The following is a 128,355-nucleotide window of genomic DNA, read 5'->3' on the forward strand; positions in this document are numbered from 1 at the left end:
CCCCACAAAAGTGCCTGCATTTGCACCAAAACAGAAAAATAGGTGAGTGTGAATGTATTAAAAATAAATATGAAACCAGAAGTTTTTCTTGGAAAGTATTTTCAGAGCATGAAGAGTATTGTTCATTTAACATTAGTGCTGACAGGACTGTTGGTTTCAGATTGCCAGACATGGCACCACAGTCAAATCTTCGACACACAGACACACACACACACACACATAGACAAACTTGGGCCTGTCGAACATTTTCTGTTGAACATATTGACCTTTAACAAGACAAATGCCTCCTCCTGCCTGCAAATCAGATGAGATGTGAGATGAATACAGTGAAGATCTGTAAACATGGTCTCCATTTTGTCTCTGCATCTTAAAGTCTTTAAGGCACTGATACTTGCAAAACATGGTTATGGAGCTGGAATGGTAACCCAAAGGCTGCAGGTTAAAACAAACTTTTGAAAGTTGCCCCATATAAGGACATTTGCTAAGCAAATAATTTACTTTTCCTCACTCTGATTGGGTGTTTGAATCACTTTTTTCGCTCAAACTTAGGGTTTTGTAAAGGGATGCTCTTCCGAACTTAACCAAACTTGACTGAATGTGTGGTGTTGGTGAAATGTGAGAGTGGGGGAGGGACCCAACTCAATCACCAAAATGTTGATAAGCATGGCCCCCCCATCCTCTCTGGACCAGCAGGCGTGCAGAGAGAGGATAGAGCCCCTCTTGCCCCTACCCCTCACAGAGTCTGCTCTACTCCAGAGTTTGATCCCTGTTTCAAAGAGTGAACATTCTATTTGATTACACTATTTTGATCACCAACAGTAATGAAAAAAAAAAACAGTATGAACACCATCTTCAGTTATTCATGTTCTCATGTTGACTCATGTTATGTTTGTTTTGTCTGTGTTGGCTGGGATTTAAACACTGCTCTGAGCATCTTGAGGAGAGGGAATATAGTGGGAATCAGCAGTTTATAAAAGCTGATGGTGGATGCAGGGAGAAACATTTGAGACAAAGAGGGAGAGACAGAGAACACAGATGCAGTGAGGACCACAGTTCCCCATCAAGGGATGGCAAACTGCACAACCAGATCCTCTTTTACATCCACCTTTATCTGGGAGATTGCACTGTACGCATAGGCTGCCATCCTTGAAACCTGCAAAAGAAAGTTAGTCAATTAAATAAATCAAATGATATTTGAAACAGTTTTACATAGCCAAATAAAGTCAACAGGACTAGTCTACTTCAGAAAACATCAATATACACTATATGGCCAAAAGTATGTGGACATCCCTCCTAATTATTGAGTTCAGGTGTTTCAGTCACACCGATTGTTAACAGGTGCATAAAATCAAGCACATAGCCAAGCAATCAGCATAGACAAACCTTGGAAGTAGAATTGGTCGTACTGGAGAGCTCAGTGACTTTAAACGTGGCACTGTCATAGGATGCCATCTTTGCCACAAATCAGTTCGCAAAATTTCTGCCCTGCTAGATCTGCCCTGGCCAACTGTAAGTGCTATTATTGTCAAGTGGAAGCGTCTAGGAGCAACAACAGCTCAGCCACAATGCGGTAGACCACTTGGAGCCCCCGAGTGCTGAAGCACGTAGCACGTAAAAACCGCCTATCCTCTGCTGAATCACTCACTACAGAGTTCCAAACTGTCTCTGGCTGCAACATCAGCACAAGAACTGTGCATTGGGCACTCCATGAAATGGGTTTCCATGGCTGAGCAGCTGCACACAAGCCCAACATCACTATGCGCAATGCCAAGCGACGGCTGGAGTGGTGCAAAGCACGCCACCACTGGACTCTGGAGCAGTGGAAACACATCCTCTGGAGTGATGAATCACGCTTCATTATCTGGCAGTCTGATGAACGAATCTGGGTTTGGTGGATGCCAGGAGAGTGCTACCTACCGGAATGCACAGTGCCTACTGTAAAGTTTGGTGGAGGAGGGATAATGGGCTTGGGCTATTTTTCAGGGGTTGGGCTAGGTCCCTTAGTTCCAGTGAAGGGTAACATTAATGCTACAGCATACAAAGACATTTTAGACAATTTTATGCTTCCAACTTTGTGGCAACAGTTTGGGGAAGACCCTTTCCTGCTCCAGCATGACTGTGCCCCAGTGCACAAAGCAACGTCCATAAAGACATAGCTTGATGAGTTGGATGTGGAGGAACTCCAGTGGCCTGCACAGAGTCCTGACCTCAACCCCACTGAACACCTCTGGGATGAATTAGAATGCCGATTGCAAGCCAGGCCTTCTTGTCCAACATCACAAATACTCTTTTGGCTGAATGGGCACAAATTCCCACAGACACACTCCAAAATCTTGTGGAAAGCCTTCCCAGAAGAGTGGAGGCTGTTATAGCTGCAAGGGGGGGGGGACAACTCCATATTAATGCCCATGGTTTTGGAATGGTATGTCCAATAAGCTCATATAGGTGTGATGGTCAGTTGTCCACATACTTTTGGCCATATAGTGTACATTGAGGAGAGTTTCAGGCCCTTGTGATGGAAGACTGAATTTTAGTCAAGGTCTTAAAAGGACTATTTACAGAACCCAATAAAAGTGCTCTTGATTTGGAATACAGTAGCTGAATCCAGCTCCAGAAGTAGTTTAGGCGGTGTATGCGATCAGTGAAACAGATGATGTAAATGTTGTACCTGTTGCAGGTCCGAATGTGACACAAGGTCACTTGCAAGCACTTGGTGTGGCTGACTGGTGAGGGAGGGAAGAGCCACAGACTTTGGGGACAGGCTGTTAGCCATCACTGCCAGTCTGTTACTGGAACACAAAGAAAATCCATCTCAATCATCTCTGTCGCCTTTGCCATTGCCAGAGACAGGTCACTGTAATATAATATTCTAATCTACAGATCTTTTGCTAGCTAGGTAGGTAAGTGGAAAAATGGCTGGAGTCACTTTCAAGCTGTTCTAAGACTGTTCCTGTGTTACAGAACAATGTGGTGCAGGACAATTATTTCCTTTTGTGTTCACTAGCTAGCTAGTTATTGTTTTCAGAGAAAACCTGAGATTTCACCACTGATCCACCAAGCTACAGAGCAACATATGTACCTAAAGCACAGAGAGGAACGTGCACCTGCACTACAGACAGGCATTCTAAACTGTAGTGCCGAGGAACACACTCACCTGTATTGGCGTGTTTTGTCCATGTACTCACGCTGCTCCATCCCCTGAGTGTCTGAGGCTGAGACGTCAATTATGTTCCTATGGAAAGGAGGGGGGTGTGAGTGACAGTAAGAGAGCAAAAGAGGAAGAGAGAGGGGGTTATGACCCTGGCTATGAAGATGGCGATACGCACTGTGCTGTATTGAAGAGGATTGATGACAGGCGGTCCTGCTCATCATTCCGGTATGACGAAGGGCTGGGAAAGCTGTGTTCCATGCCATTGACGGGTTTGCTGTCTGGGTTTGAGTGCTGGATCAGAGGCTTACTCTCTGGATCCTGGGAGTGGAAGGGTGGGAGGGTGTCACTCAATGCAGAAAGACCTATAAAGTTTAACCACCATTCTGTGCCACTTGTCTAATTGATACACAGGGTGGAATTCTCCCATTTAACAGTCTAGGTCTTGTACACGGAAAATAATTACTTTAAAGAGGCTTTACGTCTCCCCTTTATGTCTTACCCGAAAATAAGTTAATATCTAAAATGGGTATTCTGCATGAACTAGACAAGAAACAATTTACACAGTACTTTCAAAGATTAAACACAGTTGCAGAGTGCAACACACCCAAAGAATAATGTTGTAGTAATCCCTCAGGTCAGGTATTTTTTAGTTCATGTGAAAGAACCTGTTGTACAGCATATGAAGCTACGGACTCTATGACTACTAGTTGTCTAAAGGTGCAATACTTTGCGTCCCAGTTAGTTGTGCTACCCAGGTAGCAAGCACAAGTAGATTTCTTTAAATGCAGAGATGAATGTGACATTATAACGTACTATATAACGAACCTACGGAGTGTTCCGTCAGTCGCGAAAAATACCGTAACGTTGCAAGTGGCATGTCATATGACTCGCAACCCATTTGGAAATGTCATGGTCATGTGAGTGTCTGAGGTATTCGACATTGCAACAGTGCCTGTGCCTGTAACACTTGCATGGCACAGACTTCAAGTTAAAACTTAAACTTTCAGTCTGTTATTACAAATTAAGAACGCAGCTATTTAGTTCGATTTACACTGAACAACAAGCCAAGTCGCAACTCCGCCCATAAGTATAACTTACTAGCTATGACGTTAGCTACCTGCATTCAGAGTTCATCACAAACCTGTTAAATCACAGGGTCGTTACAGGTTATTTCACAAATCAGATACACAGCCGGAATAAGAGTTGTTCATTTTACTCTAACATTTCGCAATACAGTATTAGCTATCTAGTCAAGCCAGGGCAGTTTGCATTCTTCGCACTGTTGTCTCACAGCTAGCTATCTAATTCATACAAGGAATTAAGGCATACAGCGTTACTAGCTAGCTGACCAGTCAACAATCAGGCTAGCTTTCTCAATGCCTCCTTCTACTGTGAAGTACATGCCTGCTAACACTATTCGTACCTGCTGTGGGGCCTCTGTCTCGCCGCTAAAACAACAACCCATGTCCGCTGTGAGTTTGCGGCTCTCTGCCAAGTAAATCGATTGCAATCTCCAGCTTCCCTTCTGTCAAACTAATAAATACGACAGAAATCCGTTTTTGAAACTCGAGGATGATTGACACTTGAATCTCCTTTGTAACTTTTCAAGGCTTCTCAAAACAAGGATTTCACATCACATGACAATGGTGCATTCAATATTCGCAGCCTTCTGGAACGTTGCAAGTTTTTCCTCATGAAAAAGCAGTTTACTGAAAACTGATTGCACTTTCCGGCGTCAAGCAACACCCTTCTTCGGAGGTAGCCTACTTCTCTTTAGATTCGTGGGCGTATCAATATGGCGACGGTGTCGGGCTTGGTATCGGGGCCATCTTGGTAGTGGCTACCACTAACAGGAAGCCAAAAAGGCACAGCATGTTCAGAGAATCAAAACAACGCTAAAGAATTTAGAGTGGCGTAGCAGTGATTAAAAAACTGTTGCGGCTGCGCAACTTATTTCGATGCAGTAGAGGATGTTAAACATGATGTTTGTCATGCATAAGTTTATACGTGCATACAGTTATTTATTTAATTTGCCAACTTGTATGATTGAATTACATTTTAAAATGAGAGCTAGAGTATTAAGGTAAAAATTACTCAATTATTTCTTGAACAGGCACTTCTAAACAGTTGCACTTTCTGTCATACGTGAGAGCGTTTTTACAACAAGAACTGTACACTTTTTTGCAACAAATCGTTCCAATGAATCGCTAGTTGGTTAGTGTCAGACGTTGTTGTTCCGTGATGGAAATTACCATCACTTCAGCTCTGAATGGCAAAAAAATCTGCCATGGACCAGCACAAATTTCCCTAAATAACACCACCACAGTTAAACATCTTAAACTTAAAAATGATTCTGATGGGATGCAATCTTCGGGCTGATCGTTTAAATCACGTTTTCATGCCTGTGTGTGATTCCTCGCATTTCCTTGCGTTATACACTCAGGGATACCCGGGTTGAGGTCAGAGTCTTTAGAGGTCAGAGACAATTAACAAGTTCTCCTTTGTTCTTGCCACCTAGGTCCTGAAAATACATCTTCCCTCTTGCTGTGGTAAAACCATTCTCAGTTCTAACACGCTGAGAACCAGTCTCCACAAAGATGTATGATGTTAGAAGTAACCTTTAATAAACGAGCTTAAAAAAAACTATTGCATTGAAGCCACTGCTCTTGTCTGCTCACTCTCATCTTGGCCCCTGTGTGATGGAATGAGCTTCCTGTCGCGGTCAGAAGAGTTGGATTGTTAGCCACATTCCAAAACAGACTGACGACCCACCTCTTCAAAATGTACCTCATTTCCTGTACCCTAGTGTGACCTTGTTCCCCTTTAATGTATTTTTATATATTGTTGAAGCATGTACATGTCATTCTTATATACAACATTTCATGCTGTTTTGATCAATGCGCTTGCACTGTATAAAGTCACTCTGGAAACGAGTGTCAGCTAAATGGCAAAATGTAATGTAATATAATATGAGTTGCACATTTTTCAAAACAATAACAGAAACAAATTTGATTTCATTGTATTTGTCTAATATGCCAAAAGGTAAAATATGTCAAAGGTGAAGAAGGGTTTATAGCTATTTGTAAGGTAGTTATTTGTAAGGTAAGTATTCAGTTCAGTATTCAGTATTTAGTATTCAGTTCATGTGTGCAGTGTGGCAGAGTGGTAAGGAGGAGGATTTTTGTCTAAATCGTGGCTGGCTCACTTCCTTGCTAGGGCACTACTGTTGTGCCCTTGGGAAAGGTAATTAACCCACAAATGTCTCAGCAAATGTTCAGATGTATAAATGGATAAAATTGTAATACTGTATGTAAATTGCTCTGGATAAGAGTGTCTGCTAAATGACAATATTGCATGTATTGAGTTTGAAATGTGTCTTACCAGATTTGGGTAGTTTATCCCCAAAAGCTTTTCATTTTGTTTGAATTTTTGGAAAAACTGTGCAACAAACAGACAAATCAATCTGAACACTTCTGATTGTTCAACAGTGTCAAAAGACATGTTTTTCTCTCTCAGCTCTCTGTATGCCCACAAATTGAAAAAAATGCATAATAAGGGAAAAGTGAAAGTTTGTGAGGGTACAAACATAATTCCATTTAAGGAAACAAAGCCATTTGAGTTCAGTAAGTGATTCATTTACTTCCTACCCAGGATAATGTCTTTGACTTATTTTAGTCTTACTTTCTGTACTAAGATTTGTTTTACCATTAAGTAATCTCCATGTGACTTCATGAAGATCAATGGAGTAATAATATCTATGTCCAAAAAAAAGAAACTATTAATTGGAGTTACTATTGTTATAAATAAAGTATCAAAGATCATCTGTTTTGATATGCGGTTAGTGCACTGCAATGTTCATTTTGGGTCATGAAATGTAATCATAAATTAATTTAGTTTCTCTTTCTTCATCCACTGCAAGATGTCTTCAGAATAAATTCCAGTTGAAAAGGCTGTCTTGTACGATGTGCCTGTGAATCAAGAGTCCAACAAAGTTTAACACAATAACAACAATGTTAATGCCACTTTGGAAACACTGAGCTGAGGGCAAAGACCTATTCTGTGATCATTATCATATAGCATATTTCTTTTGTTTACACCTTAAGTACGAAAACTAGGGTTTTTTCTTCTGTAGTTACAATGTGTGATACAATTGTCATACAATTGTATGATATTGAAACTGGAGGAATGAAACTGAGCTGGGTTGCAGACAACAGTAATCTGTTTCCATTTACTTTACTTTCAGCTTTACAGAGGCATTTGGGGCTTTGGTTGTTGGTTAGACAGCATTTTTTGCTCTTAATGAAGTCACTGTTGTCACATGGATAAGGAGAGCAGGGGGTGTGGTGTACTGTGATATGGGAAGTGTCTTAATGAATGAAGCCCAGCCCAGAACAAACATCTCCCAGAACTTTCATTGTCTGCTTCCTCTTACTGCAGTTCCGACACCGGGATTTCTTCATTCACAAGAGGATGAATTACAGTAACACATACTGGCCATTTTTTCCTCTTTTCATTTGAACAAGGAGGGAGAGACTGGTGGATGAGCTTTGTGGGTCAGGGAGGCAGAGTCCAAAGCTGAGTGAGTAACAGGTCAGTTTGAGCAGTGGATGCTTCTGTAGCCTGTGAATGCAAATGGTTAACTAGCATCGTTGGTGCTGATACTGAATGAAACAATAGAAAGCCAGACTGAACATGACACACAAGAATCTCCATTTTCATCATTAGTGTCATTACTCCTGGGTTACATTGATCATGCCTTGGTGTTCTTGGGTTGACCTTTTTTCTTAGTGGGGTGGCCTGGATTCCAGAGCTTGTTTCATTCTTTGCTTGCTTTTTTTTCCAAGCTTTTTTTATAAAGTATGTTCAGGTTAGTTGTCTTTGTCTTTGCATCTTTTGTTTCTGTACCACTTTGTAACTGAGATAGAATTATTTTAGTTTTGTTTTCCAAAACTGTTTTGTACAAAAAAACATCAATGCCTTGTTAATGACATTTGGAAACACTGAGTTGAGGGTAAAGACATATTCAGTGAACATTATTATATAGCATGTTTCTTTACAATAGTTTACAAAAACTATTTGACTGCAGGTGATTCTCATTATATCCTTTGTCAGTTCCTTAATCCTGAAGCACAGGCATATCTAGATTTCTGAGGTTACCAGTTGTAGGTCACATTGTTCCAAAATACTTTTTTGACATTCCTTTGTCTGTGTGGATACATTTCATACAACAGCCTGTTACGGGCTGTTAAAACAAGCTCTTGAAGGCAGCAGCAGAACACTAATTTTATTGGCCTACTTCTTCATCTCTCACAGAGGTAATGACCTGAATGCACTGAGAGCAGTGACAGCTGGATGAAACAGGATAATTTCAGGGACTGAAATTTACAGCAGAGCAGCAGATAAAATAAAAATGAGGAATCTGGCAGTTCTTGATCAGTACAATCTTTAAACAAGGATCTGTGGCATTGTGGGGCTATTTCCCTCTCTACTACTGTAGCCACTTCCTAGTTGAATGGGATGAGAACAGAGATGTCTTGCTGTGGTGGCACAGTATTTGGGATGATTGGGGCTAACTAGGACAGTATGGGGCGGCAGTGTTATATACTGGTAATGAGCAAGACTCGTAAGGTTCCCCGCTGGGGCACTGCTGTTGTACCCTTAGGCAACGTACTTAACCCAGAGCTGCCTCTGTAAATATCCAGCTGTATAAATGGGTAACCTGAAAGATTGTAATCTATGTAAGTCGCTCTGGATAAGAGCGTCTGCTAATTGCCAATAATGTACTGTAATGACAGTAAGGAGAGGTCTCTTACAACTGATCACAGAGCATGTCTCTGAGACAGTTATTGCATAGCGTAAACACCTTGAGTGTTTTCAGGGTCCAAACCGCCTGCCTCTTCATCTTGTGTTCTCTTATAAGTGACACCTGATCACACCTAGCTCTGTGCTAAAGGTTGGACCTGTAATGTGTGGTCCAGTGAATGTCCTCTGTCCAGTTTTTTTTCCATTCATTCTTTCATGTCAGAGAGAGTAGCATCTAATATGTGAGATGGTACAGATATGGCAATGTTTTCTTATTCTGCCTGAATGCACTTTTTAAAAAGAATATGTCATGCCAACATCATGTCTCAGAAAAAAATATTTCTTAGACTGGGGAAATCTGAAAAATAGCAAATCTGATGTTAACTTCCTGCAAACTGAAAGCCGTGATGTCCTATCTGTGCTGGTGGACATTAGCTAGGATAAACTGAAAGTTCTTGTGTCTTCACTCTCTCTCGGGAATGTAAACTGCTCAGGTTGTCTGTGAGACAAGAAGTGACACAATGGAAGAGCAAGCCACTCTCCAACAAAAACTTGAATGGACACTTTTAGCAGAAAGTTGGACAGGGGCTTTCCACAGACCTATTACTTTTCCCTGAAAATATGATGTTCTTGTAGGTAGTTTGAAAATGAAAAACAATATGCAGGCTTTGTGGTTTCTTCAGGTATACCACACAGAATGTACTTTGTCTTGCTATGTTCTGCTTAGGGCTATTGGGTCTGCGGTCAGAAAGCACACTGTGAATCCGGTACCTCTTGTTTTTCTTGGTGGAATGTCTGGATTGTTTGATTGGGTAAGCATCTGAGGCAGCATTATATGGGTATATGCACTTTTTGGTAGCATTTGGTAGAATCTGCTGCTCTCTGAAATTTCTCAAACCATTAATTGGGTTGAAGTAAAATTATTCTGTCCCCTTTTCCAAAAACAGATTTGATAGATGAATGTATTAATATCAAAGTTCTTGAAACCATAAAAATTCGCATTGATTAATGCGTGATGTTTGATCACGTTGATGATAATACAAAATGCAAGGTGCTGTCAATGACAGTGAACATTAAATTATTCTAAATATAACTGAGTGACATTTTCAGAACATTTGTGTTAGTGTTGGCAACCATCTCTAGGAGACAAAATGTGGAAAAATGAATGTGGTCAAACTGGTGGTAATTTCATTGTGTCTCATAGAATTTTGCTTTGCTTTGAAGTTTTTTTTAACCGTTTGTCACCACTATTGGCAAGGAGTATTCAGAATGACACATGAAGACTTTGGCTTTGTGACAAAAATTCCTTACATGCCTACCTCAGTACTACCACCAACATAGTAAGGAAATTAATTTAAAAAAGCTAAGGCAAATGTTGCCAATGGCCATTTCAAGGCTTACAAAAAAGGCCAGCCATGGAAATTAACTGGACTAACCATCTGTAGATGACATACCAACAAAATGGGTTATGGCAAAATCCAGCATCTTTCACTGCATAATGGGCAAAATTGAAGAGTTCTGAAGTAATACTGAAAATAAGGATGCACACAGAATTGTGTACGCATGTGTGAGTGTCTGAGTGTAAGAAAGTGAGAAAGAGAGAGTCTTTTGATAGCCCTGTGATATAGCAGGCAGAAGTACTAACTATGTACAGTATATCACTTAAAAGAGAAAGAAGAAAATAATAAAATAAAATACAAACCTCAGCCTTACTGCTGACCAGAAACAAAAAGAAGAACCATAATGAACACACACATACAAAAAACTATGATTTCATCAACCTCATTTACTGATCATAAAGAGTAGGGGGATCCCTGGGGCCTGAACTGCCAGTCAGATTCTGTCAATCTGGTTGTCTAATGATTTCCCAGTGTATTTCACTAAATAATTCCCTCCCAAGGTCATCAGTAAAAAAGAAAATCAAATGTCAACTCATCCCACTTGGTAAAATAAAGGTATAATAATAATAATAATAATAATAATGAATGTAACTCTGTATGCCTTCAACTACTCAGTTGCATAACTCAGAAAGATTATCATTTAGATTATAAAGGACACACTCTAGGCTATTTTAGTAGAGGAATGACACCTACCTGCAGGTGTGTATTTCAGAGAAGTGGGTTTATTTTAAAGAGAAAAAGAAAGTAGACAGAGAAAGACAAGGAGAAGTCAAGGAATCTGTGTTTCTTTTGACACTGCATAATTACCTATTGTTGTTGTGTAATGGCCAGTTACTTTCCTTCCTTCAGTGATCTACCTTTACTGCGGCCCTGGAAGAGGATAAGAGTCTGAGTCCGCAACCATGTCTAGAAAGGTGTGTATTTGTTTGCCTGATGTTTGCCTCTTCACCACAGCAACAGAGTATAGTGTTACTGTAACATTAGGTTTCAGGCCAGTATGAGGATGAAAAAACAGGGAGAACTGAGGGTACGGAGCTGTCGCAGTGCTTTTGCTAATATACGGGATGATATGCTTATAGTGTAAGTCTTAGTTCACTGTTGGTTTCAATCCACCTCACATTACAAGCAGCAAGCAACACAGCCCAGCCAACGATCAGGGTTTTGGGACAAGGTTTGGACACAGCATACACTTCACTTCAAATGTCAGACCTGAAATCCAGCAGCACTTGCTTGATCTTTTAACCAACAGGAGCTGAGAACACGCTGCAGCATTGAAAGTGATGACAGCATTAACCAGGATCACCACAGAAGGATGTAAGTGTGTGTGTGTGTGCATCCATGCATGGAAATCTGACTGTGTATATGTGAATGAAAACAAGCATGCATGCATAAGTGTTTGTGTTTGTATTTGTGTGTCATAATGCCCTTTCTCCTTTGGCAGATCAACGTCCTCACAGAGTGACAGCATTTCCTTGTACTCAACGACGTCTGTGACATCAGAGGATGGTGTGATAGACTGGGCTCCCCAAGGTGCCCCTGTCATTAAGGAGGGCTGGCTGGACAAGACTCCTCCTAAAGGGTACATGGGTGAAGTCCCACATGCTCCACCTCTTAGCTCTTGCTCTGTCCTGTTGCTGTGCTGCCAGACAGGCTCTTGCGATTGACACGTGTTGTATCTGCAGGGCTCTGAGGTACCAAAAGCGCTGGGTGACACTGGATGTAGAATACCTGAAATATTTCCAAAATGAAAAGGTGAAGTTAACAGCCTGCTAGAAATTGTCTAAAGCCATTAACCCTAGGTTTGCACTTCCTGATACCTATTACTATTAATGTACTATTTTCAGTAATTATAATGAGGAGTATTATAAGTGTATGTTTTCATAATAGCATATTTATTAATGAAGAGATATATTTATGCACAGCATGTCTGTCTGTCTTATCAGGTGAGGTACTCAAAGAAGATTATACCTGTGACCTCCATCACTAATATTGTCAGCACTGGTGACCAGAAATTTGAGGTGGTGACTCGAAATCGGACGTTTGTGTTCCGTGCTGCAAGCCACTGTAAGCAACAAATGCTGCAAACACAAACATAAGCAGACTTTGGTACAATCGTCTTTGTACATCTGTTTCATTATCTTTGTATGCTTTAGTGGAGAGGAATGAATGGGTATCAGCACTGCAGGAGACACGTGGCCATCATAGTACTGGGGACACAACCTCCCATCCTTCTATCCACATGCAAGGCTACTTGGAACTTCGTGGGATTCCCAAGCTGTATGTGGTTGTTGATGGGAGCAAGGTCTTCCTCTACAGCAATGAAGAGGTCAGCCATGCATACATCACCATGGTAACACTATAGCTCAGGGCACACCAGCTCTGGTCTGGGTAAGGAGTAGGCCAGAAGGTTTCTAGCTTTCTTTAAATCACTTACATTTTCAGAACTACAGAAACAAGCTGAGTTGGTTCAGTAAAACAATGATTAGTTTGATCAGGAAGGTAAATACCTTATTAGAGTTAGATTCTGTAGATAGTCTTACCCTGGATTTAGCTCACCAAAGCCCCCCAGAAATGATATGGAGTACTTCCATATCATTCAAGTGTGCATACACATGTGCATATATGTGTTTGTGTATGTTTGATCAAATGAATAGTGACAATCTCTCCTCTGGATACAGGAATTCAAGACAGGTGTTGGCATCACTTCTATTGAGATGAACCTCGGAAATGTGAAGGACATGGATCGACGGGCATTTGACCTCATCACACCTTACAGAACATTCCAGTGTGTGTTTACCTCTGACCTCATCACACCTTATAGAATATACAAGCATGGGTCACCTCTTACTTCACCACTGTGCATCTATCTCTCTCCAACACGCCGTCTGTCTTTATGTCCACAGCTTTGTAGCAGAGACAGACCAGCTGAAGGAGAGGTGGATGGCAGCTATGAGAAGCTGCATCACGGACTCCCTGTCCAGTAATGATGTGGCCATGAGAATATGGTCTGAGGAATCCAACAAGTCCTGCGCTGATTGCGGTGCAGATGAACCTAAATGGGCTGCCATTAACCTGTGTGTAGTGCTCTGTCAGCTTTGTGCAGGTACAGTGTCTAAACACAGGCTTGACACACTAAAAGAAATGTGAAACAGATCTGACACCTCATAACCTTCACTAGAACTCATGTAGTAATGACATGGTGCTGGCATAGTTCAGGTATGTATATGATTACAGCTCCTGTCTAGAACACGCACAGATTGTCACCTACAGTTGTGACCTCCAATTTGTATTGGCTAATCTGACTCGTTTGAAACAGCTGACGGCACTGGAAGTCCCTTTGGCACAGCAGGCTTTATAAAACATATTTTCCTTTTCATTGCTCCTCCAGCGGCACACAGAGGACTTGGCTCCAGCATCTCAAAAATACGAAGTCTGAATATGGACAAAAGGGTGTGGACTGATGAGCTAATTCAGGTAGGTCTGGTCAATGCAGACATGTATCTAAGTCTACACCTAAGCCAAAAAGAAAATGCAAAACTAAATACATGAAAACCACTGTCCTTTTCCACAGCTGTTCCTGTCAGTTGGTAATAAAAGGGCAAACCTGTTCTGGGCATTAAACGTGCCCCCGGGTGCGTCTCTGTCTCCATCCAGCAGCAACGAGGAACGACAGCAGTTTGTCTCTGCCAAATACCTAGAAGGAAGGTACCGTTGCTACCACCATCTCTTTGGCCACCAGGAGGCACTCAATGATGTGAGCTTTCTTGTCCTTCTAACACAAATGTGGTCCAAGGTTTCCTCAACTCCACCTTCAACTTATGTTTCTCTCCCACCCTATCTCTCTCTCTCTCTCTCTCTCTCTCTTTCTCCCTCTCTCTCATTCTGTTCTCTTTGGTCCACTTTACACTCTCTCTCACTCCCAGGCTCTGTGTGCTAATCTCAAGACAGATGATGTTCTGGAAACTCTCTCATTGGTGTTCTGTGGAGCTGATGTGAACTGTGAGACAGGTTTCGCGGAATTCCCCAGACCCATTTCCCTGGCCTGCCATTACAACCAGCCACTGCAGGTGGTGTTCCTCTATCACAACCAGAACACAGGTGATTGAAAACCATAGAAAGTAACTTAATTTTTTCAAGTCATAAAATGTAGCTGAAAGTTACTGTTCAACTAATATAGTTGTGTAAGTTGAAAGACCAGATTAATCCACTGATCTGCTCCTTTTGCAGATGTTCCAAGTCCAGAGGGCATATGTAACAGAGCACCCCTCCTCACTCTACCCACTCTCAAGCACAGTGGTTATTTGGTCAAGACTGCCTCCATGGAACGACCAATCACAATGCAGAAGGCCAGAGAGGGTGAGGTGATCACTCATTTGCCAATGATATGTTTGTAAGATGCAAGGACATAGAATTGGGGTGGGGGGTGGGGGGTGATAGGATGAGCATATCAGTTGTCCATCAGTTGACCACCCCCAATAAGTCAAGAATTGATATTAAGAATTCAGTGTGATAGGTCAAGCTGTCACTGTGGTTGGTGAGAAATATAAGTTACATAGGGAGCCAATCTATACAATGTTTGCCAACTAACTGTAGTTTTAATCAGGTCACTTTGTTCTGACACCCACCTAATGTCCATACATGTAACAGCTAACCAATGATTTAGGTAATGTTGACTGATTATATTATTGCCATTGAACTAATAAACAGTGACATGAATAATCAAATTATCTTACATTAGCTAGCCATCCATAAATGAACAGTCTCGCTAACCAGCTGTATCCTGTGATTTCCACTGGTGATGATAGAAACCATAAGTTGGGTTCTGTGTGCTGTGCCTTGGCAACTAGGGTGTGAATTGTAGAGACTGGGTTTTCTAGCTAACATTAGCTAGCCATTTATGGATGAGGATTTGGGGTGCTTTTGAAATTCACTGTTGACAGTAGTCAGAGAACATTTGTCACAGCATCGGTGGATAGAACACGAATTTAACTTATCTGTATGGTTACACTAGCATTGGGATTGATTGGATGGTAGCAATGTCAGTGTCCCTCCCATAATCATCACAAAGAAAATGTTCTTTATGTGGTCCCCCTCAATGTTCAGATGAAAGATATTTCCTTGGTATGAAAGAAAGTAAGAAAAAGTACTGTCTGGTGAAACCTGAACTTTTGATTGACTCATATATTTCAGACTTCACTCAGCGCTGGTGCTCTCTGGATGAAGAGAAGTTCAGCTACTATGAGAATGACAGGAGCTCAAAACCAAAGGGAGAGCTTAAGGCAAAAGACATTACATGCTTGGCTGTTAATCCTCCAGGGAAACATGGGTAAACCACCACAAGAAATAGATCTAAAAGATGGCTTTCATGTGCATCTACTGCAAAAGGGTGACCATTTGGTCCCTACCCCAGAACACCAGAATGCTGGTAGAATCCAATTTCTGTAATAACAAACATACATATTTCTTTTTTTGGGTATAGATTAAGGATCATGAAGATTATGGTCCAATGATGTGTTGATAGCACATAATTTTCAAATGGAAAGTTTGAATATGTTGAATACAAAATTTTTATATGCAGAAGCTGGGGTAGGTTAGGTATTTAGTGCTAATTATAACAAACAGTCCATTCTCAAGAGTGGACAGAGCTCATGGTGAAATGATATATAGGCAGTCAAAGCTAATGCAGGCATAGGGATACAATAATGCAAACATCCTCAGATAATCCATCATTTCACCATGAGCTCTGTCCACTCTTGAGAATGGACAGAGCTCATGGTGAAATGATGGATAGGCAGTCAAAGCTAATGCAGGCATAGGGATACAATAATGCAAACATCCTCAGATAATCCATCAAACATTTACAAAATACCAAATGAGGAAGAGTGGAAGAGTGTTTTGTTAATTCTGTCAAAATGGAGGAAAAAGAGGAAAGAAAGCAAGCACAAAAAAGATCTAGTTCCTCTCTTTAAAATGTTTTCATATCACTTTGTCATGTAGCACTCTGACTGGTTCATGTCTCATTCAGACCCCTTGAAATCTGTGGCTGTGATACTGATTGTTTATTTTAATGATATCCAAATCTCTTCTATTCTTTTTTTCAGCTATCCGCACACATTTGAGATGTATGTCACCTCTGGGCGACTCTACCTGTTTGGAGCAGATGACCGCCAGAAAGTGAGGGAATGGAATGAATCCATAGTCAAGGTAACATGCATGTGAGGTTTTAAATAAGCACAGGTAAGTGCCAAAATAAAGGAAACATTTGAGTAAATGATGGACATAAAATATATTAAAGGCATTGAAAAAAATCCCTCCAACAGAGTTCCAGGCACTTACAGATTCTATACCAAGGTGTTCTGTAGCTGTTCTGGTGGCTGGTGGTGGCCAAACACCCTATAAAGACACTTTATGTTGGCGTTTCCTTTATTTTGGCACCTGTAGGTGGCGGTGTAATTAGGTAGGAATTTATGCCATATTAATATCATTTCTATTATGGTATAGCTGCCTTGAAAAATATATACTTTATATAGTGTAACACACAGGAAATTGTTTGCCACAAACACAAAAAAAGGAGTGTAAGAAGGACCACCATACTAGAATTAAACACATGTAAAAGAAAGTGTTTAATAGTGCAAAGAATAAACCATCATAGTGACAAAAAAATTACATTGTAAGTATAGTGACAGCATAACAGGCATGCAATGACATTTCTTCAGGATTTCATTGGTATTTCCAGTGTAGTTTAATTTACTAAACATAATGTGAATATTTTCTTTGGTCAGTGTGTTCAGACTTAGATTGAAGCAGTGCTCTCCTGACAATGCTATCATTACAAAAATCTTACGTTTCCTTGGACTGAGTTGTCATCTCACGGGTTTAGCTTGTCTGCTCTTACCATCTTTCCGAAAGTCTTTGTCTTTGATTCCCTTCATAACCTCCCTGGCTGCCGTATAGGCCTTCATCCCATCCAGTGCAGAGGACCTAATGGGCATGGACTTTGAGCGAATTGGAAGGCTGCGTTACAGGTTGAACCTGCAGAGCCCCAGGTTGGGTTGGTTTGCCTTGGTGGGCTCTATGCTACACGGCCGCTTCCAGGGTGGGAACAGAGTGGATATCGACCTGCACAGGCTGCAGGATCTCTGTGAGTGAGGGTGCCAGGGATTGTGGAATACTATAGAAGAGTCATATTATACAAGGGCATTGCCTTTTTGGGTTAATAGCACTGGATATTTTATAAATACATACTGTGTTGCTCTTTCCTCTCAGCAACCCATCAGGAGAATTTAGTGCTTGTATTGGTGGAGAGAGGCAGGTGAGATTTTGCTTTGACATCATTCTTTACACACAATAAAAAAAAAAAACGTGATCAGTGCCATGCAGTATGCATTCCTGCATCCACCTTCAAAATGTGTTTACCACATTTAAATCATTAGGACACTTTCACAGTGGCATAATAAATATATTTGATATTGGGGGGTACAGCAGACTGTCCCAGTACAAAGTACAGAGAAGCTGAAAACATCTGTCTTGCCCATCTGGGTGCAATGATCTCTAAGTTAAGATCTGGGGAAGGCGTAATTGAAAAGGGTAATGCAGGACATGCTCAGAATTTTGGGGAAGGCGGATAGTGTAAGTCAATGTATTTGTTGAGCTTGGGGTCATTTCCATATAATACCACTAGGACTCTGCACATTGAGAGTGAGCAGAAGATAGACTTCCTGGGTTGGTCTGCGGCTATTCGACAATCCGCACAGAACACGGGCAACACCCTGAGCCAGCAGCAGCTGACCTGTTTGGACGTCCCTGTCATCGTGGACCGCTGCATTAAATTCATCACACAGTACGGTGAGCAGCATGGCAATGCAACACAGGTGTGCGTCTTGGCACACTTGTGTTTTCTCTCAACACAGTCTAACAGCTGCCCATGACCCCCATCCCCCCCACATCACGGCACAGCACAGCACAGCCTCACCAAATTACAGAGTTTGATATGGACGCAATTCAGTAATGGATGATTTGATGGTGGGGTAGACATATGTATGCATGTGTGTGTGTGTGTGTTTCAGGGCTGATGTCTGAGGGGTTGTACCGTAAGAATGGTGTGAATTCAAAGATTTCTGCCCTGCTGGAAGAGTTCCGGCGGGATGCACGCGAGGTTAGGCTCCAGGAGGAGGAGCATGGGGTGGACAATGTTTCAGGTGTGCTGAAGAGGTTCTTTAGAGAAATGGAGGATTGTGTCTTCACTAGCGAGGCATTGCTGCACTGGCTAAGTACTACTGGTGAGTACAGGTCCTGATAAAACACAGTTTCTGAAAAACTATACAACTCTGGTGTTGAATAGCTGCAGAGACTGCTGGGCTTCATCCCTGTCAAGTCCACCAAGCATCCCCTTGATCAATATCACTAAAATCTTGAATAAATTAATTCAACTGCTCCCTATAATTCTGACTGTTAGTAGAGTACGGACTGGATACCCCCCCCTCCCCAAGCACAGGGTTTAGAGGGCCTAGGCCAGAAGGTATTCCAGGGTCTCCTTACTATGGAGTGAGATCTTTGTTTCATCTGTCACAGCTGTCAGAGATGAGAGCCAGAAGATTTCACAGTACCAGACTCTGTTCAGAAGCCTGCCACCAGTCAACAAGGCCACCCTAGAGGCCCTCATCAACCATCTCTATTGGTGAAGTCCACTCTCTGTCCCATGCCCTCCCTTTCTGATTCTTCTTTCCTCTCACTCAGTCTGGAGGTAGTTTTGAATCCTTTAATAATCTTCCCCCTGTTGTAGTGTTCCAGGCTTGACCTTTGTCTTGAGAAACTGAAGATGCAGTGAAAAGACCCAAAAAGCAAGCTCTAGCTTAGCAGTGTCTTAGTCCGTGACTTGAATTTTGAGTTTAATTATAAGTCTTGACTCTTAGTATGTTTTTGATTGAACCATCAGCGTCCAGCACTTTGAGGACATGAACCAAATGAACCAGCACAACCTGGCAGTTGTCTTCGGCCCCAGTCTCTTCCAGACAGATGGCAGGGACTGCAGGGCCAGTATAGTCATCGAAGAGCTCATTGGGCATTATGTAGCCATCTTTGATGTGAGTATCGAGGGATAAGGTTTCTTGTTATAGATACAGTATACCTACATAGTCCTACATTAGTGCTTACTATTATACTGTTAATTCATTAATTAATTCAACTGGGATACTTCTGGGATAGGAATATACTGAGGAAGCAATGGTTTGGAGATGTGAACATTTTGAGATAGCGATGACTGTGGGAAGGCAACATTTAGAGATGGGAATAGCTCTGCAATGGAAATGTTTTGAGATGAAAATAGCTTAGGGATGAATATTAAGACATTGAAGGTTGTGGAATCAGAATCAGTTAAATTGTCCTGGGATGGTTTGACATGGCGATTGCTCTGGCATGAGAATGTCTTGAGATGGGGGTGTTTCTGGGATGGCAATAAGTAAAGATGGTAATAATTATGTGATGGGAATATTTGAGATGGTACAAGCACAGAGAAGGGAATATTTGAAGGGCATTTAGCATTTGAATGCTAGCAAGAAGAGAATTTTTAAGACAACCCTGTCTTGCTGCTGCAGGTGAAAGAGGAGCAGCTGCACACACAGCTGGACCTGCTCAGGCGCTTCAGAGAGATGCAAGATTCCTGTGTTCTGGAGGTGAGCAGATGCTCTGACTGAGAGCTTTTTACAGACAGCACAACTGTACATTCTCTACTACTTCATTGTTTTGCCATTCACCTGAGGAGTACAAACTTGCTAAATGTTTCATTTAGATTCCGGGGGAGAAAGATGCAGTAAGTTAAAAGCTCTTCAATGTACATCCGCATACTCATGATGTGTTTACTGTGTACTGCTGGGACTACAGGGATTCATAGATTTTTTCATCTTTGTAATTTAACCCCGATTGAATATCCAGACTGCATTTTGGCATGCATACATTTGACTTAAATATAAAGTATCAGTCAAACGTTTGAAAACACTTTTCTTTCCTTATTTTTACTGTGTTCCACATTTTAAAATGATAGTAAAGACATTAAAACTATGAAATAACACAAATGGAATTATGCAGTGACCAAAAAAGTGTTAACAATTAATCAAAAAATCAAAACAAAATGTTATTTTTCAAAATAGCCCCAAAAATTTTACAATCAAAGTTTTTTTGAATGGATACATAGGCATCAACTTCACTATTTATTTATTTATGTTTGTCTGTGGAACACATTTTAAGCTTTTAAGAATAAGTCTTTAGGTCTAAATGTCTTTGAATGCATGTTTCCCATTATCCTAAGCAGGTGTGTTCAAAATTTTGACTGCTACTGTATGGACAAATGTACTTTTCTTAGAAGATCACTAAAAGACAAATAAATCAAGACCTAGTGAGGTTGTTGTTTTGTCAGTTTTTGGCATTGCACTGTTTGTCTTTTGCTGATTACTGATGGCACTTTCAGCCAAAACCCCTCCCCCCTTCGCACATCATCTGCACAGTTATTCTGGAGGAAAATCGAAAACAGGCAGAGTACCACATCCAGGTAAGTCTTAAATAACCTGTCGTCTTAGCTCATACTGAAAATGTCATGTTCACTGCCAAGCATCATTAACTCTTTTACCTTAATCCAATCTGCTGCGTCACAGATCTTTCTCTTTTGATTTTGCAAGTCTCTGCCTCAGTTCGTGGAAGTGTAGTCCATACTGCATGTGTCCTTATTCCTCAGATTTCAGATGCCATGACTGCTGCTGAGCTTGTGCGCGAGTTGTTGGATCTGTGCAAAATCTCTGTGCGGGAGAATGAGTACTGGAGCTGTTTTGAGGTGAATGAAAAGGAAGAGACAGGTGAGTCAAGCACAGAGGGGTACACTGTAAGTGTTCTGGTATTTATGCAGTTTGCCAGCATTCTCGGTCTGTATCTTAAATGTAGAACACTTTTTCATTCTGCAGCTACCTGAGGGTTTTTCTGGCATGGCACCATACTGAAGGCAAACACTTATAGAAGCCAACATGTTTGAACTAAAATTCCACTCTAAATGTAGTAGTATGTAGTATGTAAACAATGAAAAGAGCCCTGGGTAGCGATATGATGGTATGTTTTTCTACTCCCTCCAAGAGCGGTCACTGCACTACCAGGAGAGAGTGTTATCTGTCTTCCTGTGCCTGGGCATGGACAGCAATGTGCTGGTTAAGAAGCATCCATCTATGAAGGCAATGCTGGACTACTTGGGTATGTACCATCTACCGGGGTGTGCTCAGTCTACTCAGGTATCCTCTGCCTGTCTAGGTATTTTCAGCCTACCTGTGTGCATTCTGTTTGGGCGTATAGAGATACTGGGTTTAGGCTAATAAATGTGCTCATAATGATATGATGGTAAGCATGGCGACAATACAGAAAAATGCAAATGACATTTACTGTGTACCCACACTGTAGTCAATGAAGAGAACATATCCAAATGTGGGGTTATGAAGTTTCGGGATGACCGGAGTCTGCTAGGACGGGGAAATTTTCATGACCGCTTCATGGTCCTTAATGGCACCTCTCTCAGGCTCTTCAAGGAAGTGCAGGTATGAAGGGTTACACAACCATGTGGGTGATGCTGTGCCACCTTCTAACTTTCACCTGCCTAATGACTAGCTAACAGGGGGTGGCTTGGCCACCTGAGGACCTTCCTCACAAAACCAGGTTGCACCTGAAAGTGGCGTTGGAGGGCCAGTAGGAGGTAAAGCAGAAAACCAGTGCCCCACTGAAGTAATGCGGACACTGTACTGTAGGAGACACTGTGGATGAGACACCATGGATGCCTGTTGGATAAAATGTTAAACCAAGGTCCAGACTAATTGCTGTTATTCAAGATCTCATGGCACTTAATGCAAATTGTAAAAACTTCCCAATTGCAAAAACTTCTCTCCTCTGGCTGTCTTAATCTAACTACTAGCAGTGTTGTGCAAGTTCGCACTTTACAAGAGCTAGCTCAAAGTTCAGTTCACACAGATTTAAATGAACAAGTGCACATTCATAGTTCACAATTTTGAATTTTGAACAAGTTCACAGTCCCAGTTCATTTCTTCCATTTTTAAACGAACTGCTCCAGGGACTATTTTATGTGTACGTCTACACTAATAAAAATGTCTTAGGTATGGAATAATAACACCGTCCGTTTTTACTAATCAAACAGTAACTTTAACCAGAGGTGGACACCCCGGCTTCAGAAAGTAGAAGTCCTGCCATGTATTGGTTTTAGCCATTCACTAAACAAGGAGATTTCACTAATTAGCTCCTCTACCTGGCTGAAGACTTGTGCTAATTAAATTCAGCTGGTGTAATGAATGGCTAGAACAAATACATGGCAGGACCTTTACTTTCTGAAGCCGGGGTGTCCACGTCTGACTTTAACGCACCCAAGGATTCCGAATCTCGTGCAAAACCTGAATGAGCTCAAGTTCACGTTCTTTAGTTGCAAACGGATACGTTCAAGTTCACCGTTCACCAAAAAAATGAGCACATTCAATGAAACAAGCTCTTTTAACGCATTCATGCACAACACTGACTAGTAGCATACCCAATTTTAATCAGCAGAATACATTGTGTACTCCCCCCTGCAGCTGATATGCTCTGTTGCATTCTGGCATCGCCCTGATGGTTATGTTTTTCAAGGTTCTGCCTCCTAACTGCTCTTTTTTCTCTCCTCACAGAGCAATCGGGTAGAGAAGGAGTGGCCAGTCAAGTCCCTCCAGGTCTATCAAGGCATCAAGTCCAGGCTGCGACCGCCTACTAGGTGAGGGTTTCTCAGCAGCATCCTCTTCAGAGAGTCAACTCAGTGTGGAAGTTTTTATTATTTTTCGGATATCATTGATTGCATACCCTAAACAATAACACCTTATCTTCAGTGAACCATGTTTGTGATCTGTGTTAGATATGTCACTGTTTCTAAAGAAAATAATTAGGAGAGTTCTATGTATAACTACCTGCATCCTTCTTCTGGTATTGTGGAGCAGATTTTATAGCACATACAGTATGAATCTGCTGTGTGCTGTGTGTGTGTAATCGTAAAGCTGGACAGAAGATGGCAGCCTAATTCTGTGAGACTGATTGTTTTCTATACTGAGTAGTTTCTAATCTGTGCCCCATTGGTCATTAGGCCAAAGACGTCTGTCTGACATAAATGACCTGTTCTTTTTTAGTATAAGGAGTTGTGTGTATGTTTGGTGCATGTGACACACTCATGATTGCTCAAGAATGCTCTGATAACCATATTTGGAACTATTGTCATTACCTTGTCCTCAGAAGTACCTGTAATCTGACATCCTGTCTTAGTGATTTGAGGTGATTCCTTAATGATTTGCCTTTCTTATGTTCCTAATAACTCACTGCCCTCTCTCCTCACGAGTTATGTGTACATTAAAGTGTCATAAAATTACCCTACTGATCCAGTCATATGCACTTCACTTTAATGATAACAGCATTGTCTTTGTCTGGTGACAGTTGGAGGATGACTGTGGTATATGAAGATGATAAACACGAGAATCAGCAATGGTGAGTGCCTGATGATTCTACAGATGAAGACTACAGTGGATTTAAGTGGGTGGGGGTATTTTGTAATAGAGAGTATGATGCTGCTGCTCAGGGGAAGGTTGGTCTCTATGTTACACTACTGTTACTGGTGATATAGGAGGGGGAAGGGTGGCATATTAAGAAGGACTGGAATTTTTTAGATGGTAAAGATGTTATAGTTGGTTTTATTACCTAACCCCCTCTCTTTCTTTCTCTTTCTCTCACACTCACTCTTCATCTTTGTCCAGTTACATGTGCTGTGAGACGCAGATAGACATGATTCAGTGGCTAGCCACTTTCCTGTGCATTAAGGTAAGACTTTACGTCTGGAATCTGGATATTCTGAGGGATCTTCCCTGCTTGTAGCTCCTAAAGCATCATTACATTACATCACATTGCTTTACATTTCATCATTTATCAGACGCTCTTACCCAGAGTGATTCCAAATAAGTGCATCACTATGCTAAGAATCTATGCACTATGCATCAGAATCATAATCAGAATCAGACTTTATTGGCCAAGCGAGCTTTTACACATACAAGGAATTTGACTCCGGGTTCCAGTGTCTCTCGTAGTGCTGTCATACAATGTCAAGGTGACATCAACAAATACCAATGGACATTTCCAGTCCAAAGGGATTGTAGTGTCTGGTTTTCATTCCACTGAAGCTCTTAATTGTTTAAGCAAAGTCTTTAATTGGAGCAAAAGTCAACTCAGTCAACTTGGTGTTCCAGATGTAATTGAAAGGGAATTTTAAACCTCTCTAGTCCTACAGCACTGATGTTGCCCAATGCTGCTCAAAGGAATAGGCCCTCATGCCTGGCAGATTTGAAGATAAAAGTGTAAATGTGAGCTAGCCTGTACTAACACATCTCTCTATATTGTCCTTTCTACATTTTCCTCCTCCATCTCAGCATGAGGGCAACTTGTGGCCATTGGAGTTTGAGAAGGATGAGTGAAACAGAATCACATGGCATAACAGATGCGGTCAGTTCTGCAATAAAAAATATATATATTATGATGAAGGTCATTGCAATACATCACAGCATCATTTATCCAGGGTAGGAGACTGACACAGCATACTCATTCTCACCCATTTCATTTCTTTATAGATTAATAATGATTTTGTATAATGATATGATAACATCTTGCCTTTATATAGTGTCTTGCAAGGATCTCATAGGTCTTAACAATGTGTGGAATAATTTAATAAACTTAATACTACACAATTAACAATTGTGTAGTATTAAGTGACCAAATGTGAATGTAGTGACCACATCCCTTTTTATCTAGAGGAATACATTTTTTATCAGACCTGCTTTGACATGAACATGAAAAAATATTTTTAAAAAATGAATAGCTTTAAGAACTGATTGACACCTTTTTATGTCTTTTAGCTACCTCTATGCTAGGTGTTCGGTAAAAGTTGTCTTTGCTTGCCCAAATGTAGCTTTTCCTGTGTCTTTCTCAGTTTGAACCGTAACCATGGTAGTGTGCAGAGTCACTGTTGCCATGACACCTGGCTCAACTGCCAGCACATTTTATTTGTTCCTCATGCATTTGTCTCATGTTAGCACTTCTCTGTTACACTGTGAAGTTTGTAATTTTATACCTGTTTATCATAAATATGAGCATAATCCATCTTTTTATACTTTGTGGACAGGCCTTTTCCTATGTATTTTGCAGTGTGTTCTTTGTGCTGTAACAATGATGGTACTGTGGCATGCTGTAGATGACAAAGGTCACAGAGAGGGCACCCTGCTCCAACCCATCAATAAATTCTTTCTATCCACATCCTTTGTGCTTGGCCTGGTTTTGAAGAGTGTGTGTGTGTGTGTGTGTGTGTGTGTGTGTGTGTGTGTGTGTGTGTGTGTGTGTATGCGTGTGCATGCGTATATGCAAGTGTGTATGTGGAAGGGAGGGAATCTATGTGTTCAGTGAATTTCAAATCCCATGCTCTTGTTCAAATATCTATGAATGTCTCAAAACTGTTTCCAACTAAACTATAAAAAAATGTAATCTAATGGTTTAACGTACTTGTTATCTGTACCAGCTAGCTTGTACCTTGTCTGGCCAACCATTGAAACCTGGTCAGGCAGCGCTTCTAATATTCTTGACTCCTTGTATGGCTTGTTGCTTGTGTTGTACTCAAATGTAAGTCGCTTTGGATAAAAGTGTCTGCCATATGTGTAAATGTAAATGATGTAAGATTATGGGATTAAGAATGTACCCCCAACACAAAGACTTTTTTTCTGTCTCACACATCTTTGCTCACATGCAAACATGCACACGTTGAACACTTCTATTGGTGCTCAACATAATGTAGAGTTATGAACCTCATCATGTACAGTTAGATTTCAGTACTTGCATGCTGAAAAAACACATCACATTACATTATATTATTGTCATAATAGAGCAGACATTACTCATAATTATATATATAATTTTGTATAACAAACTGTTATTTCATGAACAGACTACTATTACATGAGGATTGCTAAGATGAAATGGGAAGAGATTTCAATTTACCAAGTAATGGCAGAAACATTGTTTATGTCATTGCAGTTTGCAGATATGCCCCTCTTACAGCCTCAGTATACCTTTAATAGAGTGTGTGTTGCAATACTGAGAGAGAAGTCCTAACAGTTAAGCATCTGTACTCTTCAAAGTTTGAGTGCCCAGGGTGCAGCAAGTGATGGTTGTGGTGGTGGAGGGCTGGTTTACTCTGGAGAGAGAACCTAAAGTGTGTGATTACAGTGTTCTGGGAGAACAGAAGAGGGCAGCTGTGGGGGAGGAAGTTCCGCAACTAAAATAGACCTGACCTAGGGGGTGTCCTGTTCTTGTAAAAAGACAAAAAGTCAACCTGTCATAGCGTGATAGACACAATTCATTGCATTCTTTGTATGATTAACACAAGATTTTCTTCTAAAAAGGAATGAAAACTTTCAGAGACAGAGAAGTGAGAGAAAGGTTCTGTTGCTTTGTTGAGAGACAGACAGGTAAACATCAAGTGTACCAGGGCTTCCCGGGGGTGTGGTAGTATTGAAATAAAAGTATTGTATTGAAAGTATTGAAAAAGTATATTATTGAAAAAAGATTTTCCTGTATTTCTCAATGTTATTGTAATTGATTCTAAAAGAAAGTATAGACAGTCTCTTTATAAGTTAAAAAACTATGTACAGAGGCCCTCCTGGTCAGTACAGCACTAGCCCTTAACGAACACTAGCCCTTGACAGTACAGCACAAGCCCTTGACAAACCCTCAAACTCCTATCTAACCCTAACTCTTATTCTTCCTACCTTTGCCTAACCCTAACTCTTGTCATCCAACACATACCCAAATTCATCAGAACTACTCACCAGTAAACCCACAGAAACCTGCCTTCACCACACAAGACCTAACTTGCCTGACTCAAATTATTGCCCTAATGGTTCAGAATATTGCCAGATTCCCATAGCAACCACTTCTCACTGCAAAAATCTATCCTTTCAAATAGCAAGGAATTTTAAGAAAATCAATTTCGATGTTGCATAAGCGTCACTGAAATAGCTCTCAGAGGCTTAAGAAACACAAAGGGAGTCGGCTTGAGATATGAGTCAGACCTCTGAGGAGAGCAGTCGAATCTTATCGAAGGCATCCGCCTCTTGTTCTCTCCTCGCCTCTATTTATTTCCGGGGCTCTGATTGTGTGATCCACTCTGCGAGGGGCATTCTTATGGGGGAGATGCACAGTGATGGAGAGAAACTGAAGGCGTGAAAGAATGTTGGATTGTCAGTCAGCACCTAGGGTAATTCCGCAACAGCTTCCAGTTCTAGTTCCTATCAGTTGCCCTGTTGATGACGTTAATGATAAATTGACCATATTAACACATCAATCACATCACTTTTGCACTTTTGCATTTCTCAGAATACTATGTTATGTTATGCTATGTTATACTATGCTACTAATGCTCAAATAGTCGATACCATTTTTCACCCAGGCTGTTTTTCAACACGATGATAAAAAAGTATTGTTACAAGATAATCATGCAGAAAACAAAAATAACCACAGTAAAAGCACTGCCCGCAGGTGTAAAATGTACAGCAAAATGGTAGGAGGAAATGAAACAAAAAGCAAAAAGAATTTAAAACCAGTGATTCAAAAGTAGAAAAAAAATAGAAAATGAAAATTCTCTGGGATTCCATATTTTAAGGGACCGTATGGAGAAGTGTAGGTTATGCCCAGTTGTAAACTTTATAAATTAAATAGATATTTATCAACTAAGTTATTTAAAATAAATTGTGTTATTATTATAGTAAAACATAATGACAGAGTACAAGGCACAAATCTGCTGTAATTGTGCATCAGCAGCAATAATGGTGCAGATGTATATGAGTGCATCAGGCAAATAATTAAGACTAGAGGATGGGGCAACCAACACACACGAGTTGACCCTGATGATTGATTCCTGACCCTGGGTCAGAAGGTGATACATAACTTTAGAACAGAACATTTGGAACAGTTGTCTGACTGCAAGCCCATTCTGTCTGCTCCTTGATTAATCACTGGAAGATTACTTACAGCACTACCAGACTAATTCCTAACTTTAAAACTGAAGTTTCAGACAACTGGTCCAGGGCCAGTGCTTAGGATCAGAATCTATCTTCACCTTCACACTTAAAAGACAACCCGCTGGATTGTAGCCCTCTGTCACTGGAGCTGCAAGGCCCTAGTTTGAGTTTCTCAGGTCCAGTTTCCCAGTTACTTCTTAAAAAGAAAAAAGATACAAGAAAATTTGCAATCAGAAAATATTTTGGGTTTTAACGTCTGACCAACAGTGGTCTTCACAAGTTTTCTCATTGTTCTGTAATTGTTTTCTAATTTGTACCAGTATTAAGCCATCTGCCACCTACCATCACAAAAATATATACGATTAACAACCATGGTACATACTGTGAATAAAGCATTCAAAAACATTTAGATGGTAAAAATACAGAGTAGCTTTAGGCCTATTGAAATGGACAGACTTTTTTGTGGAAACATCATTTCAAATTCTGAAAGGTTTTTAAATGATAAAGTTATTGGTCTCCTCCCTACCAACTTAGATTTGTGCATTTTTTTATATTGTGTGAACCTTGTAGAGGTTTACCATCATGGAGGTAAAGCACAAACCCATTTATATACAACTGGGCTAAACATAAATCTAACTAGATTACAAGCATCCTTTATATATTTCTCTCCTCTGTACTGAGAGTAATAAAATAGCTTAAAAAATCACAATTACACCTAAGATCATTGACAGAAATCTCAGGTCTTGTCATTATTGGAAAATTTCATGCAGCCAAATTGTTTTAGGGCCTCACACATGAAAACACACTTTCAGAAAAATGCATGTCTCCATTTACTGTTAGAACATCTTCATCAGCATTGTGATGAACCCTTGTTTGCATAATTTGGCCTTCTTTGATTAAGAAAGGTTCACTGCATGCCATTTTCCATAAAATGCATGGGTCTTTATGCTAATTTTTTGTCTTTCTTTGAAAAGTGTGTTGCAGCATGCTGATGTGTTGCAGTATGGAGATAAACATATTAACATGTTTCAGTATTTTCAGCCAGCAATATACTGATGAAATTCAACAAGGGGGAAAACAAAAGAAGGGAAACCAATGAAAGAGTTTCATTGTCTCCTGAGCCCACAGGAGATGTATATGTTTGATTTATCTCACTTGATTTACTTGCACTCAGTAAGATCCAACAAAATAATGGAGAAATTAAACGCATTAAATTTGTAAGAACCCTTGTCAATCCAAACTTTAACTGCCTTAATTTTCACAAGCATCACTGCAGAGCAGAATGGGCAAAGCTTATCATCGGTGTCCTGTATCAACTCATCCAAATGTATTAAAGTTCAGTAAACCTGTAGAGGACCAACTTTGAACCGATCCTGTGAACGAACAGGCAGCTATTTATGGCCTCATCGGAACTGAGCTGATTCAAGAATTTGTCAGACAGCAATAAGGCCTTGGCAAACCATTTCAGACAAAAGCATCAAGGTGTCAAAGCTGTCTTTCACAAAAGTGTGAATGCATTTTTCTTTTGTGTAGTTATATTGCTTTTCAATAGTGTAAGAAATTTATGCTGATTATAACCTCAATTTACTGATGTCATTCATTTACACCTAATGCTGTGAACTCCTTTCTGTTCATGGTGTAGTCTTATAAAAAACTGGAGAAATTTCACATATTCCTGCTCAGCGCAATCAGAGAACAGAGAGCAAAGAGACTTTTCCTGAATTTTATGGCAGAGTGCACTGGGGGACCAAAGGCATAGGAGGAACTTTGCAGCAGGACATTCCAATTGTGCTTTCAGTGAGGTGGTAATATCACTGTAGTGTAGGGTAGGAGACCAGGAATAGGATCCCAGCTCCAGCAAGTATTATCTTTGGGCTCACTAAACCCTGAACTGGATATAAAAATGATAACAAAAACAAACATTTAAAACTGGATTTGCTTGCCAAATAATATTACCTTGACAATTAGCTATTTAGCTGGATAATAGTGCAAGCTTCTTGACTTATAGTTAGTTGGCTAGTTTTCCTACTTTCCCTATATTCTTGTCTTATTTATTAATACATATAACATATGTACATATTAATGTTAATGTTGCCATTATGACAAGATACAGACACTACAAAGACCCTCTGTTGTCTAGAGTCTTTTCTACCCCTTACGGTTTGTTTTCCTTGATAGATGTAAACTAGTGTGAAGATGTAACTCCAGCACTTCCTTTTTTGTTTGTTTGCTTTTTAGATGGTTGGCATTAACTGTGAGTGATCTCTTGGATTTGCCTCCATTAGCAGGCATTGCTTATTTCTCTAGCCCCCAGCCAAACCTGAATTTCCATATTCTGTGCTGCAGAGGGTGTGATTAGTAGTTATGAATTTTAGATGAGATTACTACTTTGTAAATCTTTGACAGCACTTTAGTGGGGAAGAGCACACCCCCTAACTCTGGTGTGAAAAGGCTAGAAGAGCAGCCATTGAACACAAACCAGAAACTACCTAACATGTTTCTCTTTTCAGATCCTTGTGGTAAACTTGTGCTAAATAACGCAAATACTGTTGTGGCAGTGCTTGTGTTATTTAGCACATTTCCCCCATTCTTGTGAATCAGCTTGAACTGTATGATAACCTAACTACCTGTCAAATCATAGTCCAGGTTATGGTTAGGCATAATCAACACTATTCTAACATCTCCTTTTGTGAAGGAGAAACGCGTATTGAACCAACCAGCAAAACGCGAGTACAATAATATAAATTCTTCTCTAATCGCTGACCATAAAAATAACGTATATGAAACCCAATGTCGTTTGGCGGCACGTGTATTATTACTATATCGTTTCTCGTCTTAGTTGTGTGTAAATATTAACACGTTAAACGCCTCCTCTCCGGAACTGGACAAATCGGTGAAGCAGTTGAAAACCATATGCAGAGCACGAACTCTTGCTGCCGTGCTGCGAGAAAAAGCGGCTCCGGTAGTTGCATCCTCTACATCGATCCGGCGTCCAGCCGAGCCCCTTGAGGTTTTCATGGCTTTCACATACCCGTATCTGTCCGCGTGCTTAAGAGATGCTGCATTAGGCTCTGTTACAGCATCACGTCCAATCCACTCCAAACAACGCAGGGGAAGGAGAGAAGGGCAGAAACAAGCGCACACCCACCCACCTAACAATAAAAAAACGCCCGCTCTCTCTCTCTTGCCACATTCAAAGCTTGGCGAGCTACGGTGCCGGTTCGAAGTTGCAGCTCCGCAGTACAGGCAGAACTCTTTTGGAACCGTGCTTCTGTCAGGCATCATGTGAGATGGGCCAAGCGTGCGGACACTCACTGCTGTGCCGTAGCCAGCAGTACCGACCAGCAGCATCAGAGATGTAAGTGCGCTTTGGGTTGTTAGGGGTGGGATAGATTATCGTGATTAGGAGCCAGGAGGTGAGGGAGGATTCAGATAGCATAACGAGGAATATGTACACTGTTAAAGAGTAGGCTACATATTTACTTTTTCCATATATTTATTTATTTGAGTGCCATTGACCAATTGAGAGTGAACAGTTCATATTATGAGAGCGAAGCCCACGTTGAACGAATATTTCAGAATGAAAGTGAGACGGCATGAATAGTTTTAATTCATATTAAAGCAGGTATTTTGAAGGAGTTGCTGCACTCTTAATACGGTCCTCATTGGTTGGGAAGCAGGGCACTATCAAGCCACACCGTAACTTCCAACAAAAACGGCACTGCCCCGCGTGACGGGCTGTCTGTAGATAATGTAGCAGATTTAAAATGATTTACTTTTACCATAAGCAGTCTTAGCTGAGGAAATACATAGATAGACAGACAGACAGACAGATAGATAGATAGATAGATAGATAGATAGATACCTTAGCACCTTGAGGGAAAAACACACATACATTCTACCAAATGTTTCCATTTACAGAAGAGGGAATATGTTTTTTTTTTTTTTTTTCCCTGCAAGGTGTAGTACTTATGTACTGAATTGCCTCGCTTTAGGGGTTTGCAATGTGCGCAATAATAATATTGTAATATAAATCTTAAGACTGTGAGATATTTTGGTTGTATATATAAAAATAGAAACAAAGCACTTAGGTTTATCAGCTGTATATTTTGGCTTTTCAGTGCACTTGTATCACAGCTGTTTTTACACCACATCAGTACTCCTGAAACCAACACAATCAAGAACAGTTCCAGGTTTTAACAATTTTTTCTCCCTCTCAGACGCAGAATGTGACATGACAGTCCAGGCTCCTCACCCAGGGAAACTCATTACCGGGGTTGACACATTTTAAATGAGCTCAAACCGCCTGTCTAATGAGCACTAGCCTTTCTTCAGAGCTCAAACCACTGGCATGGGAGTCTCTGCTATGCGGGCAGGCAGAAAAAGGGAGGGCTCTCCTTGAGGTCTCTTTCTCTGGGAGATTCTCTCTTCCAAAGGAACCTCTTACACTGGAGAGCTCCACTGTCAGAAGCCTCCCGCTACCTGAAGGCACATTTGGGCCAAGCTGGGCTGCTCTCATGTGGACTGTATGCATTGATTGTGCTTGACTCATGGGCTGTGTCCATCTTTTTGTCTTGGTGTGAGATGTCATATTTACATGGCCGCCAACTTAAGGGCAGAGTATTCACTTCCTCCGTGGTGACCCACTGTGGTCCATGTTAATGCTGAGATGGAACGTCAAAGATCCAGCGCTCGTTAGACAGGCTCATTAGACTGTGATCCAGTGCAATGCTGAGATGGAACATCTACTCTGTACGACAGCACTGTTATAGAATGAGCCCATCTGGGGTAACAGCATGTAGCAGAATAGAGCTTCTCAACCCAATTTTTGTTTGAGATCACATGACTCATGTGAAGATGGTTCTGGGTGCAAATTTTAGACTCTGTTATTATTGTCATTTACCTGATGATGGTGTTTGACCTCAGCTACTCTTAAAAATACTCTAGCAGCATAGATCCATTTTATTTTTAAAGAGGCACAGTGGCTTAGGTAGACGCTGGATAAGAACCTTTTACAAAGCAAATAATGTGTTCTTTTAATGGGTTCTGACGGTCAGAGTTAATTAATGAACACAAACAGCTCAAGGTTCCTGAGCCAAAGAGTTGCTATGGCATGTTACTCTCAGAGTGGATTCAGGACCAAGCATGGGGGATGGGTGTTTGTCATGCATGATCTCAGTGCTCTTTGAACATAGCTGGCACCTGAGGCTCTCCCGAAGTTATGCTCCACTGTTGTTTTTGTTTAAAATTACAATTTGTCCTCAGAGTGATGACAAGCACAGCTGGGTTTCTGCTTTGCCGTTGCCAAGGAAACCGTAAATTGGCATGTTGGCGATGTCAGGGTAACAGGTGGTCCTCTGTGGCAGTTGTTAAAGTGAGGCAGTTCTCTTGGCTAATGAGCCCAAGGTGAAGGAGAGATTCATTGCAGTCTGTTGTTGTGCTGTGAGCGTGACATGGATCTCACTTCCATGGTGTGACCACACAACGTGGATCTGACCAAGTTGGGCATGGCAGCGTCAGTAAATTTCAGATTCTAGTGGGTGTGACAGAGCTGGGTTTGGCAGTGTCATTAAATTCCAGTGTCTAATGGTGGTGAGAAATCTGGATATGGCACAGTCCCTCATCCTCAGAGTCTAGCAGGTGTGAGAGAGTTAGGTGTGGCAGAGTCACTCTACCACAGAGTCTAGCAGATGATAGAGATATGGGTGTGGCAGGATGATTGTAGGTGTGAGAGAGGTGGGGGGTCTTTAAGCTCCAGTGTCTGGAAGGTATGAGAGCATGGGGCAGGGCAGGGTCACTATCCCATTTATCCACCAGTAATACCTGCCCCCCTGACTCTCAGTTCTGACAGGCTCCATTTGTGCCGACTGTCAAACATGCTCATTCCCTCCTGATTTTGAAGCTATAGCTTTATTCCAGCTGTTTCACGGTCCAGAGTAGTTTGCCAAAGCAGCTTACATTATGAAGAGCAACACTTCTTACTGATGACTGCACTGAAGTAAAAGTAATGATTTATGAGTTATGACATCATGATGTCATTTTTAAATCAAGGAACAGACAAATGAGTGGCTGTGTTTCTCAAAAGTATGCAAATGATGGAATCACAAAAACAAGATTCAGAGTAGCAACTAGTGCAGCTACCTGTGTTCAGGAAGGTTCCTAAAGAAATTGCTGAAGTGTGTTTCTATTTTATACTTGAATGATCTGGTGGAGGAAAATATTAACTCACAAATGCCCTGCATATCATATTTTGCTGTGGCTTGTTGATTTTGACAACAGAATCACTGAAGTGTGAATGGCAATCATAGATATAGCATGGCTGGTTATCATAGGTTGTTTTACACTTTTTCAGTGTGAGCAGTGACAAGGACCTCCATTGTGATCTGCTTTGGCCAGTTCAGCTTTGCTCAGAACACTGATCACCCACTCATTCCTTGCTTTGACAGTGCTGGCCCTTTGGCTTTCAGTCCTTATTCCTAACCCATGATTGGATATACCCATGATACCCATGAGCCTTGGATATGTCATATTCTGTGACAAGGGGAACTCTGTATACCTTTATTTCAGAATAAGCCCTTGGGAGCAATTTAACTGTGCTTCAAATGTGATAATCTCTGACTAATGTATGCATCTTGTTTTTTTTTTGGATTTTTGGAGCACAATGGATTTGACAAGAAGGTCTTTAAAGGTCTGGCTACCCCAAGGACAGACTGAGCTCACATTTCAGTCTATAAAAGGTTGAAACAGAGCTGTACCTCATCACAAAATGTGAGAAATACGGGGAAGTAAGGGATACGACCCCAAAATAACATAGATCAATCCCCAATTCCCTGTCCTACAGGACAAAGATAAATTGCCCATCTGTGGAGGGGAGCTCTGCAAGCCTAACAAGCCAGTTTAGTGTGCCTTGTCAGAACCTGTGGTAGAGTTGAATTCAGTGATTTTCTTCAGCTCATTTTATTGCATGACTTTTTATTTAGTTTCATTGCATGACTTCTTATCATTGAAAATTACTAGTAATCTGCATTTCCTTTTACTTTTCCCTCTGATATTGTGTTGTTTCTTCCTCTTTAAAAGTATAAAACTGACATTCAATAATTCAAATACCCTTCCCATTGTTCTAGAAATCCTCTTCCTGAGGAAATAAAGAGAGAGCCATCTGTGAGCCCCTTGCAACACAGTGAGGAAGTTTTGTTGTTAGTACAGTGTGTTTTGGGGCCTGAAAATGAGACCAGTTGAACCGCCTCCCTTAGAAGAAAATGTGCGTATGTGAACACTTCCTAAGGGTTGGCTGATACTGGTTCAGGCCATCACTGTGGCCAGTGTCAGATTGTTGTGCACTGTCTCTTTGAAGCTTGCCCAGTCTCTTTTGATAACTCCTTGAAGTCCACCCACACTCAAGAAGATAAACAGGCAGGGATTAGCTGAGATGAGCAAAAGGTGAAAAGTGGATTGCTGCAAGAAGTGTCCATCAGTTTAATATCAATGTAACAATGTTAGTGATGTAGTGTTTGAGAGAATGTAACAAGCAGCTAAATATGAGGCATTATTTTTTGCTTATTTGCTTTATTTTTAGGAACACTTCTAAATTGCCCTTTGGTTCTCAAATTCCCTCTTTTTACAATTGCATGTTGTTTTAGGTTATTCTGCCCAAATCTGTAATTAATTTCCCTTTGAAATGTCTGTGAAGGTTGCATTTTACCCTCATGCAACTATAGTTTTATTGCAGCTATAATGGGGCGAAGTGCTCCCAGGTCCATAAAACTCACGAATGTCCTTTCTTTTAGCCAACCAGCATCACCTTCCTGTCAGTGATGGAGACAAATTTTCATTATAGTGTAAAGCCTGGGCAGAGAGTTGGAAACTCTGCCCCTCGCCCCCTCCTCTGAGTCTGGTTAGATCTACAACCTGCAGTATTGTACATACAGAATTGTGCTTATGTAATTTAGATGAAGAGTTTGATAGATCCTTCGGCATAACTTATACAGAAGAAAGAATTCCACGGATAGATAATTCCATGCCTATTAAGCTCTAAGGCATTCCAGCATTTGTTTCTCTCTTGTGACTGTCATGTTTTTTCTAGTCTCTGATTGGTTGATGAAAGCACATGCTGTTCTGTGGCAGGGTCAATCAGGGGCCATGATGGCTGGGGACAAGCAGACCTTGTCTCATCTTGGCATACATCAACATGCCACTTTTCCAATGCAGAGATGGACAAAGCATGGGAACCCCCTGACATCTTAGTTTGCATACCTGAAGAAAACACTTCCCCCCTCTCCACCAACTGTAATGGTCTTAATCCATATTGCAGCATATTGTAGAGTCATTTTTGAGAAGACACTGACTTCACAGGTCACACGGGAAGTCTCAGGGGCTGCATGTATGCACAGCCATAGCTATAAGGTTAAAATCCTTAACATTCAGCAACTATATGGTAAAACCCTGCTGCTTTTCTGCACTGTGGTACAATAATTGATTCACAATTACTTGCCATCACTTCCTGTCATGCCCCGCAGGCAGGGAACTGCAGGGTACTGTTCCATATTGAAACGCTTCTCTTACAAAAATAAAGGCCCTTTCTCTAAACTAGATCAGCTGGAATTTGTTGAGGTTATAATAACCAAGCGATTCGTTCTGCCTCCCTCAAATACAATACAACACTAATGCAAAATAAACAGAGAGCATGCCAGTCTTTGACAGGATTATTAGGTTGCTTTCATGGCTGGTTCCATTCATTAGCATCATGGCATTTGGCAGCATAACATCTGAGTCTAAAATGTCAGGGACAATAATTTGAATGGTGTTTACATTCTTCCTTGTGTTTCCTTCAACAATGGATAAAAAACAATGTGCTTTGAGTAACCACAGCTCAAAGATACCTGAAGGGCAAGAGTACTGCTTCCAGGATTATTTTCAAACCGTAAGATTTTTTTTCCTGTTTAAAGATAGGAGCAAACTTTGCTCTGAGGGAAAGGTTATTACTGTAATTAAAGTGGTCCCGATGACATTCACATTCAAACTGAAAACCGTTTGAAATCTGTGCTCACAGACAAAATCATCTTTGAACCTGTCTGACATTATCTTCATTCCCAGGTTGTTACATAAACACCAGGGGAAGTTGTGCAGTTTCTCTTATTTATATAATATATGCATTTTGGTCAATGAAGAGAAGCTTAAGGGTTAAATCTTAAAGCAAAAGGTCAACAAAGCAAGTAACAGATCATAAATTTAGGTCATCTCTTGTTTTAAATGTGATTTTTGTTCTGTGCAACCCCCCCCCAAATATTGTGAAAAGTTTCTCAGTATTACAGTGCACTGGGCAAGGTAGATCCCAAGGGATGACAGTGTAAAAGAGAGAACTCTGCAGGAAATTGTGCCCAAAATCACTGGGGACAAGACGAAAGAAACAGTCAGCCAATGTCTACTGCATTTGGGTGCTGTGTGCAATGTCCTAGTTTACATCATCAAGACTCAACTTCTTTCCATTCCTCCAAGAAATTCTGGGGGGGAGTATATATAGTAGTATATAAAGCAGTGTAGCATAGTGGTAAGGAGCAGGGCTGCTGGGGGCACTGCTGCTGTACCCTTGTGCAAGGTACTTAACCCAGAATTGCCTCAGTAAATATCCAGCTGTATAAATGGATAACATGTAAAAATTGTAGCCTTTATAAGTTACTCTGGAAAAGACCATTAAAATTGCTAAAATACCAATAACGTAATGAAAATGTAATATAGAATATCATTATGATTCTGGCCATTGCATCATGGATCTGTTCCAGTGTTTCATTGAGAGCTGTGGTCTAGCACAGCGACAAAGAGCAAGAACTTCAGGGAGAGGATCAGAAGTAGAATGATAAGATTGAGTTTGGATGAGGGAAAGTTCTGACGAGGAAGAGAAAGTTAGGGTGAGTATGAGAAGGAATAGAATGTAAGAGGCTTACTAGTCAGTGATTTATCACTAAATCCTCATTGCAGTGGCCATTTTTAGGTCCTTCAGTAATTTGTCAGTCTCTGTTTTGCTGCCTCTCTCACTCTCTGTCCCTCTCTCCCTCTCTCTCTCTCTCTCTCTCTCTCTCTATCTATCTATCTATCTATCTGTCTCTCTTTCCTCACTGACACTGACATGTCTGGGTCCAGAAAGGGTCGAATGAATGCACAGCTCTTGACCAGGGCTGAATCTGATCCCTGACACCTGAGACTGCCCACAGCTGGGGAATTTCATGTTACTCCATCAACACCTTATCTGTGTCTATGTTTAGGTTGGGGATTCTGAATCATGACTCTGCTGAGGTTTGAGTGAGATACATCCAAACAGTAAGAATTGAGCAGTGATGTCTCACCCAGCGAGGGCAGATAGGAAAGTCTGGAGAGTTTGTTCAGACAACAACTCCCTGTATGTCTCAAGAATGGAAACACCGGTTTTTTCCTGTAGAGGTGTCATTTCAGGTCACAGAGTCAACAGTCTTCTTATTTTAACTTAACCTTTTTACTTACTTTCACACACATGTGGAACTATCCATGTACTAGAATGCCACTGTCATTTGCAGTTCAAGCTAGCAATGCCTCGTTGTTCATTCAGCTGAACTGTCTGCACCTTGTTAGCAACAAGGCCTTCAGGGTGGCTGTTATTAATGTAAGCCCTCTGTACAAAGAGATACTGCTATGCAAAAGTGGTATTATGCATAGGAAGCCTTCATGTGAGAAGAATAAGAATATAAGAAACTCCATGAATATTTCCAAATGAATCATGCAGAGGGCCTTCGCATTCCAGTGTCTGATTGATACTGTCTGACACTGTACATACTTCATAACACTGTATACAATGGGTTACAGTTTATCACAAGGAAAAAGCCCCCTCCTGTCACTCTGAAGCATTCTGATTTCCTGGTCGGGTTTCAAAAACTTCATGGTATTTTGCCTGTGATCACATTATAGCTTCATTATGCCCTATGTCAACACAGTGCCTTTAAGGGCTTGGAATCTGTGTCATCTGGAATGTATGTCATGGAATTCATGTCATCTGTCCAGAATGAGTATTTCTACACTGCATGTTTGTCATAGGACAATGTTAGGTATGGCTGCTGGCCCAGTCACTACTCCATTTGTTGTGTCTGTGCTCCTGAGGGTAGTGAAGGACTTGTTTTCCCGGTGATTTTACCTGAGTCACATTCACTACCATCACGTAAGCCTCTTTATATGGCCTGCACTGCCTTTCCTGCTGTAATTTAATATCTGGAGGGTGAGTGACTGGAGACGGAATAAACGGCTTTGATCCTGCGATGAGATAGCCCTGAAGCAAACCGGATTGCTGTCTGCAGGTTCCGAAATCTGTTTGGAGCTTAAGACAAAAAAAGACCACTGAAGAGTAAGTAGGGTAAGAATGGCAACAAAAGAATGGACATCACAGCACCTTGAAATGTCATGATTGGTTGATTAATATTGGGTGAAAAAGAACAGAACAGACAAAAATATCATTGAAACCAAGTGAAAAATAACAGACCTTCCTTCAAGACTTTGGGAATATGAAAAGTCAAAGGGACTGGAAGGTGATTGGAGTGACAGTGCTGGAATGCCTTAAAAGACTGACACCATTGCCTGAAACCGTACCTGAATCCTCCTATGTGTGCAGCACACATACCTTTAGTATGAAAGCCCTGCCTTTGCTAAATGCTTCACAGACCAGCTGATAATAGGCTCATAAAACACTACTTGTTATGCATGCTATTGGTGTTGAGCCCCATGGAAAAAAATTACCTCATAGAGTTGAGGGAATCTCTGGGTCTGTGCATAATCTTATAATGCTACAGTGAATTACCAACAAAAGGTAAAAAAAAAACCTGGCAAACTAGCAAAAGTGTCATAGAACTATCCAGCATTATTATCCTGGTGATTTACCTGATTTTTAATCAATTCACTGAGTTTAAAAGATGTTCTTTTAAGAGTGGGGATGATCTATTAAGTGAAGCTTTACATTTGTGATTAAAACAGGATTTAGATTGTTTAAGAGCTAAATATATTTTGGTGTGTTTAATTGCATGCAAAACATTTTGAAGTCATTCAAAATGGATGATGTTTTGTTTACATTAGTTTTGCATTATGGATTTATGACAGGTGCAGTCACAAATTTTTGTCTAGGTTCAAAAGCCTTCACAATTCATTATGTTCAAATCAGGTATTTACCTGATTGAGACACAGCAGTCTTGCAGAAACAGTTGCATTGTTTCAGTAATGAACACATTTTATTTTGAACCAATGTTATGAATATGCACCACCTGAAAACAAGATGAAACTTGTAGAAAGCCATATGGTCCATAATGCTTTGAAATATGAATTACATTGTAATCCTTGAGACAACCCGAACTAGGCAAAATGTACATCCTAATATGCTAACAAAATAGCAGAAATCTTTGCCTTCCGCTGCTTGTCATTTTATTTCCTGCTGAAATCAGAAAAAGTAAGTTTTTGAAAACACGGTATTGGTATGCATTCAAATAGTTTTTGCCATTGTGTTGTAGTGTAATGATGTAACAGTGACAATACACTGAGCTAAGCTGACCTGCAATGATGTAACAGTGATGAGGCGCAGAAGTGCAACACAATGATGTGACAGGGAAGTGGCTCTGAATGGTGAATGGTGATGGTTTAAGTGCGTTGAGATGCTCAGTTGCCCTGCAGCGATATGACAGTGAAGAGATGTTGACCTGAACCGGAACGAGGTGTTAAAATGATCTGCAAGGGTTTAGAAGTGGTGAGGAGGTGTGTTGCACCACCTCACCACTGAATTCTAATGATGTAGTGATTAGGTGTTGGGCTCCACTGGGTGGCTGGTGTTTTCCTGAATGTGCATGAGAGGATTTAGGCCTGTTTGAGAGCTGCCCTCTGTGGGAGTGGAGAGATCAATAATGTAAATGGTAAAGTGTGCGAGCTGACATTTACATGACTCTGAGGTGACCCATCCCAAATCGTAATGCTATTTATTTTACCCCCAAAGTACTCAGGGACCATGCCTGAGTTTGGAAGCAATCATCTGCCAAACAGATTTGGAAATTGTTTTCATTTCTGTGGGGCTCAGCAAATCATTTGTTTTGCAGTCATTTATGCTGTATCTTGAACACTGCCTCATATTACTACCTGAATACCTGAATCAGACACAAATCAGCCGGGTCTTATCTGTGGAAAGGGACACTAACATTAAATACCTCACACTGCAGGTCCACACTTGTGGTATGGAGGAAGGACAGTTTATTAAACAGTATGTTATTAAACCATATGTTATTGTCCTTATTGAATAGGATGACACCATGTGCTATTGCCCTTATTAACCGTGAGGGCACTGTGTGACGTAGTACTTATTAAAGGGGAGGACATTTTCTGTGCTAGCCCTTACTAAAAGTGAAGGCACTGTGTGATAAAACCCTTGTTAAAGGTCAGGGAATCTCTTTCCTATAACTAATTAAAAATTGAGGGCTCTAGCCCTTATTAAAGGGGAGGATACTTTTTACCATAGTCCTTATTAAGTGTGAGAGCATTGTGTGACAAAGCCCTTATTAAAGGGAAAGGAAGCCCTGTGCTGTAGCCCTTATTAAATGTGAAGATGCTGTGTGATGCAGTGCTTATTAAAAGGGAAGATTCCCTGTGTTACAGTCCTTATTAAAAATGGAAGGCACTGTTGGCTGAAGCCCTTTATGCAATCTCCCGAAGTTATTTAGAATTATACGTTGAACTTCAGAGTTGACCATTTAAAGATGGTCATACAGTCTGAGGAATGACATTCATTTTAATTGAATCCATAATCTATGATGCATGTGGTGGCTGGCTGGGCTTCTACTCCTGTCACTTGTCAAAGCAAACCATGGCACCCGACATGATTTTTAGTCATATATATTAGAAGTTGCAAGACTAAATTCACATGAAAGAACACTCCCAACACATGCAGTTATAACACAGCACTTTCACACATGTGGTTGTAGCATATCACTTTTACACGTACAGTTGGAGCACACTCACTATGCTTCTGCCGTAATAGAGCTGTCAAGCCCAGAGGGTTTATAGTGTTTAATGGGTGAAACTGGAGCAGGTCGATTCCCTGCTGTCGGTCCAGATCACTGAGTCAGCACAGATAGCTTATTTACAGCTGAGCAACAAAGTGCTTGAGTGTGAGTTCAGTCAATGCTCTTGAAAACAATACCATCCAAACTGTAACTCCGTGACCGAGATCAAGTAGTGTTTACATGAAGGCTATCTCTTTGGTTTCAGAGAGAGTTATGGCGTAGATAGCTATTGTTTGATCAATAAGCATTTCATTGAAGATAAAAAATAGAAAAAAAAGAAGAAACAGGATAATTACACGCTAAAACTGATTTCAGAAGCACTATGAACTCATCACCACATTTAGGAATGAAATGCTCTCTGTCACAGCCAATTCCTACATGTATTTGACTTTGTGAATTAGGTGACTATTATGGTGATACAGGCCTTTGAAAAATTCCAAGTTAAATTTCAGCTTTGTTGCTGTTCAGTCTGTGCTCATTGTGTTTCAGGGAAAAATATGTCTTTTCCAGCTCAACATTCATGAATGAGGAAAGATTATATGAATATGGGCAAACTTAGACCACAGATTTTTAAGAATTGCTTTGCAATACACTGGTTGTGGCACACCAGAACAGAGAGTTCAGACCAGCTCTGCATCACCACCAGGGGGCATACTCTCAGTGGACAATGACCTAGCTCTCTCCAGGGACGCAGCAGACAGATCTCTAGGATCACAATGCAATCAATGTCTCTCCAGGAACACACAAAAGGTGAACGAGAGCTGAAAACAGCAACTATTTACAAAAGACTCTCCAACAAATCACTGTTTTCAGAGTGACAGATAAGCATAATGGATCCAGTCATCCCACTGAAAGGTTCTGGCACTGATCAAACATTCCTTGGCATTTAGTAAGTCACCTCTCTACTGAGGAATTATGGGTGGTGTAGTTACCACTCTACATCTTTTAAGCAAACAGCTATCTTTTTATCTATCTGCTATTTCCTGACCATATAGGGTCAGTAACACACACACACACAAATAATCCAGAGACCTGGTATAATCCAGCAGTAAACATCATATTCACCTGGTGTTATCCAGCACAGTCAATATGCCCGTAGCATTCTAGTCACCCAGTATAACTCAACAAATCAACAATATCATCACCCTATGAAGAAAGTGTGTGTGTGTGTGTGTGTGTGTGTATGAGAGAGAGAGACAGAGAGAGAGAGAGAGAGAGTCAGACAGACAGAGAGACAGAACATGCACTATGAGCAGGACTCTGTCCTCCCACTCTTTCACCCTGCCTTGGTGTTTCTTTTCGTTGTTGGGATAGTGTGTCACTGGTTGGCAGTCTACTCTGCTCAGCTGTACCTGGTAGCTGTACCTTGGACTGTGATAGTGTAGCAGTTTCTGAGCATTGCTGCCAATTTGAAGAGAGGCACTATCTCAGACAGCAATGTCTCCACTGCTTACTGGATGTGAGGGATCCAGTATTCATCTGAGTGGCTGACTTTGAATTGATACTCTCAGACCAAAATCTGAAAGAGGATATGGAGTGAGGATATGATTGTGATCCTCTGTGTTTTTCCCAGAAGGTATTTCAGTGTTGGCATGCTCCTCAAAATGATTTTTTATGTGCCTTAGTTTGTTCCTCTTGCTAAAATTTTATATTTCTCATGTTTTATATAGGACAATAAACACTAGTCTGTTTCAATTTATAGGGACACTGTTCACAAAACATATCATTCAGACATCCAAATGGCTGGCTCTGTTTTCATGAGTTTATTTGAAAGAGTGAGGAGCACAGCTATACAGCCATTGTGAATCTGCAGAAAAACTGGTCCCGTGTGCTATGAGGTGCACTGAAATATCTGCAATTATTGGGAAGTGCAAGGTTTTCTGGGGGAAATGGGAGCTAGGGGACCCGCTTGTAGAAATAGAGGAGGGAGAATGCACCACTTTTACTTCTGTGAGCGGAGAAAGATTGATTTTGCTGGAAAGGCCTTGGCAGGCCAAGCTGGAAGCAGTTTCTATAATTACAAAAGGCAAACGGAGACTCCGCAGCATGACGTCAAGCCAGGAGGAGGACAAATGGCTTCATAAGAGACACCAAAGACTTCTATGGTCATTCGATTTTAGGATATCACTTCAGATATATCCCTGTCACATTCAGATTTCATAGCCACTGAAATAGGATTATTGTCTTTAAAATGATACTTGCATTTGTCTTAAATGCAATTTCTTTTTATATTGGCATGGCATTCTGTAGTGGTTGGAGTACTGAATTGTGGAAATAGCCCTTAGTATGCATTTAAAATTAGACAGTGTTGTTGTACCCATGGGTGAGGTGCTTAACCTCATTTGATGCAACACTGTAAAACTAAGGTTTAAGCATGATAAACAGTAATGGTGAAGATATGATTGATCTGGTTGTGTGATATCAGATTTTTATGTATTTTCAGATGTATTTCAGATAATCAAACACATCAATCAGCAGGGATAAGAAGACAACCCCCCTTCTTTTCCTGAAGAAGGCAACCCCCTTCTCTTATGGGGTTCCATAAGTCTTACTGGGTAGATTTATTTTTTATATAAATTTGTACCATGATGCATTTACTTTGTAGGCTGCAGTACAGCTCATCCAGAAACATTTTAGAGCTGAAACAGTTAAAAAAGGCAACCTATCTAATGTACTCTGAAATGATCATAATATGTTTTTTGAAATTTTTATAGCATTTTCATTGAATTGTAAGTTCTTTTCATCATGTAAAATGGATGGATGGCAATATATACAGGTCAAGGTTATCTTAAGATTTATGGTTTGATTACACATGAAATTGATGATGGGACCTCTAGTCAATTTCTTGGAAGAGTGGTGCTGTGATTGGTTTCGCCTTCTTTCATTGGTGTTCAATATCCCATTGCTACCAGAGTAAGAGTGTGTGCATGCATGCAGGCATGCGTGTGTGTGTGTTGCTGAATATTGAGACTCAGTCCAAGACATACCCTTTAAAAGGAACACTGTCATACCTATTCAGAGAGAACTGCCATTTCTCCACTCCAGATCCAGTTGATGGTTCCATTCAATTTGATTTGACTGCATTGGATTATACCAGTTTTCCATGTTTGTCATATTTCAAATCAAGGAATTCACTTTCACAATGCACATTACATCCCACAACACACACACACACACAGCATGTCTTCTAATCCAGTTAACCTACGCATTGATTTAGCCAAAATCTAAATAAGTTGACAATTCTGCAACAGATTTCTGGATATGGAAGGAGAAAGAAGAGGAAAAAGATGGGACAGATGTGGTAGAGTAGACCAGATAAAGAGAAAGAGAGAGAGAGATGAGTGGAAGTATGAGGAAAATGGAGAGAGTGGAGGGAGTGAGTGGAAAGAAGGGGAGAAAGGGAAGGAGGGATCGTCTGACCCTGCAGCATTGTGGTGGCTTAACTCATGCTTCTGACACACAGTTACACAGAACCTTCTATCTCCATAGGTAGGGGCACCGCCAAGTGCAGTGCAGACACCACAGAGTGAGGGGAAATACACACACACACACACACACACACACACACACACACACACACCTTCTCATTAATACCCATGCATACACAAACATTCTTAGACACACAAGCCCATTTTCACACAAACACACTCATGTATGTATGCATGTATATATATATATATATATATATATATATATATATATATATATATATATATATATATATATATACACAAACACACACAACCATCAAAAAGGCTAGAGAGAGCGCGATAGGCACACAGAGAGGGGAGGAGTGTTGCAGAGCAGGGAGTAGGAGAGGTAGGGAGGGGAAGAGAGAAAAGGTAGGACACAGAGCGCATGAAAGAGAGAAGCGAGCAGTGTAGGTGTGTGTACAGATTCTCCACAGGCACTGAGGAGTCAGTGGAGAGAGACTAAGAGAGAGGCAGACAGCTTGAAAGAGAAAACAAGAATGGTTTTGCTACTGCAGCAGATTCTGATTTCACTCGTTCACTTTTTCAGAAAAGGACAGCAGGTGTTCCTGAGAGCAGAGGAGCCACTGTTACACTCTGACACCCTGCAGGTAGGACTTCTGCTCTTTGTCCCTCTTTGCTTTCTGTTTATGCTCCCAGAGGGGTGGGGAGGCACACCTCCTCACCATTCACTGATTGATTGGCAAAAAAAAAAAACTGCCTGTGAAAGAGCTGGTGTCTGTGATTGGCAGGTGATCCTGTCCATAAAAGCACTGTTCTGCATGACTCAAATCAGTTCTTTCCCATCCAAAGAAGCAGGTGTTGTTACAGGCATCGGTCCTGTACAGTGGATATTGGACTTGGATTAGTGGTGTCATTAATATTTCAGAAGAACAGACACAAATCTGCCTATTTCTCAAATATTCTGTCCTCATCATATTTGACTCAAGGTGTAACTGAGCATTCTGAGCTGAACCAATATGTCACTTTTTAGCTGGCAAATGTAGGAGGCTGATTGGACTGTGGGTATGCAGGTGAGGTGTTCTACAATACGTCCAATTAGAGCTAGCACCTGGAGTGAACTGTCTTGTTTGACTGGATTTTTAAGTTTCTTTTCTTTCCTGTGAAAGGTGACACCATGTGGCAAAGTTTGTACCTTTGAGTGTTGCACTGTATTCTACCGACAGGTATTCAGTCTCTGTGTTTCATTCTCAAAGGAAAGGGACTCTGATTCCCTTCTAGCCAAATGGCTTCCTGTTATTGGTTTTGATCTGCATGCCAACACTGTTTGGCTGGATTTAATGTTATTCACCTTTACAAAGTTTAGTATCTGAATGAGTGGGGCGCTGTCATGTGTTTTGTATACCTGGCTTCTGCTTCCTGTTTTGGGTGTACACCTCTCCTTTGGTCTAACAAGGAGTATGTGTTTATATATGTGTTTATTTTTATCAGAAGATGATTTTTTTTACAGTATATATCCCACCTTATGTCAGATCATGAATGTGTTTATATACAGAATGTCTCTCATTTCAGACCATGGATGTTTTCTTGTATACACTGTATCACCTTATATCAAACAATCTGTATTTATGTAGCCAGGATTTCCTGTCATATCCTGAGCATGGTGGTCAATGTGTTTGTAAAGGCCTTTTTCCATGAAGTGTCTGCATGAAGCTGCAGTGCTCTACTGTAGCTGAAATGGTGCAATCTTACAACATGACCAGTAGGCATACTGGTGTTGCTGTGCTTGTAACCTTAAATAAATGAATGCTTGGTGCATGTAACTAAAGACCTAAAACCTAAAAACAGGTCTGGTTCGAGACAAGTGCAGCTTACATTCTCCTAGTATCTGGTGTCCCCTCCCTGCTCCTGTGTGCAACCTTTTTTATTTGTGGAGGGACAGCTTTATTTAATTCTGTTTTATTGTGAGGGGACAGCTCCACCTGCTCCAACATCAGGAGGGGTAAGGTGACTACGCTTCCACACTTTCGCATTATTTGGCAAGAGGGTAAGAGCAGAAGTTCAGACTCCCCAATATGGTGGGATTTTTGTATGCACATAATGGCTTGCCAGTATGCAAAAAAGCATCAAACACCAATATAAACTTTTAAAAAGTACTGAACTTCAGTTCTTTTCTGCTGGCTGGTTCTAATGATGTCACAAAGTGTAAGACAGTACCTCAAACTAAATATGAATTTCACAGCTGATGCGTGCAAATAATCCTGCAAGGTAATGAGAATTTAGTGTTGTTTGGCAGAGAGACTAAAGCCCAGTTTGTATCATTTGGTTTTGAAAGCGGGGTGGATATGCCTTTTTTTCTAATCCAGTTAACCTACACAAAATCAACTCCTGTGCTGTGATCTGAAGAAATGGGTTTAGTCAACAATTCATAAATTTTTTTGTAGGTAATGTTTGCATTTGTCTGTGTGTTTAGTCCTAAAAAGGGGCATATTAAAATGAAGAACCACCCTTAATTTTTGTGCATGCATGTGCATGTGAGCATTCCTGGATGAAAGCATTTGGAGGCCTTTGTGGTTGGGTGGGGTTTTGGTATTTGGATTGCTCGTAGAAGTGGAGCAGATAGTGATGTTGACAGATTTGTACAGTGCAATAGACTGTGCACTAACTATGATTAGTGTTGAATATTTAATCCTTCAGACAATGATATCTCCCAGATTGGGACATAAAATTACACGGAAGCAACACAGTGATTAATTATTCATGAGCTTTTGGAATTTCTTTTGTGTTTGTAAAGCTGTGTGACTGCAGCACTACATTTCAATATGCTTCAAGCATTCTGTCATGTCCCACCTCTTTCCCATACTCTTGTATGGAGTTAATGGGAAAATTAAATTTAAGTGTATGTATTAACTACTTACGTGTGCAATTTAGAATTCCTGTCCTGTAAGTCTAGACCCCAAACCTCCTCCTCCTGCACCAACTTTTCATGAGGTCACTCAGACCTTGTGAACGTATCACTATGCACGTTGTGCATGTTGATAATTTCATTGTTTAGAAACTGAATGGAGGGACAATTGAAATGACACTTAAGAAAAAAGGAGACATAAAATGTACCCACCACAGAGCTACAGCCGCATATTGTCCTGATTGGTCCTGGTCGTTTTTTCCTCTTTTGGACAAACAAAAGCATAGCTTGTGCTGTTGAAATATTACTGCTGTTATTCCAAAGTGCCAATGTGTACATCGTGACCCATCTCAGAGTGTATGAACACTGTTTTCTGTTTCATTTTTAACAAAAGATGTTATAGACAAGAGGTGTTAGCTGAGGAAAAAAAAACATTTCAGAGATATATTTACTCATCAACTCCCTTTGCCCTCACCATGGTTCTGTCTGAAAGAACAATCTTCAAGAAGACCTGTTCTGAGGCAACAGAAACAGTGTGGTGAAGTGGACGCTGAAAGAAACTGCAGTGGTGGAGAGTGCATGTGTGTGTGGTGTGTAGTCGTGTTTGCGTGACAATGCTGTAGTGATACAGGAACAGAATCACCTCCATGCTCTAGCACTGGTCCCTCATTTGTCACTGTGACAAAAAAATCTGGTTGCAGTTCCGAACAGTTCATTTTTATCACATGATAGAGCACTTGGAGGATGATAATATACAGTATGTGGCATATGATGCAAGCAGTACAAACACAAACACTGGTGAAATCTTGAATCACGTTTCACAATTGAGCAAAATTGTATAATACAACAGCCTCCTCAGAATACATACAGTATTTTACTGAGGTACGGTGGGTGATGGCCCACCTTCTCCCTTGTATAAGGTTTATATGTAAGTAATCAAACTGTAATGATTGTGGTTGTGCCTGTCGATGTGCCATGTACGGATCCGTTGCTGTGCTAACAGTAAAATGATGAATTTAAAGGGTAAAATGATGATTAAAAAAAGAAAGCAAAATAAAATTGATAATAATAATAATAATAATAATAATAATAATAATAATAATTATAATAATAATCTTGTTGAATAAGACTGATTGTTTAGTCCATCCCTGCAGACCAGTTTCTTACCTTCCCCTGGAAGTCATCTAGAGGTTGTCCTTGTAAGGTGCTGTCTTTGGAAGTTGAAGTTTTGCATTAGTGTCAAATATATTAAAATAAGTGTCTGCGTTGATGCAGTGGCTAATGATGGCTTGTGACACAGTAGAGAAGTTGTATTGCCAATGATGTTTGCACAAAGACTGATTATCCAAGAAACGTGATATGCTTGGCTGTATGAATGAATAGGTCATACTGTGAATAGCTCTATGACCTGTGTTACATTGTTTAATTTTGTATAACATTTTTGTTAATTTTGTCCCACCTGGTACTTTGCTTCTGGCCTGCAAGAAGTTCTGATTCTGGCCCACAAGTGGCTCTGCTTCCGTACTATAAGTGGCTCTAATTGTGTCCTGCAAGTAGGTCTAATTCTTACCTGCAAGTGAGCCTGATTCTGGCCCAGAAATAAACCTAATTCTGGCTTATTACAGGGCCTGATTCCTGCCTACTGATAGCTGGTGGGCTAAGTGCACTGCTGGAAGTGAGATCTGGTAAATGAACAGGCAGTGTCTGTCACTTGCTGCCTGGGGGCAGGTGTCAGTCTCCAGCTGGCCCACTGTAAACGAGCAGCCCACTGCATGCTTGGTGCTGTTCACCAGGGGGACAGGGGGGCTGGGTTCAGGAGAGTGCATTGTCTCCCCAGGGAAATTCTAGAGCTGTGGCATTCGGAAGCACAGACTTATCTCGGAATGTGGTAATGAAGTAATAACAAAATGAAACTTCCTGCAGGAAAAATTAACAAATGAGGCATGTCAATGCACATGAACCCATGCATCCTAATGTAAAACTGAAAGAATTCCTGTGTGGATGGAAATATCTACGGGGCCTATTGCACATTCACCAGATATAGCATTTCAGCTTCCTGTGCAGTGGAATGTCCCCTCCACTGTTCTTCCAGTCCTCCACCTGTTCCTCTGTGAGGTAGATTTCCAGTGTCCAGTCAATTTGTCACAATCAATGTGACAACTTTGCATGTCACATTAGCCTTATACAAGATGCCAACATTGCACAACTGGTGATGAAAATGAAGCTGAAATGAGGTGCATTTATTTTTCTTACCAGAGATCAGTACTTTGAGCATCCTGGAGCTAAGCTTCTGACCCACAATTTAAAGTTGATTAACCTGCTCTATCCCAGTCCATCTGAGAGGTCCCAGAAGCACCGGTCTCCATTACTTTCATAAAGCAAGGCAAATCAGCATCCGACTGAACGTTTGGTGACCATCAGCCCCCGAGGCTTTGCTGAGCAAAGTGATTGAAGTGGACGGAGGGGAATGTATAAGATGACAATTTTCTACGAGTCTGTCAGATGTGGTGTCACTTTCTGTGAGACATTTTGTAAGAACGCCAAGGACGAAGGAGAGGATATTTCTTGAAGACTTTTTTTAATCTATAATTTCTTTTCTTCCCAATGGTGTTGATATCTTCTCATATATTGTTTCATAGTGGTTAGTTGATGACAATTAAGCCTCTGTGACTCATTATTACCTAATCTTTCACTGGATCAATATACTGCAAACTGTGTGTTACTCTTATGATGGATGACAGCATCTCCTTGCTCTACTCAAGTTTCCCAGAGGAAAGTTTATCCATCCTAAAATAGGTCACCAAGGCTCAAGGTTTTGCCCCTGGAATGAAAAAGAAAAAACGGGTAGCGTATCATTCTGCTCACATTGCAGAAGAGGTTAGACCGTTCCCAGGCTAATCACTCAGGCAGCGACGACATCAGACCGATGACCTTTGAACTCTAAACTCTGACTTCTTGCCTCTCTCTGGCCCTGGAGTACTGGCTCTTTGTACGTAATATCCCTTAGTAGCAAGCAAGGGTCAGCTAACGCAGCTGTAATTCTGACCCCAGTCATATTTTGCAGAAGAGCTGAAAGTGATCCAGTGGCAGCTGTTCGGAGTGCTGTCTATGTAAGACCTGTCTCTCCTGCTCTCACTCACAGAACTCAGCAGTGGAACCTGGGCACCAGACCTCTCCCCAGACACTTTCTGCAGGACTGCCAGTTTCTGGCTAAACCTTTACAGTCTTTGTGATGAAAACGCTGTCACTGTAAGACTTGGTAGCACGTGGTAGCTCATCAAGGTACAAGGACACGATTTAGTAATTTATTTTAAAAGGCATCCCATTTTAATAGAACAGATGTGGTCATACTATAATAAGACCTCTGTGCTCAAGCTAAACATACATGTAAAATCTTTCTTTCTTTTCGTTACTGTGCAAAGAAGCATATGCTTTACAAACATTGCAGTTTGGCAGTTGCCTTTTGAAACAGATGATTTACCTGACAGAGAATGTGCATTTGACCCAAGCATGTGCTTATTATGTTGTTGAGAACTGCAGTGTGCCCTTTAACTTTTGAATTCCTCAGAAATATGTTGTGAAAATAAAGGGAAAATCCAGGACGTGTTCCCATTGACTGCCTTTCAAAAAGGTGAATCTGTCTCAGTAGGGTGCTAATCAGGGAGCGTGAGTGAAATTGTGCCCTTTAGAACAATAGGTTTGACACAGGAATGATGTTTTACTGGACTTGCTCTGACGAGCTTTGGTGTTCAGTGTAATCTCAGAGCAACAATGTTGTGAAATTTTCCTTCCTAAAAAATGACTTTCAGGTTTGCAGAAACCTTACCAGAAATTAAGAATGAGAAATTAAGTGTAATTACACTTCTTTCTTGCATGCCTTGAATAATATCTAAAAAAAAACTGAAGTTCTCATCAAAGCATTAATTTCTAAGTGTTCCTTGAATCTGACAATGCTGATCATTAAAGTAAATTACTCACTGAATAGAAAATCATAAGGTCTCATATTTTCACCTCCACTAAGAGTTATTTCATGCTTTTGTCACCTTACCTTTTGTTATTGCCTTATGTGATGATGTCAGCTGATGCTCCTCACATTGCATATTGAGAAGGTTCACAAAGCTTCACAATACTGGAGTTTCAAATAAATGGTCTTCATTATGAAATGTCAAGGATAAAAAGCAGGTTCCACATGACTCACACAAAAGAAAGTAAAGGCAATCACAGGCCTATCCCTCAAACCACACTATAGCTTCCTCACATAACCCCAGATCATAGAGTCTCCTTCACGCTTGTGTCCACCTGCTTTTATGCCATAGCTAATTTGAGTGCTGTCAGGTGTGGATCAATTAATTACAACTGCCTGCTCTACATCACAAACAATGATTTACAAATAAACAGCATAAGGTGGACCTGATGGCTTGCTAGCAATTATTGACAGCTTTGGGGAAGATGATGGCAATGTGTTCTCAGAGAAGAAGAGTTCTTCAAATGGACACTCCTTTGGTTGAGAAAACCAATACATTGGGAATTGTAGTCTTTCTCTTCCAGAGAGAAAAGTTGAGTGCAAAGTTTCATTGACTAACACACTACAAAAGAAACATTCACCACATGAGAAAATTTGTGCTGAGAATAAAATGCTGAGTCTGCAGACTGTCCTTAGACGTCTTTCACGAGTCATCTTTCAAGCATTAGCTTGGAGTGAATGGATATGCGAGAAAGTCACTTAGGGAACTGCTTCTCTTGTCAATTCTGTGTTTTATCTATTGTAAAACTAGCACACATCGAATCAATGACTGAGAAAATGAAAAAGCCGAATGCATCCATTAAGTAACTACATTTATTTTCTACTTCAGTAAATTCTGGCGATACATGGCTGTTGATTTGCATGGAAGCACACAGACAACAGAGACTAATTTGTAATTTAAATGCATTATTTTTGGGTCTGTTAACTCCTTGCTGCCCCTCTCGTAGAGTTCAATTCTGGAAAGCCTGAGAGCACAACTTGACACTGCACTCAGCTGCACCTCGAAAAATGCTCAGGTGTGCCATCAGAGGTTGGAAAAACATCATTAAAACAGTTCCTCACTACTGTTAGATACTTCTAACAAATGTAAAAAGTTACAGCTATGTTATATACAGTAAGAGCCAAACTCATCTGGGCTCTAGAAAAGCACTGTGTGTCTTAAAGTGTCAACAAGTGTACTCTGGCATGTCCAGATGTGCTCTGGTGATCTGTGGTGTGCCTTGGTCTTCCAGAAAAGGGGTTGTAAACCAACTACAGTCCCTTAACTGACCCAAGACACAATGCAAAGTATGCAGTCTCCCTAGTAATATGCTGTTCAGTCTTGTTGATTACTGATTCTGCTGCCTCATTGTTGCTGTGGTAATGTTGAATATAATAGGATCTATAGACTTTGGATCTTACCAGGCTATGGAATTAGTATGGCTGATCCCTGCATTGAGACAAAAACACCACAGGATGTAGAAATTCATGGTCTATAACCAGTGTCTTTTTATTCTTTTTAAAGGAAGGAACACCAGATTAATTCTGGTGGATTTAAATGTCTACAGTGAATGTAAAAATGAGCCAGAAAATGCAATGTCCAATTGTGTCAGGTTTAAAAAATATCGCCACGAGAGAACACAGTGAATTCGAAACAAGGAGGAGAGGGTGTCCGCAGACCAGAATCTTAAGCGCATGGACAGAATGGGGTTTACTCAGACAATTGATGCACCATGATGTGGAGTTTCAGGAAAACATTAATATGAGCATATCTCTTGACACACTACCTGTTAGCACAGCTCTCTGTCTACACACCACTGTCTCCAGTCTGGAGAGACAGATACTTGAAAGGGCTCCTGGCTTTCAGAGCATTATCATATTCTACAATTCTAATAGGTTTGAGCCTTTCTTCTCTCTGCAGACAGTGTGTGTATAAGGATGCGCTGGCTCACTGCTCAGCTGTGCTGTCAGAGAGAGATAAAAAGACTCCACAGTGGATAAATAATCTGCAAAAAAGAATTTAAAAAGGGGAAACGCAATTTAGCAAAGCATACAAAAAGAAAAGTTCAGGAAATCACAAACTAGTCCAATGTGTCTATGTTAAATAAAAAATTCTAAATACATCTAAGGAGCCTTTTTATAAAGCAGTTTACCTAGTGGGCAAAGGACATTTTTTGTATAAATCAGAGCAGCTGGCAGATATTATAACCAGTGAGTAGGTTTAGCATTTTACCAACAATGACATTACAGATACTCTCAATAATTACTTCATTATTAGCAGCTAGCTTAGCTGGTATCTAGCTAGACAAGGATCACACTGATCCAGAGCATTACAGACTAGCTACTGAAATATGCATGTAAAATATTACAAATGACCTTTGTGGTAAATTAACCCTGGTGAAAAATGTCACTAGAGGAGGTTGTCAGACAGAATTCCACAAAACATTTTTAAGAGGGATTTAAAAAAGATATCACAAAAACTAATTATACTTACAACTTTAATTATACATACATCTAAATATCCAAAAAGACATGCCTAGCCAAATGTGCAATTTATTATCAAAAATATATATTGTCATGGAAATAAGGTGGTTATCACCTGATGGATTCAAAAATGGACTCAGCAGAATCAATTGATTTGGGGCACAAAGTGAAGAAAGATAAGACTAGAGGAGCGTAGAGGGATACACCTAAGGGGAAAAATGAATGTTCAAAAGAAGATTTTATTGAAATAAACCAAAACCAGTTTGCTTTGCTTGTAATCCATGTCAGCTCCCTTGTCTGTTAACCTGTACTTTATCATAATTGCCTTTAGTCACTGCAATGGTTTTCTGTTGATTTATTCAGTGAAGACTTGAGTGAAGTTGCTTGAGTTTTAAATGGGTGTCCTGTAGAGGTACTTTAAAGTAGAAGTAGTTTTCATCTCAGAAGAGTCCAAATCATCTCTCTCTTTCTGTGGAAAAGTGTTTCATTAACTCTGCTTAAGATCTGCTCTCTGTTTAATGTCCTTGTCAGATAGTGCCTCATCGTCTCAACCTTGAAGAGAAATGAAAAGGAACTAGATTCCAGTCAAACACAACATAACACCTTAATGTGAATATTCCATCTTTCTAGCTGCCAGCTGTTCCTTTTGCCCTATAGTGCTGGTAAATAATACTGGTTTATCAATTTGAATTAAAGGTGTGGATATAGTTTGAATTACAGTAAATTACTGTAAATTACAGTGTAATTTGGATTAGATTACCCAGATTATGTTAATAAATTTCAGTGATTGCTCAGGTTAGATTACCCTGAATATTGATTAAATTACTGGTGGGTTTGGATCACGCTGAGCATTGATCAATTACAGTGTGACTCAATGTAGATTACGCTGGAGTATGCTGGTAAATTATACTGCTGGTCAGTTTGGATTATCACAGAACAGCAGTGTTGCTGAATCCCTGTCACCATGACCAATTGCCACAGGCATCAATTTCAAAACAAAATCTTGACCTCGTGGAAACAAAACGGGATAAGTGATAAGTGTTTCCCAGTACTTATCCTGTGGCCTCTGCACATTCTGCTCTCTGTTCTCTTAATCAATTGTGTCTGATTGTGCTGCCAATCAAATAACTGTAGTTCTATCTTTCTGTCTGTCTGTCTTTTTGAGAGAAATGGGTTTTTGGAAGTATATTTGAGGAAACAAAGATATAAATTAACCCGTTTCTTCAAATGACTTCTCTACATTTCATGCACCCACAAAATACATGCACAGACACACTCATGTACACACACAGACACACACGCACACGCGCACACACACGCACACACACACACACACACACACACACACACACATACCTACTTAAGAACACAGATGCAGTCTTTAATAAAAAATCATAAAATATTGATATGGAGCTCCACTTCCATCACTATGGTTCACTGCAAAGTTACAGGGATGTTACACAGCTACAGAAGGGCAATTGGGACCTCAGTATCCACTATTCAGACGTATTCCCTCTGTTTTGGATTGCCCTGAATGTGAAGGCCTGTGAAGATCTCTGTATGACAGAAGGTCTCTGATTGTGACTGTTTGAAGATCCATTGATTGTTCACACAGGCTACGGTTACTGCTTTGACCTTGCAACGGGAATAGAATGGAGGGGGAGAGATGGTTCTGCTGTTAATTCCTGACGCAGTGTCAGTCAGCTTGAAACCAGTTTGATGTGAGGATATAATTGATCTATCCCCCTTCTTCCACATCCTGGTTCAGCGTGGTTAGGGATCAAGGTTTGAGCATAGGGCTTTCAGGTTAGTGTAAGTCAACATGGAAGAATACATGAATAATGTAGTTTTTGTGTATGTGTATGTGTGTGTGTGTGTGTGTGTGTGTGTGTGCAGACATGTACATGTGTAGCCAAGATATCAGGTGTATCTGTGGTTTGTGGCACTGTAATATTGTGAAATACTCTCCCATTTGCTGACTACATCAACTCAATGACCTTAACTGTGTATCATTAACCTTACATCATGCTGTCAGACCTTCTTTGAAAAATTCACAAGCTTGTATTTTCACTCCCTCAAAAGGAAATGAAGCCTGGAACTCATTTGTGATACCTTCATTTGAAAAGGGCAAGCAAACCTTTACTGTCCACATCATTATAGACATTGCTGTCTTGTTAAGAGAATCAATTTCCAAGGCTATACTTATTACAAATGCTGCCACACAACTGGTACTTTGCCCAGAGGTATGTTGTAGAAAGCTGTGGGAGGAATGTGGTTAAGTACTGAGAAATCATTAAAAATGATCACATTTAAAGTAATTAATTTTTCAGGGCTTTTTGCTCTTATTTATAGAGGTAGTTTTATCCATCTTTCTAGATAAATAATAACAGATGGCACAAGCATATGATGATAACCAACACGTAGGCAAGGAAATTTCTTTCATGTGACTCATTTTGAAATGCTTTCTCTGATAATCCCCTTAATACATTGATTTAAAATACATAATTCTGTCACCAGTACTTTAAACAGTCATGCACATGATCTCAGTTGTTTAGCTATAAATGCTGCCATATTTCTCCCTACCAGAAAAGCACTCAAACGTATAGATTTGAAACCCTCTGGAATAATCTATGGGTTTCTGGGAGAGGGGATAACAGGGGGCTCTGTGATGTCCTGCTGGTTGGGGTGACATTTCAGAATGTGAAACAGTCAATGCACACAGCAGGTGACATGAATTTCAGTCTAGACATTCAGGTTGTCATAGTTACATAACATAGCTGACACATTTCTGGTGTCTCCATCTAATATGTATTAATGTGCTTTCTTTGAAGAAGGAAATGAACATTAGTGTATTTACACCATAGCACTCACTGTGAGAGGGGCTTGTGAAGTGGATGCTTGGGTGAATGTTGACAGAAGTTGGTGAAAATATGTCAAATTCCCTGATGGTGTCTTTGTTATATCTTTGTAACAGCTTACATGGAGCTTAAATAGGTAAATGGATCATTTTTTTTTTTTTACAAATTCAATTCTGAGAACCAGGCCGAGTTTACTTACTCTTTTTAGGTTTTAATTTTAGGTCCACCTTTATAATTTGACAGTTAGTGCTGAGGAAATTACTTGAAACATTATCATTACTGGATCAATTTTTAAAAGCTGTTTTGATCACATGTACATCATGTTCACCTCCCTGAAGCATACATAAAGCCTACATAATGCATTGAGGCTGCATTAATCATTCATAACACAGTCTGTATTATACATGGCGCACTTTATCAGGTCATAACATGATATGTAAAAATGAATGTCATCCTACTGTTCTGACAGTGTCACATGGCGCATAGCTGGGAGAAAGTCAGAGGAATGCAAATTCTTTGACAAAGGGGACATGAGAACTGGGGATACCTGTGGACCATTAGCCTGCTCCCAACTCCCAGTTTCGGGGAAGGTTCCACCTCTGAAAAGCAGAGGTAATGGTGGTTCTTTTGACAGACAGCTGGTGGTTGTAGTACCCCAGACAGATAGCTGGTGTTGGTGGTAAATAAAAGGCGCATCTGGTGTAAGTAGCATTTCAAGCAAGTGACTGTCACTGTGACAGCTGTATGTGCCTGTGCGGTGCATGATGAAACATGCAATGAAATATAATAAGTAAACATCTTCACACGGACACAAAGCCAAAGATCATGATCGGTTCTGCAGAAAGGCAGACACAGAGGCACACAGTGGGGGAAATTCTATTTTCAATGTTCACAAAAATCAGCAAAAAAGTCTCGGGTGTTTCAGTGTTTTTGTCAGTATGCTGGCAATGCACTTCAATACAGAAGTTGTGACTTCACAGGGAAAATCATGTAAATAAAGCACTTCTAGGGGAGTGCCTTTGGGCTGGGCGCCGCAGGAGTAGGCGAGAGAGCAGTGGATGCCTTTTCTGCTGCGGGCCCTTCAAAGCTGGAGGTTCGGAAACATCCCTCACAGAGGAGAGAGAGGCAGAGCACAGTGACAGGGGGGAGTGTGGGCAGGGCCGTGGCATCACATGAAGGCATCTAAGACTTCTTTCTTTTCACATTCATACAGCAACAGATGTTTGAGATGCAGACAGAATGCAGTTGTTTTGGCCTTTCAGCACTGGACAGCAAACCTACAAGCTCCAGTCTTTTGCTTAGCTATGTCCAATGGTTTTTCCAAGCTGCCCATTGGTTTGCCACGCACACCTACCGAATTCACTGTTTAAACCCAAAGTGTATATTCCCTTTTCTTGTTATACATTATTTTATGTAGACATAAAGGGGCACTTGCAAGTCTAATTCCAAGTGTGAAACACTAAACAACAGTAAGTTAGAAGCAATGTGGTAGTAAGGCATATGTTTCCAATTTCCCTGACAAAACCAGAGGGCACTGCTGTACATTCGGACCAGGCTGGGCTTCCTGTGGCTCTGACAGCACACAGTACTTAGAACAAAAAGCCAAAGATATTGGCTTACCAGATTCTCATCCAAAGTGGCAGTAGTGACAGTAGTGCCCTCCCTCCATCATTATCTTCCATGTACCAGCTCAGTTCCATAACTACCAATGATCACTACTGTCCAAAAATTTCATTCAGCAAAACAAATGTGGAACATACTGTACCTAACCTCAGAGGAGGTTTACATGTATTGGAAGTAAGATTTCACAGTTGCCTGCACTCTACGTGGGAAACTTCAATTTATCATAATGTACCCCTTTAATTCTTAGAAACTCCCCGTGCTAACTTTTAATTTTTATCTCATTCTGAATCACTGCACAATTTCCTCTGTGTGCAGTTTTCAATCACCATGGAAACGTTTGGGCCTCTCAAGCTTGTAATTTTCTCCATTGTCAATGTAGCTCAATGGCCGTCACCACTGGTACACAGGCAGTAATCGCCTTACAGCTCGTAGGGGTTTATAATGTCGTGTTAGTCTTACCAAACAAGCTATTCTATAATTATAATTACCCCAGTAGCACAGAATTGGAGAAATAAAATAGGTGATGATTTGGCTTGAAATGAGCTTGTACTTTTTGCATATAAACAAATCTGTGGGAGCATACAAGTACACCACATAGATTGAGGGTTCGCTGAAGGGTTAGGTTAGATGCACTAAAAGACTGCATGTCAGCTGTGGTCATAAAAAGGGCAGAAAAGGCTGAAACATGCTAAGTGGGATTCACTTACCAGTCATACTATTAAATTCACAATTAAAGGACTTTAATGGAGCAAAGTGGCATGTATTTCTGGGTTACATTATATTATATACATTATATACATTTTATGTTCTACATATTGTGTATGCATGCATTATGTGCTTGATTCTCTGAAGAAGTCCCACTGACTGACAGCTCAGTTAATTAAATGAGAAATGTGCAAAGACCAGGAGTTCATTTTACTATTCAAGTATTCATTTTGATTAGAATATCTAGCATGCATCTGAGCAGAGTTTTGTTGGGTGTCTTTCTTTTCTTTAAATGTAGTTCTTCAAAGTGAAAGAATTCTTTGTCAGTCGTGAAAACCTGTGTTAATTACAAGCTGCATATTGTGTGAAAATGTGAAGAATTATTAAAGCTGTCATTAATTTGCTAATTTGCCTTTGTAGTGGAGGCATTTGAGAGCAACAAAGCAAAATGGCTCCTTCTGCAGGTCCAATAAAAAGACACATGCTCAATGAAAGGGAATTATCTAACCCATTTTCAGATATTATTGCCCTGTCAGAAGAGGATATTGCCATAAATAACAAGAGCACTCATCTTGATCTGAACCAGGGTTCATGATTATGTGCAATTGCTATGATTGCTTTGAGGTTTCCTGAATATGGTGGAAATGCTTGTGTAAAGGAACTGACAGGTTGTGTTGTTGGCAAGGTGTGCTTTGCTGAAGAGCATTCTCCAACCAGCCAGTGAAGGGAAGAAAGTGTCCAAATTTCTTGATCAGGTATACCACCCAATTCCTTATCGTGACCACTCCTGTCTTAACTCCACCACCCAGCCAAGTGCACCTGCCTCCACTTTATCAGTGCTATAATATGTGTATGACATCACATAAATCAGTGTTTCTGTAATCAATATATTTTTCATGCTTGACTCATATTTTGACATTTATTCGCTTTTTTCAGGGTATAATAGAGATTCCCCTCCAGGGAAACCATTAAAATATGCACATCCTGGCAGTTTCTGTCTGCAGACAGAATGGCCTCTCTAATGGTCTAATCAGACTGCTCTGTGCTGTTAATAGATTCTCTGACTCTGTTTGGCTTTTTGAAGTCAGACACATCCATCTCTCTCATTTCCATAATAAGGTCTGTTAACCCTCATCCTGATTCTAACCAGAGTTCCACACCTGCTTTTGAAAAAGCTTCACATCAACCAGAAGTTTAAGATTAAATATGTGTCCATTAAGCCTCTTTTCTCGTATAATCGATGTGTGCTGTTAGGGTTTAAGGAAATGGGAAGAGTCCAATGAAGGACTAGAACTCTTTGAACTAACAAAACCTATGATCATGTAAATTTCCCTGGCTTGTAGTACTGCACCATCTATTCTTCTAGCATCCCTATATCACCCTCCTAAATCCTCCAAGCACCCCTTTATCCTGCCCCCTGTTTTCCTAGCACTCCCATGTTTCTCCGACCTCTTTCCTCTCTACCCCTATATCATTTTTCAAGACTGTGTTTTCCTGCAGGTCTGTGCTCAAGCTGCAGCCTATTTCTTGCTGAAAATACAGGGGAGGAAACAAATAGAAGGTGTGACCCTTTTCATTTGAGGGATATATTGGCTGTCGGTGGCAGAGCCTGTTTAACACCTGCCATTATGCATTCTTCTCATGGTGCCATTCCAAGGGGGCTCCTTCCGTACTGTATGTGCTGCATTATTAAGGGAGAATCAATGGGGCTCTTCCTGAGCACTGACTGTCAGCCTGGCTATCATTCTCTGTCTGTTATCAGAATATTCCTCTCATGGTTTTAGCTTTTTTGGGTTACATTTCTGCTCATCCAAAGGGAAAACACAGTGCACTCGATATCTGCTGTGATTCACATGTTTGTAGTAATTTAGGTGTTTCCTACAGCAGACACACTAAGGACACAAACATCCAGAAATGCACCTCACTTGATGGATTTTCGAGTGTAAATGTAATGTATGGTGCAAAACATACTGCGATTAATTTCTTGCCTGTTGGAAAAACAGTGTTTTTCTGTTTCTCAGTCTTCTGGTTAGTCTGACTGTGGTACAATTACAACTGTGCAAGGCCTGAGCTGAAACACAGAATAAAAGACCGAGACACACAAACACCAGCACATACATTCCCTCTTTATCTGAGCTGTCCATACCCTCCCAATACTGCATTTGCTGTTGAACTATAAAATAAATGCACAAAGAGTTACACTGATAGGGAATGTGACACCTCCACTGCAAGTTATGTTCTGCCCAGATACAGGGAGAGTTGTTTTTAGATCAGATATCTCACCTCTCCTTAATGAGATAAGTTCTGAAACGTGTGCTGTGACCTTGATTACTATAGCAACCCAGCATCATTTGTTATCTGGCTTTTTACACTCCTGAATTACATAACATTGCCTCCTTGGACCAGAGCATAGTAAAAGAAAATTGAAAAGATGATTTTCTAAAGGTGTTTCAGATTTGATTTAAAATGTGAAAGCACAAGAAGTCCATGGGAATCATCACATTCCAAATGGCGTGGCATTTGATCAAAACAACCCAAACAAACAGCAGTCTCAACACAGCTGGAATCCATTCATTTGCATGTATCATTGAAAAGAATCTCAGCAAGAAGAGGCACAAAGGAAGTGCTCTCTTAAGAATTTAAATTCTATTCGCCGATGAGAAAAAACAGTGAAGGCTTCTGAATTGCAGTTAGTCTTCAATCCTTTGCAACATGCCACAATGAATGCTCTCTATATATATATATTGAAAAGAAATTTGAAATGCAGATTTATAAATAATAATGGTAAAGAGATGCAAGTTTTTCACTTAATTTTACATCATTGGGGCTGTTCTATTCAAGAGTTAAAATATTACTATTTAGTCTGCAGTAATTGGTCTCAGCAATCATTAATCTAATTAAAAGTGCCCTCCATTTTATTTATTCCCGTGATTAAACAGCAACAAAGCATGGCATAATGGCAGAAAATAGATCACTGGATCATCTTCATCATTTTTTCTGCTTAAAAATGTTTAAGTGTTACACTTAATATAAAGTGTAGAAATAGAGACGGTCTGTTAATTGATTTTGTGCTATTAATCTTACTGTAGTTTGGGATGAGTGCTTTGGATCATTGCGATGTTGACATGTCCAATTTTGGCCAAGCTTCGTGTCCTTGGCACTGTGGACCAAGTGTTAAGTCCAAATGTCCTGGCACTGTACACTGACAGTACAGTGACACTGAAGTGACACCCCCACAAAGCCAATTTGTTCTGCTGCTCTGGGCTCCTGGTCATTGTTGACTTTGAGCCTGAGCAGTTTGGATGAGCCTGTCTTTAAAACAAGCACTTTTACTGTCTGAGCAACATAAGGCTCCATTTTTATGCCAAACATAACACTGAGGACAAGGTCCAAAAGCTCAGTTTCAATTTTACCTGATGATAATGCATACTTTGAATGATCATTCAGATGTGATTTGCCTAGTCAAGATGCCCCTTTTTGCAGTTTGACTTTAGAGGAGGCTTCTTCCTTGAAAACCCGGCCATGAATGCTAAGGTCATGCAAGAAACTTTTAACTTGTTCTTTCTGGCACTTCGGAACTGGGACAGGCCAGTTTGTTGAGGAAATCTCAAACTGATGCCTCAATGGCAAGATAGATGCACACACTTTCCTGGCAGGGTTTCCCACCATATCAATAGCCTTAAATTCCTTAATGAACACTATAGTGGAAAGAGGTAGATCCAGCTTTTTTTAATCTTTTGTAATCATATTACAATTTATGGAGGTCAATGACCTTTTATTTGCATTTTCTGGGGGTGCTCTTGGACCATAACACTAATAATTTATGATGAAGACTTTATTCTGTATTTTACAGCCATCGATAATTTAGGGAAACTGGAAGCCTTTGGATGCCTCTGTCTAGGCCCAGAAGCGTATATTGAATTTTGAGTGCAGAATAGAATGTTGGTGTAGGCATCTTTCAACTGAAAAGACTTGAGGGTTTGAATATGTATGATTTTCATATTTTCTGGAATAAGATTTTTTTGTGTATAATCTGCATTTACTCTATGCCAGCATTTCCCAAACCTCTCCTGGAGGACTGCTTGTCTCTCCCTGCTCCAACTCAGCTGATTTAAATGATCAGTTTGTTATTAAGCAGCTTCAAGAGTTCATAACGAGTTGATCATTTGAATCATCTATGCTGGAGCAGGGAGAGATCTTAAACATGCAGGACAGGTAGTCCACCAGGAGAGGTTTGGGAAACGCTGCTCTATGCAATGATATTAAGATTAAACTAATATTTTTGTTGGGTGGAAAAAATGATCAGTTTATTTGATTTCTTTTCATGCTTCATCAGGACTATGAATCAGGGCTATAAATATTGAGTGCACTCTGTGTGTGTGTGTGTGTGTCCACATCAGTGTGACTGTAAATGCATTTGTGGGTGAATGAAATGTAGAGAAGTCAATTGAAGAAACAGGTTAATTTATATTGTGTCCTCAAATATACTTCCAAAAACCCATTTCTCTAATAAAAGGTCAGACAGAAAGATAGAACTACAGTTATTTGTACATACACAAACAAATCCTTTCCCCCTGAATTGTCTCTGCTATTACTAACAAATCTGCAGTGAATTACTTGGTTTTGCAACAAAAACATTATTTGAACAATATGTAAGGATCAGTTGCATTATTACTTGACAGAGTGGCCTTTTTGATAGCTATTTTGTGAGAAATTTGTTCAGTGCCTTTTATGAGGCATTTTTATTCAATCACATTGTTCCAGAAATCTTGTCAACCCACTTTAATTTAATGAGCATTCATTTTCCTGAATTCATTACACAGTGTTCATGTGTTTTGTGAATTGAGACAGTAAAGCCACAGTACTGAGGTGCTTTCGCCAGTGGTTCTTCTCCCATGATCTGCCTTTGAGTTTCCTTCTAGCATGTTACCGTCATATTACATTACTACATTATTGGCATTTAACAGATGCTCTCATCCAGAACGACTTACATCAAATACAATGTTGTCCATTTATACAGCTGGATATTTACTAAGGCAATTGTGGGTCAAGTACCTTGCCCACAGGTACAGTAGCACTGCCCCCGTGGAGAATCGAACCGGCAACCTTTTGGTTACGAGCTCCTGCTCCTTAACCACTATGCTACAGTGCCACCCACACACATACTGTGCGCATGTTATGTATGTATTCTGTTGGATATCCTCTATGTCATTGAGATGCATTCTCCAGGATATCCTCGCAGTGCTATGGTTGTATCATAAATAGGGTTGCCACCCGTCCGGTTTTAACCTGGACAGTCCGGTTTCCAGGCTATATGTCTGGGTGTCTGGTTATGACTGTCATTTGTCCGGTATTTGCAATGTTCTCTCTGGGTGGAAAAACAAACAATAAAATCATGTGGTCAGGTCGATGACTTTAAGTGTGTTATTGTATAGGGGTGTCCGGTTTTGGCTTGTTGAAAAGGTGGCAACCCTAATCATAAAGCATTAACAAGCTGACTGTGTTCTGTAGTTTTTAGAGTCAATGTTAATGGTCTTACAGTAGTGTTCATGATCTGCAAGATGCACTGTTCACGATGCTACCGTGTTCTCCAGTTTCCACAGACAGTGTTCAAATTTTGATTGGTGTATGTACCATCTCACTGTGTTTTGCAGTGTTCGTGGTCTGGCTGTATTCTTCGGAGATCAAGGTCTGGCTGTATTCTACAGTGCATGTGTCTCCAGTGTTTATAAGCAACTGGAGAGACAGCCCTGTTGGAATAACATCCAGGGCCCATACCTTCTCCTGCTGTCAGTTTCATACTTTGTGTATGTGGGTATATACATGAATGTGTGTGTGGAGGAGAGGAGACATATCAGATATATCTGAATGCTCCTCCTTTAAAAAAGAAAATGTGCCATTGCTTACACCCATTGCTGTGTTATGCTATTATGTCTGGCAGTGAGGATTGGTAGAGACTGTCACCAAGGCTATGTTCATACATGCACGTTGTGCCTGGACAACCATAACGACCACGTATTTTGTGCAGCTGTATCATATCCACACAAACAGGCTAGTGTGGAGTGAAGATGGAGACTGTGTGAACTACTGTAGCAAAAGGACTCACTTCAGCATTTTACAGCAGTGCAGTGTGCAGCGTGAGCTGTAGCAAGGCAAAGTTCTGCAAGGAACAGAACTTTTGCGTTTCAGAGTATTGCTTCAATTGTACTAACATGAGACTTCAGTATAAATAAATATGGAAGCAATGCTAGAAAGCTCCTTGTTCTCTGTCAACAACAATGTAAAGTTTATGAAAGACAGTGTGTGTTAATTTCACTCACGATTTGAGGTTACCACTTAATGTATATGTTATTAAATGTATTGCTAGTAAGCAGTGGGCATGCAGCTCAAGGAACCATCTGTGTGGAGGTTGCACTGCTGTGATAGTGATGTCGGCAGTACATGGGAATAATTATTTATGCATTTCCCTTGATTGGAATTCATCTGACTATAATGAAATATAACTCCTCTAAAATCCTCCAAATAAAAAAAAAAAACATGGAAGATCAGGGCTCATATTTATGTTGTTACCATGGAAATGTCATCATTCTCAAAACTGAGTTACAATAACTTGTCATGGACTCAGTGTTTATGTGCTTGGTGAGGTACAACACACAGATGAATTGCCTCTTCTTTCTGTATCTTACAGAGCTGAATTAGACCTCTCTCAGGGCTTTTAAACACTTTGCTTACTGAATGAAGTGAAAATAACTATTTCAACTTAAGGTGTTTTTTTCAGGTTCAACAGTCTGTGTATTTTCTTCCGATAACCAATAAACAGTTCCTGCAATCTCTTAGAGGTGATAGGAATGTTACAGGCCTATAATGCTGGCATGTAATTGGAGGGTTATAAGAGAGCATTAGAATATCAGTTTGACCTCCCCACACTCCTCAGCTGGTGAGGATTGTCAGTTGGTGCTTAAATGAATGTCCACTGGTGCATTCAGTGAGCTGAGGCCCCCGCAGTCTAGACTCCCATGACTCTCCAGGGGAATGCAGTACTCGGATTGACATGTCGCACAGATAATTGTGGCAGTCAGCTTCCTTTTTTCTAACGTAATTGGACAGGTTAATCAACCCAAAGGGACAAGTAAAACGTTTCATGACTCTACAAAAGTTAGTCAGCCATACAACAGCACATGCTGCGCGCCTGCTCCATTGAACAGCGGGCCACCAGCTCACTGTCCTAACATCATCTTGACATCTGTGGGTATTTTCTTTTCTTTCTTCACGCAGGGACCTGCTAGATGCAGAAGAAAGGTCATCTGACAGAAGGTGTCAGATTGTGTTTGTTAAAGGCTTCATTTAGTGCTTCATCTAGTAACCTGAGGGCATACCTCCACCATCAATGACAGTTGCCCTAAATCAATCCTTGACCCATGGCTAAGCATTTCATCAAGTCTCATCTATATCTGTTTATTACTATTATGGTTTTCATGGGAGTCATTGGTTATGATGTTTTTGTCATTAGTTTATATGGTTTGTAGACAGACAAACAGACAAACACAGGGGCCGTCACAGAATCTTTAACACCACCTACCTGTGATAAAAATAAATAAGGAGCTATTAAAATTAAGTGTAACATTCCACTCAGTTTTTTGGGCACATTGCTAATTTGCACCTTGACAGCAATCAAGCCAACAAGCAAGTATCAACCCACTTGAACTATACCAGGAGCTTCATTTAAATTCTGCACTTTGTTGCCGATGGTCTCGCAGAAAGTCTGAATATGGCCAGCCTGAATGGAAATGAGATTTTTGCCTGAAGTCATGCTGCTGCTAATAAATCAAATATTAAATGCGATCAGTTAATGTTTTAATAATGTATCATTTATAATGCAGGCAATGTGCTATAAAGCACACAACCTATGAACATGGAGATCCTGAGAATCTCAGAAATGCTGCCTGTCGATCGTGTCGCCTCCTTTGCCCTTCGTGAGGAAATGCATTTCATAACACTTTGATTGCTCCTAGTCCATTTAACATTCCTCTTTCGTTGTCTCATTCTGTTACAGGAATATTTCAATCAGTGAAGGTTGTTATCAGTTTTGAGGGGCTGTTAAATCCTTTAATCTTCCCCTCATTTTTTAAGAAAAGGGGTTTATTTCAGACACTATCTGACCTCAGATTTTCACTGCATTTCCAAAAGCTTCAGTGCCTGAATTCTCACCCCATAGACTTTACTGTTTAAATTCCCCCCTCAGAAACAAAGGACAAAAACATCAATAGCTTCCTCAGAGGACATTTATAGCTTTCCTAAATTTATAAGATTTGATTTATAATTTAAATGTACTTAAATTTACATGTCTGTACTGCCCCTCACCCTCAGATTCTGCATTCAAAGAAGTGGGGGGGGGTAATCAATGGGAGAGGAATGAAATACGAAGTTCCCTGGCACAACCATTAAGGTGACAGATCATTAAGACACATCTGGGGTTGACACAGAGGGAGCCAGTAAGTCTGGTCCAAATCCAGACGCAGCATTATTAGTCCGTAAATTCTTTATGCACCAGCACACATCTAGGCGGCATTTACAGGCATGTCTGATGACAGCATTGTTTTTTTTTCAGGTTTTTGTTTCCCCCAAAGATATTCAGAGGTTTACGGCAAGTGGCTGAGACAGCAGATGAAGACAGTGATGCGTGTAATTTGTCTTGGCCTGTCATAATCAGTGATGCTTCACTATGCTCAGAGCCTCACAGCTTCTCATCAGAACTAGTGCAGCGCCTGCTCCGGATTACTGAGACACCCTCTCTGTGTCATCCTCGGCAAACCGCGCTGTGATGGCTATAAACCTTGCGTTATTTGCTGAGACTCCACAGATTTTTTTTCCATCTCCCTCTCTCTCTCTCTATCTCTCTCTCTCTGGAGTGAGCCAGCATGTGCTTAGATGTGCAGGAGACTTGAGGTTGAGCAGTTGAGCAACAGGAATTTAGATAGGCCTCTTTAACTTTTACAATTAAGTGTTGCAAGCTTGGCATTTCCTAAGGGTGACTAGACCAGAAGGGTTGGATTTGTCTCAGGTCCCTGGGCACAGTTGAATGCCAAAATTGATGATTTTGAGAACAACTGTAAGAAGGAGCCGCATGTATTATCTAAAAAGTCCCCAGATCTGGGAGCTCTGAAGGGTGTTCAGCAAATGTGTGTACCAGCAGGTAGATGAGAGCATACAGTCCATTGTGAGGTTTAGTACTGTTTGCCCTCTCATATTGTCTAGTGTACAACAACCGTGAAGGTTAAAAAGGAGGTTGCATCAGAAAAGGGAAGAGATTTTGCTTTGTGACAACTGCAGATACAGTGAACCTTTAGTAGCTGTCTTCTTTCTTGATCTAGACATACCAATTCTATAAAAGTTAAATACAATGCAATTTATATATAGAGCTTTAAAGAGGCTTAACAACTAAACATTTTAGTCTTTTAGTTTTTGGGGTTTGACTACAGAAGATATATGAGTTTTCTTGGCAGAAAAGGTGAATGTAGGCTGATGGTATTAGGCAGTATTAAGTAGGTAAGTATTTTTTTCAGTCAGGGAGTTATAAAGACATGGAATATCTTGCCAGGACTGAAAATGGAAACGCAGCAGAGACCCTTCAAGTATCATCAAGCCCAGACGTGATGCAGTCCTATATACTGTACACTCTAGACAGCCAGAATGACGAGCTCAGCTGAGCTGAATGTTCTCATCATTTCTGTCAATGCAGTCATTAAGCATCGAATGTATTTAAGATATTTCAGGCCTTGCTAATATTGATTTAGTGTGCGCATCAAAAATCTCTGCTATATTTGCTAATTGAATTCAAGTACTCTTTACTTCTACCTCTTTAAGTTCTGTAAATGGCACTGGGTATCTGCCAAAAATAATTATACTATTGACTTTGTGAAAAAGCAGTTGCAGCTGCACATGAAGGAGCTCCTGAAAGTTGGATTTTCTTGTAATCAAACTCATCTGTAGCTTGGATCAGTCTCCTAGCTTGTGCTCTGTGGTGCTGGCAGTTGCTGCTGCTTAGGTTGGTGACTTGTTGGTTCATTTATGGTTAGTGACAGAGGTGTGCGAAATAAAACTTTTGGTTACAACCCAGCCAGGTAGCCAGACACGGACTAATTTTGCTGTCCAAATCAGAGAGAGGATGTCTGCCTGTTATTGGTTGGGTGCCTGAATGAGGTTCACAGTATATTCGATTTTAATGGCATTTATTTTAATTTACATTTAATAATTTAACATACACTGTTTTCCCAGGCGAAATATCCAAAGCATAATATCAGCATGTCCCTTTTTTGTTCGTCCCAGGATGCCCTTCTCAGACTGGCCTCTGTCACTGACAGCAGCTCCTTGCAAGATGCCATCAGAGACACACTTCAGACACTGCTTTCCAAAGTGGTATGTATCTTCTGCAGTGATTCACTGTAACCTTATCTGTAACACAGGCAAGAGCAAATCATGTTTTCGCTAATGTACACTATCCACTGTCTTGCAAAATCCTGGAAAACATCTTCATGCCAGAAAGTTGAGGAAAAGTCATGGAAAGTGACTTTGGGGCATCTTACTCCGCCATGATTAAGATGCCCCAAATGCCAATGTAATGAAACAACTGAGGAATATATGAGTCCATAAAGCAGAGGAAATGATTATTTCATCACTGTTGAGGATAATACACACACATAAAAACCCAGTGACATGGAAAGCAATGCTTGAGTAAGAAGGAAAACTGAGGAGCCAGGCCATTTGTCACTGTGAGTAGCAACAGTGGGGAAATGTGGATGTTTACTCCCTTTTTACTCCCTGTTTACTCCAACAACTTGGTTGCTTGATGTAATTTACAATAAAATATAGCAATACCAGTGTGCCAACATTGTTGGCAAAACAATTGGCTAGCTAATTGGGCATCCTGTTTTATAAAAATTTGACTATTGCAACATTTAAATAGTCATTGATCCTTAGACTTATTTTTAATGTTGTACTTATTCATTTAAATGCCATGGAAAATATAAATCTGAATTAAGTAGGAAGTCTGCTTAAGACACTGAGTAACATGATTCCAATGATGAACTCCTACAGACGGCCGTATGCAAGTATCCTCTTAAAGTAGTGGTCATCTGCTTAAGTAGGAACACCCTAAAATGAAAACTGGGAAAAGTAACTGTCATACGTATATTTAGCAATATACATGTGGTGAAATATTTTCTTGATCCAAACAGCTGAGTATTTCAGCAGTGTGTGAGTGACCAATCACCTCATAGCTCAAGTCTCTTGTAAAAGCATGACAAAATGACGTAGTAAAGTGTCCTGGTGATATTGTTTTTACCATTGATGGCAGGGAGCAGGAGCCTGCCAACAAGGACTTTACCGAGGCAGAAGAGGAAAGGGACAGGGGGAGAGGAAAGTCAGATAATCAGGATTCTCCTTGACATTTTTGACAAATTAAAGGAAGCAGCCCCACCTTCATTACAAACCCATAGCTCTATTGCATCCAGCACCACAGCTCTCTAACCCACTTGCTAATTGACAGATGGCTGCATCATCCTGACTGACTAGAACACAACCCCTCTGATTACCCAAGATGTGTGTGACAGCTCCAGCCTGCCAGTGAGTGCTGGAGAAGCCCATTAGCTTTCTGGGGTTGCTTTGCACTGATGGACATTTCATTAGTGCAGGGTATGAGCAGCACCGAACTTTGCAGCTAATTTACTTCTAAAGTCTCTGACTACTTCAACAGTGGTGCAAAATGCAGTCTAGCTGTAGCTGTAGATTCACCAACACACCCTCTGTTCTATGTTTTAGCAGGCTTTTTCAGGGTCTTCACTGAGCCTTTAAGAAAAGCCATTATAGTTACATTTATTACATGTATTGTTACTATGTAATTAAATAGAACATAAGATTTTTAGAAAACTTCATATATAGTACATAGGTAGCAAACACGTATGTCAGCTTTCAGCTGTAGGTACACAGCTATATTTAGGAAGAGACTTAAATGTTTTTTATTCTAAATAACAATATCAGGCCATTCATTCAAAACAACCAGTCTGAACATGTTAAAAGCATAGTAACAGCAAGTTAACACTTCAATTGTTCATGCATATTTATGAGCCTCTTTATACTTGTGTATAGTTTTGAACTATACTGTGATTGTAAACACTTTTTTGTTAGGCTTTAACATTTTTTTAACCTTGATGTGTTTGCTACAAAGAGTTTTCCCTCTAACTCTCACGTTTCCCATAGACTCAAACCTTTGACAGGTCCAGATTCTTCAATCGTGGACTCATTCGGGAATGTAATCCCCATGGCTGGCAAGAGACTAGGTATCTCTCAATAACAGATTGCGTTAACTGAAATGTCATCTTTTTTTCCGACAGGAAGGTGTTTTTGTCTACTTGCTAGATGTGGAAAGTGGCCGGTTGCTGTGTGAGGCCCTGCCCCATGAGTTGCTCACAGAGGGAAAACTCAGGTGAGGTGTATGGCAACAGTGATGGTCGTTTTAACTATCACCTGTTACTTGATTGCAAGTATCAAATACATCTTGGTCCCCTGAACACCTGAACACTTAGCTACTGAAGAAAACTAAAGATATATAGATAGATAAATAGATAGATAGATGGATGGATACATACATATATACATACATACACACAGACATACATACATAGATCAATGTCTGTTAGACCAGCCTGAATTCCAGTAGTATTCATGCTCTTATTTTTCTTCCTGTAAGGATATAGGGATATATATAGTTCTTCAACCTCTGCAGAACGTTCTCCCTTTCACCACATTTGCTCTCCCTCTCGCTCTCTGTTTTGCCTGTCCTCAACCCTGACTTGAAGACAGTAGCTCACAAGTACTTTGTTCCATAATCATATGCTATTTCCCAAGCTGCACTATGGGAAAGACAGAGTCACAACAGTCTTACAGCTGTCTGAATTAATATGGTGATGTTGACTGCTGGAGGAAACAGCCCCTGAGTGGAGTCAGCTGTTGCAGAAAGAGAAATTCCGAGACTCTTGCTCCCTGATTCATTAACAATGACAGCGCTGTTAGCTGTAGCATGTACTGGATGGCCCTTCGTAAATATATCTTAGGGCTCATGTGCTTTGGGTTTAATGCTTCTGACTGTGTTACTGTGTGTTTTTTCAGTTGACAAAACATCAAAGTGGCTTGTGACCTACGAGCTTGTTTAATCATTCAGACTAATTTAAATTGCTGCACTGGGATTTTCTTTGGACCAAAATCTAAATGCTACAGCTGTTTAGCAGGCCAGAGATTAACCCAGTGACAGTTCCTCTAATCTTTGGTAAATTCAGAATTTTTACTGTCATGCACAAATAAGCTGGAGCATGTGTAAGGATTTGGAAAGGCATGATTCCAACTGTGTACAAAACTGTGCACAAAACTGTACAAAAGAAGCATTATGTTGGAGATTTTGATTCAGTGACCCGAATTCATGTCTAGTTGTGATCAAATGCTGCTGTTGGGTGTGTTTAGTATTGATTAAAATTATTTCAATCAAAAATTCCTTATTATTCTTACATTTTGGGTGAGATTTGTACAAAATTGGCTATATGTTACATATCACTGAAAATTGCTTACAGATGTGGAGTTGCTTGTGGAGTAGATTCTCAAACTACTTCTGATTCCATAAACCACAGCGCTTAGAAGTACATGTTTACGATTGCATCTTGCATAGCATATGCTCTACATTGATCCTGATGTGGTTCTGATAAAGGAGTATCAACATTCATTGCTTCACGAGTTACTGCTACCTTGCATATGATAGTGGTGTTGTGTGGTATAATTCATGCCATAATGATGCCGCATGCTCGTAGTATTCCCCCTTGCATTTAATGCAGACTTGTCAAAATGTTTTTTTTTTTCAGCACAACCTTAAAATTCTCAGTTGGGAATCTTGTTTCAGCACACGCAGTGTTCAAACACTCTAGCAATGTTGTTGGAGTAAAACAAATACTCCTTAGAAACCACCTAAAAGTGACTCTCAAGTGAATACTATTCTTAGCATTTTCCACGCTTGTCTGTGTAAATCTGGTCCAAATAAATATATGCTAAATGAAATGCAGAGTTTTGAGAATTTTGAGGGGCAGCATCACCATCTGAAAAGAGACCTGAATTTCAGTATGTCTCTTAGCATGCAGCTGTTGGAAGGTAGGGGGTGTCTGCACTGAGTGGTAGAACTGGCAACCCTCCTGTTTGCTTGTGTATAATTCATGAACATCCTCTGAGAAATACAGTTATAATTAACATGCACAAGAAGGACATGTGAGAATAAGATGCATAATTGCCTTTTTTACCCTTTAAAATAATGAGACGGTACTACCAAGGGGCATTAAAGAGCTAATTAAAATAAGAAGGTCAAGTTTGTTTTATCATAATTGTTGTCTCTTAAAAACAAAGTCTTGTTGTTATTTGATCAAGACAGGAGCGTGTGTCTGCATATATGCATTTCATGTGCACGTGTGCATGTGTGCACGTGTCCACTTACATCCATGCAATTGGTAGCACTCCTTTGTACTCCAGTGTTGGATACAGCTCTCTGAATCTCCTGATCTTGACACCTCTGACTTGCAGAATGTAAGAGTGGCTTAGTGCAATTGAGCAGTAACTTCAGCCCATCCTGCAGGAAGGTACTAGTCTAAATGACTCACTTGGCAGAACTCTGGTTTGAATCACCAATCCTATTCTAGTCTAAATTGTTGGTCCTGTAGATATGTTTTTGACTAAAAATTTCATGTGGCAGAATTGTCTGAATCACTAACACAGCAAAAATATTTTAGCATAAGTAAATGACATGGCAGAACGTTGACGTTGACATTCAAAACGTTGACCCTGTATAACTGTTCTAGACTATGTCATTCAGGCATTGAATGAGTGTTTCATGGCATCTCATGGTGAAAAGGATAAAAGTATCAACTGAAAACAATTGTTTCCAAAAACTCTTCAGTGAATAATGGTGACCACATAAACTCATTGACCCATCATGCAGGCAGCAGGTCTTTCCCAGAGTGGCAGGTAATTTGTTTCACTCAACAGCTGTGAGTCACTCAGGGATCGAGGCTATCACCACATGATTGCCCTCTCACTCAGTCACTCACTCACTCAGTCACTCAGTCAGTCAGTCAGTCAGTCACTCACTCAGTCACTCAGCTAATCAATCAATCAATCAATCAATCAGTCAATATTTTCCCTCTTGTGGTCTCTTTGTCTCTCAGAGATGTGATCACACAGCAGCAAAGGGTTCAGTGTGATGGTTTGCCCCCATCAGAGCTGCAGGAGGAACAAAGAAGCAGCCTGGCCTCACCTCTGCCACCTGACAAATGTGGTAAGTATATGTCTGTGTGTGTGTGTGTGTGTGTATGTGTGTGTCTGTGCCTTTGTGTGTGTGTGTGTGTATGTATGTGCCTTTGTGTGTGTGTGTGTGTGTGTGTGTGTGTATGTGCCTTTGTGTGTGTGTGTGTGTATGTATGTGCCTTTGTGTGTGTGTGTGTGTGTGTGTGTGTGTGTGTATGTGTGTGTGTGTGTGAGAGAGTGTGTCTGTCTGTCTCTGTTCCTGAGTGCACATGCACATGGGTCTGTGCACACATAGATGTGGAGGACCAGAGAATGAATTATTCTTTACCCATTTTCAACAGTTTCAGTGGGGGAGCTGCTGCAGTGTTTAATTAGTTCCTACTGCAGGCCTAGCGTAATAACCCTCTCAGGAGTTGAGAATTCACATGCACCACATTTTACATTTTTCTTTCACCTTCCTGTCGGATCTCATCCTCCGTGTCTCACCTGCTACTCCCCAGTGCTGATAATTCCACTCGTGGACCAGGATGGAGGTACAGTCATCGCTCTCATCTTGGTAAGCATACCTGTCATTAAAATTCTGTTACCGCTCAGAGTGTCACCAGAGTGCCCCTGTAATCCCCAGGAAAACCAAGCGATCAAGCCAACAGCTTTACTGTGACATTGCAGCTGACTCTAGAAACCCATCTGTGCTCCTGGCACTGGTGAAGTGTGGTATGAAGTTCATCCTTTTAAATTCATGGGGATAACAAGAATAAACAGATGTGTCCTGAGCATGAGTCCATTAGGCAATCCCCTCGCTTTTAAAACATAATACACAGGAATACAGTCTGTTAGAGAGAAAGCTGTCAGTGTGGTCCTTCCTCCAGGGATCCCTGGTTATTAATGTACCATTAGCTGCCCACTTGAAAAGACAGAGTGAGAGAGGAAGAAAGGAAAGGTGTGTGTGAGAGAGATATTTCTCAGAATTGAGAAAGATTATTTCCCAATTTTGGAGACCTGATATCCTGATTTATTAGTTTCTTGGTCCACAGTAAAATCCCTATCCTTAGGGAGGAAGAGCAAGCAACAAAAAACTTGGGAGATATGTATTTACCCATCTGACACCGATTTAAGGATAAATCAAAGGACTAAAACTATCCAAAACAAGGTAGAGAGGTGTATTCCTTATTTTCTGTCTATTTTGTTTTGTGTTCTTGTATTTTTTGCTAATTATTTTATTTATGCAACCTCTTCTTTCTTTTTGCTGTTTCATCTTTTTTTCTACTTATGATTAAAACCAATATTATTTGTATGCAAATTATTGTAACCAGTATAATTATTGTATCATGTATTTCCCATCTGTAACAGTGCTTTGGCAGTGCACTTTACATTGTGAAGCCATGGCACTAAAGCGATATGAAACTGGGTTTGAATTTGAGTGGGAGAGAGATAAAGAGACATATGCAGTGAGGCAGAGATCTTCTGAAAAGGCTTTTGGCATCTTCTTACTCAAACATGTCTCGTGTTTCAATAGCAAATACTGTATCTGCAATAGCTTTTCCAGCAATGTGCACAGGTTGGAAAACATTGTACGACGGCCAAACAATCCATTTTCATTTCGTCTGGAAGTTGGAAAGGTTTCATTTCAGAAAATGTTATCTTTTGTGTTTCTGCCCTCCAAGATGTTTCACATTTTTGCTGTTGTTGGCATGGGGTCCAGTGAGAATACTGGAGTAGGCAGAACATTTCTTCGGGAATGTTTACGAAAGTCTTTATTTCATACAATGTTTGTGTCTTGCAGGTGTGCTGCAAGCAGCCAACTGAAGCAGAGGAACAGAGGCTCAACATCCTGGAGAAGCATGTATGAGGAGCAACTTTGCTCATGATGACTATGACCACTTTCACAACAAAATACCCAGTTAATGTACAACATATTAATGTCCTTCGTAATACTGAAGCAGTGTTACTGCAACATTGTGTGACCACTTAGTGCCAGATGAGTAATCAGATTAGATGGGGAATTAATATGAGTCCTTATGATCAGTAACATGCTCACTGTGCAATTTAAGAATATTAGACTGGGTACGTACAACCATCAAGCCGTCACATTAGACAGAAAGATTGTGTGTTTTATGCAACTGGCCCATTGCTATGTGCTAGCCTGTTTTACTTTTGTCTGGCAAAGATGAAAACGGTGGTGAATTTGGGTTATGATCCTGAACATAATCTGAAATAGCAGTAGGTAATATGTACTGACAAAATGAGCGGTGGATAGACATGCCTGTTCAGTCTTTATTTTACTGCCCCATTGGCTGCCGCAGGCAACGGGCTGGTTTTGAAGGATCCATATACTCTCTGCACAGTGTTTCAGCCCTGTGCTCACAGCCAGGGAAAACAGTACTTTGAACAATAACACATAGCCAAAACATTGTGTCTAAGACAAGTCTATGCTCTTTCCTCTATTGACAGCATCTTGTTCATTCTCCAAACTATCCCCTCACCTCAGCTCTCAGTCTGTCACAGAGAATCCCTACAAAAGAGTGTCCAGGTCCAAAGATTCTTTGGCATCTTCAGTTCAGCCTGGTCTAATGTGTTTAAGGAGAGACTGTTTCTCTGTTATCAGCAATATCTTATCCAGGACTCAAACCTACAAGCCTCTTGCCCAGACAAAACCATTCCATTTGTCTGGGCCTCAGACATAAAATGAATTTCCATTTCCAGTGTTATATGTCTATCACTTACTGATTACATCATCTGTGTCATGTTTTGTAGTGATAGGCTTTCGGTAGTGGCATTTCTGACTGTGAGTGTTTTGTTTGACCTTGTTCAGGTCACCATGGCCTGCAAGAGAGTCCAGGCTGCACAGAGAGTCACCCAGTGGCAAGTTAGGTCACCCGGCCCGTCGCCCAGCCGATCCCAGCATTCCTTGTCTGAGACGACCACTGCGGGGGGAAACTACAATGAACTAGACTGCAAGATCCTCAAACTGTGTGGTATGGGAGCTGGGCAGTTACTTTTATGGTCCAGCCTTGGCAGAGTCAGATATTAACAAAAGCCAATATACTGGCACATTGTGTTCATGGTTATCATGCAGCGCTGCCATCAACTGTGGTTATTACACTGACATCAACATCAGTTATAACAGCCAATATATAAGCATTGTTGTGCTGCAGTCAACTACAGCAATAACACTGCAACGCAGAGCTGAGATTAGCGTTAATGTGAAGTGCTCATACCGACCGTGGTAATAACTGTTTCATCTTCCCAGGAGAGCTGTACGACCTGGATGCTGCATCGCTCCAGCTTAAAGTCATCCGTTACGTAAGTGCCACATCTAGTAAGAAAGGGAGCGTGAAAGAAGGAAAGCAAAAGAAAGATGGCATGGTCTGGTGTTCCTAGTGACCCATGCCTGCAACCTGCTGGCCCAGCTGCCCCCTGTGCCACCCCAGCCCTGGGGGGGGTCGGGTCACAGCCTGCTAGAACCGAGTGCAGAGCCTGACATCTGCTAATGTATTATGGTATCACCCACTGGGAGCCAAACCTGGCTCACCGCTCCCATAACTCCTCTCACCCCTCTCTCTCTATCCATTAACACTAATCAACTGCCGGTGATATTATTAGAGTTTTAATATTCATTAGAGACAATAGACTCATTTCTCTGCAAAAACGCTTGATTTTATGTCAATAATAAATTTCCCTTTTGGAGCAATAAAGTCAATCTCCTAATACCTGATCTTACAGTATCTTATGCTATCTCTCTCTCTGGAAAGGTGCTGAATGGATTCAAAGGGAGATGAAAATGCTGATTTGTCAGATAATATTTATATTGTGTAGTGCTCAGAGTGCAAAACTACTACATTCTGTCTGGAGGAGCTAAAAGGGAGTTTTATGCTGTTTCCGACAAACTTTTGTGTTATTCCCAAGTGCAGAGTTTCTGCACAGAAATATAACACTCGCTATGCAAATTGAAAAAGCTGTGTTAATAATAAACCTCATTTCATAAAGATATCTGTACCCAGCAAAGACAACATGTCCCTGTAACATTTCAGCCAGATTGCGAGAGTGATGTTTATGAGCTGATGTCTTGCTCACGGCTCAATATTTTCTTTTTTAGATCTTAAAGGAAGTGTTCCCTTCACATGATTTATTTGCTTTAGCAGCTTCAGGAGGCTATTGCGGACTGGCACAGCGAGCTGAAAATATGAGAGCAGCAGGTGGGAGATTCCCCTGAGAGATGCCTCCATTCTCTGAGTGCGGCGGGGCCCGTCTCTCCAGCAGTCAGCATCCGCATGATCTTCTGATATTGATTTCTTTGCACTAAACAGAAATAAATAAATAAATAAATAACAGGAGAGAACTCTAATGGACAGTGTGGGGCATGAGCAATTTGCCGCCGTTCCACTGAGCTCTGATCCATAAAGCGCAGCTGCCAGTATGGCCTTTTCCAGCAGAGGCTCTTAATGTGGACCAGCCTCCTTGCGTGTGTTCCCACATTTGTTCTCTCTCTCTCTCTCTCTCTCTCTCTCTCCCTCTCTCTCTCTCTCTCTCTCTCTCTCTCTCTCGCTGTTGACAGGAGCAATACAGTGGCATTTGATGAGGTGCGCACCGAAGGAACTGTGAGGTGTCATATGCTAGATGCCTCTCTGAGTGCTCTATGAGTCACATGATATTATTATGTTTTGTGTCTTGCCAAACGATCACTGTTTCGCATAGTGAGAGGATTGTTAAACCCTTCACCCTCTGAAGGGTGAATCATGGCATCCAGCGTAGTAGCAGCTCTGAGCAGGGCCTTGGACTAATCCAAGAGATGACTGCATCACTCGAGCCATGTGACCTTCCTATCCCAGCACAGAGCGTAAGTTATCGAAGAAGAACTGGAAGGCTGCTGACCCCGTGATCCTCCAAGGTCAGGGCCAGGCCCTTCCAGACTGTTTGTCAGGCTGCCCGTGACAGACAGCCTGGGAGCCGAGAGTAGACTTCAGACTGATCTGGGTGTAGACGGCTGAGGCTGGAGGCAGGAGCCACCCTCTCGGGAGGGGTAAACAGCAGCTGAGTGCTTGGCCAAGTGCGGGGCCGCTAATAGCACAGCTCCGGATAATGAGGTTTGCGCAGATGCGAGCTGGCCGCCCTCCGTTATGCTGCTGCACTCCCACAGCTGCGGGATAATGTCTGCTCTTCCCACACTTTTCCAGATGAAGCAGAATGCTTGCAATTCCCCCCGTGGTGCCCTTCTTTATTACACAAACGCTGTCCTTCTCACAGCGTGGCAAGGCAAATATGAACTTCTTAACCAGTCCTGATTCCGTGTCCATGCATGTCCTGTCCTGGGCAGAAACCTTAACCCAATGGGCTCTATCAATACAGCGTCCCTCCACCCAAACCACTCTGGGTACGGTTTCCTCTGCAGTCTGATCCTTTCACAGTCCCCTGATTCGACATCTTTGTTTTAATTTGATTGCGCTGTTCAGGAACTAATCCAGGGTAATGGATGTTACTGTGCTATGCTGATGTTAAAATATTCCCATCAAATGATTGTGTGAAATTCACTATGGGAGCCTAATTGCAGATGTCATGTCGTCATTAAAGCATGACCCTTAGCTAAGCAAAAAACGTGTTTCCAAAGTCTCCTTTACAGTCTCTATTATATTAACTTACAGTCTCTAAATAATCTCTATGCATAATCTTATGATAATTTAATTTCGCCAAAAAAATGATTTGAATTGCATTGTAACTCAGTAACTGGTTTCTTTCATACAGAATTTGCAAGTAGAGAGAGACAAACTAAGGATTATTGGGAAGTCTATAAAAAACAGCAGTGCCCTTCTGTTATTGCCCCTGTATTATTACATTTTATTTGCTTTACATTCCCCTGTCTCACCAACCTGAGGGAAGCTCCCATTAAGCCCTGCTTTATTAGCTGAACATTAGACTGAGTCAGTCAAGCTCTGAATTCCCTCTAGTCTGGGATTTTGAGAAGTGCACGTTGGTGTTTTATGGTTGCAGCATCACTCTTTTTCCCTGCAGGGTTTTGAAACATCTTTAAATTGCCACGTTCTTTGTCTGTTGTTCTCGATATGTATGAACACGGAGGGGGTGTTTGTGTTCAAATAGCAGCAACCCTGGTGCAAACATGACTCATTCTGGCAGGAATTAATTTCCCCCGCTTGGTGCCAGAGGCTGCTAATCTTACTCACTATGGAGCCTAGTTCCTGTTTCCTGTTTTCAATGACGCATGATGAGGGGTCTGTTGGGGGGGAGGTTGTGGATCGGCATTGTCATGTGGATGGGCATTTTCAAAGACACATAGGACTTCTACGCTCTTTCAATATTTCAATGATCAAATATTGATTGATTGATTGATTGATTGATTTCCCACACAGCTGCAGCAGGAGACCCAGTCACTTTGTTGTTGTCTGCTGCTTGTGTCAGAGGACAATCAACAACTCTTCTGTCAGGTACCTTATTTTTATCATCACATGTGATCAAAAACACCACCCTTCACAAGTAAATCTGTTTATCTGTAACTGAGTAATGATAAGTGTTAAGTGTCTCACAGATGGAATGCTTTTTTAGCTGTTGTTGTTGTTGTTTCAGGTTGTGGGAGATAAGATCTTGGAGGAAGAAATCTGCTTTCCTGTAAGTTCCACCAATTTTATATAAACTTCTGAAATATCCTTTCACAGGTCAGATATTTTGGGTGTGTTTGAATTGGGCTGCATATTTTTGAAGAATCTGAATTTTGTGCATGTGATCTAAAACACCTGACTGTTGTTCAATCTTTTATATATATATATATAATTTTTTTTTAGTGCAGTAGAATGTGTTTTAATGTGATGTGATTGGGTAAGGGTGTGATATCACAAGCTTTAAGTGCCATGCTGCTGAAGTGGAGGTGTTCATACTGAGCTCACTCTGAGGGCACCTGCCTCTGCTGACTCCTGCTGTTCTCCATTACTCCATTATAGTCACTTTAAACCCACGCCCGTCCATTATTATAACTTGACCTTAAAATGTGAGCACCACGTGGATGGAGAGCCTAATGCCCAGCAATTGTGCAGTCCTCCTGTGGGTTGCAGCTGGATAGCCACTCCTGTGTGTGTTAAAAGCTTATAATTGGGCAGCAGCTTCTGTGGGGGGGTGGGGGGGGGCATTGAAGATATCAATCCCTCGCAAAAGCTCAATGCTTAGGGTCACATGCCTGCTCTGACTGCTGTGCACCCCAAGGGGGCTGCATGTGGGTAACAGCGTTTTGCCTCCTTAGCCTCACTGTCACAACAAGTGACAGGACGTGCTATGTTTGAATGCCTTGTCAGTGAGGGAACAGTGAAAGGAGTCAGACTGATGGAACTGTTTGTTTTTTGATGTGCCTCACAGCTGACATTTGGCCACTTAGGGCAGGCAGTGGAGAAGAAGAAATCCATCACTCTACAAGATGTCAGTCCCGTAAGTTGATAGAAGCAAGTGCATATCTAGAACTTTTTCTGTCTTTCTGCATCTGTGTTTTTCATTCTTTTGCTCCCCCCCCTTTCTCTCTTATGAGCCATTATGGCCACAGGGGGTAAATTTAAGAGTAGGATCACTTATAAAGAGATTTGAATGGGCTTCAGTACAAAAGGTGTGTGGCATGGAAAGTTGCAATAATTCCAAAGCCCCATTACTATATTGTAAGAGTCTGCCCTGAGTGCAGAGTGCTTTGGTATTCATACAGAGTGTATTAGTAGGTAATACTAATCAGAGCCATAATTACATCATGAGCATGGGTCTTATAGGATCATAAAGAAACTAACCTACAGTTGCTCCAGTACTCCATGTGGAGGATGAGGATAGTCAGGCTTCAACGTGTTGAGTTTACGCAAAGGTACTTAAGAGAGAGCATCAGTTTTGAACAAAGATTTTATTGTAAAAAAATTTGCTCATGGTATAAACACTTTCAAAGGTCACCCTGAGAACATTGATCCTAACTGAGACGTCCATAGCTGTGGTTTAAATGGACTGTCTTTAATCCGTTTTCTCACCAAAAGGATTGTGGGAGATGCATGTGGAGGGTCAGGTTTTACACCTTTATACTTCAAGACATTTTTTTTTGCCATCCACCTCCATTGCTCCATCCTGTCTCTCTCTGTCTCTTCTTCTGTGATAGGAGGAACACCGGCAGCTGAACAGCATGCTGGGATTTGAGGCGCGGTCAATGCTGTGCGTGCCTGTTGTGAGCCGTGCCACGTCGCAGGTTGTGGCTCTTGCCTGCGCGTTCAACAAGAGAGGAGGAGAAATGTGAGTGTAGGAAGGGTCTTTCATGCCCTCTCCTGCTTCTACACCCTGCCTCTGCCTACTTCCTAGCAGCATGCTGGTAATGACGCTTGGTGTTTGTGTATCGGTGTTGATTACTTGGACAGGTAGTGTTGAAACAAGGGGTGGATTGTCAGTGTGTGCTTGTGTGTCTGTGTGTTTGTGTGTGAATGTACATTTAAACACTGTAAATGTTGTGTGTATGTTCACCATTTGACTATGGATGTGTTTTTGTGTGTATTTACTTTATATTTAAATTCTGAGCATGTTTGTGTTTTTACAGGTAGATAGTGAGAGTATGTTTGTGTCTGTTTATAGCTACAGTCTGAGCACCTGTTTGTGTGTTAATTAGGTGCATTAAGTCAATGCTTAATTACCTGTTTAATTGTCTGTTTTTTGCAAACAAGTACATTTCTCAAAAGGGAACAACGATTTAGTAACAGTACACAGCTTCAACTGCCATGATATACAGGGCATTAGACGATTTATAGTGTGTAAATCTAAAATGGCTTTTGTTGAAATGAAGTTTTATTCAAGTCACCATCCTCTCGATTACACTGCAGCAGTTTAATACCCTATGCAGTTGAGGGCTTGGACGCTGTGATTTGTTTCCAATAAATGCTGTGCCTCAGGGGAATTAGCATTTTAACAGCGTGCTGCACTTTTATGTTCACCGAAGCGTATCTTCAATTTTCTACCTGTCTAACCTATGTACCCTTTTCTGGAAGCAAATAACAGCATGCAGATTGCATTCATAGTGGTAGGGGTGATCTGTGACTTGATGGGGAAATGTTTCCCTGTAGTGAGGTGAGCAAAGAAGTTGAGCTTAATCACATTATTACCTCAAGCACAACAAAGACATGAGAGTGTTTCCCTGATGCAGGCACACACAGGTGGACGAGCGCAAGATCCAGCACTGTTTCCGCTACACCTCCTCGGTGCTGACAAGCACGCTGGCCTTCCAGAAAGAGCAGAAACTCAAGTCTGAATGCCAGGTAGTAACCCTCTCACTTTCTACTGCTCCCCTCTCCAAATGTCAGCATAGGACTAGAGCAATTCATCACTTGGACTTGTATGACAGTAGTCTCTCTGATTCACCAGCACCCAGGTTCATGTAAGGTCATGGATTTAAAGGTCATTTCAGTCAGTAACCAACGGCAGACTGTGTTATTTTTTTGTCATAACGTGAGCAACCTTACATTTATCTTCTATTAGAGAGAAATCATAAACATTAAGCATTTAAAACAATGGAAAATTAGAGTAACTAATACACCTGTGTGTTTATACTTGCATGTGTCCCTAAGTACTCTCCCCATTTCTTCCAGTGCTTGATTTTACACTACCTGCCTTTTTTCCTATCCCCAAATGAGGAATCTTTAAGTGTGAGCTACAGAGTAGAATTTACAGTGTATACTGTTAGTGTGGCAAGCAGTCAGGAGTGGGTAGGACCTCACACTCCACACAGAAGCTCCTCCATTTGTCTATCCACCTCATGCTCCACACAGAAACTCCTACATCCCTCTGCTTCATACTCATACACTTCACACTTGTTCCTCCATCTGCCTCCTCACCCCATACTGCACACAGAAACACCTCTTCTTGTCAATACTCCCACAATCTAATTATACAATCTAATTACATGCTTGGCTATAGACAATGCACTCGATCTACAAGCTGTCACCTGTGTATGTGTTTTGATTTGTAGGCACTGCTGCAGGTTGCCAAAAACCTCTTCACACACTTGGGTATGTATGGCATACATGTGCATCCCTGAGTAGTCACTCCTTTTCCTACAGTGCTCGATTTTACATAACCTGCCTCTGTGAGTGTCTGTTCAGTGATAATGAAGCGCTGTGTTTCTTAATACTTTCCTGCAGACGATGTGTCAGTGTTGCTGCAAGAGATCATCGCAGAAGCCCGAAATCTGAGCAATGCAGAGATGTGAGTACAATCGGCCACCATCAGAACACCTTGTCCAACTGACAGCTCCAGCGATGGATATTGAAGGCTATGCTCAGTGTAATAAGCTAGCATTGTGTCTTCAACCCCTTGTCAGTATGATCACGTGACCAGCAGCCTGGTCTGATTTGAGCGCTTGCCGCTCAGTCTTTTTTTTTTAATAATTACAGCCATTCAATGCTGAATCAAAAGCTGAAGAACTACAGACTACATCTTTTGAATGAGGCATGTATCTCAATCAAGGTCAGAGCTATTGAAAACCCCATTCAACAGAGGTAGATGACAGTGTTAGTCATGATGAGAGCTGATCTGTAATCACTCCGACTGAAGAAGCAAGAAGAGAAAAAAAACATGTGGAACAGCCTTGCGACCGGTACATTTATTCGCGCATGCAATAAATTATTGATGAACAAGGAAGTGCTCTCATCTAATTGGATCTCTCCAGCTTAATCACAGCTTACTATGCCATTACGTGTGACACCTTTTGAAAGTATATAATTAATGTTCTTCAATCATGTGAATTACCTACGGTTATCCTCAGCAGCCTAAAATAAATTTAATCAGAATCAGCAGTGCCCACTGTTTTTGTAATCAGTCCATGAAATAAATCATCACAATTCACTCTGATGGAATGCAAAAGGTCTCCCCATTATGAAGAAGTATTCCATAGACAAATCAGTGACTGCAGACTGAAACCAGTTTCTGCAAATCCATAGTACTTCTCCTTTCAGTTTACTGTGTTTGCATTTACAGTTTGTCACTGAGCACATTCTCTCATCCAAAGCCACATACAAGATGAGTACGTTTAAGGATGCGTTTAGATAACATTGACATCTAGTAGGCGCTACAGCAAATCTAGAGGTCAAGCATTTAGGGCATCCAGTAGAACAACGCAAAACGTTGCACAAACAAGGAAGCCATCATCCACACATGAGCAAGGACCAAAGTCGAACAATCGAGGCTGAGACCACAGATACACACCTGGCCCAACATGCAAGTGCATCACAGTACACTCAACAGGAGTGCACCATTCCAATCCAATACCAGCACATACCCAGGGCCTCCCTGCAATAGCTTTAAGCCAGCAGCCCTGCCACCATGTGGCATTCTTCACTTGTGTGGGGCTGGGGTTGTTGGTGCTCAGATGAGAATCCCTCTGGGGAAATCAGTTTGCTGTTGGAAGCAGTGCTGGTAGGCCTAATCCCAAAACTTGCTTTTCCCCAAAACTGCTCCTTCCACACCCTGTGGTAGACAAGTCTGCACGGAAGTGATCAGTTGTTAGGGATGTTGGTGACCAGATAATCACAGCTAAATACACATCATGATGCCAGCTGGCTTCAGCCGTAAAACAAAATACAATTATTTAAAGAGAACTGGATTAATACTATATTTTTGAGAAATTTGTAAAAATTTTAGAGACCACCAAGTTTTATAAAAACCCATGTAACATCTGAATGCTTTATTCAATAAGTTCCAAATACTGTCTTATTTTTATGAATAGGTTAATGAAAATAAAATAAAGAAAGAGAAAATATGGTTCATTTTCATTGTGTTGCTGTAACAGTGTGTTCTTTTATTTGACATGTGTATGTTCAGTGTGAATCTTAAGTTATGAGATGGTATGTCGAGAAAGGGGGAATAGGTTGAGGCTTGTAAAAAACATATCATATCAATAAGTAACCACAGTTTCTGATTCCTATGTAAATATGTTTATGTATGCATTGTTATAATGGAATATGTCTCAGAAGCAATAGCACATTTTCTTATTTACTGTCTCACAAAAAACAGTAATAGCACTTTTTTTGTTTTAATTTTTCAGTAGTATACAGTCATGTTGTCCCCTGTATATGGGATACAAACATGTTTATCTTTCATTTTAAATACTTCAGAATGAGCTAGAATGTTCAAAACTGTATTCATACTTAAACAATTTAGAAAGTTCATGTCTTTGTGTTATCGTTGATGATTTTAGGACCTTTATGCCAAGTCAGTTTTAGGTTAATTTTTGATGTGACAGTGTGTTTTTACTGGGTGCAATGCTTGGCACACAATGACTTGGCCCTTTGTACTTATACAATTGAAGCAGTAGCGGTGATAAAGTATTTCTGAGTTAAAGTCTGGGGGATTCTGGTTCACCATTTGTATTTCTCTAATGAGTCACTAGATTAGTTTACATCCACTCAATTGTCTCAGTTCGATTGGCTTAAGTGTCTATTTCCTTTTGCATCAGAAGAGATTTGTGGCAAGTCTTTTATACTGTTTGGCCATTTGTTCACTGGGGTGACTTAATTGCTGCACTCTGGAATCAAACCCACAGCCTTTATGCCATCTTTGGTGGATTTGAGTGGATCTGATGATTCGTTGATTCATTAGCGTGATACGAATGGTGCACACGAGTAAATGCTACCCGATGGTCATTATTATTATTGATATTATTATTATCATAATTATTCTTAATTAAAGCTGAGACATTAGAGTTGACTATATGCCTTTTCTTTTGCCCCATGCCTAGCTGTTCTGTTTTCCTGCTGGACCGTGTCAGTCACGAGCTGGTTGCCAAGGTGTTTGATGGTGGAGTAGTAAATGAAGAAGAGGTATGTCTGCCTCTTCTGCCACTATTTAATGAGAATGCTATGTGCTCTAAAATGTGTACAGATACACACACACATATGAGAATGTATCTGTGTGTATGTATGTTTTATGTGACTGTTTTAAAAATGTTACCAAAAGTTTCCCAACTGACACATAAAATTGGCAAAGCCATGTAGAATATCACTCTGGAGTTTACATTTTTAGTGCCTGTTCACAAATCTCAGAGAGCTGTTGTTTTGTTTACTGGCACAATTGTGTAATCCTTTCTGTGTGTTTCCGTCCTCTCATTTCGCAGAAGGAATTTCGGATCCCTGCTGACCAGGGAATCGCTGGCCACGTGGCCACTACAGGGAAGATCCTCAACATCAAGGATGCCTACTCGCACCCGCTCTTCTACAGGGGTGTGGACGACAGCACGGGCTTCCGCACCCGGAACATCCTCTGCTTCCCCATAAAGGATGAGAATAATGGTGAGCCGTTGTCCTTACCATGTTCATCCTCCTCAACTACCCTTAGTGCCAGAGAGTTATGGAATCACTCCCTAGCTGTCCAGCCTCTGCCATCGCTTCCATTAAGGGCAGGACAGTAATACTCCAGCTCTGAGCTGCTTCCCTATTCTCTCTTCCACATTGATTTTATGCACCAGCCGGAAGATGTAAAAGCACATTTGCCCTCAGGGATATGTGGACGAGTGCCTTCGTCTGGCTGTTGTATCAGTCTATCATCACAATGATACTGTAATCTACACATACATCATATTGGACTTTGACCGTGCCTCCATTTGTTCCCAAGATTTCCTGCTTCCCAATTTCAGTTACCTCTGGTCTCTTTCATGAAGTGAATGTTCTTTAACTAGTGAACTACTCACAACCTCTTTTAACTTTAAAATCGATTGCTTCTTTAGTCATGCCTTCATCAGACAAATGATCCAATCTATCTCTGGAACACCATCAGTTTTGGAAGATGAGATCAGTGGAGAGGTTAAAAAAATTAATTCTAACCATTTTATTTTCAAATACTAAACACACATACATCTAGTCTGTCTATGCCAAGTCAATCAAAATTCGGATTAAATGTGTTTTCATGACTACATTAAATGTTTGCCCTATCCCGTGAAATATCTTTTACCTTGACAGTTTAATAATTACTTTCTGAGTCACTTCTGTCTTCCTGTATTCTCTTGTGTATAGTTGGTAATGAAGTCATGAGACTTCATCAATATTTTTGGCTGTAAATTGGAGCCATAGCTTTGTAATGCTTATAAGGTTTATTGGAGGCTTAATAGAGGTTTATTGGAGTAGTGTTATTGAAAGATTCAGGCTTATTTGTTTTAGAATCACATCTGCTGGAACATAACATTTTAATCACGCTGTGATTCTAAACCAGGGCGAAACAATGAAATACCTAACAGAAGAGAGCCCCATAACTTTGTGTTTCATGAATAGTTTTTGCTCTAATAGGTTGGTTTTTGATAAACAGTTTCTTCTTCTTACCAAGCCAAGCCTAAAGTGGAAATCCCCCCTTTCTCTTTTTCTCACTCTTGGTGTGCAGAGGTCATCGGAGTGGCTGAACTGGTTAACAAGATCAATGGGCCATGGTTCAACCGCTTTGATGAGGACTTGGCTACAGCCTTCTCCATATACTGTGGCATCAGCATTGCTCACGTGCGTGTGGAAAAAAATGTTGATCAACTGTAGAGGCTTTAAGAAAATGGTTAAATAATAATTTGGTATTCACAAAATGAACAGATAACAAGTATGCATGTATTTGGGCTCCTCAATCCACTCAGTCCTTTGAAAGAAGATTTTAGCGGTATAATGTATTTTATTTACACTTCATTAATCATTCATATCAACTAGAAATAAAAACAAAAAGGTGATGTAAAATACAAAAACACTTTGATTCATCACTGGAAGTCTGACTATATCCAAAGGCCCAGCCAAGCCAATACGGAGGTGCTTGGTTGTCCTTATTGAACCAGTACATTAAATATTTGTGCCAACTGATTGGATTTTTTTATGTATAAATCCCTGATAATTCACATAATAATGTCTGTTCATGAAACAAATTACTTTTGTTTACTTATTTCTTTTTTCTGAGTGTAGTCCCTGTTGTACAAGAAGGTTCACGAGGCCCAGTTTAGAAGTCACCTAGCGAATGAGATGATGATGTACCATATGAAGGTAAAACTACCTACTGTCTGCAGTCCTATCTCACTCCTCCCAGCTGGGTGTATGGTATTGTGTCTCCTGAAAGATCAATAATAAAAATAACAATAATGATAAAAATAAATAAATGTTAAAAGTAAAAAGTAAATCATAAACAATAATAAATGCAATCCTCAGATTTCACAATTCAACACTGCTGGCTTTGGCTGGCAAAACATTGGAGCTTGACTGTACTTTTTTGACTATACACATTCCCCCTGTAATAATCCATAAACTAATTTGAAATTCATTCTGCCAAAAAAAGCTTGTGACACCAACAAATCTTGTGACTTGTGTAATAGAAAGGAAAGCTTCAGTAGGCTGCAATTTAATGTGGTCATTTTAGGACCCTTCTCATCTTGTGAAAAGAAACATTCCTCTCCATGTGTCTGCTATGACTCATGGGTAGAAGCAGGATAGTATAAGTGCACTTCCAGTCATGCACAATATGACACTATAATATCATATATGATGTCTGTATGGTACACAGATTCAGCCATCAGTCACTCAAGCAAGACCATCCTGTCAAATTTGATCTGGTCTGTGAGTTGATTATAAGAGGCTACGCCCCCAGTAGCCCTAGTATCCCCCTATCCATTCAATATGAGGAGTAGTGACAATGCTGACCCGCCCCCAGGTGTCAGATGAGGAAGTCACCAAACTGATGTCCAATGGGATCCAGCCAGTGGGTGAAAACCACCCCCACTTTGCTGAGTTCACCTACACACCACGGTCGCTGTCTGATGAGAGCACACCCAGGGTAAGACCCATCCCACAATGCACTGTTGCTCACTGAGTGGTGTTGGAGCAATCACCTTTCTCCCTGTATTGCCCAATAGGATTGCCCTCAGGATACCTTATGGTGTGTGTGTGTGTGTGTGTGTGTGTGACTGTGTGCCTGTTAGTCAAGGGGAGGCTGTGTTTTATATGTGTTGCTCATTTCTTGTTTGCTCCTTTTCCTCCCCAGGCTGTTCTCAGCATGTTTGAGGACATGGGTTTCATCAATACCTACAAGATCAACCTGCACACGCTGGCCCGGTCAGTATCTGAAACACACACACACACACACACACACAGATTTGTACATGCGTGCTCACACACACACACACACACACACACACACACACACACACACACACACACATACACACACAGACACACACACACAGATGTGTACATGCACACGCGCACACACACGCACACACAAACACACACACATATTCATGTGTGTGCTAATGTGGGTAAATCAGATCAGTACATCAGTACAGATCAGTACATATGTAAATCATTTATCATTTGGCCATAAAGATGTCAAATGTATCAATCACCTGACAATAAATGTTTGACATGCATTGGAAATCTGTCGTATGTGAGAAGGTGTCAGTGATGTACAAATTGTGATGATGCATCTGTGATGTCCCTGGCATCCTAAGATTTGTAGCAAGTTGTGTCTATGGATGCAGTTTGTTGATTATAGTGTAATAGTGTATGATATCACTGTGTTCCTGCAGGTTCTGCCTCATGGTAAAGAAGGGCTATAGAGACCCACCCTACCACAACTGGATGCACGCCTTCTCTGTCTCACATTTCTGCTATCTTCTCTGCAAGAACCTGCAGCTCACCAACTACCTTGAGTAACAGCACTGCTTTTAAAGATATACATAGTTTCTTTCTGCTTTCATATTTCAACATAAATCACACATATTAACATTGTAAATATCTTCAATAATTAAGCAGTTACCATGATCCTTAGAAGTGTGATCAATTCAATAAACTCTACTGTAAGAATGAAAGTCCTTCAAACATTCTGTAATCCCAGTGCAGAATGAGAAAGCTCTTTTCTCTCTTTCTCTTTGCTACTGTTAGGCTGAATTTACCACAAAAACGTTACTTTCATCGCGTTACGGAATCAGTACTACACAAGACCTCACTCAATGTCATTTTCAGCAGTGTGACACCACTGGTGTGCTTACTATCTCTTTCTCCCACAATTCAATAATGTCTGTAAAACTAATCTTCTGGTCTTCTACAGGGACATTGAGATCTTCGCCCTTTTTGTGTCCTGTATGTGTCATGACCTGGACCACAGGGGGACAAATAACTCTTTCCAGGTGGCATCGGTGAGGATGTTCTCTCTCTCTCTCTCGCTCTCTCTCTCTCGCTCTCTCTCTCTCTCGCTCACACTCACACACACACACACACACACACACACACACACACACACACACACACACACACACACAACCTTATTAGTAGCCAGAACCTCTCTTCTTCACAAAACCTGAACAGAGAGCTGCATAATAACATAAATTTAATAATAAAATTAATAGGTTTTCTTTCCTTACTTATCCTGACTCTGATCCTAACCTCCCACCCAGTCTAGTTGGATGCACCTTTACAGGAGAATCAGCTCTACCCTCTATTATTTATCAAAGGTCTGGACCCCCAAGGCATGGAATTTATTGTTACAAGTAGTGTGTCAGGATTTGATTAAACAAGGTTTGTTTTGAATGTTCATCTGTATTGTTTTTTCTCTTTCATCCACCTCTCCAGAAATCTGTACTGGCTGGCCTCTACAGCTCAGAGGGCTCTGTTATGGAGGTAATGTACATGTCTCCATTCAGAAAAAAGCTCAGCCAGTCTCATGATAAGGTTTGCTATTAGGCATGCATACATCAATGTGTTTTTGTGCTGAATGGAAAGGGAAGGTGTTTGGGGAAATTTTCTTGTTCAGCTGAGAAATGAAAAGAATTGAGATGCTGTGCCAGGGTTCACAGAATGTTGTTGTGCACGTTTTTTTTAAACGTATGTGCTAAACAGAAGAATGCTTCCTGGTCTCAGGATTTTTTTTTCCTGGTCCTAGGGCTTTTAATGCTTCCTTGTGAAAAAGAGCAACTGTCAAATGATTGTGCTGCCATCTAGTGGCCAAAGGCCAAGCCACCAGTCTTGGGGTCTAACCATTAGTTCTGTTTTGACAGAGGCACCATTTTGCACAAGCAATTGCCATCCTCAACACCCAAGGCTGCAACATCTTTGACAAATTCTCTAGAAAGGTCAGTTAAGGACCCCTGAAATATCAGAAACAAATATACATTAATTTTACCATCATTGTGTTTCAAACAAATATTTAAGGGACGTTATATTTAATTCTGACACTCATCTTTTGAAATTTTTGTTGTGTTGCCAGGACTACCAGAGAATGTTGGACCTAATGAGGGATATCATCTTGGCCACAGACCTTGCTCATCATCTACGCATTTTCAAAGACCTGCAGAAAATGGCTGAAGGTAATTTCCCCTCAAACTAATTTTACAATCTAGACCGCACACAAATCAGCACACAGATCACTCTCAGGCAATCAGTTAGTAAAACATGGCAGACTGATTCACAGAACCTGAGAGGAATGCAAGCTCTGGTCTTCCAATACTGTGTGCGAAACTACAGCGCCCTTCATGGACTTCAGTACATTGCAGTGTAGGCTGACTTGTCTCAACCACCATCGAAATGTAGCTCTTACCTTTGTGGCCCATTGCAGCCCATTTGCACCAGGACACCCTCCAAACATCAGATGATTAGGAGAGGGATTGTTCCATTAAACTGGAAAATGATTAGATAGCCAGATTTAGAGGGCCATGTTTGGCAATTTAAGAAGTCCCAGCTCAGTATCTGTCAGGGCACTCTTGATGACAGAGGTGTGTCACGAATGAAAATTTAATTTCAGTTAAAGCATGAAATAGATCTGGCATGCTTGAGTTACAAGGAAACAATCCAGCTGGAGCTGATATAAACCCTCAACTATGTAAGTGCCTAGTCCTTGAGCTGTTATAGACATGCGGGGATACCAGTGTTTGATTCTGATGCTGTGATAATAAATAGAGAGAATCTTGATCTCTGTCAAGGGCTCAAGGCTTGCAGTTTATCCACTTGTATCTCCTTTCTGATGTCTCCTCAATTATATCTGCTTTCAGAGGGCTACAACCCTAAAAACTCTCAGCACCACAGCCTCCTGCTCTGCTTACTCATGACGTCCTGTGACCTCTCTGATCAGACCAAGGACTGGAAGACCACCAGGAAGATTGCGGTGAGGGAGGCCCCATGCTGGTCCCTGACCTCCTATAACACCACTACCTTCTGTTGAACCTTCTGTTCTTTGTGCCGTCAGGAGACTAACATCTGTGACTAAATTATGTAACTGCACGTATTTTTACTCAAGCAGCAGTGTTTTCCTGTAAATCGTGAAAGGCTTTACATGAGTAGTCCACCTTGGTGCTCGCCCATATGCTGCTAGCAAAACAATTCAATGGTCAAATGAGCCAGTAAAAGTATTGTTTTCAATGGTAGGAACCAGAACCAGCCAAATGTAATCCCTAACATTCTGTTAATTGCTAAAAGTACTGAACGATTCTCTGTGGTCATATTTCCACAAAAGCCATTCCCTTCAAAAATTTAAAATGATTGAAAATTCTATAGTTCATTTGTTGCCATAGTATTTAAGTCTGTCCTATAGGTTTCTGTTCAGGAACGTACAGTCCAACCTAATTTATGTATCTTTTATAGGAACTTATTTACAAGGAATTCTTTTCTCAAGGTGATCTGGTGAGTATGATGCAGCATTTCTTCCCATATTGAGTTATATTGAAGTATAATGAAACAGGGTTTAATTTTTACTCTCATTAAATTCACTGAACTGAATCTTTCCAGCATGATCTTTTATATCATGAATTAAATCCACCGTATCTTATGTTACTGACTAGTCTTTACCTGTTTTTGTATACTTGTTGCTTCTGTGTTTTTAATGTAACTTGCTATGAAAACACATTAAGTTGTTCTGGATAAGAGCTTCTGTCAAATAAATAAATATTTATTTGTCAAAAAATGATTATCCTGTACATACCATACATATAGGATAGCATTCAGTCTTAATGATTCAACAATGTATCTGTGTGTATCTTTGTATGTGTGTGGTTGTGTTGTGAACAAATGTGCTTGTATGTGTTTCTGTCCGTCTGCATGGCTGCAGGAGAAGGCTATGGGGAACCGCCCCAGTGAGATGATGGACCGAGAGAAGGCCTATATTCCTGAGCTGCAGACCAGCTTCATGGAGCACATCGCCATGCCTATCTACAAGTGAGCACCGACCACAGTCCTCCACCCTGGCGTTTCAATGTATGGGAAGTATCACTCACCCATACGTCCATATGCACTGCAGCTACTGTTTAAATCACACTCACCCATTCCTTTCTGTATGCACTGTAGTTACTATATACTATACATCACACTCACCCATACCTTTCTGTATGCACCCTAGTTACTGCTGAACACTGCTTACCATGTGTCACACTCTGCTTTCTCATGCATTATGGGCAGAAGAGAATGTGAAGTACATTTAACCTATGAAGTTGTTCAATATTTTTGGAGTGTCACATGAATTATTTACAATGCAGTTTATACCTGTTAATGACACAGCAGCTAGTGTGTTGAAGCAAAAGGTTTTATACTAAAAGGAGGCTACAAGGATGCTGTGTGTGTGTGACCCTGTGGATGATGGTGATGATGATCATGATATTACCATTCATTCGTGCATAAGAAGACATACAAATCCTTCATCTGCATCCAAATGTTCTCCTTTCCCCCTCTCCCTCCTGAAGACTCCTACAGGACCTGTTCCCCAGGGCAGCAGAGCTGTACGAAAGGGTGGCAGCCAACTGCGAGCAGTGGACTAAGGTCTCCCATAAGTTCAACATCCGTGGGTTGCCCAGCAACAACTCGCTGGACTTCCTGGATGAAGAGTATGAGCTGCTGCAGGCACAGCACAGGGGGAACGGCCTGAGGACCAACGGCTGTTCAGAGTCCCAGGAGTCCATTGAGGAGGAGAGGGACATATAGAACCCATGGCACATATGCACACAGAGACAAAGACTAAACAAACTGTATGTGTTTGCATCAGTCTGTAACAACGGTTTGTGAAAGACGGGGGTATTACCATTAGGATCATAGAAACCATTATGAAGCCACAGTAGTTCTGCCGTAGAGATGGAGTTACTGTCACTGAGACATGTGCAGGCTTTGTCCTAGTTCACAGTAAGCTGTGAAAGGTTTTCTCAAACACTATTGAATATTGAATATTGTCCATTTGTAGCTTTGACAAGTTTTTTTGTCTGGATGTCAGGCTTTTACAAGTGCTGTGTCAAACTAAGGTGATGATATTTTGACTCAGAATGGTTAGTGCTCTAGAAACTTTATTCAATTAAGAAAACATAGTGGGTGCTGTATACTTGAATTTTGTTTAAAGGAGATTTTTGAATAGTCTTCTTGTGGTGTTTGGAAATGATACATATGTCATGTCTCACATTGCTGAAACCCTCTTGAAATGAGATGGTTTGACATTTTGACAATCAGTTTGACAATTATCATACATTTTGCTAGTATATTAGCTACACACAGGTATGATAGCTAGCTTGTACAAAGTCAGTTAAATAAGAAGACAAGCTCTGTACTTCAAGATATAATATCATGGGATGTATGATGACATATCCCATTTATATATGTATATATAAAGATGAGAGCTGTAGACTGAGGTATGTTTATGTGTGTCTGCCAATGCGTGTGTCCAAGCTTCCTTGTGAAAGTGTATGGTTGTAGTGTACATAACAGTGATAAAGTAGAGGGCTCCTTCTAAGGAACAGTTCTCTATTCATGTATATAAAGGAGTGTGTCAGTGTGCTACACAGACAAGAAACAGCCTATCAGGGCTTTTATCTTCACTCTCAATACAGTGTAGAACATGAAAAGACTGAATATGCTGAGATTTCATCTTGATATGAGGACATGAATGTGTACATGTACAAGTACTGTATATGTCAATAAGAAATTAATCCAAGGAATATATTTTTACTACATGTTGAAGTATCTTCCATAAATTGGAAATTTGTTGTGAAGTATTGCCACTTTCATACAAGCAATTTTATGCATATAGTTACTGAAGGAAATGTTTCACTGTATGGGTCATTTTACTAGACTTGCCATCTATGAGACAATATATGCATAGCATTTCAAATATGAAAGTGTCAATAATATCATAGTATGAATGAATATTTGTAATTCATGTAACATGTTCTAACATATATAGAAAACCAAGTGTGCATCTGAGGATTTTGACATATTTACTTTACTTTTGTATATAGGGGTATCTTCTTGTACCTCTAAATACTAAATCAAATGAATTAATCTTGTCACATCAAAATGACAGCACTTGCCTTTGAAGTACTGTAATTTCCTGTGTGGCATTTAGAACAAAAGCCAAACACAAAAAATTCAGAACAATCTCAGACATGCATGTTGACAAATGTAGATAAAAATAGCAACAACAACTAAATTCAATCGCTGAAGTGCTGTCTGTTTCATTCAGTAACCATACAGAGAGTGTTTCAAATGCAGAGAAGGCTTTGCCATTCACTGACAGGTGCGTAAATACTAAAATCAGACTACTTACTCCTATGGCTACCAGAAATGCTGAGTAGCTGTTCCTGTAAAGACAATTTCTATGGTAGCAAAGACATCTAGATTTACATTTAATAGTCAGCCTTCTACTGTAAGGTTATCCTAATGCATGAGATTGGAAATGCTATTGGAAGCACAGCTAAACACTTTCCACAAGTTTCACCTGGAAATACTTTACGGCATTTCCAGACGATTTACAGGCATGCTTTTTTTCCCTTTTCCAGTGCAGAGCATTGCAATTGACAATCAAAGGGATATACAAATAACACTGTCAACATAGTGTTCTGAATTTTCCAGACAACTGAAAGAAGGTTATCTTCTCTTTCTTACATAAGTATAAAACAAAACATCAGATTAGTCAGAGTTGTGTTCTTATAATACTGCTGTCATTTGTAAATACTCTTGTTACATGGTAAAGAGTGTTCGTGCATTAAACATTAAAAAAATCAAATTTGAGGACAAATGAGGACAAAATTAACAAAACAACAACTTTTTATCTAGTAAATTAATTTCTTAAATTGAATGTTTTGCTGCATTTTGGTCTTGCTAGGCCCTCTGTTACATTACTAATAAGAGAATCTTGGATCTTACCAGTTATATATATTTGGATCATTTACATAGGGTGTCATATTGCAGGAATCAACATGTCCTTACACAGTTGAAGGTTATTATCACTAGAGGATATGGTTACATATTTTGTACATTTGAGTACATGCAAGGTATTCATTGAAACAGAACTTTGTAGAGTTGATTTTATTTTAAGTTTGATTCTTTGCTATGCCATTAGCTGACTATAATTAGGGATCCACAGCAGAGGGACATAAAGTAAGCCTATTTGACACTAAGTTGAAGTTGAAGCTGTGTGGTTTTTTTTTTTTTTTTTTTTTTTTTTTTTTGAGGCAAACTTAATATTCAATTAGTCTAAAGTCAGGATGGAAAAACAGGGGTAACTATAAAATGTTCTCCTATTTGCAAAGCTGTTCCATTCCTCTATCAAACAGTCAGAGGTGAAATCCAAAAGACATGAGTGTCTTGTGTTTCTTCTTGAGATATCAACATTCCATATCTGTAGTAGGGTTGCGACAACCGTTTAAACATATTTCACTGGTGATTCTATGTCCCTACAATCTATTTAAAGAACATATTATTAATCTTAAGAAATAAATTCAATTTTATGTTTAATTAAATAATATCACTTTTAGTATTCCCAAAGAACATTTAAAAAACACAAAAATCTTACACAACTTAACCTGTTTATGTTTTAAGTGGCAACACAGGTACATTTCAGATGACATATTTCTCCCAAAAGGAATTGTAGAAAATAACTTGAAAGACCCGTTACTATAAATTCTAATTTGCATTTAATTAACAGCTTAGTAAAAACCTCATTACATTACATTTGGGAGCTAAAGCCAGCATAGTGGAGTCTAAGAAACAGGATTCCCTGTTGGATAGGGAAACAATTCTCATTTCTCTTGTTTGGCAATACACTGGATTGTCCCACGTTCATCCTATAATCCCCTGCTTTGCTAATGACCTTGCATGTTTGGCTCTGTCCCGTTTTCATAATGTATTTTCCAAGCTTCTGATAATGCTTGACGATGTTGCACTCCCATTCCACTATTATGTCGCACACGTAATCCCGTGTAAACCCACCATTTTCATAATACAATCCATTTATTTCAAACCTGATTAAGGTCATTTGAAAGCGACATTTAAACTATTTGCATGGATAGATGGGGGAAATGGGAATAAGCCAGCATTCCAATTCTTTTAAATTAATGCTAAGATTTTAAGATTTTTTCCCGAAAAAGCATTATTGCGCTAGCAATTTTTCCTGCAGATACAGGTCTTCGGGTCGGAACTTAATGTGAGCAGTTGCATCCGCACTGCCCCCCACAGAGTGGAGACAGGAAAACACACCACACCCCTGTTATTAATCGGGAACTCTGGGAAAAGATGGCAGCTTCCTGTCCCTGTTCTAAGTCAGCGCTCGACTGAGGTTTGGATCAAAGCGGTATTTCTGTTATTACTATTGGTTTACGCCGCAAATCACGGGCATACCTGTAGAGAGAAACGGGAATACAACAAAACATGGAGAAGAGTGGGAGCGTCGACAGTCTGGGGTCGAAACAGTCTTCGTCCAGGCAGCCAAGTGTGGATTCACTATCCAGGTGGGGCTTAGCAATAGCAAGTTAGCTATCTTAAGTTCATCAAGACTGCGCTCTCTTTAAAACCGCCTTGATCTTACTGCAGCGCTGTTGTGAGTTCAACCCACACAACCAACACCTGTAACAAACAAAACACTATGTTTTATTCCACGCCATCTGTCACATCTGCATGTTAGCAAACTACTAGAACAGAAAATAAGTAGCTTTGTTGCTAACCAGCCAGCTAGCAAAGGAATTAATTAGCCTAGATATTTGAAGTTGGCTAGTTTATCCAGAAAGAGGGTGATGGCTAGTTAGATTTTGGTAAGCTGTTTTGCGACGTTAGATTTTTGCGTTTTGCGTTAACGTTATCTTGTTTTGAGTAACCACAGTGTCAGCATAGTTGCCAGTGCGCAATTAGCTAAGTTGGTACTTAGCTAACAAGGCACACTGTGTCATTAAAACGACCTACCAACACGATGGACTCAGTAACTAATGATTTTGTGCTTGCAGTAGTGACAGTAGTTTTTACTTCTTGAGGAACTAAATGTTTGATAGCTGCTAGCGATGATTTCTCCGTGGAGTACAATCTTATGGGTAAATAATTGTTTTTTTTTTAATTTTTTGGTCAGCTGGCTGTGCAACCTAGTTGTATAACGTAATTATATCACCTTGTTATACAATGGGATTTCAAGATTTAATAATGACCTGTAAATTAATTGGTATAGTGAGTGCATGTGTTTCAGTCGCTATTGTCGCTAGCTACTGATATGTTCTTGTTCCACTCATTCTCGTAGTACTTCCACCTCCCGGTCTGACCGATCGTCGCATGCCAAAGCCCCGTCTGCACTCTCATCCGACTCCGTGTCCACTTCCAATGAGTTCTCGCCGGAGCTGCGGGTTGGTAGCAATCACCATCAGGCGTTATTGTTAATTTCGAGGGAGAAAGTAATGAAAGTACAAAGAAACTTAGGTGCACGCAAAATATTGATCAATCTGTCTGAAATCATATGTTGCACTTCTGATTGCTCTCCAGTCTCGTTAACAATTGTGTCACGACCCTTTCTTTCTTTAACAGAGCAGAAATAAAGCAGATACTAAGGTAATACTTCTTGGAACTTCTTTAGCCTCCACATGTGTGTAATTGTTCCTGTAATAGAAAGTACAACATTACATGGTCTACCTGCTACTGACAGTAGTCTCCTATGCTGTTGTTAAGAGCACCACTTACCTACGTGAACACTGCCTGCAAGTATCTCAGACTTTCACTTGCCATGTTGTCGTAATAAAGGAAATTTATGTCTAACTTCAATAGTGACTTGTTTGCCAAAAATAAGTCACCGGGTTGTTATTTTCAGTTACAGTATATTCTTGTCTTTTAATATGTGTCATCATACTACAGTGATAGCCAGAATAAATAATTAAAGGCCATGCTACATTTTTAGTGGCCTTATTTTAAGTGTGTAACCTGACTTTGTAATACTGGAAATAGTAACACTTTAATGTGTTATTTTTATTCATTTGTAAATGGTTTATGTATTGAAGTGCCTTAACAGCTTTTTGGTGGAAGGAATGTCCTTCTCAGTGAGAAGGTGAGATGCTATTTTTAGACCACAAGTGTGTATGGGGTGTCACTTTTTTCAGTGACTTTGTGCTTTTGTTCTAGGTGCTCAGGGACTCCAATAAATTAGCTCAAGAATCTCAGTTACTTCCAAAGGAGACCGTGCAGGACGTGGGTAGGTCATACACCAAACACAGCCAGACAGATGTTGCAGACAGAATGTAATGAATGTAACGCTGAGTTGGTGTGTTGTGTCTGAAATCAGACTGTGATTCTCAGCTAAATGCTCTTGGTGGACCGTGTGGCTATGATCATAGAGTACTGTAGATCTGAAGGCCTTTAAAATAATCTATTGTTGAATAATGCTTTGAAAGTATGGATATGTGGCCTTCTTTTATGCTATTCAAACCCAACAAGTGCAGTGCACCTTGCCTCCAAGGTTACAAAACATCTGATGAGAGTTTGTAATTTGTCATTAGTGGACCACTAGTTCTGTGTTTTGTCTTTTGTTGCAGCCAAAGATGTCACTTACATCTGCCCCTTTATTGGTGCTATAAGAGGGACAGTGACCGTCACCAACTACAGGCTGTTCTTCAAATGCTTGGACAGGGTATGTTTAGCACACCGGCTTTTTCAATGCAGCTGAAAGGAGATACATGTTTACAAGTGTCTTCTTTTTTTGAAAATAGTGACTCACAAATGGGTATGACTTTTACAGCGTCTTATTTTTGAGTAAGTCAAAAAGTCCTAATGTATGACCTGCAATAGCAGGTTGCATGCATATATATGGAGAGGGTTTATGATGTATTGTGCATCTGTGTTCACAACACTGTGTATTTGCAATGTGCATATTTCAAGTTTAGGAGCCCTGAAGATTGTCATATGGAGAGGGTAAACCAAAATAAAATGGTTGGCTTTTGTCTCAATATGCTAAGTGCTTTTTCAGAGGTAGTACTTGCATATGCTCGCCCAGGGCTTTAAGTGCTTTTTAACTTGCAGTTTGCTTACAATTACTCTTGAATTCCAGTTGGATGATTATTTGGTGTTGTAGGTTTCCTTCATTTTCAAGATAGTTACCTCTGGTGCCCCTTGATTATTGGGCTAAGCGGCATAAAACACAATCATTTAATCACACAGTTTCTGCCTAAGGTATTTGAGATTCCCAGCACACACATAATTGATAATGTAATTGATGATTGCTCCATGGCTCCAAACACTGTCCTGTCCTGGGACTGTCCTGAGTCTGACATCAACTAACACTGCCCTGGTTCACAGGACCCAGCATTTGTCTTGGACCTCCCCCTAGGCGTAATCAGTCGCGTGGAGAAGATTGGTAGCGCGTCGAGCCGTGGTGAGGTGTCCTATGGACTGGTGTGCAAGGTGAGCATTAGAGATGGTGGGTTCTCCGAGGGATTCTTTATACAGAAACAGCGTCACTCCTGCACTGAGTGGGAGACTCCTCCCTTTGCCCTCAGCTAACATCAGGGGAGAGGGCGTGTAATCCCTTCACCAGGGCTTAAAACTCTGTGCTCAAATATTGTTTGCTCATGCTCAAAATTCTGTCCGCTCACTCAAATTTTCCCCTGTCATGGATGCCGAGTGTGCATCATTATTGGTTTGTCTGTGAAGACTGACCCCGTGACATGATGTTTGAACAGCACAGCATTCAGGCATGTAGGAAGTAGATGGATTATCATCTTGGTGTTGGACAAAAATGTATATACAATGGAATGCAACTTTGGGTGTTCCTCTCTAATATTGGTCTTGCTTTTAGTGCATGGATACACCAAAGATTGAAAAATTATGAGCGAAACCTGATCTAAAGACTTCGTTACTGCTAATCTGAAGTACTGTATAATGCATGATTTTGATTAAAACCCACAACTCTTCGGCACAGCATTACTCTGAACGACTTTCCGTATCTGCGTCACGTAACCAGTTTTAACTCTGTCCTCTTAGGACGTTCGGAATCTTCGGTTTGCCCATAAACAACCAGAAGACTCGCTCAAAAAGTCAATATTTGAGGTCTTGATGAAATATGCCTTCCCTGTCTCCAATGGCATGGTAAGAAATCCCCAGAGCTGTTTCTTGTCACCTGATAATGCCACCCAGTTATGTCACATTATTCATTTCAGTCTTGTTTGTATTCCAGCAAATCTTTGCCTTTGAATATGGGCAGATTTTCCCAGAGAACGGTTGGAAAGTGTATGATGCCCTCTCAGAATACAAGAGACAGGTAGACGGATCTGTGTCCCTCTCCCTCCAGTTTACCCAGCTTCCCATTTTTGATTTCAATGAGCTGGTTTTGGGAACTTTATGCCGTCTTTGTGCCATGGTGTGGCCTTTGGGGGTTTATTCATTGGTCTTGTGAGTGTGCATGTGTACTTACTCACAGAATGCTCTGTATGTGGTCGCCATGGCAGGGTTTGCCCAATGAAAGCTGGAGAATCACAAAGGTGAATGACCAGTACGAGCTGTGTGACACCTACCCTGCCACTCTGGTGGTGCCCGTCAACATTCCTGACGAGGAGCTGAAGAAAGTGGCAGCCTTCAGAGCCAAGGGCAGGATACCGGTGTGTGTCTTGCTTCCCTTACCCGTTCCTGAATCCTAACACCTACTCTGTTTGTAGTTCTAGGCAAATCTTGTATTCGTCTTGTATTTTAACCCTGGCTGTGTAGAAAATGTAGCTCTGCCCCTGTATGACTATACTTCCCATCAGTAGCTCTTCCCTCAGGTGAAGTATGTCAGTCATGTGATTGGGATCCTGCCTGTCACCCAGGTGCTTTCGTGGATCCACCCGGAGAGCCAGGCCACAGTGACACGTTGCAGCCAGCCCATGGTGGGGGTCAACGGGAAGCGCAGCAAGGAGGACGAGAAGTACCTGCAGGCCATCATGGATGCTAATGCCCAGTCCCACAAACTCTTCATCTTTGACGCGCGACCTAGCGTGAATGCTGCAGCGAACAAGGTTATTGCCCAACCATGTCTTTCATGAATTACAATAATTTCTCAGGGCAAAGAGCAGTATTATTATTTATAATACTGGTGTGTATGGTCTTTTAAACTCATGCTTGCTTTGAAAGGTGTCCTTAACTTTTCCTTTTTAACATCAACTATAATTTTCTTGCTTATGCGTCTCTGTGCATGTGCATGGCTGTCTGCACGTCACAGATGAAAGGGGGCGGGTACGAAAGCGAGGATGCCTATCAAAATGCAGAGCTTGTGTTCCTGGACATCCACAACATCCATGTGATGCGGGAGTCCTTGCGTAAGCTGAAGGAGGTGGTGTACCCCAATATTGAAGAGTCCCATTGGCTGTCCAACCTGGAGTCCACCCACTGGCTGGAACACATAAAGGTGAGTGTGGCAGGGTAGAGGAAGAGTAAGAAAGAGGAAGAAACAAAGAGGAAGAAAGTGAGGACTGGGGGACAGAGGGAATGAACGATGCCAAAGGTAGATGGCAGAATCATAGCTGGAGTTAGCAGCTGAGTGACTACCTTTAGAGGTCTAGTGAAGAGAAAATGGAAGAACATTTGTACATGTAGTATCGCATGAAACTGAAGGACATTTTGGAGATAATTTAAAAACACACTCTCACTTCCACTGCCTGGCATGGTGACCTCTCCCCCGACCGCGGGCAGCTGATCCTGGCAGGGGCGCTGCGGATCGCGGATAAGGTGGAGTCCGGGAAGACGTCGGTGGTGGTGCACTGCAGCGACGGCTGGGATCGCACGGCGCAGCTCACCTCACTCGCTATGCTGATGCTGGACGGCTACTACCGCACCATCCGCGGCTTCCAGGTCCTCCTGGAGAAGGAGTGGCTGAGTTTCGGGCACCGTTTCCAGCTGGTACGTGCCCCACCACTCTACTTGCCAGCTTCATGCTTCCTGTTGTAGATCATGTGATGACAGCTCACAGTTCCAAATAGCTCCACATGTCCTGTTACAGGTCCTGGTTCCATGCCCATCTGTCCCACGGGACTTCCTATTTCCTGTTACTGTGTTTCCATGTTGCTTGACCATGTCCACCAGTCTTTGGCGATTTCTCATCATGTAGCCATTAGTTGACAGATGACAGGTTTACAGTCCTGCCGCAGATAACATGGGATTAATGTGGAATGGTAAAATGTAAAAAAGACATTATTTTTGTATGTGTTTATTGCAGTTTGTATGATGTGTTGTGTTTGTACCCTTTACAACTATGATTGTGCTGGCAGGACTTTGACGTAAATCTCCTCAAATCCTTCAGCCTCTGCCAAAACCTTTCTCCAAAACACTGTTTGTATTTAACACCTGTTGAAAAGTGTTTATTTGAGTTGGATTGTGTTTAGTGATTTTGGATTAGAGTAGTCGCCTTTACTCTGCAGCAAAGCTGCTTAATCCAGGGTGTTAAGTGGTGAGGCAAGTGGTACTGTTTTGAAATTCTCCAGTATGTTTTTTAATATTCTCATGATCACCACTGAATTTTTCAAAAATGTGTGGTAGCTTCTGTCACCTGACACCCTTGTCTCTTGTCCCCTGCAGAGGATCGGTCATGGGGATAAGAACCACACGGACGCAGACCGCTCGCCTGTCTTTGTGCAGTTCATTGACTGTGTATGGCAGATGACCAGACAGGTGAGGGATCATGGGAGAGTTCAGGAAATTTTTGTTTCAAACCCCTTGCTGCTAAACTCTTCCCTGTCCAGACTCTGCAGAATGAAAGCATGGAAACCTAAGGACATTACATTACCTTATCTAGAGCAGCTTCCAGCACAAGAGAACAAGCGTGTATCTATTCAAGATAAATGAGCAACAGTGTTAGACCAGGCTAACAACACTCCCAGAGCAGTGAGTGTGAGCACAACACCATTCAAGCAATATCACAAATTAACATGGGCTCACCTGATACTAGACAGCCTAGAAAACTAAGGGAAGTCAAGTACATACACTGCCATATATCACACAGTAGCTAGATAAGCGTATCCATAACACATCACAGTGCTACATGTAAAATAGCCAACAAGTCATACAAGTAGCAGGTGTTAAGGGTGGGGATGAAGGACCGAGATTCAGTCCAAAAATGCAGAAGGAAAAACTGGAGACGTTTCTCTGACCTTTAGTGGTGACATTGCATTCCTTTTCACTTTTTAAAATCATTAGCATTTTGTTTTGTGGTCGTCTGCAGTTCCCTGCAGCTTTCGAGTTCAACGAGTACTTCCTGATCACCATCTTGGACCACCTCTTCAGCTGCCTGTTTGGGACCTTCCTGTTCAACAGTGAGCAGCAGCGACTGAAGGAGGTGAGAGTGCTTCCTTTATGCTGTGGACCACCACTGCCATGGATATAGTGTCACATTGTGGGTGTTGTTCTTGAGCATAAATGTGGAAGTCTTTTACAGACAAACATGGTATGAATGGTTTATGTGTACCATCCCCTAATGCTTGCACAGTGCTACTCTCATTCACTATCTTCTGTAAATGAATTATTTTACAAGGGCTTTTTCTGCACTTTGGTCTCGCTGCATCTAAAACTGTTAATACTATAACACTTCTTTTGGGTACCTATGTAAAAAAGTGAAAAAGTGCATTTTACAATAATTTTGTGTTTATTCTTATTTTGACAACATAATTGAGGACACAGCATCATGTTTTAAAATGTGCCACAGGCTGCCGTAAACTTTATAAGAAGGTCTTTCTGTTTATGCATATTGAGATTCTTCTGTGGCCTGCTCAGAATAGATTTCACAACCTAGTAAAAGATGTATTTCTTAATGTGAAACAAGGTACAACTTTCACTTTGAAGTTGATTTTAGTTCATATAGACATTTTAAACTGCTGCTTTTGTGATTTTCCAGGATGTGCCTAAGAAGACCGTCTCCCTGTGGTCATACATAAACAGCCAGCTGGACGATTTCACCAACCCCCTTTACGTAAACTACTCCAACCATGTGCTGTTTCCCGTGGTTAGCATGCGGCACCTGGAGCTGTGGGTGGGGTACTACATCCGCTGGAACCCGCGTATGAGACCTCAGGTCAGCAGAAGCACTGTGTCTGTATGTCAAAGTGGACAGACCAGCTGCCCTGTGTTCAGATACAGGAAGTTTTGGTCTTTGGTTGTGGGTTTATGTCTGGTGTGGCTTTCATTTTTTTTTTTTTTTTTCTTCCCCCAGGAGCCCCTGCACCAGCGTTACAAAGAGCTGCTGGCCAAGCGGGCGGAGCTGCAGAAGAGGGTGGAGGAGCTGCAGCGGGAGGTGACCAATCGCTCCGTCTCCTCGTCCTCTGAAAGGGCGGGGTCTCCCACACGCTCGATCACCCCGGTGCAGACCTTTGTGTGACAAGATAGGACCAAAGGGGATGGAGGAGGGAGAAGGCGTCCAGGGGACCTTTTTAAACTGCGCCTTGCTCCAACCAGTAGACTGCACTCACTCTGCAACGTGCGAAACTACTCTTCCAGGAGCCCCTCCTTTTTTGGAGAAGGACTCCCGCTGCTGCTGTAAGAGAAGCTGGGCCCACTGCAGCCAGAACCCCAGTCCGCTGTAATCAGAGCAACCCTGAGGCTCTGTTCCTCGCTGCCGCAAAGCGCCTCATGCTATAGCCACGTTACACCCCTGTTTTCCTTTGGGGTGGAAGAGGAAGTGTAGCCTTCTCTCATCTTCTGCTTTATCATGCAGGTATTATCATATCGGGAAATATGCTTCCATATATACATTAGCAACACAAGTAATGTTATTTATTCTTCCATAGTAATACTGGAAGCTGGAACTAAAGGCCCAATAGCCAATGCTTAAGAAATTATCAGATGTGTGTATGTGTGCGTGTGTGTGTGCATGTGTATGTGTATGTTTCTTTTACTCCACATATATATATATGTAATTACAGGTAAGCAATGGTTGTCTGATGGTTTTGGGCTTAAAACACAGACCCTAGTCACATATTAGACAGACAGACATGAAGAATTCCAACGTATTTACAGCATGGACACATGGCTTTGTGTGCAACTTGGGGGTACAGTAGTCATTATTGGTGAGATATCTGGAGTTCAGGAAGAGGTGGAGAACCCAAAGATATTCTGTTCATTTGCAATGTATCACACTGTCATTGCTCTGAAGAGGTTTGTCCCTGCATTCTGAACCAGGAGGTCTGGAGAAGAATCCCTCTGTGAAGTCACAGGTGGAAGATGATGTGTGGCCTTGTGAACAACAGATCAGAGAAAGCCATTTTTGCACACTTGCCTTTTAACTGGACCATAAAGAGATTGAATAATGCTAGGGATAGCAGCCATGTAAATGAATGTAAATGTTCTCATTGTGGAGTATTTTAGAGGCAAAAAGACTGCAACTCAAGGTGCACAAAACACCAGTAGAGAGACCCAAGCCCATTGTGAAACATTGAGACTCTCATGCTGTAAAACAGCGGCTTAAATTAGCAGTGTTGTAATGTTCCCTTTACAATGTCTCCCCAGTATGAATACAAGTTTTATTTCTGTTGGGTCAGTTGACAACAACAATGATTGACTTTTAACTGAGAATTATTGACTAAAAACTATTAGGGGGCAAAACATGAAATTGGATGCCACATCATATAGCCTTTGGCTGCCATTTTTGATCGGACACAACCTCCCATAGGTCTGAACAATATGTGAATTGTTAATGGTCATATCACAAGTCTGTAAACCATTTTGAAAAGGCTGAAATTTTTGGCCCATGCCATCTTCTTTAATGTAATATATTTAAATAATGAATTTAGTAAAAACTTGTTCAAAGATTTTGACTACCAAAAATCAGGCCATTCCAACCAGCTGTTTAGAGATGATGTTTATGTTTACATGTAATTTAAAAGATTCAGTGGCCTGTAACAGCCATATTTCCTAGCATAATACCACATTTAGAGCTGTGTTAGGGCAGAATGAGTACCAAAATTCAAAATTCATAAAGGGCTATCACTCTAGACATTGTATACATGTTACACATAAACAGCAAAACTGACATTATGATGGCCAAATCAGTTTAATGCACAAGGTATCTTAACAAATTTTAAAATTAATCAGTAGGTCAGATGCTATAGGGCATTTTTCAAATGTGGTGTCAGAAATCCAGTTGGTTAACATAACATTCTTTGTATTGAGAGGGATATATGACCACCATTTCAGGCCAGTTGTAACTTTTTATTAGATATATATATATATATATTTTTTTTTTTTAGAAATGTTTGCACATTGAAAGTAAATTCCAGTGTCGTGGCCATAGCTTGTAACCTATGAATACAGTTTGGTTTCCACCTTACAGTTGTACCGTGTTTTGTAAAAATTGAAAATAGTCTGGGTTTTATAGGCATTTTAAGGAGCTGACAGAATAATGGGTATGGGGGGTGGGGGACAACAAGAAAAATTCAACAGGGTGTTGGTACCTGCCCCTGTTATTAATGGTATTTTTTCTGTGTTTTATTTTTGCCGATTTCTCCCAAATGCAGAGCATTGTGAATTGACTTGGTTGCAAACATTTCTTAAATTACACTATATTAACCCTAAAAGTTAATGATTTGTTCTCTGTTGTAGGTATTTCTAATGCATAAATATGTACTGGTCTGAAATCATAGTGCTTGGGTATGTGGCTTTTTACTAAATGGCAAAAGTAAATACTTATACAAAAACTAAGCCTAAAGTGGGATCAGAAAAACTTTGCACCTTGTTCACAGTACTGTTGACAAGAAAATGTGTCGCTATGTTTACTGCAGTGGGTTTCACAAACACTTAATGTAATCTCTGTATTTAAACTCCATATTTATTAATAAATACAAGGGGACGTAACTTTTGAAGATGTTAGTCCACGTAATTAAGCATTCAGTCCACTTTGCATTGGCATCTGTAAAATACAGATATATTACATTATATTGTACCTGCAGCTTGTGTTCAGTGTGACAGAATAACGGCTTTACATTGGACAAATTTATGTCACATGTATTAATATTAATATCGCACTAAAGGTCGAACAATATTCCGTGGAGTGATAGTGCAGTTTGCTCATAGTTAAATATTTTTCTTACTCTCTGATTGTGAAAATAATTGATAAACCAGAATGGATTGTTTTATACTTGTTCTTTTTCTGAAATGGTATAGTCTGGGTGGTCTCTCCAGACTTTAATTGGCTTTTACCCTGCATTGAGTTCCACAACTGGACAAGCTGATTGGCCAAATGAATGATTTTATCTTATATCAGAGCTCATCAGGGGAGGGACTCTGTATGTCTTTTCCCCTCATTCTACTGATGCATCCATTCCTAAATACCTGCTTAGTTGTATTGTAGCACTATGTCTTATGCAAAATAAAGCCATTTATTAAAACTTGCCTTTGAATTGACAAGGATTCAATTACCCAGCTGGGTTGGTGTTTGCCATTTCTGCAGCAAGAAGAATTTTGTTTTTATTTTTTATCTGAAATAATAGTTCTTCAAAAAGCGATACTATTGCGATTATTTGGGGGGGGGGGGGGTGAGATCTTTTTAAATTAGTACAATTATTACACTTAAATCTAAATCATAGTTTCACAGAGTACACAGTTCAAATCCAGCCCTGACTGATTTGAAACAGAAGGGGTCTGAAAAGGTACTTGTTTTCCCATCAAATAATGCTTATATTATTGCGACCCTTTATTGGAAAACATGATCAAAATGACTGTTTACTCCAGGTCTAGATGAGCTGTTTACAGCTGCTTACCTGCAGAACCAGTCCAGAGTGTTTCACTCCAGTAGGATACAGTAGCACCTCATGATTCAGTCCAGAATGTCTAGAAAGGAGGGACATTCACCACAATTGTCCTCAGTATTAAAGATGATCAGAATGTTTTCCCATACATTCATTTCCAAAACATCTGTTTTTTGTATTGTCGCTGAAATTAATTGATGGGGAAAAGAGCAACTGACTGAAATCTGACTCAGCTCCTAATAGAAGCTCCTAATAAAATTACCACAGTTTATGGTCAGAGAAGGAGAGCCCTTAGAGGGCAGCATTAGAGAATTACAATTAAATTTCAAAACAGAAATCTATTAGGGTTTCCTAAAATGTTACAGATTACACAAAAAAATGACATGAGCAGTAGCTGTCCTTGTTGAGATTTGGTAAAGACTGCTCGTGAAATGACATGATCATTTATGCTGCAATAGTCAAAGTGCGTGTTTTTTTCCTCGTCAGGCCACCAACCACTGTTCTACCTCCTTTTTTTCTTCAAATGAATGACCTGTCCATGGTACTGACCTCTTTTCTCTGTGCTTTATCCCACTGGTCAGGGTTGCAACAGTCTGAGGAAAACGTGCGACACTTTGTAACTTTGTTTCAACGAAGCTGGACTTTCTTCTCATATGGGAATACAAATGAGGTTTGTCAATGGGCACACTGGCCAATTCACGTCGCTACAAAACATACAATTCTTAAAGAGGAGAATAGTTTATACTGTGATTGGTGTATATAATTCAAAAATACAAATTCCCGCCTAGTGGTGATCAGCTGTGGTTGGCTTTCAGCTGCTTCCTTCCGGTGCAAATAACGACGCGGAAACAAAAAGAAAAGGGGAAATAAAAAAGGAAAGAGGAGGCGAAAGCGGCGACGAGATCGGGATCTCAGTTTAGCGTAGTGGACGTGGTTTTAATGGACTATGTTGCCGAAATCAGGCAATTTTAACTGCTGTACTTTAACCTGCTAGCTATTTAACTTACTAGCCTACATTTTTATCGAAAAACATTTTTATCCTTTTTATCGTGAACGTATATCTGCTAGCGGGCTGGGGAGAGAGCTGGTAACCTAACTGGCTACATTTTCTTTCCTTTTTATTGTCTGCTGGTAAGAATGGCAACAACTGCCCTGTACGCGTGTACGAAGTGTAACCAGCGGTATCCATTTGAGGAACTATCGCAGGGACAGCAGCTCTGCAAGGTTCGGAAATGCGTGGAAATATAAAATCGTGCTAATGTGGACTGGAATGTCTGTGTGGGTTCCAGGCGCATGCTGGCGGCACCTGGATTGCGTGTTTTTGAGTTTGTTCCTGCGTTTGCTGTCCCCGCACAGTCATATAGGGAGCTCCATGGTCTCGGACCGGTTATGTAAGATCTCGGTAGTAGAAGTATGAAAACAATACCACCAGAGCAGAGAGCGCGAGTGCTAAACTCACTCGACAGTGATTCAAAAAACTGTGTCTGAAGATAATCGCATTTATTATAGTTAGTCTAGTGAGCTAGTAAACTTCGTGATCCACAGTCTCCAATCGTAGCTAACGTTAGCTAGATAGCCTTCAGTGTTGTTGGAATCAGAGGTGGCCGGCTTGCACGGCTTGGCAGGCACAGTCTATATAGTAGAAGACACTGACCGACTACTTGGTAGCCATTACAAGCCAACTAGTTTTCAAATGACACGTGTCTAACTAGCTAGCTAATGTGTTCACAGTTGGCATTAGTTGGTATTAGGTGGTAGTGTCCAACTGACAAGCTAAACGTCTCGTTTGGAAAAATGTTTGGTGTGCGTCAATTAGTTGAATCGGCCTGGACTCTTAGAATTGGCTAGCAATAAACGTCTGCAAGCTGTGTAGCCTACCTGTTTCTTGACAGACAGCTATATAGCAGCGTATACATTGTAACTACTGTTATTAGTTAGCTAGACTAGGCTTTGCACTCCGACGTTTACAGTCCAAGATTGTAATGTAAACATTACACCAATGATCGTGTTTCGACTTGGATGTAACTTCTTTGGTCTGCTTTAAGTTTTCACGTCATGAGTGTTATTATTAAGGATTGCCGCTATTTAGTTAACACGAATTACATTAGTCTCTAAGACTCCACTGAGTGTATGTGTAGCTGTTTTTCCAATTCTGTAACGTAGGCCTATAATGTAAGACAGGCCGATTTGTAACTAGCTGGTGAAAAAAGCAGCAATGCATTGTACCTTACATACGGAAAGTTTCTGAGCAGTGTGAAGGATACGCTAATGGCAGCTTTATCATGCGTAATTTAATAATATTTGAAATAACAACTGAATTTGCCCGGGTTACGTGCATTTCTCAAGCATATAAACAGTGGAATGTTTTGTTTTGTTTCGTGTAAATACAGGAGTGTCGGATAGCACACCCTATGGTGAAATGCACATACTGCCGATCCGAATTTCAGCAGGAGAGGTAAGACCTGTCGCTCAGGATTGTCTGTCTGGGCTTGTGCTGGTTAGAATGTTAAGAACTGTCCTTGCATGGGAATTGTGGTTGGATGCAAGGGCGTAATTTTGCATAGGCACGGTAGGGACATGTCCCATGTCCCATAACCCATTCGCATTATCTTTGGAGTGAAGTCATATTACCTAATTCCAATGTCCCCTCGGTTGTTGTGTCCCTACCAATGTTGAGACCAAAACTACACCCTTGGTTGGGAGGGAAGGTTGTAATACCTATATGATGTACAAGACCTAAATAAAGACCTTACAGGTATATTATTGTATGACACAGCATGCAAGATCAAAAAGTGAACTTTTTATAAAAAATATTTTTTCTCCTCTCTTTGAACAGCAAAACCAATACAATTTGCAAGAAGTGTGCTCAGAATGTTAAGCAGTTTGGAACGGTAAGATTACCCTTTATCTTTTCCTGCATACTGTAATAATTTTCAGAAATGGCCCTTTTGTCAAGGGCAATGTTATTGTTTTAGACTGAGAGTGTAAACACAGGAAAAGCCTTTGCTAGTACACAACAAGTGTTTTCCACTCATCCTGATCAGAGCCATAAACACTATCTGAAAATGAAACCTAAGGAATGTGATTGCTTGCATGTACCATATACTCACCTAATAGGCCCGGTCCAAACCCAGTCTAGACCCACCCATTAGCTCCTTTCCCTGGTTAAAGAAACAGGCTCCTGATTCTCTATTGTGGAATCCGCTCATTATTACAAGTGCACAACTTTACATAATAGAGTGAGCTAGTTCACAGCCAGCAGAGCATTCAAATGGATTACTAGATAATATTATGAAAATCAGTAGTCAAATGTATGCAGTCTGATAGCTATATTTGATAGCTATGGTCTTTTAAGTCTATGGCAGCTGTTTTGATTTAGCAAAGGCGTACTTCTAGAATACTAGGGTATGTATGTGAACATATTTTCAGGAAGTCTTTATGCATCAGGCCTTTTAAATTTACAGCAGTTATGCCCAGTGTAGTAATTCTGTCTCTTGATTTGACCCCTTGTTCAAATACAGTTGTTGCTCCTGTGTTTGTGATTGTCACACTATGTGTGTATTTCCACAGCCCAAACCATGCCAGTACTGCAACATCATAGCAGCCTTCATCGGAACGAAGTGCCAGCGCTGCACCAACTCTGAGAAGAAATACGGGCCCCCTCAGACATGCGAGCAGTGCAAGCAGCAGTGCGCCTTCGACCGCAAGGAAGAGGGCAGGAGAAAAGTACGACCCCCAGTACTCATCTTACACACACTTACACACTCACCCCTTTAAAGAAAGCACTGTCTTTACTCAGTTATATTATACCCCTAAACAGACACCTGGATGCATGCTCCATATACACAGATACCTGTGTGTGCATGTGTGTCTGTATATGTATATATATATATATATTAGTGTATGTGTGTTTTAAGTAGTGTATGTGTGTTGCATGAAGTGAGCTTCTCACTCTCCTCTCTGTTGTGTCAGGTGGATGGGAAGTTGCTCTGCTGGCTCTGCACGCTGTCGTATCGCCGGGTCCTGCAGAAGACTAAGGAGCAGAGGAAAGGACTCGGCTCCTCTCACTCCAACTCTTCCTCCCTCAGTGAGAAGGAGCACCACTCTAGACACCATCGTCACAATCATCACCACCGGCACAGCAGCTCACAGAACAAGTGCGCTCTTCTCCTCCTCCTATTTAGCCCTGCTCTGAGCTCTTATACAGTATTTTAGAGTGTGACCGTAGGCTGCTGTTTCTCTTAACCTCTGTTTGTACTGTGTAACGTGGCACTGAAACAGTCAAACCTTAGCCATATTATCACATTTAAACATAATTAAGTTGTGGAATAAAGTCCTTTTTCGTGAAAGCAACGCTAAGGTACATTTGTCTGTTTTGCTGTTTTCTGTGTGTGTGTGTGTGTGTGTGTGTGTGTGTGTGTATCTGTTTGAGTGATTGTCCATTGTGTGTTTGTCCCCTGTGTTCCACAGACTGAGTAGCAGCCTAAGTCCGGAGCAGGAGCCAGGACTGTGGAAGCAGAGGTGAGATTCCAGTTTTCCTTGCCTGTTTTTACACAAACCTACTTTTCAGTGTCTCTACCTGCTTTCACACTTAACGCTTGGTCTGTTTACACTAGCCTGGAATCCCAACCAGCACTCATTTCCTATATATGACATTTTAAATGCTAATTTAGTCCCTGGCTAATGTACAACAAGCTGAGGACTCTCAGCTGGGCTCTCATTGGAATGTGACAGGTCAATGTCCTAGGGTTTTTGAGAAAGGTTTGGGTTCATCTTGTCTATGTTATACAGGTAGGATCCTGAAGACATGTTGGGCATCCTTGGGCCAGCTAGAGATGTGAGACCTGTGGTGTACCAATAATGTGTAAATTGTGAGTGGGGGGTGTTAAGATTTGGATGTAAATAGCAACATACAGCAGTGCTGAATGGGACCCACTGAAACTGCTCTGATTTCAGAAGTGAATTGACATCCATAAATGAATCCTGAAAACACTTTGTCAATTTAGAACGGTACCCAAGTCTTGAATCTCAAGCCCCCCTAATGGCTGACGATTGGCGTGTCTCATTTCCCTCCACAGCCATAAATCCTCTTCAATCCAAAATGACACCCCAAAGAAGAAACCTAAACTGGAATCAAAGCCGTCTAATGGAGACAGGTTAGTGATTATTTAAAGCTTCATTCTCAGTTTTGATCAAGTGAAAAGGGGTGGTATTTAGAGTAATTTAAAGTTTGGTGTAAGAACTGTTTGAATATTGTTTTCTCTTCTTTCATTCCTCTCTTTCCTCTTTCCTTTGCTCCCTCTCTTTGTCCATCATCTCTGTGTCTGTTTTGCTCTACAGTAGCTCCATCGCTCAGTCCATGGACTCTGGAGGAACGGACAACTTCATCCTGATTAGTCAGTTGAAGGAGGAAGTGATGTCATTGAAGAGGCTGCTTCAGCAGAGGGATCAAACTATACTGGAAAAGGACAGGAAGGTACCCAATGGAACAGCAAAGCATGCAGTAGAACAACAGAACAGCAAAACATGACTCAGTTGTGTTTTGACATAGTGACATCACTATGTTTACTACCACTGTAATGTAGTGCAGTAGAAAGCAGATTTGTACATTGCTGTGTCTCAAAGAATCCCACATTTTAGCTTACCTGGTCCACCACTGATCTCTAGCACACACTTGTAGCTGCTCAGCACACACTCTACAGTGAAAAGTACAGCACTATGTATGCAATGAAGAGTAAGACCAACTTTCCCATATTCTTGCTCCTCATCTCCTAGCTGACTGAGCTGAAAGCTGACTTCCAGTACCAGGAGACCAACATGAGGGGGAAGATGAACAACATGGAGAAAGCACACAAAGAGGCTGTGGAGCAACAGCAGGTCAGTAATACAGGCCTTTTCTCTCATGGGCTGTGAACAGATGGCAGGGTTAACCTGTAGGGGCTTGTGATTATTCACATGGTGGGGTTGCCCTAGGGTGCGAGCATGTGCTTGGGGGACTGTGATTTGACATTAGGTGGGCCCACTGTACAGTGATCTCCCACTTAGACAATAAACGTTTTAAGTGATTGTTCAGTCACAGTACAGTGATATAACAAAAAAACTTTGGGGATATCAGTCCCCTGCCAGCTGAAGCAGGTTTGTTAAAAAGGCCTCCTATTTAAACCTAGTTCAGTTTTTTGTTTTGATTCTGGCTTATTTTTTGCTGGCTAGAGCAGCAACATCCAATGTGTACATGTGTGCATGCACATGGGGGCAGCCCCTTTTTCAGAAAAGTGGGATTGGAGTTTGAATGTATGGGCTGTCTTGGAGCTTAATTGTCTTTCTGAATTGTTTTTCCTGTTTCTAATGGAATCAGAGCTGCAGTGTGATGATGCATTTCACTTCCCTCCACTCACTGTAGGCCAAAAACAGGGAACTAATGAAGCAGGTGGCTGCCCTCTCCAAAGGCAAGAAGTTTGAGAAGACGGGGAGCACACTGCTGTCCCCATGAACCCATTGGCATGACCCAAAAAAAGGATGGAGCAAAGATGGGGCAATGTTTAACACTGTGAAATCTGTTGCTGTCCTTTTCCCCTCATTTTCCATTGAATTTAGTTTTTGTCCCTCCAGAAATTGGAACACGACCTGATTGTATAAATAAACATACAGAGACACACACACACCCACGACCCACACAAACTTGCTCACTCGTGCTTACACATAATGGTGGTTAGTAATGCAATGCCAAGTCGCATTATGGCAATAAAACAAGGTTCTCAGTGTGAGGTGACCTATGGTGTGACTGAAAACATCTTTTATGCAAAGAACAGCTGAACTACCCATACTCGGCTCTGTTTCAGAAGAGTGTATGAGTCTCATGGTAGTGAATTTGTGCCCTCTCTGCCTGCCGTGAAGTGCAGGGCTCTATGTGGAAATTGTCAGTGTGAACAGTCAACATGTGACACTGGAGTAGTATCTGTAAGCAGCCCTCATTTCAGGTTTTTTTCACCTGCAAAGTTGAACTTTTTAACAAACCTCCACATGACTTGCATGGTGGTGCCCATTTTGTTTCTAGTGGAACATTTTTTTATTTTTCACTTTTCACTTTTTTTCCATTTTTAGCAATAGCATACATTGTGTTTGTTTTTCCTGGATGAATCTAACTGGAAACAGGACCCCTGGGGACTGTGCTCATGGTAGCCTATATGCAAATGTTGAACCAGAATGGTGGCGGGTTGACCAGTGGGGGATGAAGCTCTGTGCTTTCTCCTTGCCATTGCATTGGGAAGTGACTTGTGGAAAGAATTGTCATGACTCACCATTGAAAGACTGGCAACTAGGTTTCATGTACTGTATTATACTTTTAAATGAATTTCAAAAATCAAGTGTAAAGGTATTTTACGTTTCAACAGTGAAGGCCTTTGTGTATTTAAATCTTGTTACTTTTGCTGGTTTCTAGTAAATTTAAGCAAGGCTATTAATATCTGAACAATATGCTTTTAAAACAAATCCTATTTGACTTTTTATACTGTAGCTCTGTGGAACTAATGGGGCTGTATCTGCACCTGGCCCATAGGCCCATTTTTGTACTTTTTTCAAACCCGATGTTTCAGAAAAATTAAATATTACATGGTGAAAAGCCCTTATCAGTTGACCTGTATTCTCTCTGTGTTATTTACCAACTCTTTAGTAGCAAAGATGATTTACAGTAGATTATTGTTCTTGACTGTCCATCAGTAGAATTACCTTACTTCATTGTGTGTATATGACTGTGTGTGTGAGTATACATGACTATGAGTGTGAGTATATGAGTGTCTGTACAGTGGTTGAGAAAACATTCACCCCCCTGGACATTTACCACATTTTGAAAACTTTACCAGTTAGATGTTTTTTTCTTCTGATCTACACAATTTGCTATACGCTTTCAATGTGCTCAGAATGGAAGCTGAAAAAATAAAAAACAAAATCTTCATTGCAAAAGCATTCACCCCTTTTGCAGTAACTGCTCTGGCACAGACAATTGCCTTCAGAATTCACGCAATGTGTTGGATTGTGTCCACCTGTGTGTAACTGAGGTGGTTAACAGTGTAGATTTGCCACACATGTCTTTCTAAGGTTACGTACCTGTCTGTGTGAGATCCCACCATTGGGCCATACAAGGAAATATGAAGTCAAAGAAGCTTTCCCCACAACTCAGGGAAAGAGTTGTGGACAGACACAAGTCAGGGGAAGGATACAAAAAGATTTCCAAAGCTTGTCCAACAAAGCACTGTGAAATCAATTGTCAAGGGGTGGAAGGAACACAAAACTGCCAAGAATCTTTGTTGACCAGGGCGTCCTCTAAAGCTGAGCAGCCAGTGAAGATGGGCATTGGTCAGAGCAGTAACCAATGTTTAGAGGATAACACTGAAAGACCTACAGTATTTCCTGACTGAATGGGAAGACAATCGCTCAGGTACTCCACAAATATGAAGTGTATGGTAGGGTAGTGAGGAGGAAGCCATACTTAAAAAATGACATATTGAGTCCTCTTTGGAAGTGGGAGAAAATTTTTTTGGCTGATGAAATAAAAATTGAGTTGTTTGGCCTTAATGCTAAATACTTGGCTGAAACAAGAAAGGCACTGCTTATCACTCTGACAACACCATCCCCATTGTGAAGTATGGCGGAGGCAGCAGGTTCCTTTTCATTGGCAGGGACCGGTGAAGGAAGAATGGATGGAGAAAAATATAGGCAGATCCTTCAGCAAAAGACCAGAAACTGGGATGGAGATTCATCTTTCAATAGGACAATGACATTTACATTTACATTTACATTTATTCATTTAGCAGACGCTTTTATCCAAAGCGACTTACATAGGTTACAGTTCTTTACAATGTTATCCATTTATACAGCTGGATATTTACTGAGGCAATTGTAGGCTAAGTACCTTGCCCAAGGGTACCCAATGACCCCAAACACAGAGCCAAAGCAACCCTACAGTGGCTTTAATACAAGAAAGTAAATGTCCTAGAGTGGCCAAGTCAAAGTCCAGACTTAAACCCAACACAAAATCTGTAGCAGGAGCTTAAGATTGCCATACACTGCAGGTCCCCATGTAATGTGCAACAACTAAAACAGTTTTGCATGGAAGATTGAGCAAGTTTTAAACCCTCAAAATGTGAGGACATACCACAAAAGACTTGAGGCTATAATTGCTGCAAAAGGAGGAGCAACTGAATACAAAATGCTAAATAACTTAGGGGGGTAAATACTTATCCAAGCTGGTTTTTCTATTTTTCATTCAAATTACTTTTTCAATAAAAATTACTTTCATCCATTAAAGTGTTGAGTATGTTTTGTTTATTGAAGGAAAAAAAAATCCATTCAACTGCATTAAACGTTTAGATTGTAATAAAACTAAATGTGGTAAAACTCCAGGGGGGTGAATACTTTCTCCAGCTTCTGTATGCGTGTGTAATTATATATATGCAATGGCATGATTTTTGTACTTCTTTTCGTGTTCTGGAATAACATTTCTAGAAATATATAGATAAGTCTAAAAAAGTCTATGTAACGTATAGCTACTTCTCACAGATTATATACATGCTACTTGTTACTACTTTTAGCAAAGCAGCAAACATATCAATTGCTCCCAATTAATGCCTGTTGGTAAAGCTTTGTAAGCATCTTGCTACTTGTTGTGCATGTACACATTGTGGCCACTAGATGGCCAAAGCATTCTTTTTCTTCGTTTGACTCAATCTGTCTGCACTAAGCCACCTTCTCTTCCTGGAAGGGAGACAGCAGTAAAAAGTACTTGGCTTCATAATATTCATGCAGAATAAGTTGCCACGGATAGGCCCAAATGGTCTGTGCAGTCAGGCCTTTTCAGCTCCTCCCATCCATGGATCTGGGGTTTTATATCTACTCTGCCTCAGGGCACTTACCTTGGTTCAGTTGTCTGCTGCTTTACACAATGATTGGCACGTATTTGTGTTTGGGGTGTGAAAATATCAGCAGATGAAATCATACAGTGTGTTGTAGTGTCCAGAGCATAGTGAAGCTGCAATATAAGTAAGGCTGTTGAACTCCATCGTACCAGAGAGACTACAGCTTTATGCATACCTAATATAGCATATATGACTGTAGAATGCAAATTTTATTGTAGGTTACTTGGAGAAAACTTATGTTAGAAAGTAATTTTTGTCATCACTGGCTAGTTATAAAAAATTGTATGTAATTATTAATTGCAAGAAAGAAATCACCAAGTGAACTTTTACCTATTTTTGGACAGGGATAGAGGGCCAGTGAGCTGTCGGTAAGGCTGCTGCATGGATAGATCCCCTCTTCTGATCCCTGAGCCCACTGGTAAAACCAATTTTCAAGCAGCTCTTCTGCCAAGCGTGTGTGTGGCTGTGGGGACCTTTTTGAAAACAATAGGGCTCCCTGACAAGCAAGCCTTTGTGTGTACTCAACCTATCTGCCTGAGATAAAAAAAAAAAATAGCATTGTACCTGTATACAGATGTAGTAATAGACACAGGCATGTTTGTGTGAAAGCATATATCTGTGGCCACAGTGGCATTGCGCAGGGAAGGATATATTGTGCAGTAGTGTTGAGCATTGTTAAGAAGAGCTGTGGTTGAACCTCAAATTAAAAACTAATCACTTCCATACCAGTCATAATCTCTCACCAAGGAGCCATTTTATTTCTATATTTATATATTTATTTTTAATCAAAAGGATGCTGAGGTCCAAGGTACAAGCCAGGTACTATTTTTTCCCCACTTGTCCTCACTGAATGTAGTTGGGGCTTCACACCCTAGTCAACCCCCTCAAATACTCCATAGTATCTCAATAACAGGCTGCAAGGCAAATGTGTCCACGAGGGTAAAGTTTGGAAAACATGTAAGGCAGACTTAAAAACAAGCCATGATCGCAGCTTAGTGGAGACAGGTATGCGGGTCAATGGAGATACAAATGTGGGTCGGTGGAGGTTTTCTTAGTGAGGAGGTCTCTTTTCCTCTCTCTGCTGCCTTGAAATGTGAAGCTGCAGTTATTAATTGATAATGCACCAATTAATTATTTTCATATAAACCCTTTTGTATCAGTCTTATATGATAGTTTCAATTGTCATGTGTTTACCCTGTCAATACAGTTGATGAGAAGGTGCTACTGGGAAGAAGCAAACAGGATTGCATCAGAAATTGGGTCAGTGGTCATTCATGTATATGCATCGTACAAAAACATGTACACACATGCACATGCCCGCAATTCATACAGATATTCACACAGAAATTTACACACACTGCACTCAAATTCCTATCCACACAAACACCTACTGTTTCTTAATACATTCAAATAGACATACTTTCCCACATATACTTTTCATTTCCAGGTTAATCCAGTGTCACAGATGGCACTCTTCTGATGGCTGGGGGTGCTTATGTTAACTACCTTGCTACAGTTTCACTACCTCCTCTTCAGATAACCACTGACATAAACACATCTTAGCTCAGCTCTTTGTTTTTGATTTCTCCTCTTATGTTTCTGTAAGAATTATTATTGGAGTTGAGGATTTCTACCCATCAAAAAAGTACTTCTTGGCTGCACTTTAAATATGTGTACATTACATTTACATCAACTACATTGACTGTGTTTGGCCATGGTCGGCATAGGTGGCTCTCAAGAGTGAGTCTCAGCAACAGTGGTTTGGGGCAGCTGTATTCTATACCTTCATCTGCCTTTCACCCTCTTCCACAGAGTGAGGGCATAATAGTCCACTGAGAATTTCTTGATGACAGCCTCTCTTGTTTGATCTTCATCTGTCCCCTTTGGGCCCCTGTCCCTCTCCTTTTCATGTTTTCAGATGTCATGTCTTAATAGTAGTTTATAGTAGAGTAACACTGTCAAAAGGTACATAAACTGATTGGAGTACACAGGTTTTAGCCTACATAATAAATACAACTCTTATTTCAGGGGATGTGGATCTATACTGTTACCAAAAAAAAAAAAAAAACAATGGCAGCAGAAAAACTTGGCCCTGGTGGATAAAAACTGTCAGAAATAGGCCTTGGTAATAAAATCTATTTCAAAAGGTCCAGATCATATATTAATAAATAGACACCTGCAAGCAAAAAAGAAAACAAAACAAAATTCAGGATTAGAGAGAAGATCAACTATGCCATGAACTATGTGAAGTACTGGTGGTCCAGATAGATGCAAATCAAGATTTTGAGACCATTTTTGATGTACTGTACAAATCTGAATTAGCATAGTCCATTTACTGAATTTTATTCTCTAATCTCTGTTTCCATGTTCACTCTGAATTCTTGTTCCTCACTATATAGCACAGTCTTGATGGGCTGTGGCCTTCTGATATCAATTCTGCTTTATCTCAGGAGAGAGGCAGACAAGTACATGCCTTGGGCAGATATGAAAGCTCCACATAATTCTGATATCATAGGATAACTGTAGTTTCTGTAAATATTTTCTTCTCTTTTCAACATTTTTCACCTTTGCCTGCCCTCAATGTGCAATGAAATTACTGGCTGGATATTTTTTTGCCAATGATTAGTTAGGTGAAAGTCATAAAGTTATGCAACTTTTACAATATGGCATTATTTACAGGTTGCGTCTGAAGGTGAAGGTTAAAAAATAATCTATTTAGAGAGGGAGAATAAATGCAGCAATGTATGTGGGTGCCCCTTGTTCAGGTTTCAGATTTTAATCAAATACTTGAATCTAAGAATAATGGATCAATCTGGCAGAGGTATGGAGTTCTTCACCTTTCTTTGGAACTATAACACCAATAACACTGTCAGATTTGTGTAGGGATTGTTTCCATGCTTGTTATTCTTCAATTAGTTTAAAGTGTGTGGAATAACACATATTTTACATATATACGTGTGTGTGTGTGTGTGTGTGTGTGAGTGAGAGAGAGAGAGAGAGAAAGAGAGAGAGAGGGTATTTGCAATATACTGTAATGTCAGTGTATGCTATGATGTTGTGAACACTTACCATCTGCTGATAGTCTGAAGTCCATATTGATAACAGGCTGCTCTACATCCCATAAATGTATATTTGAAATACACTCCAAATCTCAAGTCTAGAGTCTAAAATCTTGCTCTAGATTTTAAAGGTCATGGTCAAAATTTTATGAAAAGACAAAAGGGATGAAAATATGCACTTACATATATACATACATATGTATTTATGAGATAACAAATGTGTAAACATTTGCAGACAATGTTTTTACATAATAGCAGTGTCTAACCCCGGACTTTCGCCACAACCTTCAGATCTTAGTGTCTGGTGTTCTTACCCATATTACAATTCTCATGTGTTGACTATGTCTCCAACTCTGAATACAAATAAAACACTACATACCAAACATGTGAATGCGACTTCAACGGTTTTTACATTATTTAGTAATTCAGTAACCTGTATTGGCACCAAGCAGCTCCTTGCATTACACACAGAACATAGCTAGCAGCATACACACCACTGACATTTTGCACCTTTAATGGGTGTTGACAGAGCAAGATGATGTCCTTCATCACAACTATACCAGCACATCACAACTGTACTACTACAGAAGAATAATAAGAAGAATCCACTGTCATGCATTCATGGTGACACCCCTGCTTTGGTGAAGCATATTCTCTGAGTCCCAAAGTGTGCCACTGTATGAGAGCTGGCAGCCCTGAGACATGCATGAAGGCCTTGGAATAGCTTGCCTGTATTCACACGTGTGAAATGGTATTGGATATGGGCAGCAGTGTGTTGTAGTTGCAGGGTAGTGTGGTGAAGTGGTACAGGGCAGGCATTTTACAGACAGACCAACAATTTTGAGAATTTCACTACAAATATGCTGGTTTAAAAGGGGTGTAAATGTATCTGGTTGGAGACTGGCTAAGGACCATTATTGACCAGGAAAAATGATATCCAACACAGCCAAGACAAGACATCTCCGTGGAGCATTGATTGAACAAACAATGAATTGTTTTTCTGTTTGTCTGTCTAAGTGTTTGGCTCACCCTGGCCAGTGCTTCTAAACAGAAGCTGTTATTTTTTTCTGGTCATAAAAAACAAAAATATCATTGATTATTAGAATTGTATTGGTAGTGGGTGGGCATTAAAAATGAAACAGGGCTTGGCTGTGCACTTTATGCTGTGTTCTAAACATAGCAAAGGATGGAGTAATACTGATGAATGACAGCAGCAGTTTGTTTTCATTATTATGCAACATTTTTAAATTCTCTGCAGACACCACTAACTTTGCATCTTATACATGTAGTAATAAGTTAGCAACCATTTACACATCCTGTGTTTTGGTGGAGGGAGCTGTAAGGGAAATACCATACCAAACATGCAACAGGAGTGCCAAACATCAAAATAACCCTGTAATTTAGCACGTCCACAGGTTTGTAATGTCGAACAGGAGGATTGTTATCATGACATGAACAGGGTCTAAATTTGTTGCTGCCTGTGTGTGTATGTATGAATATGTATGCGTGTGCTATACATGTAAGTCGTAGCTATATCTACAGTCAGCCAGGGTGGGTTACTAGAACACTTGAGAGATAAAGAAAAGGGAGGACCCTCCCAACAGAGATACATGCACAAACACAGCACAAGTGGACCTGGAAAAACAGCACAGTAAAAACTGTTTCTACATGGAAGAAGAGAAGCCTAAACTGACAGTTACACTGCCTGCCTTGAACATCACCACTAAATAACCCACACGTACCATGTTAGCGCTGTGCAACTGCCAAACATCCCCTCAGCAAGGTGTGACCAATCTTTGGTCTGCTCGGCCAAACTGCTATGCAGAGACAGACCACATTTGGTTTGTTTGTTTTCCTGGGGGTCCTCTTCCAGACAGACATCTGTGAACACAATGCAGAACCAAATCCGGCCACCAATCAAATTTTCACATGTGTCTTCTCAACAAGACTCCTACCATCATAGAATATGTGTATTTATCAATACTCCACAGAGTGTGTATTCAAAGGATGTGGATGGGCAAAAGAGGAGCCGGGTAAACAGTGCTTTTGTCGGATGTAGAGGGTATAATTAAGCTGCTAAACATGTAATGCAGTTGGTTTTATTTAATATGGGTCTGCTTGCATATAAAACTTTCTTTTGTTGTTTTGTTGTCCATTGCTCTGGCAGTCAGATTGTGTCCCAGTCCCCTTGCAATGTTAATTTTGTGCTTGTGCTAGCTCTTTAACTGTAAGGAATCTTGGTTCTAAAGAGGTGAGTGCTTGTGCTCATTTCACAAACACATTTCTGTTAGGGTGCACGGCCCATTAATTGTTTTTTTTTTTTTGACATGTACAAGTGAAGACACTGCTCACGTATTTGCCCAGCGCTTTGTTTCTATGTCCTGCTAGGTGTTTTATACTGTGTGGATCTAGGGTTGTACCATGAAGATAGTAGCCTTGCTTTTGAGGAAGCAAGACCTTCGCATTACAGAGACAGAGACACCAAACATGACTGCACGTGCGTTTGAGTCTGTAAATACATGTGATCATGTCTGCCAATGTGTCTGTGAGTGTGAGTCTGCATCTGTGAGGAGTCTGCATCTCCTGGAGTGCCCAGTGATCTTGATACAACCAATTTCTGAAAACCACATGTACAATGAGCCAGAAAATAAGCTAACCCAAGATCATGGTTGTTTGGGTGTTTGGAGGAAATCACACAGTCTAGTTTACAAAATAATAGAATGTTCTCTGAAAAATTAATCGTGCTTTAACTAATCACATTGTTTCAGTCTGCTAACTTTGTTTCATGCTTTTTTTTTTAAAGCTGAAATTCCACAGATTAACTTGTTAAAATGTTGTGGGCCAATTACACCATAAACAGCATTCCATCTGCAATGTGTAATTGGAAGAAACAGACAGAGAATTACTAGATGGGTCATAAGGTCCCTTTTATTTTCATACAACTATTCACTATTGTGTCCTGGGTGGAAATATCATAAGCATATAGAATTCTATAATCATCTGCCAAACAGGTACCCTTATTCAGGTAAACATTTCTTATATTTTTATATTTTCTGATATTCCACTTATGATCCATTTGAGTAAGTTGTGCTCAATGGTACAACAACATCTGGGATTTCAACTCTTAATTCTTTATATTCTTTTATATTATTTTGTGCCACATATTAAGAGGAAGCCTTTATTCCGAGCAGATGTCTAAAAAGGATGGAATCCTATTTAATGGCTAAAGTCAGTAGTGCCAGATTATTTTAGACTTTTAAGGAAGCACTGATTAATGACTTCAGAATGGAAACATTAAAGTCCAATGTTATTTATACCCACACACTACATTACTGTTAAAATGTCTGGATATTGCACACAAAACAGTGTGCATCATTGCTGAGTCCTAATTTCACACCCAAAACCCAAAAATGAATGTATTCATTAATGTATTTTAATGGACTCCACTGTATTTAGGTCTGAACAATATAACTGCATTTAATAGTCAGACATCAAACACAGATTTTAAAGCAATATCAAAAGGCAGGATGTTGATTGGCCCATGGCAACCATATTATTCAGCACAGAAGGTTTGAAAAACTTTTGGAAAGGTACAATAAATAGACTAGCTAAAGACCATTT

The 128,355-nt window shown here is 40.6% G+C and overlaps 5 protein-coding genes across 7 annotated transcripts in view; 4 read left to right on the plus strand and 1 right to left on the minus strand.

Annotated features, from left to right (window-relative positions):
* Positions 1-4,859, minus strand: part of LOC118775183 (ragulator complex protein LAMTOR1-like) — a 5,026-nt gene extending 167 nt beyond the window's left edge. The window contains exons 1-5 of the mRNA XM_036524939.1: positions 4,575-4,859; positions 3,327-3,469; positions 3,155-3,232; positions 2,669-2,789; positions 1-1,153 (exon numbers count right to left, since the gene is read on the minus strand). The exon at positions 1-1,153 is cut by the window's left edge and continues 167 nt beyond it. Coding sequence (XP_036380832.1) covers positions 1,061-1,153; positions 2,669-2,789; positions 3,155-3,232; positions 3,327-3,469; positions 4,575-4,616 — 477 coding nt within the window. The 5' untranslated portion in view covers positions 4,617-4,859 and the 3' untranslated portion in view covers positions 1-1,060. The remainder of the gene's footprint in view (positions 1,154-2,668; positions 2,790-3,154; positions 3,233-3,326; positions 3,470-4,574) is intronic.
* Positions 4,860-7,583: 2,724 nt separating this feature from the next.
* On the plus strand, positions 7,584-25,102 carry LOC118775696 (arf-GAP with Rho-GAP domain, ANK repeat and PH domain-containing protein 1-like). Of its 3 annotated transcripts, none has more exons than XM_036525732.1 (30): positions 7,584-7,741; positions 11,203-11,267; positions 11,603-11,667; positions 11,795-11,932; positions 12,036-12,105; positions 12,297-12,417; positions 12,507-12,679; positions 13,032-13,138; positions 13,257-13,456; positions 13,742-13,827; positions 13,925-14,107; positions 14,277-14,451; positions 14,581-14,709; positions 15,544-15,679; positions 16,455-16,557; positions 17,308-17,494; positions 17,620-17,665; positions 18,035-18,198; positions 18,420-18,632; positions 18,925-19,030; positions 19,289-19,436; positions 19,947-20,024; positions 20,816-20,896; positions 21,080-21,197; positions 21,469-21,582; positions 21,787-21,920; positions 23,049-23,131; positions 23,839-23,889; positions 24,156-24,219; positions 24,822-25,102. In XM_036525732.1, the coding sequence occupies exons 2-30, from the start codon at positions 11,256-11,258 to the stop codon at positions 24,864-24,866; spliced, it is 3,330 nt and encodes a 1,109-aa protein (XP_036381625.1). In that variant the 5' UTR covers positions 7,584-7,741; positions 11,203-11,255; the 3' UTR covers positions 24,867-25,102. The 3 variants fall into 3 exon arrangements, with proteins under 3 accessions (XP_036381625.1, XP_036381627.1, XP_036381626.1); XM_036525734.1 differs by having other exon boundaries at positions 14,596-14,709; XM_036525733.1 differs by having other exon boundaries at positions 7,584-7,730.
* Positions 25,103-31,611: 6,509 nt separating this feature from the next.
* On the plus strand, positions 31,612-96,932 carry LOC118774769 (cGMP-dependent 3',5'-cyclic phosphodiesterase-like). Its single transcript, XM_036524250.1, has 31 exons — positions 31,612-31,815; positions 46,529-46,589; positions 70,844-70,933; positions 72,907-72,998; positions 75,769-75,878; positions 76,348-76,403; positions 77,631-77,690; positions 78,660-78,822; positions 79,098-79,150; positions 82,210-82,284; positions 82,424-82,465; positions 83,204-83,272; positions 83,970-84,100; positions 84,999-85,110; positions 85,821-85,860; positions 85,993-86,056; positions 88,587-88,668; positions 88,962-89,136; positions 90,218-90,330; positions 90,772-90,849; positions 91,511-91,633; positions 91,841-91,911; positions 92,385-92,507; positions 92,906-92,993; positions 93,427-93,474; positions 93,852-93,926; positions 94,061-94,160; positions 94,842-94,954; positions 95,431-95,469; positions 95,894-96,000; positions 96,522-96,932. Exons 1-31 carry the CDS (start codon positions 31,748-31,750, stop codon positions 96,757-96,759), a joined length of 2,859 nt encoding a protein of 952 aa, XP_036380143.1. The 5' UTR covers positions 31,612-31,747; the 3' UTR covers positions 96,760-96,932.
* Positions 96,933-100,331: 3,399 nt separating this feature from the next.
* Positions 100,332-110,210, plus strand: mtmr2 (myotubularin related protein 2). Its single transcript, XM_036525449.1, has 16 exons — positions 100,332-100,547; positions 101,321-101,423; positions 101,602-101,625; positions 102,190-102,259; positions 102,600-102,694; positions 103,360-103,464; positions 104,044-104,148; positions 104,237-104,320; positions 104,508-104,657; positions 104,865-105,053; positions 105,257-105,442; positions 105,727-105,933; positions 106,609-106,701; positions 107,252-107,365; positions 107,921-108,097; positions 108,236-110,210. Exons 1-16 carry the CDS (start codon positions 100,468-100,470, stop codon positions 108,398-108,400), a joined length of 1,947 nt encoding a protein of 648 aa, XP_036381342.1. The 5' UTR covers positions 100,332-100,467; the 3' UTR covers positions 108,401-110,210.
* Positions 110,211-112,638: 2,428 nt separating this feature from the next.
* On the plus strand, positions 112,639-119,341 carry fam76b (family with sequence similarity 76 member B). The gene is made up of 10 exons (XM_036524574.1): positions 112,639-112,988; positions 114,155-114,219; positions 114,601-114,655; positions 115,335-115,490; positions 115,737-115,921; positions 116,235-116,285; positions 116,843-116,920; positions 117,105-117,240; positions 117,540-117,641; positions 118,165-119,341. Exons 1-10 carry the CDS (start codon positions 112,902-112,904, stop codon positions 118,252-118,254), a joined length of 1,005 nt encoding a protein of 334 aa, XP_036380467.1. The 5' UTR covers positions 112,639-112,901; the 3' UTR covers positions 118,255-119,341.
* The last annotated feature ends 9,014 nt before the right edge of the window (positions 119,342-128,355 follow it).

Source organism: Megalops cyprinoides, chromosome 3, assembly GCF_013368585.1.
Source record: "Megalops cyprinoides isolate fMegCyp1 chromosome 3, fMegCyp1.pri, whole genome shotgun sequence".
NCBI classification, from domain to species: Eukaryota; Metazoa; Chordata; class Actinopteri; order Elopiformes; family Megalopidae; genus Megalops; species Megalops cyprinoides.

Excerpts from the sequence above, each read along its gene's own strand:
- LOC118775696 (XM_036525732.1), top strand. Across the intron at positions 11,933-12,035 it reads GACAAGACTCCTCCTAAAGG|GGCTCTGAGGTACCAAAAGC; the intron begins GTACATGGGTGA and ends TTGTATCTGCAG. Across the intron at positions 23,890-24,155 it reads AAACACGAGAATCAGCAATG|TTACATGTGCTGTGAGACGC; the intron begins GTGAGTGCCTGA and ends ATCTTTGTCCAG.
- LOC118774769 (XM_036524250.1), top strand. The coding sequence starts at position 31,748 with ATGGGCCAAGCGTGCGGACACTCACTGCTGTGCCGTAGCCAGCAGTAC. Across the intron at positions 85,861-85,992 it reads AAACCTCTTCACACACTTGG|ACGATGTGTCAGTGTTGCTG; the intron begins GTATGTATGGCA and ends ACTTTCCTGCAG. Across the intron at positions 86,057-88,586 it reads AATCTGAGCAATGCAGAGAT|CTGTTCTGTTTTCCTGCTGG; the intron begins GTGAGTACAATC and ends CCCCATGCCTAG.
- mtmr2 (XM_036525449.1), top strand. The coding sequence starts at position 100,468 with ATGGAGAAGAGTGGGAGCGTCGACAGTCTGGGGTCGAAACAGTCTTCG. Across the intron at positions 102,260-102,599 it reads GGAGACCGTGCAGGACGTGG|CCAAAGATGTCACTTACATC; the intron begins GTAGGTCATACA and ends CTTTTGTTGCAG. Across the intron at positions 105,443-105,726 it reads ACTGGCTGGAACACATAAAG|CTGATCCTGGCAGGGGCGCT; the intron begins GTGAGTGTGGCA and ends GACCGCGGGCAG.
- fam76b (XM_036524574.1), top strand. The coding sequence starts at position 112,902 with ATGGCAACAACTGCCCTGTACGCGTGTACGAAGTGTAACCAGCGGTAT. Across the intron at positions 115,491-115,736 it reads AGGAAGAGGGCAGGAGAAAA|GTGGATGGGAAGTTGCTCTG; the intron begins GTACGACCCCCA and ends CTGTTGTGTCAG. Across the intron at positions 116,921-117,104 it reads AAGCCGTCTAATGGAGACAG|TAGCTCCATCGCTCAGTCCA; the intron begins GTTAGTGATTAT and ends TTTGCTCTACAG.